This window comes from Acomys russatus, chromosome 32 (assembly GCF_903995435.1).
Source record: "Acomys russatus chromosome 32, mAcoRus1.1, whole genome shotgun sequence".
Lineage (NCBI taxonomy): Eukaryota > Metazoa > Chordata > Mammalia > Rodentia > Muridae > Acomys > Acomys russatus.
In genome coordinates this window covers 23,482,369-23,626,547 of record NC_067168.1, presented here as the reverse complement: position 1 = coordinate 23,626,547, position 144,179 = coordinate 23,482,369, and the positions used below count along the sequence as shown (strand labels likewise).

The 144,179-nt window shown below is 45.8% G+C and overlaps 1 protein-coding gene across 8 annotated transcripts; it reads left to right on the top strand.

The window, feature by feature from the left end:
* Positions 1-56,458: 56,458 nt before the first annotated feature.
* On the top strand, positions 56,459-127,864 carry Zbtb38 (zinc finger and BTB domain containing 38). 8 transcript variants are annotated; one of them, XM_051140649.1, is made up of 4 exons: positions 56,459-56,597; positions 76,453-76,517; positions 91,472-91,577; positions 123,860-127,864. In XM_051140649.1, the coding sequence occupies exon 4, from the start codon at positions 123,860-123,862 to the stop codon at positions 127,442-127,444; it is 3,585 nt and encodes a 1,194-aa protein (XP_050996606.1). In that variant the 5' UTR covers positions 56,459-56,597; positions 76,453-76,517; positions 91,472-91,577; the 3' UTR covers positions 127,445-127,864. The 8 variants fall into 8 exon arrangements, with proteins under 8 accessions (XP_050996606.1, XP_050996607.1, XP_050996604.1 ...); XM_051140650.1 differs by lacking the exon at positions 76,453-76,517 and having other exon boundaries at positions 91,474-91,577; XM_051140647.1 differs by lacking the exons at positions 56,459-56,597; positions 76,453-76,517 and adding an exon at positions 76,849-77,503 and having other exon boundaries at positions 91,474-91,577.
* Positions 127,865-144,179: the final 16,315 nt, after the last annotated feature.

Below are 144,179 nucleotides of genomic sequence, written 5' to 3'. Positions count from 1 at the left end.
CCTAGCTAAGAGACCACCGCTAAGAAGATGGCTTCCCCTTCACACAGTACCCTTCCTTCCCAGGATTCCTGTCTCCTTGTGCAGTTCTGCCATCCACAGCAAGGTTTGGCTGGGTCTGCCTGCCCATCTGAGTCCAGGACATAACGTTTCCTTTTCCTTCTCTCTCTCTTTTTCTTTGGAATGCTGGCCAGAGCCTTTTAAACTCCCTGGCACTTTGGATTTCCTTATTCTTTCTGTAAAGCTCCCCTCCCCACCATGTGACTGCCTGTCTGTGACTGCCCTCCAGGCTGGCTTATCTCAAAGGCATAACTTCTTTTTTCTTCTGTCTTCACTCTCTCCTTCTAGGTAGCTGCAAGAGTTATTTTTGCCAGCCTTGAAGTTTTTCTTTTTCTTGCTTTTTTTTTTTTTTTTTTTTTTTTGGACAGAGTTTTTCTATGTAGCTTTGACTATCCTGAACTCACTTTGTAGACCAGGCTGGCCTCAAACTCACAGGCACGGGGCGTCATGCCTAGCTGTTTGTCTTTAAACTCTAATAAATTTCCCATAAGCATCGCTTTGAGGCCATTCTTCTTTTAATAATGAGGCTAAGACCACTGAGAAGGAACACAAAATTCCTTGTTATCACATGGTAGCTTCACCAGGACATTACAGCAATAACCCTCCAATACCACCACCACCACCACCACCCTCTCTGCCTTATAATTATTTAATCTGCAAAGAAGATCAACCTGTTCCTTCACCGCTAGATGGCATCAAACACATGCACAGAAAAGCCTGTATTGTGCAAATGACCTCAAAAGCCCATACTTTATGATGTAAGAACCTCAGTTCTTTGTGCGACAGTAAACTCCTGAACTCTCCTCCGGTCAAATCTGCTTCCTCCCTTGGAAGTGTATCTTTAAAAAAAAAAAAAAAAAAAAAACCTTTGCTGCTGCAGTTGTGTGTCTCTGCTCAATTCCTTGTTCAAGAACATGAAAGCCATTTGGGGGTGCCTACTGAACCCCAATATCAATATTAGTAGAATACTTCTTCTAGATTTCAAATATTGAGTTTGGGTGAGGTGAGCATAGATTTCTGGGGACTAATGTGCTGGTTAGTTTTATGTCAGCTTGACACTGCTAGAGCCATCTGAAAAGAGGGAACCTCAATTGAGAAAATGCCTCCCCAGGATCAGACCATAGGCAAGCTTGTAGGTCATTTTCTTAATTAGTGATTGATGGGGGAGGGCCCCGCCCATTGTGGGTGGGGCCATCCCTGAGTTGGTGGTCCTGGATTCTATCAGAAAACAGGCTGAGCAAACCATGAAGAGCAAGCCAGTAAGCAGCACCCCTCCATGGCCTCTGCATCAGCTCCTGCCTCCTGCTTCTTGCCCTGCGTGAATTCCTGTTCTGACTTCCTTCAGTGATGAACAGAGATATGGGCTTCTAAGCCAAATAAGCCCTTTCCTCCCCAAGTTGCTTAACTAAGACAACTAAGGAGTTTATTAGAAAAGGTATTAATGGCATGGACAGACAGACAGAGGGCAGTAGTATGGTGGGGGCTCTGAGGAGAAGTCAGGCACCCTGGCACTAGAGACTGACAGCATGGTGAGGTCTCTGAAAAGAATCAGCCCACTTGGCAAATAAGGGAGTCTTTCCTTCCACCTTCTGAGGATGAGGGAGGTTTACAGCAAGAATCTGCAGTCAGTTGGGCTCTTAGATTCCCAGCCTGGCAGGAGGCAGAAAGAGAGTGGGGAGGGGTGGATGTGATTCCAACCCCTTAACTTCAGCACTCTGATGTTTACTCACTTCCCAGGTGAGAAATCTTGGCTGCAGTGTCCCAACAGGATGCCTGTCAGTATCTGTAGGGTGGGGAGAGCTTCTGCAGGAGAGTTACTGCAAAACAGGCTATAGGCTCTCACACTACGTTCTTATCTACATCAAGTCGGTATTGTGTAACCGTGCATCCCATTCCTTTGAAAAAAGATTTATCTTTGAGAGAGAGAGAGAGTCCGAGCGTATGTTTGTGCACCCACATGCATGCAGATTGTTGTGATTAAAAATGAGATGGCAGGGGGCTGGAGTGATGGCTCAGTGGTTAAGAGCACTGTCTGCTCTTCTAGAGGTCATGAGTTCAATTCCCAGCAACCACATGGTGGCTCACAGCCATCTATAATGTGATCTGATGTCCTCCTCTGCCTGCAGATGTACATGCAGGCAGAGCGCTGTATACATAATAATAAATAAACAAATATTTTAAAAAAATGAGATGGCAGTCAACAAGTATGAATATGGATTTATTGTGGAAGTGTGGGAGGGAAGGAAGCAGGGAAGAAGGGAGCGAGAGGGGAACAGAGACAGAGAGACAGGTAGAGAAAGACAGACAGACAGATACAGACAAAGACAGACACAGACACACACAGACACACACACACACACACACACACACACACACGGGTTGGGTGGTGGGTTTTGTCCTTTTATATCCTGGGCCCTAGCACACACCTGGTGGCAGGTGGCCTGTGATTGAGAGGTTGCTAAGCAACCTGGAGGCAGGCTTGTGATGCTGCTTATATGCTAGCACATACACCTTTGGAGGCCAGAAGAGTGAGTCAGAGCATCTGGAATGTCAGTCACAGGTGGCTGTGAGCCACTGTACTGTACGGGTGTTAGAAACTGAACATAGGTCCTCTGCAAGGGTAACAATGCTCTTAACTGGTGAGTCATCTCTCCAACCCCAGGATCTCTTCCCTTTTCTATAACCTCTCCGTTAGTAGCTGCTAGGGTCAGAACCTGGATCCTGGCAGCTTCAACAACTAGACTCAAGTTGACAATAGTGAAGTGTGGTCCCACATACCATTTACTCCTTTCTGTCTCAGTCCCTGTGTCTCCTACAAGGGCTTCTGAGAAGGAGTCAGGACTGGTGAGATCTCTTTCAGGATGCCCCTCCTCTAGCCAGCTCGGGGCTCCAGCTTTTCCCTTCTCCCAGCATCCCAGCTCCTTAACAGTAGCCCAGCAGCCAAGGGAGGAGTGTGTGCATCTTTCTTTAGAATATCTTGACTCCTACTGCAAGTTGACTTTAGTTACAGTGTTCCCCATTGTCTCAGGCATGTGGACATGTGGTCCCCAGTTGGTGAACTAGTTTGGGGGAGGCTTAGGGGGGTGCAATCGTACTGGAGGAAATATGTTGCCAAGAGATGGGCTTTGAGAGTTAAAATTCTCCCACCACTTCTAGTCCCCATTGCTGTCTGCTTCTGGCTTGTGGTTCCAGATGTGAGCCCTGAGTCTGCTGCCGCCGCCATGCCTGCTTCTTGCTGCAATGCCTCTTTCCACCACTAGGGACTCAGCTCCTCTGGAACCATAAGCCACAATAAACCCTATTTAAGTTGCCTGGGCCATGGTATTCTATAACAGCCGCAGCAAGGTGACTGATGCTTTGGGAAAGAGTGACACAAATAACTCCCCTCTTTATCTCTGAACCATGTTCTCTGAAGGCAATCTGATAAATCATCTTGGGGTTTGGCTTTGATTGTCCCTCATCACCAGGAAGCTGTTTTGTTTTTTTGTTTTTGTTTTTTTTTTCCCTAGATTTTTTTTTCTAGATTGGTCAAGTTCCACTAGAGAGGGAATGCAGGTAGGGAAGCCAGTGTCAAACGTCCTTTTTGCTATCCTAGTTTAAGCACCTGGGAGCTCTGGAGCCAAAGGTGATCAGGCTAAGTTTACCTAGGCACTATTCCCAGTTCTTTGTGCAGCTGGCAGAGTTCTTTGTTTCCAGGTCCATTATGGTGCCTTTGTAGCCTGGGAGCTTTATTTTATCTTTCTCTTTAAAGGTGAGCGTTAAGTTTAGCCTCTTGTGGTGTCTGTTAAGTGCACTAATCTTATAATTGAAAGTGGTGAGGGCTCTTCTTCCTTTTCTCTTTTTTTCTTCGAACGTCAAAAGATAATAGCTATAAAATTGCAAGGAAAATACAAAACATAACTCACAAAAGCAGATTTTAGAGTTAGAATTTTTTGGAAAGTTTGGCAATTGACAAGACAAAATGGTTTAGTTATTCCCACTGTCTACAGCGTTAACAGTAGACTTTCTTTGTGATGGGTGTTTGCTCCCTTTAGATAGTGAGGGGCTCTGCTTAGAATGCAAAGTGCTTAAGTCATGCTACTGTGCCCAGAAATGAAGCTCATAACGGGAGCACATGTGTGCCAAAAACAACTTTATGTGACACCATCCCGGTAAAGCATTTTGCATCGTCAGTGCAGAGCACAGCTCTCACTACAAAGGGAGTAAGACATAGTTTATCCTGGAGCCAAAAATGAATGATCCTGGCCGGGATAGAGAAACTCATAACTCCAGTTCCAGGTATCTGGTGCCCTTTTCTGGCTCCCTGATGCTCCTACACACACTGTGCACATAAACTCATGCAGGCACATACATATACATATGAATATAGGTAGGAAAAAATGTAAACAATATTTAAGCTATAACTAATTACATAGTAATCTTATAAGATTTACCTTTAAATCTCCCTGTAACCATATAAAATTTTAATAACTCACCTAGATTTAAAGAAACCATAGATTGTTATAAAATGTTATATCCAAAGAAAAAATTGTATATACCTTTAAATTATCCACATTTTTCTTTTTAAAATTTTGGCCTAAGATAAAGAAAGAACATAAAATTAAATGTTTGATTTTATGAATTCTGATATTATGTTTCAATAATAACAATCATAAAATTCTTTAGAGTATTAGTGTGTGTATCCTTAGTATATAGCTTCATTGTTATTTTCTAATTAATATTTATATAAATTCATATCTATAATAGAAATTATAGCTATCACTAATACACGTAGGTACTATATACCCACTAAAAATAATCAGCCAGTGAAAAGTCTTAGATTTTTTTCCACCAAAAAATTTTTTACCTAATGAGATTTGACAACACGAAGACAATTGTTATACAATGAATTACAAGTGTTTGCATTTTTAAAAATCTGACAAACAAGAAAACAGTTTATGAAATTTCTCCATCATGTCGTATAACAGACTTCTTGAAAGTCATCAAGACATTTTAAAATTATGTAGGTGAGACCGTGAGTTAGGCATAATACAGGGTACGGCAAAGCCGTGCACGGTGCATTTTATGTCCGTTAAAAGGCATGTGTAGTATTATATTAACGTGTATCAATCATAAGTACATTTTCTGCTATGACTCCATCAGATCTGATGCTGCCAGGAACTAGAAACCATGCCCTTTTCCAGGGTTCTGGAACAATAAAACCCTCAACCCGGAAAAACAAGCAAGTCTGCGTACAGGGACCTATAGGAACTACAACTCCCAGAAGGCTCTTGACAAGGACTGAATTTCCCAGAAAGCTTCACCCGCCTCCCCCTAGGGACTGCCTGTGGTTGAAAGCGGAATGGGGAGCCTTGCCTAGAGATATTCGTCTGGGGCCTCCAGGGCTCGCCCGGCCGGCCGTGAGTCACAGAGAGCCAGACTTAGGATGGCCTCACGTGGCTCCGCGTCTAGCTCAGGCTGGTGCCATGTTCCCCACTTGTCCTCTAGGAGACAGACTATGGTTCCAGCTCCTATTTAACCCCGGCCAGTGTCCCTCTTGAAAGATGTGACAATCTGAATGAACCTCCAGCCGTAATCTGTAGGCTGTCACGTGTTACAGTTCTGTCGCAGCTTCCGCTGTGGCTGCAGGCTGTAGGAACAAGTGTGAACAGCGACGACTGGGCGATTATCTGTGGCGCCTGACCATGTTTTCCTGTGGAAGATGAATTTTCCTGTGGCCCCGCCCATCCAGCTCATCCGGGTGAATGCCCTGACTTAGTCTTCTTGCTAAGACTAACCTATTGGCCTCCTCCAAAGCAAGTCAGCATTTATGAGTCCCCCTCCCCCCTCACCGTCCTCTGCCTTAAAAAAAAAAAAAAAGACAAAATAGCTGAAGGTTGAGACGGGGCATTCAGAAAATGGAAACGGAGTGGACTAAAAGGAAGCTACAGGCCATGAGAGGGCCTGGGAGTTAATGGGGGCAAATGGGAAGGTTAAAGTATGAGGGGAGGGAGTGAGAGAGATCGAAGCCAACCGTGCAAGTCACTCAAAAGGCTGCCAACACCGCATTCTTCTCCTCCCAATTAAAAATGTGTGCCGCCGCCGTGCCCCTCGTCTTTGATTTATATCTCGCTGAGTAAATAAACCTGGCCTCCTGGATATTCGGATTATAGGCATGGCCCATCACATCTTACCATTACTGGATTTTTTGTTTTTTGTTTTATTTTTTGTTTTGTTTTTGGCTTTTTCCTCTACATCCTGAATCCAGTTCCTTGCATATGCTGGATAACTGCAGTACCAACGAATGACAACCCCTGTTTAGAACTCTGTGTGTTTATGCAACCCATAGTAATTCCTCCCCGCCCCCCCCCCCCCTAGACTCCTAAATCAGCTGCACCGGTCCCTAACTCCTAGGGAGCCCCAACCACTGGTATTATTGTGTTCTGAGACAGTGTGCTGTTTGACATAGTCCTGAAGTCAGCCCTGAGAGGTGACTGCTCAGAGGTACTGACATTTTCCCCATGTTACTCCATTCCTTGAGCCTTGTGGAAGTCTCCAGACGCCTTTTAAGGCATCTACACGTCAGACATTTATATGAGCTGGATATAATCCCAGCATGTGGGCTTTGAGGACTGGAAGATAAAGCCTTTAAAGTTGTCCCTAACCTGCACATTAAGTTCAACATTAATCCTAGGATACATGAAACCCTATCTCAAATCCCAACTTGCAAAAAGGAGGAGGAAAACAAACAAACAAACAAGCAAACAAACAAACCTGATTTTACAGTAATAATGTTACTCACAGTTTTTTAAAAACAGCTTTTTGTTGTTCTTGTTGTATGACCTCTAAGCCAAGCAAATTCCATTGTGGGAAGTTTAGTTGGGCCCCCATACAAAATGATTACCCCAATTGGTCTTCTTGGGTGTTTGCATCCCTTCGTGGAGGCGTGGGGAGGGTCACGCGGTCCTCTCCTGATTATCCAGTTGCTCGCTCCCAGCTTGTTATATGTAATTCTGCTTTCATCGAGTGCGGCCTCTGGGTGTGGCTACAGTATGTCAGCCTGGCAAGACTTGGGAAGAGGGCTCATCTATGCAGCCTCAGGGATGCCCTCAAACTTGATGGGCAATGTCTGCAGGTGTGGCCTTTGGCGAGGTGGGGGGCCATACATCCTATAAGTAAGCCCTCACCCATGTTCTCAATAAGGAAGCCTATGAACTCATTGGTTCCCCATGAGTGAACTTGCACAGAATTGTATCTTGCCTTGCCAGTGGGACTTTAGGAGGAGGGGCAGGCCTTGTTTCCTAAGGCAAGGGATTTTAGTTACGTATATTATATTTACATCTTAAGTGGTGGATAAACTTGACCACTGGCACGTTGGCGTGAATGAATCTGACACCGGATTGTATCTGAAGCTGTACTTTTGAACTTGCAGAGGTAGGATATAGAAAGCTTGAGGCACTTAAAAATGTCCTTAATGAGCTGTAGTCATTTTCCTACGTTTTCAACCTTGAGGATATGTCCCTTTAATAGTCTGTCTGTCAAAGTAGGAAGTATTTATAAAGCAAAAATGGGAAGATGTGTTTTTAAGAAATACTGCATAATGAAATGAGGCACCATGTACAAGGTCTGCACCCCAGCGTCTTTTCCTGTGGACTAGTTACCCCAAACACAGCAAGACAACACATATTTATATCTGACAGTTTCTGTGTGTCAAGGCTTTGGAAACACCTTGGTGGTTCTAACTTCTGCTTTTAAGATGGTGAACTTACATGGCTGCCGACACGAGGCCTTAGGTATTGACCACAGGGGCCTCCCCTCAGGCTTTAAGTAAAAGCTGCTTTTACCCAGATTATGTGATACAAAAGAAAGGAAGCAAGACAGAACCCTTGTTGTAGTTATGAGCAGCCCTTATATTACCACATTCTCTTTGCAGAAGTTCCACATGTATGTCTCAGTATGCCCGCTTCTTAGAGCCAAGCAAGACATCAACATCTTTGATTTGTCCCCTCATTTGACAGATTCTCTCATCTAAACCCCCCAGTAAGAGTTGAGTCGTCAGTTCAGCAATTCTGTCATCAGTCACATTCTGATAGACTCATATTAGGAAATCATAAAAGCATCTAAATCCTAACTTCCAGAGCTGAGGACCCATTGAGCTAAAACCTCAACCCCTTAAATCCCAGCTTAAAGTATCGGCCATGACCCCATGTATACTGTAACCAAAGGGTCATGCAAAATCAAATGTGTAAGGAATGCCACATGCTTCTGGCAGGCTTGCCTGTGCAGTTTTGGGTGACCATTGCAAGCCTTGGTTCTGAACATATATTGGTGTGTGCACTTTGCCATACACATACGTTCACTACGCTGTACTGAGCCTTTATGCAGAGTGCATTGACATGATGAAACCAGAAGAATATCAACCAGCCCTGAAAAGCAGTGAATATGCCCCAATCCTGCAATACCACATGTGCAGCCAAGATTTAATGCTTTGTGTGAAAACAAATAGGCACATCTGTCTTGCTAGCATGCAAACTTGCTTTTGTCTTTAATAAATGGTAAAATTACATGAAAAGCAAATCATTGTTTTAAACAAATTTAGGGTGTCAGTAAGTGTTTGATCACATAACTGCTTCGTAAACCTGTATGCTTGGGGTTGGCTAAAAATCAGTCATAAGGGGAAAGATTAAGAAGGCCCCCAATTGAAATGACAAAAGAACTAAGAGTCTGGGAAGAGTCAAGATTACTTGCAGAGGACCCAGGTTCGATTCCCAGAACCCATGTGACAACTCAAAACGGTCTACAACTCTAGTCCCAGAGGATCTAACGCTGTCTTCTGGCCACTGTGAGCACTAGTCATGCATGTGGTGCACAGATGTGCACGCAGGAAAAAGCGTTCGTATGCATCAAATAGCAAAAAGAAAGAGACAAAGATAATACAAAGGGGATATTGATATGTAAAACTAGCCAGGCATGGTGGTGAACACCTTTAATCCCAGAACAGGGGAGGGACCATAGGTAGAGCTCAGTGAGTTTTTGGGCCAGCCTGGTCTATACAGTGAGTTCCAGGACAGCCATGGCTACATGAGATCCTATCTAAAACAAAAAAAAGAAAGAAACCATTGCTCTGAAGTAAGTGCAACTTAGTGAGACCTTCTCTCAAAGGGTAAAGTAAACACAGGGCTGGAGACATAGACAAGTAGAAGAGAGTCCCCTGGCATGTGTAAGCCCCTAGGTGCAATCCTTATACAATAAGGAAATAAATAAATAAATAAATAAATAAATAAATAAATAAATAAATAAATAAAAACACCAGCCCTGCCATCCTACTGTATTAAGATCCACCTTCATAGCATCATTTTAGTTTGGCCATCTCTTTGAAGGCTCTGTTTCAAATATAGGCACATTCAGAAAGACAAAGTGCTCCAACACACACATTTCGGGGAGACACTATCTTGTAACAACCTTCCCTGCAGACTCTGACTCTCTGAGTGTCCTCTTACTCCCAGGAAATGCATGAATCATTGAGAAAGCCAGTAACCACTGGGCCCTCTACTTCCTTTAAAAGAATGCCAACCTAAAGCCAAGCACAGTGGCTCATGCCTGTACTCCCAGTTGTGGGGAACTCATTGGTTAACAACAAGAGTTGTATTTCTCAACAAGGCTGAAATATCCATGGCAGGCTAGCCTGAGACTAGCCTTTTTTTTTCCCCCACTAAGAAGAGCCAAGTGTCCTTTCATCCACTCACTCCTAACTTGGAAAGACTCTCATTCTCCAGATCTCACTTTCATCAATAGTGTTGTCCCTTGGTTTCCTGGAAAACACTGGATTTTTACCCTGCTCTGACGTCCCCAGGGATTCCTTTATCAGAAACCTACCTAATGTTTTTATTTCTTGTTTATTAGCTTGTAATTGTGAGGTCCAAAAGGAAATGGGTTGTGTACCATTTATCAGTTTCTCTTCAATACTATCTACACAGTTTTGTGTGTGATCAAAACCAAACACAAATCAGGGAGCGAAGGAAATCATACCGCATGTCTAGCTCAGGGATAATTCTCCCAAACAAGCCAGAAGACCAATCATTGACCTCTCATTCTGCATAGCCCGTGGGATACTCTGGTTTGAATCTGGAGCCTGAGTCCCCACAACTATTGGAGTTTTTAGGAGGTAGCAGGGGTCTAGGTGGAAGCAGTTTGTCAGGGGCATGCCCTGATGCATGTGTTAGGACTCTGGCCACTTCTCTTTCTCCTCCTCCTTCCTGACTAACAAGGGGTAAGGAACTCTGCTATACCATGTAATCTCTTTCAGAAACGATGGAGACATGACTACAGACTGGAACCTCTGAGATCATGAGCCAATGCCACTCTTTTCTCATTTAAGTTGGTTTCCTTGGTTATTTTGTCATAGCAACAGCAAGCTAACTAATACATAATAATAAATCTTCCTGTTAGCTCTTCTGAGTAGTTATATATTCTATAACTACTTATCAGAATTAAATGATCTCTTCTCTGTTTTTATTTACAAAGAGCCCCTTACTCTCACCAGCAAACTATCTCTAAGCCATAATCCACCCTGAACTCTGTGAGATATGAGTCTGTTTGCTTGCTTGCTTGCTTGTTTTTCAAGTCAGGGTTTCTCTGTGTAGCTCTGGCTGTCCTGGAACTCACTCTATAGACCAGGCTGACCTCAAATTCAGGAATCCTCCTGCCTCTGCCTCCCCAGTGCTGGGATTAAAGGAGTGTGCTCCCACCACCTGGCTCACTCTGAGTCTTTTAGAAACAGCAGGTTTCCTGTTTATGCCCAGACTAAACTGTAACCTGACACAGGCTCTGGGTGTTTATCCCACCTCAAATTTGTATTTGCTCACCTCTGTTCATTGACTGCTCTCTAAGCACTGTAAATACCACAGCCTGGCAGTTCCCTAGGGTAGTTTCAGTGCAGTCTTATAAATTTATGGATATCAAGTAAGCAGAGAGCGTTGAGTTTGGAAATCTAGGATGCAAACTGAATTCATAGAGGTCAAAACAGTGAGGAAACCAGTAATTCCAGAAGCTCATCCATAGGCAAGTGCAGGCAGTCAAGGGTAGCAGGCTGCCATGAACCTAAAATGTGGAAGTTACAGAATAGGAAAAGGACGGGGGAGTAGATGACAGTGTATTCCACTTGGCTTTGGTATTCCGAAGGAGTCAGCCAAGGCCATCAGATCTGGGTTTCAGAGCTGCCTTCTTAGCAATAATCCCTACCTGTATTCCATTGGACTTTCCAACAAGCCTTCAGCATGCTAAAACATTTTAAGCTCCATAAAGGCGTGCAGTCCCAATTGCTTCCACATCCCCAGTAGTGTCTTCTGGGACAAGGGTATTCAGCAAGTATTCGATGAACGGATCTACAAATGTGTGTGTTCAGATGTACGTATGGGTAGACGGACAGACAAATAAATCCTTGTCTATTATGAAATGCACACTGCTGGTTCCCACAGAGATTTATCTTTGTCATAGGCCTCTTTGTCTAACCACCTGCCCCTTGATAACCCAAAAAAGCCCTTAGTCATTTGCATGTCATGCCCCAGCTTTGGTGAGTAGCTTCTTATTAACTAAACTGTTGGCAGCACTTGCTCCTGTAACCTTAAAATTAATTGGAGTTAATTCTTAACTGTTTCTCTTCTGTACGTGTGCCATGTAATGGTTCACCCTTATCTGATTTTCCCCAATTTCCTGTGCATTTGTGGTTTTTGCTGGGGCTCTGTAGCTGGGGACTCAGGCAGCTGATCAGATGAGAGCCGGCGCTTGAGTTTTCTAAGAAGCTTCTCCAGCTTCCATGGGTCTCATCCAACCGATGTCCATCCAAACACACCTATCTGACGTTATCGATGCTAAGGATGAAGAATAACTTCCTCAGATCCAGTTCTCAGAGAAGAGAAGAATGTTGCCATAGCCAGAGTCCCAGAAGAAGACCATCTACAGCAGCTAAAGGTTGGTGACATGCCTCCAGCTCAGTAAGAGCCACCCGTGTTGGCTTTCTTTTCCAGGAATTCCAATAGAGTGGTTTCTCTAAGTGAGTTTTAGAGCAGGCAAGAAGGAAAAGATTTGAAACCAACAGCCTAAGCCCCATGGAGTCCTAGAGTTTATCTGTCATCAATTCATCAGCGTCCAGAGTGGTGCTTGTCTGACACACTGGTGCTCAAAAAAGATTTGGGAGAGAAAGAAGAAAGGATTGGAGGATGGACATGAATACAAAGAATGCTAATGTCATCTAGAAAAATGTGTTGACGGCCATCTTGTTTTCAAAACCAATCAGGTGCATTATCGCTAACATTCAGAATAATTAAATCTAATACCACTTTGTGAAATGATAAGAGATTAAGTAAGAGCAGAATGACAACAAAAGTATACTCTCTAGTGCCTAGGTGTAAAGAGTAGTGACATAAGTGTATAAATAACAGTAGTGATCATATTTCAAGATACAGTCAAAACTTCCTAATGGTAACCGCCATTTGTTCCAAATCTACGTCAATTCTCTAAAGGAAATTGGCTAACCAAGATTTTGTTTCAGGTCAGCAAATAGGTGCTTTGAGGATAAATGGGAGCTGAGGGCAGAGGTGATAGAATTGACTGCGACTGTTCTATTTGGCATTTGGAAAAGGTCAGCTAATCAGAAATGATGTGGTGGGGAAATTCACGGAGCTTCCTGCTATTGAGAGAGATTAGCCACAGAGTAACTTGGCAAGTGCTCTGTGTATTTAATCATGGGTCAAGGAAAAATAACTCAGTGCAGGAGAGAAAAAAAAAAAAAAGATAAAGGGAATTTGCTGTGTTTTTTTTCCTTTTAGTATCAGTCTTTCATTTATTAGATATCATACAGGGATACAGTTCTGGTCCAGCAAGTCAACTTTGAATAGCACGGATGCTGGGTGGAGAAGAGAGGGATGAAAATATCAAAGTTACAGTAAAAAAATCTAAAGTGATGGAAATACCATATTAGAGTAAAAATCTTAAGGCTAAGACTGCCTCCTTAACAGGCCAGATAGCAATTTATAGTAAAGTGAAAATGCCTCATGGTTGGAAAAGTCACCATAATTTCAAACTACCTCTTTGGAGTCAGGGATGGGGAGAGGGGGGACAATTAAAATTACGTATGGCAAAGTCTAAAAACAGTTCTGTAGAAAATTAAAAAAAAAAACAAAAAACCAACTCCCCTTTGATACCAGTTTCCCATAGATTACATGAATGAAGCATGTGCTGGGGTGAATTGAAGGGTTCTCTAGGGAAATTTGGACTCGTGATAGTCACAACTGTATTAAAAATAAACAAGCAAGTGACTGTTGGTGATACAGATAGTCAGTGGCTCAGGACCAAGAGAAGGGATGCACGTGGCACCTTAGATGGCAGGGGTTATTCTACAAGTTGAAGGATGCCTAATGTTCAGTCTGTGTCACACATGATTTTTGTTTGTTTGTTTGCCTGTTTGTTTGTTTTTTGAGAGAGGTCTTGAGACAGATTTGGCCATCCTGGACTTGCTTTGTAGACCAGGCTGGCCTGCAACTCACAGAGACTTGCCTGCCTCTGCCTCCCCAATTGCTCAGATTACAGGCATGAGACACCGTGCCTGGCTAACACATGTGATGCTTTTTTTCTTTTCTTTTCTACCATTTGTACTGCTACTTAGTGTGCTTTCTCTTTAAGTCAACAATGTTTAGACTTAACTCTATTTAAAAGGAAATGGTGGGTGGCACAACCATAAATCATCTCTAGTAACTATTCTTTGCAAAACGCTTCAGTAACAAATAAGTGAAGGCTGTTTCAAAATAAGTTCGGTGAAGTTGAGACACACTGGGAGAGAAAATCAGACTCCTCAGAGCTCGTGGGAAATGTTGTAAGTTATAGTTTGCTCTTTGTGGTTTTATTTAAGAAGCGAGTTAATGTTTACATGGCAACGGACTTCAAAGTCCAGGCAATAAGGAGAAGAACGTGAGGGAGAAAAATAGCTTATTTGTGAGAAGAGAGAGAGGATTGTGGAGATGGAGGGGTGGGGGGTGGGAGGTGGGGGGTGGAGGGTGGGGCAGACACAGCTGCTGAGGGAAACTGAAATGGGGGGGGCAGCGTCTTATCTTATCAAGGTACAATGGTTATTTTATTAAATTATAAAATTTTATGATGCAACAATACAAGTGCCTTGTTTCGTGACTCCCACGACGGCTACTCTTGTTCTAGTTGTTAAAAAGAACAGTCCTCTTTCCCACTGTCGTGGTGTGGAACTCTGCCTGGCTTCTCTCTGTAGCCATGTGATGTTTGGTCTCGCTGCGTCTTCATCACAAGGGCGCTACTCGTTGGCAGGAATGGATGCTCTTTAGGGAACAAGGTGGAACTTGGCGCTAGATAATAAAAAGATCCCTCCGTCGTCACTTCTCAAACACTTCTTCTGACGCCTCTCGGAGGAGGTGAAGGCCACTTTCTCCTGACTGTGTGGTTAAACCAGCCACACACGTGGCACTAGCATGAGATAGACAAGCGTGAGTTTCTACCAGGTGGGATCCTGGAAAACATCCATCTAGGCTCGCTTCAGTGAAACCTCCAGATCGGGAGTGGAGTCATCTGACCGGCATGTTACCATTTCGCCATGTAGTGCTTTAGAGGCATGCACACTTAGATACATTTACATGTGCATGAGCGTTTTGCCTGCATGTCCATCTGTGCATCACGTGAATACTCGATGCTTACAGATCATTGTGAGTTGCCATGTGGGTGCTGGGAATCGAACCTGGGTCTTCTAGAAGAGTAGCCAGTGCTCTTAACCACTGAGCCATCATCTCTCCAGAGATGTTAAGTCCCACTAAAGTTCTCTTAGAATCAGACCCCAAGGTTGACTGGCCTATGTGCTTTTGAAAGACTATTCAAAAGACAACAAAGGGAGTGGGAAAAGATGCTTTCTTCCAACAGAAATGCAAGACAGACACTCATGTGATCATTATAAACATCCTCGGGGATGACTGGGGTTGGCGGTCCCTGCTTTGACATGTCACATGATATGTCATGATGCCACTTCACCTGTGTGGTCTCTTTCCCCAGACCAGAAAGAACCCTGTCTGCTCTGACTGTGAGAAAAATATCAAATCTGAATGAAAGGAAACTCTATCAATAGTTAGAATCTACAATCATTAGTCTTCAGGTCCGTCTAGGTCAGCGGTTCTCAACCTTTCTAATCTTGCCAGCTTTTAATACAGTTCCTCATGCTGTGGTGGCCCCCAACCATAAAATTATTTTGTTGCTATTTCCTAACTTTACTTTTACTGCTGTTATGAATCGTAATGTAAACAGTTCTGGAGATAGAGGTTTATCGAAGCAGCTTTGATCCACAGGTTCTAGGTCGTAAAAAATGGGGGTTGGGTGTGGTGGATAGAGAAACCATACAAGGCCAGAGGAACCTGAAGAAGTGTGACAGCTAAGTGCATGCCACCACTGCAGTGCTTTTGTAGAACAGAAAAAAGGAAGTTGACTTAAAGAAACAGAATGAGGCTCAGGCTTAAGCCTAGAAATAATTTTTTGGCATTAGTTTGTAAAACAAGTTTCCCACTAAATAAAAGGATTTTAAGGGGAATTTGAATGGTAGGGAAAACTGTCTACTGGTTATATGAGAATTCTACACACTATATAGTCTCATTCATTCATTCATTCATTCATTCACATATACATATATTCATACTTCCCTGCTCCCAGCCCAAACAGTGGCACCTTTTCTCTGTACATGTCCATCATCAAAGAACGTGGTTTTCTTTTTCCTGCACTTGCATATAATAAGTGCCTTGTTTACCTACAGAGACTGTTTGATCTATAAATATACCCACCTGATGAAAGACATCTCCACTGGGCTATCCCACATGGAAATCAAATCTGGCAGGGCGCTCGGCGCAGCCTCACTCCCACCCGTGCTTAGCTCACCATGTTTCCGCAGGGAGAACAGGGGATCCAGCCCAGGGCTGGATGTATACCAAGCACAGGCACTCTACTGCAGCCACCCAACCACTTTTTAAAAAGATCTATTCTATAAAAAAAAAAAAAAAAAAAGTCTCAATTCTAATGAATGATGTTATCACCCCTATCTGCTTAATCGGGGACTCACCTTGGACTCTTTACTCATCCCATAAAAATAATTCACCTACCAAAGAATGCAGTGTGTGCCTCAGTGTCTCCTGGGTCTGGGCCTTCCCTCCAGCCTCTGCGCCTCAGTTGTCGGGTGTCACATCCCTTTCACGGAGCTGGCCTTAGCGCCTTAGCTGAACTGAACTGCTGCCTCCAGCCCCATGAGCCCCCAGCCCTGCATGTACACATTCAGCCATGATACTCCTGTGGTGACAACCCTTCAGACTCCTGGTCACCCCTGGGATGACCTGCTTAGTCTACTAAGTATGTCTCTATTCCCACCTCATCCTCCTGTCCTGTTCCCTCCCCTTTCCCTGTTTCTTGCAGGGTCCTACTCCTGCTCAGTCTTCCATATTCAACCCAACCCTCTGCAGGAGCCTTGCAGTCTGACACAGGTGTCCTTGGTGTCCTCAGGGGTGCCCCTCCCCAACTCTGCCACCATGCCTGACTCTGGCATTGCATTCAACAGTTGACTAGTCAGAATATTAAGAATGCAACAGTGGAAAAGAGTGGGGACAGCATCTTCCTGGGCTGTTGCTCTTCACACACTGTCTGATTTTCCCAATCTCCTCTCTCAGAAGGCAAGAACAGTTTTTTATTAAGATTTCAACATATTTCTCAGTACAAAGGACTCACGTACAGCTAGACACACAAAGGTTTTGATTTTTTCCCCCTCATCTTCAAGCCACTCAATGACAGGGCTTAAGAAAATATCTTCAGCTGGGTGGTGATGGCGCACACCTTTGATCCCAGCACTTGGGAGGCAGAGGCAGGCAGATTGCTGTGAGTTCGAGGCCAGCCTGATCTACAAAGTGAGTCCAGGACAGTCAAGGCTACACAGAGAGACCCTGCCTCAAAAAAAAAGGAAAGAAAGAAAATATCTTCAATATGGTGAGGAAAAACAACCAATTAATTATTCCATTCCATCCTTAAATCTGTCTTCCAGTGTAGTTAGTTTTATTTATTTGTTTATTTGTGTGTGTGTGTGTGTGTGTGTGTGTGTGTGTGTGTGTGTGTGTGTTGGTCTAATTCAAGTTTAGTTTCCAGACCCACATCTGCCTATAACTCCGACTCTGAGAGTATCTAATACCCCTGGCCTCCATAGTCACCATATTCATGTGCATATCACATACCCACACCCGTACACATACATTTTAAACTGACGGTCTAAAGCACGTTAAGCACTTGCTCTGTCGCTGAGCTACATTCCCAGCCCTCGGAGCAGCACACATTTAGTAATGCTGACACATTGTGGTGCTCTGCACAGCTTCAGGGATTGAACAAACTGGGTTCAGTGAGGGAAGGAAGCAAGAACAGACAGACACACGGACACACCTGCAGAGATGCTGGATTGGGTATTTGATGCTTGCTCTAATGCAGGACGCCAACTGCAGACCAGACTCTCAGCACATTAGCTTTACACATCCGAGTCGAAGATGCAGGTTTGTCATATACATCTGGATTGAGGAGGCAGGTGTATGGTACATGGTGAAACAGCGGGGAGGCAGGCTTGACTAATCTCAGTTAGGAGGTCTTTGTAGGGGCGCAATCTCACATTATGGTCACTTGCTGTGATGATAATTCCTGCTCACTCTGCCAGTATTCATAGCCAGACCAGAAGGAGACTTTCCCAGCGCTCTGAACTTGACCCTTGACCCAGTGAAGGCTTTGCCAATTCCTGTGGGTCTGAGGCAACATCCAAGGTCTGGACATGGCTATGCTCCTGTCAACTCTACACATTCCCTGGGGACTTCATCTGTTCCTCCATGACACATGGCCGCATGTCCTTCACTAAGATCTCCACTTGTGGTGCCTGCGCCACCGCGGTACCAGGTCAAGGGCGAGGGACTGCGGATTTAACACACAATAAAACAGTGGGTCCTTCGTGCTGAGAGCAACGGCCTTTATTCAGCATCCACAGAGCCTTTTTATAGGCAGCAAAGCAGGAATGCCACTCGCAGGTGAAATCCCTCAAGAGGTGATTGCACACATGAGGGAAAGTCCCAAGGACTGGAGGGGTGCATTCTCAGAGCGGTAACCATAGCTAGCTAACCAACATAAGCACAGACATGAAAGCTGCTAAAAACAGGACATGCAATAGCAAGGCAGGCAGGCAGCCCAGCCGGGCCTAGTTCCCACATCCACTTGCCTCTTCGGAGAAGAATATGTCCACAGCCAGCACAAGTGTTGGTTGCTCTAATTTAAAGAACCCAACTATGTACAAAGCACAGGCGATGGAGAATTCCTAGAGCAGAACGCAGAAAGCTCTAGGTGTTGCTGCCATGTCGAGTGACAGAAAGGGGACCAGAGGCTGGAGCGGGTGTGGGGGAAGAAGTAGGTCTGTTGCCCTAGTTCCTTTCTATTGCTGTGATGAAACACCATGATCGAATGCCACTTGGGGAAGGATGGGTTTAGTCCAGTTTGCAGCTTTCAGTCTGTCATCAGAAGTGAAGGAAGGGCACCTGGAGGCAGGGACTGACGCAGAGACCATGGAGGGATGCTGCCGCCTGGCTCACTCTGACTCTCATGGCTCTCTCTGCTTGCTTTCTTATTCAACCCAGGACTACCGAGACACAGAGGTGGCTAGGCACCACCCCCCCCCTCCCCTCCCCTCCCCCCTCCCCCCCCACGTCAATTGTTAATCAAGAATATGCTCCCACAGGTGTGCCTACAGGCCAGCATGATGCAGGCATTTTCACAATTGGGTTTCTTCTTCGCAGATGGCTCTAGCTTGTATCAAGTTGATTAAAAACAAAACAAAACAAAAGTAAGCAGTACACATGGGAAGCAGCTAATTGCCCTCTCTGTTTGAGGAAAATGGGCATCATTGGGGACAATGGCACAATAGGCCAGACTCAGGAAGACAAATACCTCATGCCTTCTCTCATATGCAGAATATAGACTTTGTTAAGACATGGAAGTAGAAGAGAGGTTATTTAAGAAGATGGGGGAGACCAGTGGGAGGACAGACATGACAGAACAAGGGGACAGCAAATACAGTCAAAGTATGTTATATACACATAGGAAGAAGTCACTACGAAAACCGTTACTTTGTCAGAGGCAGTCCCCGCTCTCCCCACAACCGTGGAAAATGAGCTGTCCACTGGTTATATCTGAACAGACTTCACCACTTCCCATTGCTGGGGAAGCCTGGCAGGTACACAGTGGAAGGGGAAGCAGGCTATCTGGATTGAGACCTGATAGGCTGTGGTCACATATGGGGGAGGAGGTCCCCTTCTGTCAGAGGTCTAGGGGAGGGGAATCGGGCAGAAGAGGGAGGGAGGGTGGGAATGGGAAGATACAAGCAAGGGGATAACAATTGGGATGTGATCTGAATAAATTATAATGAGTTAAAAATTAAAAAGAGGGCCGCGCGTGGTAGTGCTCGCCTTTAATCCCAGCACTCGGGAGGCAGAGGCAGGTAGATCACTGTGAGTTCGAGGATAGCCTGGTCTACAAAGTGAGTCCAGGACAGCCAAGGCCAGACAGAGAAAAACAAAAAAAAAAAAAAAAAAAAAAAAAAAAAAAAAAAAAAAAAAAAAAAAAAAAAAGAAAGAAAGAAAGAAAAGAAAAAGAAAAAGAAAACCATTACTTTGTACAATTATCATGTGCTAATTAAAAGTAAAATGATACAGCATTTGCATAGATCTGGCTAATATCTCCCATATACCTTAAATCACCCCCTGGGACCTTTAGTTCACGGTGTGTAAATAGTCGCTAAATTTACTTAGCAATAGTATTGCTAAGGAAAAGTTCTGTTCTTGTTCAGAACAGAAGCCATGTTTTCGAATATCTTTGATACTTTGTTGACTGAACCCAAGAATGCAGACCTGTGGGTAAGGAAGGCAGACTGTACCTAAGCCCCTGTTGCTTTTCTTTTCACTGTGGGTTTTGTTGTTGTTGTTTTATTTTGCTTTAGTTGGGCAGATTAGCTGGACTCAAACATCAGAGAGACTGTGTGTGATGTGTTTAACACGGAAAAGAGGCTGCCCACCCTGGGCGTCTTGAAAGAGTTCCTTCCTTTGTCAGCCAGGGCTGAGTGTACCAGTGGCCCCGGGATGGGGTCTGGCCTTCCCATCAGGGCTGAGTCACCAGCTGCCACTGCAGCCCACAAGCATCCTGACTGCCAGGCACTCAGCGGGAACCTCCAGGTCAGACTTTGGGAATTGGGAAATGGGGCTGGGAAGTTAGTGTAGACCCTCTTCTTGGCCAGGATGCCTCACCTGGAAGTTCCCACCTTCTCTCTGTCCTTTTCTGACCTACCCTGTAGAGCTCTGGAAATCGCCCAGCCTTTGGACCTGAGGGAAAAAATCTCGTTCTACTCCTAGCGCTTTATCCATTCCCAGCCAGCCCACCAACTAACACGTGCCTAGATTATTGTGAAGGTCAAGGGAAGGAGAAAGTGGGGTGCCTTCAGCTACAAACAGCCTCTCTTGAGGGCAGCGTCTCTGAATTTCTGCTCATAATTATCCCCACCTCAACTTGGTTAATTGCCTACGACATCAAACCTAAGGTCCAGTTTGCTTTTATGTTGGTGTGTGTATCCAAGCTACAGTGACATGTGCCGGCGGTGGCTGAGTTCTGAGTAACGGACAAAGGCCATTGCGATTCCCATAGGAGAATTCGCTTCACTCCAGGCATTCACTGAACCAAGTCAGAGAGAACAGCAGGTTAGCCCAGATGTGTTACCATCATGGTGTCTGAAAAGGAAACGAAGTCTAATGCTATCTTCTGAGGCTGTCATCTGCTCCCATATGACCCACAGCCCTGCCCCCACAGACCCCAGCTCAGCACTGATGCACATACCTGCTACACGTGACTGTGCATGTGTGCATGCACATGCACGTGTTGATGGTTTGGGAGCAGCTCTTTGGACACAAAAGAGTCATAGGACACGGAACAGTAGCCATGGTTATGGCTCTTTCTCTTATGAATGTGGGTGGTCAGAGAGAGTTCCAAGGAGCCCCAGCCTGGTCAGGAGGCTGCTCATGTGCCTGGCAATCACGCGCCCTTGTCCGGAGAGGATTCTTTCGGGAAAGCCTATGAGTCAGAGCCCCTGGAGTCTTTCGATGACTGACTACAGATGAGTCACCATGCTTCTTGACACCTGACGAACAAATGGAGGCTAACGCAGCTTACAGTCAGCAGTCTGGAAGCTTGCGATCTTTTGGGAAGAAGGTGAGCATCAGACGAGTCACCCGTGCTCCCTTGCTGACCCCAGGCTTCCCTGGATAGGTTCATGCTAGACACAGCAAACAGCTCAGCAGCTTGGCATCTCATTGTTACTTCTTGTTTTTCTTTCTCATCCTAGTGGGGAATCCTTCCCCTTGGCTCTGTCTCTTACACACACACACACACACACACACACAGAGAGAGAGAGAGAGAGAGAGAGAGAGAGAGAGAGAGAGAGAGAGAGAGAGAGAGAGAGAGATTTCATCTTTAACTTTTGGGTAAAGCTAGTGAACCCCTGCTCTTGCCCCATCTCCCCTGGCACCTATTCCCGCTACTCCAACCTCTAGTCACTTCTCCATCTCTCAGCCCCATGGCTTTGATATGCCTACAACAGCTCCTTGCTGGGCCTGGGCTCTGGTTGATGTCGGTGTCTTATCTGGTGCCTTGCCCTATGCAGTTTGGATCCTGGAATCCTGGGTAGGGGCCTTGAAGGAACAAAAAAGGACAGACACACAGACACATGGATGTAAAGCCAAAATCAGGTGGGATTCTTAGCAGCAACCCAGAACCTCAACGGAGAGGAGGAAGCTGCAGTTGCTAGTCTTCGCACACATTGACCAATTGTCCATAAATGGCGTACCTGGGCTCCCAAGGAGAGCTTTACCACTCCTTTTGAGCCTGGCCCATAGAAGGAACTGCATTTGCCAAATGTCCCATGAATCCAAGACCTTGAAGTCCTGGGCATGGCTGTGCCCATATCAAAATATACTCAGGACTTCACTTGCTTAGGCGCCTCCTCTGCTCCCTCTAATCTGGCCCATCTACCATTCACATTTGGCTTATACTTTCCACTTTGCTGCATTTGCAGGACTTAGGAGGGGCTATAATACACATAAAATGCTCTGTGATGTCATCCATCTCTATAAGGATTAAGGACCTGCTGTCCTCAGCAGTAGCCTGAATACCCATTCCCAAGGCCCAGGCATTTGGAGGAGCCCCAGGTAGCATTGGGAGTGTGGAAAAGGAAGTCAGAGATGGCTTGCTTGTGCCTGGTGTGTATTGAGCTTCCAAAAACATTAATTTAATAATAAAAAGAGGTGCTTGCTGAAAACATAGAGACCATTGCTATTATTTCCATGGTGAATGCAATGAACAGTAGAGGAGCTCAGTGCTCCTGTAGCACAGAGAAAGCATCAGAGGAATGGCTTGGACCAGAATGGATGCTTTATACAGCACCAGGAGAAAACAACCAGCCTATGGTAGGCAAGTGCTAAATACCATCTGAGGACCCCAATGGACAGGGTACAGCCAGGTGTCCGGAAGAGTCTTATTTGGGCACAAAAGGCAAAATTGCATGTTACCTGCCTCCATAAAAGGAGTTGGGGTTAGGGTTGAGGGATAGGAGAGTGGGAATTATGACATTGAGTCAGGTGTGGCTGTGCCCAGAAACTCTTAGTGGGACATTGTCGTTCACAGGGATGGTTATTCAGAACTACTTGTCCTTTTTCTCTTTGCCTGCCTCTGCTTGGCATCCACCACCCCGAACTTAAAGTTAAAGTTACATAGATCTCTCTCTCTCTCTCTCTCTCTCTCTCTCTCTCACACACACACACACACACACCAACAACAACAACAAACAAAGAAACAAACAAAGGTCTCTTAGTTCCATCACAGCCATTTTCCTCAGCCTCAGAATAGACTTAATTTTTTTTCTTGAAAACCAGGAACATTTTTGGCTTGCATTCAAAGGTGCAGCTTCTTAAAATGTGGGCTATCACATACCAGAGTGTAGAAATGGGTTAGGAAGTGTAGTTCTAGGCTGTACTTCATGAAAGACCCTTAGACAGAAAGCTGTTTGGGGACCACAGTGCTGAAGAGGCTCCCCCCCAATAACTGGAGAAATGCAGGACCCAGGTTCAGTTCCCAGCATTCACAACAAGTGCCTTGCAACCACCTGGAACCCCAATTCTAAAGATGCTGACACCTTTTTCTGGACTTTGCAGGCACCAGGCACCCATGTGATGTACACATACATACTTGCAGGCACTCACACATATGCATACAATAAAAACAAACACACTTTTAAAACTAATAATTTTAATGAGTAAACAATATAGTGCCTTTGTAGAATATTTTCAAATTTTAAAATGTTTATGTATATGAGTGCTTTGTCAGTGTATATGTATGTGCATGTGTGTGCCTGGTGCACAAGAAGGCCAGAGGGCCTGGAACTGGAGCTACACGTGGTTGACAGCTACCATGTGTGTGTCCTGGGAACCGAACCTGGGCCCTTTGCAAGAGCAGCAACTATTCTTAACTGTCCATCTCTCCAGCCCCAGCACATCTCCTTTGTAATAAAATATCATAGGGAAGGCTGAAGCATCTGTAGCTACATATCTTCATGTTTAATCACTTTTACACTTTAAACCACTGTACACTCATATTGGTGTGGTAAGGTAATTCGTGCTCTTTAGGTGGCTCTGTGTTGGTTTGCACATTGGGTTTTTAAATCCAAGATGCACTTTGGTTATTTTTCCATATTTAAATGTGGAGAAATGTCTTGCTCTTTGTAAGTACTGCACGCCACTTTAACAGTGTGTCTCCTAGCTGAGAGCTATATAGGAAGCTATTACCCCAAATAAGGTGTTGCCTGTGGTCTGGTCATAGGACCAGGTTAGACAAAAGCTGAGGTCATCTCGAACCATCTCCTCTGCTGTGTGACTGTCCCTGAGTAGGATGTGAACAAGCATCTGTTCACATCAGATAGGAGACTGACAACAGACCAGAGCAGCACTCCATCCGCCAGCAGCCTGCTGAACCAGTGAGTCCATTGGGGGTTCCTTAAAGCAGTGTGGGGGACTCTTGGGCATCCTTCCAAACTTTGTCCATGTTTCCTGGCAAATCAGAGGGTAATGTAGAGAGCAGGATCTGCACGTGTCCCTCTTAGACTTCTACCCTTGTGTGGGCAAGGTCTGTCTGGGAACACAGCTGAGCCTCATTTTTCATATCCCATCACCCACAGCGAAGACCAAGCAACTGCAACCACAATCTGCTTCCAATCCCGTTCTATGCTTGCTACTTTCAAAGTCTTCAATGTATTTTCCCCATGCAGCAGCCCTTTGGGGGGCATTGTCATTCATCAAGGATATATGCTTCCCCATACTGTGTGGAGGATTGTCACACCTCGGTTCCCCATGAGGTATGCACCATCCTAAGGTGGCTCAGCCTGGTTGGGTATCTTAGCACTCATATCTGGGGGCATTTGCCATTAAGGAAGGAGGTGCGTAGTCTGTACCACATGGGGAAAGGTAGCCATCTTGGGGTTGTCACCAGGAACACTCCATTTATAGATGGACCAGTCTCAGTTGTACAACTGATCGCCTATAGCAGGGGCCACACAAACCACGTCTTGTACACTCATCATTGGTTCAGTCTCTCTGTTCAGGTATCAATTATATTATGTGACTTTCCCTGGCAAGCTGTAAACAAATGTCAGTTTAACCCATATAGACGCGGTTAACAAACAATTCCACCCCAGTTCTAGCTTGGTGAATCAATGAGTATGCAGGTTATTTAAAGGAGCATGGGTGACTCTCAGACTGCACACGGCTACAGCCAGTAAGTTTATGGTTCTAAGAAAGCAAGGGTGATGACTATTTTAGTCTGCTTCCTGCTTCTGTGACAAGATAACGGAGACAGAGTAGCTCAGGCATCTTTCTGTTACTGTAATAAAATACCTGAGATAATTTACAAAGAGGAAAGGTTTGTTTTGGCTCAGTGTTTTGGAGGTCTTGTTCTAATGAGTGGCTTTGTTGCTTTGGGGTCTGTGTCAAGGTAGCCATTGTGACAAAGAGTGCTTAGGGGAGCAAAACTGTTCACCTCTGGGCCAGAATGCCAAAGAGAAGAGCCAGGGACCTAGTAACAACCCATCAAATCTCACCTCTCGAAGGTTTAACCATATGGCAACATCGTGGCTAGAGGCTGCGAGGTCTGAGAGCCTGGTGCCAGCCTTTATCAGGAGCCTTGACACTGCATCAAAATGTGGCAGAAGGGGAAGTCTGTGGGCAGGGGACACAGAGAGCTGAGTTTACAATAAAACCACTACCGTGACAGCAACACTAATCCATCTCGTCTCCTTAAAGGTCCCAGCTCCAGTCCCGTCCCAGTGGTGATTAATCTCAGCATGATTTTAAAATGAACATTCAAACCTTAGCAATGAGTCCTCCTTTGTTCTTCAGTGAAAGGATAAAGGCAATGTGTATGTGTGTCTGTGTGTGTGTGTCTGTGTCTGTGTGTCTGTGTGTGTGTGTAACTCTAGATCTGCGTATTGAACACCTACTATCAAGCAGCTCCACCCCTTGTCTTCAATTCACCCAGAGCATTGCTAGCTGGATTTGTAGGTGAGAAGACAGACCCGGAGAGATTACATGGTTTGCCTGGGGCAAATCGGTTAGTAAGCGGTACAGACACAGTGTTTGCTTCCTGACGATAATTATGATGCTGTCTGTACTCAGCAGTATGGGATGGATTTCTGTGAAGTACTGGGACAGTCCTGAGCAGTAGGAAAACAGCAGTAAACAAAGGAGAGATTTCTTCCAGCATAGAGCAGCCATGTTAATGAGGGGTGGACGCCACGGCCGAAATAAACAAATCTATCTTATTTTGAGAACATTAGGTTCTATAAATCAACACAAAGCAAAATAAAGGGTTAATGGGTGGTAGATGGAGCTTTGAATATTTCTGGTATTTGGACATTGAAGCAGTGACCTGAATGAAGCGAAAGGGAGGGAGGGAGAGAGAGAGGAAGGGAGAGGGAGGGAGAGGGAGGGAGAGGGAGGGAGGGGGGAGGGAGGGAGTTCATATGAGCTAGTGTTGCAGGCTGTATTAGTCAGGGTTGTTCAGAGGAACGGAACTGAGAGAGTGAATATATATTATACATATATGAATAAACATATATATGGGAGTTATTAGAGTGGCTTACAGGCTGTCAGGCTGTGGTCCAGCTAGTCCAAAAAGAGCTGTCTACCAAAGAAAGGTCGAGAATCCAGTGGTTGTTCAGTCCAAGAGGCCGGATATTCCAGTTGGGCTTCAGTAGAAGCTGGAGTCCAGAAGGAGCAGACGCTAAAGCCAGTGAGGAAATGGATCTGCCAGTGAGAGTGAGAGCAAGCAGGCAAAGAACGAGAGCATCCTTCTCCCATGTTCCTTGTATAAACTGCCACCGGAGCCTGTGGCCCAGATTATAGATGAGTCTTCCCTAGGCGGGCCCTGGTGGCACACGCCTGTAGTCCCAGTACTTGGGAGGCAGAGACAGGCTGATCTCTGTGAGTTCAAGGCCAGCCTGGTCTACAGAGCAAGTTCTAGGACAGCCAGGGCTACACACACACACACACACACACACACACACACACACACACAAACACACATACACACACACACACACACACACAAACACAAACAAAACCCTGGCTCAAAAACCCAAACCAACAAAAAGGTAGATTGTCCCACCTCAGAAGATAATAGATTAAAAGTGGGGTTTCCCAACTTCAAATGATTTATTTAAGACAAGTCCCTCACAGGTATGCCCAAGAGCTTGGGTTTTAGTTAATTTCAGATGTAGTCAAGTTGACAGCCAAGAACAGTCACTCAGCACAGGCAGAGGGCAGCAGGTGGACAGAAATCCACGGAAGAGCCTGATGGACTGGCCAAGGATCCAGGAAGACCAGATCCTCCTGGGAGAGGAATCTAAGAGGGGATCAGTCACTTAAGGTCTCAGGATTGGGGTTAGGATTGGGAGTTGTGTTGGGTGCGACAGGGAGCCTTAGAATTTGAACCACAGAGATGTATGGTCTGCTTTGAGTTGTAACAGCACCATCCTGCCTCTGGTGTGGAGAGAAGACCGCAGGCAGGTGTTTTAGGTTTTTTTTGTTTGTCTTGTGATGGAAAAAAACCAAGTTACCCCGATAAGAGCAACTTAAGATGGAATAAGTTTATTTAGCTCTTGTTCCCTCATGACTGGGGCATCACAGAGGTAACAGACTGGGGAGCTGAACACGCCACATGTGTAATCGAGAAGCAGAGAGTAATGATTGCATATGCTCCCTTCCCTCTCCCCCTTTCATCCGTCTAAGCCCCCCCTCCCCCATTGTTACCCACGGTTAAGACAGGTCTTCCCACAGCAACTGACATAATTAAGATTTTCCCTAACACAGACGTGCCAGAGGCCCGCCTGCCAGGTAATTCTGGATGCTGTCCAATTCACGTGATCCTGTAGGCTCAGGGAGATCAAAGAGATGCCACCAGAGGAACTCAGGGAAGAGACTAGAGTGGCCCAGGAACAAGAGTGTTGAACTCTGGAGAGGTGGCAGGGGGAGTGCATGTATGTGGGCACCATGGATTTGCAGGTCATGTGCCCCCCTCCCATTAATGTGAAGGCAAGAGGAAGATGTTGGTACCTTACTGTCATTCTGCACCATATTCCTTTAAGACAGGGTCATCCATGGAAACAGAAAGGTCACCGTTTCAGCTAGGCTGACTGGCCACTGAGCTGAGATCCACTTGCCTGGTTCCACAGCTCTGGTTACAGGCATGTGTGCTCAATGCTGACTTTTTTCATGGGTGCTGGGACTTACACTCAGGTCCTCCTGCTTGCCCAGGAAGCTTACTCACTCCCCAGCCTTAGGACAAGGCTTTTTGAGGAGTTGAATAAGCTTCAAGGAAGAACAACAGTTAATGCCTGATTCCTAGGATTTTGCCAGAGCATCTTACTGGAGGTGAGGGCCACCTACTAAAATTAGAAAGCCTGGTATGGGACACAGAATGGAGGGAAAAATTTAGGAACCAAGGGTTCTGTTTTTTGGCACAGCTGTGACACCTGTTAGACCTACTGATGGAAGTGCTGAATCAGCTAGTGGATCCACTGGGGAAAGAATCTAGGGATATAAATTTGGATCATAGCATCTCGATGATTGTGATGGCTTGAGTAGGAATGGAGGCCATAGGATTGAATTCTTGGTCACCAGGGAGTGGCACTATTAGTTGTGGCTTTGTTGGAGGAAGTATGGCACTGAGGCGGGGGTGGGGGGTGGGGGGATGGGTTTTGAGATTTCAAATGCTCAAGCCAGGCCCTGTTGGTGTATTTTTTTTTTTTAATCTATTTTTATTTCGTTTCTTAAATCTCTTCCTCCCCTCTCCACCCCCCAATCCCTTCCAACACTCTAACGCTAGGTAAAAGAGAAAGAAGGTTTGTGAGGAGAGGGGGTCGAGGTCTCTTTGACTACTTCCTGCTGTTCAGGGTCGCTGTTCCTTGGGGAAAAGGCCAACCTTTGTTTCAGGACATCTCCCACTTCTTGTCACATTGCATCAACAGCAACCAGGAGCAGCAAGGTGAGGGCGGGGGAGGGGGGAGCACCAGCCACCCTCTTCTTTCTCTGAGAATACCCCTCACCCCCCCCACCCCAGTTCTGTCATCCTCTCTCTAAAGTCCTCAAAATTAAACTAACTGCAGCTGGCAAAGGCCATGCCCTTCTCAGAGCTTTGTGAGGCAAATAGTCTGCTACTGTGGACGATCCCACATCCCACACCTGGGGATTAAAACAACAACAACAACAACAACAACAACAACAACAACAACAAACCCATGTTTACATAACGTAATGGAGAAGCCAAAACTTCCATACCAAGGCCCAGTGTCTGTCTCCCTGCTGCCTGCTGATCTGTGTGTAGAGCTCTCAGCTTCCTCTCCAGCACCACGTCCGCCTGCGTGTTTGCGTGCTTCTGACCATAGTGATAATAGACTAGACCTATGGACCTGTAAGCTAGCCCCAGTTAAATGTTTTTCTTCACAAGCATTGCCATCAGGGGCTGGGGAGATTGCCTTAGTGGTCAGGAGCATTGGCTGCTACTCCAGAAGACCCGGGTTCAATTCCCAGCATCCACACAGCAGCTCAAAACGGTCTGTAGCTCTTGTTCCAGGGGATCTGACACCTTCACACAGACATACATGCTGGCAAAGCACCACCTACATACGTTAAGAAAAAAAGCATCACTCAGAGGAAGAATAACAGGCTACCAAGAAGAGACTTGATACCCTATGAGCATATACAGGGGGAGGAAGTCCCCCTCAGTCATAGTCATAGGGGAGGGGAGTAAGGGGAAAATGGGAGGGAGGGAGGGAGGAATGGGAGGATACAAGGGATGGGATAACAATTGATATGTAATATGAATAAATCAATAAAATTAAAAAAAAAACAAAAAAAAAGAAAGAAAAAAAAAAAAAAAAAAAAAAAAAAAAAAAGCATGTACCAGCACACAGACACAAGCTTTGCCATGATTGTGATATCTTTTCACAGCAATAGAAACCTTAACTAAGACAATGATTTTTATAGCTGTGGACCTTAATGGGTTTAATTGGGATTTAGTTTATTAATTATTACACGTGAGCCACAGTACTGGGAGGAACATGACAAAACATAATGCAGACAGTTATTCTAAGTGTTTTTCTCTGTGTCCTGCATGCTGCCAGGAATATCTGTAAGTTTTGTCATTCATTTTCTTGAATGTTAGAGCAGTAAGCTTAGAACTTGATCAAGCACAGATGCCAAAACCTTTCTCCAATTCATAAATGAAAAAAATGAGGCTAGGAAAAGTTTTGTAATTGTATTTAAATTTTTATGGTTTAAAAACTATTTGACAGAGGTGGGTGGAGACATGGCTCAGTGGCTTACAGCACTTGTTGCTCTTGCAAAGAACCCAGGTTTGATTCTCAGTACCTACAGAGTGGCTCACAACCATCCCAACTCCTGTCCCAGAAGGCCCAGTGCCCCTTTCTGATCACTGCAGGCACTAGGCATGCTTGTGGTACAGACAGACAGACACACACACACACACACACACACAGGCAGGCAAAACATCCATACAGACAAAATAAAACAATCTATTTTTTTAAAGTCACTGAGGGGCTGCAGAGATGGCTCAGTAGACAGAGTATTTGCTGCCCAAGTATGAGAGCAGAGTTTAGACCTCTGAGCGCCTGTGTTAGTGGGCACTCAGAAAGTAGAGATGTGGGATCCCTGGGGGCAAGCTAGGTAGCTGAGCCAGTTATACTGGCAAACTCTGCATTCAATTTAGAGCCTCAGCAAACAAGAGGGAGAGCAACTGAGGAAGCCTCAGGCCTTCATGCACACGTACAAGTATGCACACACACACTCACGTATGCACACACATGTAAATACACGTACACACATACACACAGATACATGGGGTGGGGGAGGCATTTGTACTTTAGAGTCTTAAGCTGCTGGAATTTGAATGTTAAATGTCCCACAAAGGCCCATGTGCTGACTACTGAGTGGAATTTAGGAGGTGCGGCCTACTTGGGGGGATGTCTGGGGGTCTTCTGGTCACTGTGGGTGTAGAGCTGAAGGGGAAAGAAAACCCCCACCTGTTCTTGCTCACTTGCCCACCATGAAGTGAGCAGTTTTTTTTTTTTTTTTTTCACCATACGCCTCTCACCATAACGTGTGGTTTCACCACAGGCCAGAAGTAGCAGGGCCAAGCTGGTGGTGCCTGGAACCCCCAGAGCCCAGTTTTCATAGGACAAGTCAAGTGACGCTTGGATTTGTTGTAAGGAACTTGGAGTTGATTGGGAAGTAAGAGATGGTTAAAGACTTTGCCACAGGAGCCTATGAGGATTTGATTGAATCCGGGAAACTATGGTTAAAAATATAATTAAGAAACAGCCTCCAGCCTCCAGTGATGTCACAGTAGCTAAAGCACTGGTCTTGCAAGCATGAGGACCCAGATCTCAAAATAACAGGAGTATGGGGATGCGCTGATGCCAGCGATGGGAGGATGATGGAGACAGGTGCATTCCTGGGGTTCATGGGAAGGCAGACTGAGACAGCTGCATTCCTGGGGTTCATGGGAAGACAGACTGAGACAGCTGCATTCCTGGGGTTCATGGGAAGACAGACTGAGGCAGGTGCATTCCTGGGGTTCATGGGAAGGCAGACTGGGACGGGTGCATTCCTGGGGTTCATGGGAAGGCAGACTGAGACAGCTGCATTCCTGGGGTTCATGGGAAGGCAGACTGAGACAGCTGCATTCCTGGGGTTCATGGGAAGGCAGACTGGGACAGGTGCATACCTGGGGTTCATGGTAAGATGACCTAGACAGCTGCATTCCTGGGGTTCACTGGCCAGCTATCCTCACTCACTTGGTAAACTCTAGGGCAGCGAGAAGCCTTCTCTCAAAATCCAAAACCAAACCAAAATAAAAAGTCAAGGTGGATGATGCTGGAGAAGCAATACACACACTAATGTTAACACATGCAGCTGTACAAACCTGAACACACACACACACACACACACACACACACACACACACACACACACACACACGAGAGAGAGAGAGAGAGAGAGAGAGAGAGAGAGAGAGAGAGAGAGGAGAGAGAGAGAGAGAGAGAGAGAGAGAGAGAGAGAGAGAGAGAGAGAGCTGCATCCTAGACTAGCCCACAGAATAGGAAAAACTATTTGCAAACTATTTCTTAAAAAGGACTCGTATATAGAATCTATGAAGACTCAGTTTTATAGCTCAGTAATAGAAAGGTTAATAACCCAAATAGATTTCTTTAAAGAAGACATACAAGTGGTGTGGGGTGGTGAGGTGGGTGGGTAAAGGCAAGTGATGACTCAGTTCCAATCCCAGGACTCCACCGTCATGGCAGGAGAGCACTGGCACCTCTGAGTTGTCCTGTGATTCACACCCCTCCCCCCACACATACAAATAAAACACAAATTTTAATGTGGTTATCAAACATGAGAAAAGATGCCCAAATTATTAATTGCCAGGAAATGCCAACCACAATGACATATCTAGGATGGCTGCAATAAAAAGGACAGTAACAAACATTGACGAGGATAGAGAAAATATGAAGGTTCGTACACTGTTGGTGGGACTGTAAAACAGTTCAGCTTGTTGGGGGAAAAGAGTGTGGCAATTCCTTAGAATGTGAAACCTTCCATATGACCTAGCAATTCCTCTCCTAGTTATACACACTGAGAGAGAATAAAAAATATGCCCACATAAAAGCTTGTGTGTAAGTACAAATGACGGCAGACACATGCTGTTTGTGGCAGCCCTTCAGAGTCACCACTGCCATCACCACTGCCAAGTCGAGTGTCCCCACCCCCCCCCCACCCCCCGCCACCCCAACCCCCCCCCCCACCACCACCGCTTGGTTCCACTGCTCTGAGGTTTCTTAGCTAGAAAAGCCATGCCTCTGCCAGGAACTGCTGTTGTCTTCCTCACTGCTACACTGTGCTCAGGACTCATCGGGGTTTCCCGATACTGCTGCGTGCTGAAAGCACAGGGCCTTTCAAAATACCTGACTGTCCAGGCCACCCTGGAGACTGCTTTAACTGAGCTGAGCTATGGTCATTTGTACAGTCCTGGAGATTTTTTCTCTATGCTTATCCTTGGAATGCGGTGGGGCCTAACCACATTGGAATAAGGGCTAATCATTTGCCTAGGGGGTATATCCTCGTTCTCCCCTTCTCCTCTCATTTATTACATAGTCTCCTTTTCTCCCTCCTACTTCAATTTCACCGTTATTTAGGATGAGTGTGTGGCTTCCTCTTGTTCTCGCGAGATGTAACCTCCTTGCTGCAAACGGCGAAAATGCACTGGTACAACCTAGAGCTTCGGGGTTCCGTTTTCTTATTAGTTAAAGTCTCCTTGATCAAAGGGAGACCCTTGGACTCAGGAAAGTCAGAAGTCAGTCAGTCCCCATGGGGGTGTGGGGTGCAGCCTGGCTTTCTGCCTGCAGGACTTTGTAGACGGCTCATGCTGACTGAGGATCTGCTGCCTTCGTTGTTTCCTTGGTAGCTTGGCATCTCTCCGCTAAGGAAGCCAGACTCCAACCTCTCCATAGGCCACATAGGTTTCAGAGTCTACGAAGGTGCTGTCTGCGTCTAATGAGTCTTCTGTTCGGCCTCCTGTCAGGTGGAGAAGCTGAGGGAAAACAGCCAGCGCAGCATTTCTCCATTAGCTTTCAGAGACAGAGAGAACCGAAGGGCGGTCCTTTTACGTGTGAAGCCTGGGTTTCAAAAAGTTATTCCGTTATCTTTTTGTGAAAATGACGCCCCCCCCCCCCAAAATGTCACTAGGCTTAGAGGGCCTTGGTTTAGAGGCTGAACCGACGAAGTTGTATGTGTGTGGGTTGTGTGGCATTTATGCGGATGGTAGCTGTGCATTTGGGATCAGATACTTCTAGTGTTATGACCGGAAATAAAATCAGAAGATGGAAATAATTTCTGTTCAAAGATGAATGGTCAGCAAACATCCTGGTTGGTAAACTTTTTAAATAGCATGTAATTGACAGCCATATGGTCAGTGGGTTATAGCTCATTTGACGACTGCAGAGAGCCGCAGAAGCGTACACATGCATCTGTATTATGCGTAGTGTCTTGCTGTATATTTAACCTAAGGGAATATCCATAATGTGTGCAATACAATGCACAGGCCATGGCCCATTTGCTTCCGGATCCATTCTTCACGCTTCTCCTGATGGCTCTGCATTTGCAGAAAGGTTTCCCAGGCTTCCTGCAGGCCAGGGAGGTTCTAGCTAGACTCAGTCCATGAGAACCACTGGGGGAAGGGAGGGAGGGAAAGGCCGGGTATCTTACGAAGCCTTGAGTGGCTCCAGCCAGCAAACCCTACCCTGACAACTGCTCTCAGTGACTCCAGTGGACCCCTCTGATCGGTCCTGTCATGCACACTGGGAGTGACTCACTGCTGCCATTAGTCTGAGCTTCTCTTGATTCTCTGTCATCTGTGTAACCAATTTTCCGCTTTAAATTCTGTCTTGACGACGTGCATAGTGATCACGGCTGCTCTGATGAAATGGTGACTGGCACATATGTGACTGGTACGACCCTCGGCCTGTGAAAGTGCAACAGTTTTTTTATTGCAGCATTAGGTGGAAAAGAGACAAACAATGCTGGGAAAGGCAGCAGGAGTGCTGATTTGGTGGGAGATTGGTTTCTTTCTTTCTTTAAAAAAACAAAAGGCTTATTTATTATTTATCCATATTCTGGCCCCAGGTGTGCCTGCCCGCCAGAAGAAGGCACTAGATCTCATTGTAGATGGTTGTGAGCCACCATGTGGTTGCTGGGAATTGAACTCAGGACCTTTGGAAGAACAGACAGTGTTCTTAACCTCTGCACCATCTCTCCAGCCAGAGACTGATTTCTAAAGCCACAGGGGATCCCTGCCCTCTCCCCAAATTCTCCAGAGAGCTAGAGTACTTGCAGTAGTCCAAAGCACTTCTAAATCCCCACCCTATCAGTCAGGATGCATGGCTTGACCTGATGGACATCCTGAGGCTGGATACTGCCTGATTTTCTGATCATAGGCTCCATCATGTAGCAGACTGCAGACAACTTTCTAACTCTTTTTTTTTTTTTTTTAATTAAAGATTTATTATTGTGTATACAATGCTCTGCCTGCAGGTACACCTGCAGGCCAGAAGAGGGTATCAGATCACATTATAGATGGTTATGAGCCACCATGTGGTTGCTGAGAATTGCACTCAGGACCTCTGGAAGAGCAGTTGGTGCTCTTAACCACTGAGCCATCTCTCCAGCCCCAACTTTCTAACTCTTCAGAGTTCTGAGAATACAGGTGCCAGGTGCCAGGTGCCAGGTGCCTGCTGGGGGAAGGGGTCCTAGTGCCTCTGCTGGCCTGTGGCTCTTTGATGAGCTCTAAGCACACCGAATACTGAAAATTACCCAGAATAATTTATTTCTTATAATGACTTTTTGTTTTGTTTTGTTTTGTTTTTAAGCATGGACAGCTGTTATCTTATCTCTTAATTAGGGATGTAGTTACCAATTTACTATTATTTCTGGCTAGCTGGTTGAAGGGTAGGTCTTCATTTGTTGAAGTTATAGTTAGTCAGCTGCCAGCACATCCTCCTCGTCCCCCAACAGGGTCTCTCTGTGTGGCCTTGGCTGTCCTGGACGGGCTCTGTAGACCAGGCTGGCCTCGAACTCATAGAGATCCACCTGCCTCCACCTCCCTGAGTGCTGGGATTACAGGCGTGTGCACCAGTTCACCCGGCTGCCAGGAAATGTTTTAAATGCCTAGATGCTCATGAATGCCGCTATCTTTTATCCAGTGTGTTCCTATTGCAAGCACAATGGTAAATTAGAAGCCAGTGAATGGCTCTTAATCAGAATGGAATTAGTACTCCATTTTCGAGGAAGATGGCACATCCATTCAGGAGCTAGTGTGCACACTGACCTCCTGCAGTGGCACCGAGGAATGATCCCATAACAGCTACAGTGAAAGGGATGCTCACTGAGGACGTCAGAGCTTGGCAGTGATGATACCCTCCTCCTAAACCATTTGTTTCCATCCCTCCTTGTAACATCCTGCTTGAACCTTTGCCTAAAAACCTTTCTGCTGCTAATTGCAAACTCAGAAAGACTGTATCTAGTGGGGGGTTGGGTTTTCATTCCTAGACAATCTCTAAAGGGCTCTCAACTAAAGCAAGTCACCTGGGCTGGGACCACCTTGCCTCATCTTATGGAAATGCCAAGGACCTACAGCTGCAAGAAAAACCCATGAAAGAGCTAAAACTTCAAACGTGGGACCCCGGAGCTGTACCTACCCAGAGAATAGATTAAGTATTTGGTGAAGGATGGCAGATTAAACGTGCTTGATTTCTCCTAACCAAGATGGTACTAAAATAATAAAGCAAAGGCCCTTGGGAAATGATACCCACGGAGCATTGAGAAGGAGAGGCACAGGCGAGGAATGGTTTCAAAGAACGTCTGGAGGTGGACGGTGGACAGAGAGAGGGATGCCAAGCCTGCATTGTGTGAGTAAGGCTCGGAGGCTAAAACCCAGAGCGGCTTTCACCGTAAAACCTGTGGGAGCCCAGGCGATCTGTAAACATCAGCCGGAGTGAACGACAGAGCCGGCTCCACCATGATTAGTAACGCTGCACAGACGAGCAGCTGACCTCTCGACAACCACTTGGCAGCCAGACAGGACTCTTTCTACTTCCATGCACCCAGCCAGATGGAGAGGGGGAGCCTCAAACACCTCGCTCTCCGCTCTCCTCTCGAAGATAAGACTCCTTATGCCGGCGTGTGAAATTCCCTCTTCAATGTCTGGGTCTTTATTTACTTATCAAAGTAAAAGCGGCAAGAGATTTTTTTTTTGTCACAATGTAACAAGTACATCATGCATTCGCTTGCTTACTAAAGTCTAGAGTGGCCAGTGGCTAGACCCTAGGAGTCCCAACATATTAGGTCCGTCCATTAGCCCCGAAAGCGGTGGGAAGGTACTAATGGGAAAGCAGGGGATGGAGGGAATTCTGGGAAGATTAGATGAAGCACTCAGCTCTTTCAGACCTGACCGGAACTGTAGGCTTCGGTAAAGGAGAAAAGTATGTGGCACATGCATAATTCAGCCAGTCTCCATCAATCTGTGGACTGCCTCCGGCTTCATTCTGCAAGGCTTCTCTGGAGGAGCCCTTTATCACTTGAGAGGGGGAGCCAGTTCCCATGAGAAGGTTGCTCCTCGGTCCCTGACATAGGGAAATTGCATCCACTTAATAAAGGTGATCTGGTGACTTCAGCTTTGGGACAGAGACTGGAGACTCTTGGGCACCTTTCAGGGACCTGGAATGGTGTTGTAAAGACTGGTGGTAAAATATCTTAGTTAGGTCGGGCGTGGTGGCGCATGCCTTTAATCCCAGCACTCAGGAGAAGGAGGCGGGCTGATCGCTGTGAGTTCGAGGCATGCCTGATCTACAAAGCGAGTCCAGGACAGCCAAGACTATACGAAGAGATTCTGTCTCGAAAAACCAAAAATCCAAAAACAAAAACAAAACAACAACAAAAACCTTAGTTAGTCTTATCTTTGTCTTTAGTCTGAAGAGGTTGGATAAATTATGGCCGAACATCCTTGTGTCACTTGTTTTTTGTTTGTTTGTGCTTTGAGACAGAGTCTCTCTGTGTAGCCCTGGCTATCCCTGAACTCACTTTGTAGATCAGGCTGGCCTCGAACTCACAGAGATACGCCTGCCTCTGCCCCCTGAGTGCTGGGATTAAAGGCGTGTACCACCACTGCCAGGTGTCATTTGTTTTTTAGACAATGGCATGCTTACATGCAGAATAGGACAGGAGTCTGGCCTTCGATCCAGAGTAAAGGAGATAAGAAATGAAAAAAGAAAGATGGGGCTTTTTTGTACCCCTTCTAGTTACCTTGTAGGCTCAAGAGAGGAGGTAGTGATTTTCAGCAAAAGCGGGACCTGTTATCCTTAGTCTGATTCATACAGAAAGTAAGAGGTGAAGAGAATCACCACATAGGAAAGCTGTCGATTAACAAGCCCCACCCAAGCGCAAAAGAAAGTGTAGCTGAATTAGAGCCACCTTACCTCATTCAGTGCCTACAATAAAAACAGCTGAAGGGGTGGGGAGTGGCTAGAGAGGTGGCTCAGAGAATAAGATCACTGACTGCTCTTCCAGAGGTCCTGAGTTCAATTCCCAGCAACCACATGGTGGCTCACAACCATCTATAATGTGATCTGACGCCCTCTCCTGGCAGACAGGTATACATGCAGGCAGAGCACTGTATACATAATAATAAATAAATAAATCTTAAAAAACAAAAACAACTGAAGGGTCTGGAACAGTGGTTCTCAATTTGTGGGTCATGACCCCTCTAGGGTGGTCACACAATCCTTTCACAGGGGTCACCTTGGAACATTGGAAAACGTGAGTCATAACAGTAATTACAGTGTGATTCATAACAGTAGCAAACTTGCAATTATGAAGTAGCAGTGAAACAATGTTATGGTTGGGGCTCACCACAATATGAGGAACTGTATTAAAGGATCTCAGCATTAGGAAGGCTGAGAACCATGGGGCTGGAGTGACAGCTCAGTGGTTAGGAGTATTGATTACTCTCCTCGGAGACCCAAGTTCAATTCTCAGCACCCATTTGGTGACTCAAAAATATCTGTAATTTCATGTCTATGGGGATTCTGAGGCCCTCTGCTGGCCTCTGCAGGCACTGTGCACATGTGGGGCACTTACACAAATACAGGCAAAACATTAAAACACATAAAATAAAAACAAATCTCTCTCTCTCTCTCTCTTTTGTCTTTTTGTTTTTGTTTTTTGGGTTTTTTTGTTTTGTTTTGTTTTGTTTTGTTTTTTTGAGGCAAGGTTTCTCTGTGTAGCCTTGGCTGTCCTGGACTCACTTTGTAGACCAGGCTGGCCTCGAACTCACAGTGATCCGCCTGTCTCTGCTCCCCACTGCTGGGATTAAAGGCGTGTATCACCACTGCCCAGCGCACAAAACTCTTTTTTTAAGTGACAGAAATGACCATGTATTTGAGGAAGGACCACAACATTAAAAAATGGGTAAAAAGAAACATATAACCACAAACACAAAGATGACTTAAATGAAAAGTAGAAACAGGAAACAGAAGAAACTTCCAGTTAACATCCTCCGAGAAACTTAAGAAGACACTGTATCATAAAAGAACAAGATGGAATGAAAAACAATAATTAGAAAACTGAAGACTCCTTACGGATAAATAGCACATTTGTGGAGTTGGGAGACAGTTCAGTGGGTAAAAGGACTTTCTGAACAAGTGTGAGGGACTGAGCTTGGAGCCCCAGCAGCCTTGTAAAGCAGAGCATACCTTATGTCTCCCACATGTGTAACCCCAGCACTGGTCCAGGAGTGGGGAGAGATGTTGACACAGGGTTGCAGGGGCTTGCTGGCAGCAGCCTGGACAAAACCAGGCTAGCCCTGGGTTCCATGAGAGGTACTGCCACAGGGAGATAAGGTGGGAAGTGCTCGAGCAAGGCATCTGTAGTCCTCCTCTCATCTCCACATGTGAAACACACACACGTGTGTGTGTGTGCTTGGACATAGAGGTTATTGTGACTATGAAAACCTGCTGTGTAGAGTGGTGGTAGAGTCATTCTGATTTAGCTTCCTCCTGAAGGCTCTTTAGACTTTTCCTTCCCTGAAGTCCGCATTTGCCATTGTGAGAACCTTTACCATGACTCTAGCCCTCGGGTTTATATAGCAGGCATTGTGCCAAGCCCTCTGTGCATCTGAGACCTCCCCTGCTCAATTTGGGCAAACTGCTCTTGAGGCCCAGGGTCTTCCCCAGATCTGACTGCTTCTGTGAGCCTACATTTTGTTCTTTTTAATTTTACTTCTATTATTTGCTGATATAGGACCTCAAAAAACTTTAGGGGGAGAAAGAGAGAGAGAGAGAGAGAGAGAGAGAGAGAGAGAGAGAGAGAGAGAGAGAGAGGTGTAGGTAAATTTTCCTTGACCTCAGAGTCAAGGATATTTAACCAATATCTTGGTTAAGGGTGTTGTGGTAGTTTGAATAATAATGACCCTGCAAAGGCTCATATATTTGAATTCTAGATTCCCATTGGTGGAACTGTTTGGGAAAGATTGAGAGGTGTGGCTTTGTGGAGAGATGTGTCACTGATCTTTGATGTTTCAAAAGCCCACACCATTCCCAGCTGGCTCATTCTCTCTCTGCCACACCATGCCTCTCTCTGTCTCTCTGTCTGTCTCTCTCTGTCTCTGTCTCTCTGTCTCTGTCTCTGTCTCTCTCTGTGTCTCTGTCTCTCTCTGTCACTCTGTCTCTGTCTGTCTGTCTGTCTGTCTGTCTGTCTGTCTCTCTCTCTCTCTCTCTCTCTCTCTCTTTCTCTCTCTCTCTCTCTCCATGCTGCCATGCTCCCCACTGTAATGGTCATGGATTCACCTTCTGAACTGTGAGCCTCAAATTAAATGCTTTCTCTTTTAAGTTTCCTTGGTCATGGTGTTTTGTCACAGCAAACACCCTGATTCTGGACTCCAGCACCCATGTAAAAGTTGTATGGGTGGTACATGTCTGCACCCCAGTGGTGGGGGTTGGGGGGAGATAGATGGATCCTGGGGGCTTACCAGTTAGCCAGTTTAGCAGAAATGACGATCTCCATTGGAGATCTTGTCTCAAAAATAAATAAATAAATAAATAAATAAAATGAAGAGCCATAGGGGAAGAAGCTCAACACACACACACTTATGCCTGGCAAGACTTTTAGGTTTAGAAATACAGAAAAAGCCCTTGCTCTTACTTTCTAATTCCAGGGATAATAATTACATTTGTTAGATAGCAAGTGATAAAGAAATAAAGCAGGGGAAATGAGGGGACCATGGAGAGTGTGATACTTTTTTGTTCTTTTAGATTTAAAAAAAAAAAATTTGTGTGTATGAGCGCTTTGCCTGCATATGTCTGCTCACCACAAGCCTGCCTGGTACCCAATGAAATAGTGAGCCTCCATGTGGGTACTGGGAATTGAAGTCAGGTCCTTTGTGAAAAAACAAATGCTCTTCACCACTGAGGCAATTGTCAACTTGACCACATCTGGAATTAACTAAAACCCAAGCAACTGGGTACACCTGTGAGGGACTTTGTTCTTAATTGAACCATTTGAAGTGGGAAGACCCATTTTTACTCCAGATCTTTTGAGGTGGGGAAATCCACCTTTAATCTAAGTCACAGCTTCTGGTGGCAACCTATAAAAGGGACGTGCAAGAAGGGAGCTCTGCTCTTTACCTGCTTGCTCTCAGCCTTGCTGGCGTGTTCATTCCTCCACTGGCTTTAGCGCCTGCTACTTCAGAATTCAAGGGTACACAAAAGACCAGCTGACACACCCAGCCTTGTGGACTTAACACCTACTGGATGCTTGGACTTGCTGCTGGTAGACAGCCATTGTCGGACTAGCTGGACCACAGACTACTAGCCATATTCATTCTATCAGTTCTGTTCCCCTAGGGGACCCTGATCAATACAATGGGGGGAGGGTACCATTTCATTCAGAGACTTGAATGGAGTATGGGAGGGATCACTTGGTTAGCTGGGAATACACACACACACACACACACACACACACACACACACACACACACGCTATGTGTAGATTATGGAAAGGCCAATCGATAACTGGAACCCTCAGACTCAGAACTCTGTATAAGAATCAGTGAGTGAGATTCAGCATATGTTTAGAGTGAACATACACAGATGAAAAGGTAGATGGGAGAATTTCAAGCCCAAGGGAAAATATATCAAAAAGTGAGAATGGCACAAACAGTCCCCTAAAAGGAAGGTTACCTAGACTGGCAGAGGAACAGCATGAAACTGGGGTGAGGAGGGTGAACATGGTGAGAAAAGACGGGAAGGAACCTAAAGCGAAATGGATTCCAGACATGAGATATGAAACAGATAAAAAGAACAGAGAACAAACAAAATGCACCATCTTCCCCACAATGTGAACAGAGTCTGCATCCTCCCGGGGGAAGCATGGCCACACTGAACAAGGCCATTCTGCATTTTCCCCGGGGGGAAGCATGGCAACACTGAACAAGGCCATTCGCTGCTGCGCTCATTGGAGTCATACCCCGGACAGTCCTAGTTTTCTTCCTGTGTCTGTGAGAAATATCGCAACCAAAAGCAACTTTGGGAAGGAACAGTTTACTTCAGCTTACAAGTGACACTCCATCACTGAGGGAAGCCAGGCCAGGAGCTCGAGGCAGGAGCCTGGAGGCAGGAACTGAAGCAGAGACCGTGGAGGACGCTGCTTACTGGCTGGCTTTCTGCCATGTCCAGCCACCCTCTTTCTTATGCAGTCCAGCCTTTGGCCTCCAGCCCAGTTCTCAAGCCTCTCTCTCTTCTCAGGGGATGCTAAACCCTTGGCTTGAGGCTGACCTCCACCCTCAGGCAAACCAGAGAGCCTTCTTCCAACCCACACATTCCAGAAGGCAGAGAGTCGTCTTACTAAAATGAGTTATCTCTCTTTTTACTAACCAAAATACAAAAGTTGGCACTGCAAACACATCACCTCCAAAAGCAACCCGTGTCTGTTTCACTGAAAGAAGAGGCGGTGGGGACCGGAACCAGGAAAAGAAAAGAAAAAGAACACAATTGAGCTACCGCTGTTTGTGCACATCTGTCTCACACCTGTCTTTACCATTAGACTTCTAGAACAGAAACTCACACATTGTTTAAGCCGGATCCTTTCATAAAGCCTTAGCAGACATAAACGCATTAATGAATATGTGAACACCTGACCTTGGCTTTGAGGGCTTTCGGAGGTGTCATGTGACAGTCCTGACTCACTCGTGTTTCCAGCAGCTCTGGTGCTTTCTTGGAAACTGTCCAGGGCTCCACTAGTCTTAAGGACACCGCTGTTGCTCTTCCTGCGAGTGTGACCAAACAGAACAACAGGCCCATCACCCAGCGTCTGCAGCAATCTGTAGCCTCCTTATGAAGTCAATACTGTCTGAGCTTATTCCAAATTCCTTCAACCCACACCAGGACTTCTCACCATGTGGCCAGGCTTGTTGGTTTCATACATCAATATTTCCTTTATTCCTTTTTGCTAATGATGTAAATTAAATTACATCAAAGTATAAACTATTTTAGAAGTTCCACGCACAATACACACAATGCTCACAGCTCAAAGTCAACTTCTAAGAACATATCATAAGCACTAGTGCAAAGAAAGCATTCCTAACCCACAGAGCTGCTAACAGTTAGTGTCTCCCACGGGGGCTCTCTACCAATCCTTCTAGCTCTCCTCTCAGTGTACAATCCTTATGCAGAAATCCTAGCTTCCTCATGAGAAAGCCTCTCTGCCCAACACTAAAATCCATTTTATGCCCCAGGTCCAACTCTATAGTTTTCCATTGCTTCTGTCTTTCACAGGCTGCCTTACAGTCAGGTAGTGGCCACTCTGGTCTCTACCCCTTTGTCTTTTCCTAGATCATCCCCTCTGGTGGAGACCTTTTGAAGTTAGATTAAATGTATTTTGCATTATAATATGGCTACAAGCCTACAGGGGCCACGGAGTAGAATGGGGCAGTTTGAATGAGGATATTTTCCATAGGCTCATATATTTGAATGCATGGTTCCCAGTTACTGGCACTGTTTAGGAAGGCTTGGGAGGTGTGGTTTTGCTGGGGGTGGTTATACTTTGAGAATTTCAAGACTTCTTCCCCCCAAGAGAAGATTTCTCTGTGTAGCCTTGGCTGTCCTGGACTTGCTTTGTAGACCAGGCTGGCCTCGAACTCACAGAGATCCAACTGTCTGTACCTCCCCAAGTGCTGGGATTACAGGCGTACACCCCTGCGCCCAGCTGAGAATGTAAAGACTTTTGCCATTTCAAATTAGTCATCTCTGTTACCTGCTTTCTGTTTAAGATGTGAGCCCTTAGCTGCTCCAGCCCCCACCATGATGGTAATGGACTCTTAGCCTTCTGGAACCATAAGTCCAAATAAACCCTTCCTTCTATAGAGTGTCTCAGTCATGGTATTTATCAAAGTAACTAGAATAAAAACAAAACAAGCAAATGATACCGAGACATGATAAATATGCCATATAAAGCACCTGTTTCCAAGTGTATAATTCAGTATAACTCAATGGCTTTTAAAATAGTCACAGAAAAAAAAATAGTCACAGACATCAATGATCATAACCACAGTGAATTTTAGAACATCTTTACCACCTCAAAAAGAAGCCTCAAACCTTTTAGCTGTCGTCTTCCCAAGTCCCCATCTCATCCTAGCCCTAAGAAGTTGCCACTCTATTTTCTTCTCTATAAATTTTCCTGTTCTGGACATCTCATGTATGGCATGGTATAGCACTATAGGCTCAAGCTAGAATTCTCCAAATCAGCTCAGCTGAGAGAAGGATGGGCTGGGAGGCCAATGAGACCCATGAGGAGAACAGTCAGTAACTGTTCTGAGGTCACATGAGTGCTCAGCGATGAATCTCTTGGCTGTGAATAAGAAAACTGGGCCACAATGGCTAAAACAACAGAGGCATGCTGTCTTGTCAGGAGATCTGGAGATAGGTTGCTCTGACATTGGACCATGACTCACCCATGTGACCAGGACTTCTGTAGGTCTCTCCACCAACTGGCGTTTGTGCCTAGGTTTCTCCTATCTTTGTTGCAAGATGCTGTTACTCTCCAAGGCATCATCTCAATATAATTGATTGCAGAAGCATGCAACTGAGGAGAAGGAATTGTTTTCTGCATAACCTAATAGAACTCTTATTACGTGCCCCCGTCCTGGACCACAATGTATTTCTATGCCTTGGCTGCGGGGCAGGATAAGAAAGGACACCTCTGCCATTGTCAGCACCTATGAAGCTGTGAGCACGCCAGCAAGAAAGAAAAAAAGGCTGGGCATAGGATGCTAGTTGTTGCAAGGGACAAAGAGGCCCCATAGTAACCAATCTGCAGCCCTGCGAAAGCAGTCTTTCCTGAAGATGGGCATTGCTAACAGAATCAAATGCCACAGTGAAGACAAGAAAATGAAGGCCCAAAGGACCTGTGACGCTATGTGCTTTATAAGGTCATCAGTAACCTCCAACTGCCATTCTAGTCACAGAGGAGAAGATATTGTCAGATCACAGAGCAAGAAGAGAGGAACAGAAGACGGGAACGCTTAGAGCCAAGTACGGGAGAGCAGTTTGGCACCGCATTCAGATGAGGCATGTTTTACAGGAAGAAAACTTGCTTACATACTCACTTCCGTAATAATCGTAAAGTGTAAAAAAGTGGAACAAAATAAGTACAAAAATACAAATTCATTTCCAAACTATAAATATATTTGTTTAACATAGAAGGTCAAAGAAATAAAACCTAGAGTCCATTAAGGGAAGTGACTACATACAAACTTAATACATGGCTCATTTAAATATATGTATTACATTTAAAGTCAAAAGACCAGAGAGCACAGAATGTATTTTCAATTATATATCTTTCATGTGCCCAAATAGTCTTAATATTAAAAAGAACCTACAAACTGATAAGGGACAATCAAAGATAAGGAGGAAAAGCTCACAAAAAAAAGACACACAAATGGTTTCTAAATGTATAAAAACCCTGTTCAAATCGATCTACATTTCATACGCTTAGAGCTTTCCATTCAAACACTTCTACAACGCTAGCACTTAGTGAGGACTTCCCAATCCAGGCACTTTCCTCACCTGCATATGAACTCACTCAGTTCCTACAGCAGCTCTTAGGGTGGGACTTTATTGCCTCCTCTTCACAGGTGTGAAGAGTGTCAAAATTCTCAGCCACGGCATCGTAGCCCACACATTAGTCCGCAGGCAACAGATTCTCTCCCTCGGCGAGCTTCACTTCAGAGCCTGTGGTCCAAAGTACTAGACATAAACCCAGTCATAAAACTGCCACATAAACCCATCAGGTTCGTGAAGCTAAAAATAAAAATACGACCGTATCCAGTGACACCTAAAATGGCAGGGAAGACTTTGACTTTGACAGGGAGTATGGCTTATTTCAATTTTGGAGGAAACTATCTATTTAAAATTTAAAGTATGTTTTTAAGAACAAATTTTTATTTTTTACAAAAAAAAGCCCTATCGTTTGATAGTGTATTCAGCAGAAATTAAAACATGAAAAGACATTTACTGAAGAATGTTTGGCAGAAATATATATATATATATGTAGATAGATAGATAGATAGATGAATTTATCTCCAAGAAATAAACCTATTTTTCAGTCGCAACTGTTGAATGACATGTGATCAGTCACACCAAGATGTATTACTCTCAATATCAGTCAGTCTTGTTCTATCAAAATATTCTTTATGGGTCAGAGAGAGAGAGAGAGACAGAGAGAGAGAGAGAGACAGAGAGAGAGAGGGAGAGAGAGGGAGAGAGAGGAGAGAGAGAGAGAGAGAGAGAGAGAGAGAGAGAGAGAGAGAGAGAGAGAGAGAGAGAGGAGAGAGGGAGAGGGGGGAGAGGGAGAGGGGGGGAGAGAGAGAGGGAGAGAGGGGAGGGAGAGAGAGAGAGAGAGGAGAGGAGAGAGAGAGAGGAGAGAGAGAGAGAGAGAGAGAGAGAGAGAGAGAGAGAGAGAGAGAGAGAGAGAGAGGTTAGCAGCACTGGCTGCTCTTCTACAGCATCCAAGTTCAATTCCTAGCACCCACATGGTGGCTCACAAATCTCTGTAACTCTAGTTACAGGGAGATCTGATGGCCTCTTCTGCTTCAGCCTGCAACTCATTGGTACATAGATCTACACGCAAACAAAATACCCATACCATAAAATAAGAAAAATACATATTAAATTTTTTATTTCAGGTTTATATAAATTTACTATAAATCCCACCTCCCCAATCAACAGAAAGACAATATTACATTGTTTCTTATAAGCAGGGTTTTTTTTCCTGTTTTTTTTTTAAAGAGAAGCTTTCACTCGGTATCCCAGGCTGCTCTACAACTCACTATGTAGATCAGGCTGGCCTTATAAGTGTGGTAATCCTCCTGCCTTCCAAGTGTGTGATCCACCAATCACCCACCTTTTGCCATAAAATAATAAATGTGACAAAATAATGTTTTTAAACTTCTAGTTAGCACTCCCTACAGAAAGTTATAATCCTGAGCCAAGCTCTCCACACAGCGAGATGCCAAAAATACACCATCCAATTCTGTGTCTTTAATGCCTGTCGGGGATCATCTTGACTCCATGGGGCTGAGCATCCTAGCAACCTGAAACTGTATGGAAAGAGCACATAGTTGATCTGAAGGGATATTCATTTAGTGAGATGTGAGAGTGTTGGAAAGTGTTATTGATTCCAACAGTCAAAGCCTCCCTTGCATGTGCTTCGACGCTTTTTTCAGTATGTACACAGAGAAAAGGTGGGCATCTTAGCCAAAGGATGTTGCCATTTTGGTCAAAATAGTCTCTAGCTGGCATTTTAATATAGTTCAAGGTCATGAAACCTCAAGGATGCTAACATGAATTATAGAAAGGGATGAGGAAAAAGGAATTCTTGTATTATATTGTTTTTATTCAGCAGTGTGTACTGCTGGGTTACTTTTGGATTTCTAACAACTCGAATACAAATTTGTAAGAGCTTTTTGTTGGCTGGCTGGCTGGTTGCTTGCTTTTGATTTCTTGATACAGGATTTCTCTGTGTAGCCTTGGATGTCCTGGAATTCACTTTGTAGACCAGGCTGGCCTCAAACTCAGAGATCTGCCTGCCTCTGCCTCTCAAGTGCAGAGACTAAAAGCATGTGGCACCACCACCCAGCTATCTGTAAGAGTTCCTAAAAAAGAAACTGGATGCTCAGCCTGAGCCTCCATAAGCTGCAAAGGAGCTACCAGTCTGAGGCAGGGCACATCACCTCCTCCACATCTGCATCACTGACACGCAGGGTCACAGGGATCTTTGTGGGCAGGACCACCCCTGGCTCCGATGTAGCAGCGCTGTGATGTCTTGCCCCCGGATGTTGTCATAACATTCTGCAGGAGATGAAACTCATCTCTGCTGGAGAACCTCCGTTTCTCATGAGGGAAGAGAAACCCAGAGCCTTCTTCAGCTTTCTGCCTTCCTCCACGCTGAAGCTGTAAGCTGTTTATAAAGGCTATTTCCATCAAAGCCACTAGAGGGGACACTCTGCTGTACAGAGGACAAAAAGGGCAGCAAGAGCAGGTGGGGACTTACTCCTCCCCCTGCTTCACACACTCTGCCTTTAACAGTCTTTCATGTTGAGTCTAATAACCCTTCACCTTGAGGCACGAGGCCTTGTCTGTCTAGTGTTTTCCTGATGTTTTCAGACACACTGGGGAGAATTTTATTGGTCTTGGCTTTTAAAGACAGTCTTCCTAAAGCAGCCAAATGAATCATCTTTCTAAAAACAAAAATAAATAAATAAAAAGAATCTCCATGAGCGGAGCCTATGGAGCATCCAGGCTGGGAGGTAAAGACCCCAGTTTCCTTCTTGACCCTGCCAATTCCATGCTGTGTGGGGTTGGGTAAGTTGCTCAGCCTCTCTGGTTGTACATATAACAGAGCCAAGGAAGCCGAGTCTAATACATTTAGTAACTGGTCTGAGGACACTCTGCGAGATATGGGGTCAGATAGAGATTTGAACTTATCATCCACTGCTTGAGGTAACTGAGAGAAGAAAATCAGATGGGGTGTGTGAGAGTCTCAGAAGATAGAAAATCGGGATGAAGCAGGGTACACGTTATGGGAATTAGGAGACCACTGAGAGGAGCCCCGGAAGGAGGGGAGTGGCCTCTAGTCTGTCACTCTTGATGGACCCCATCCTTGAAGCCCATAGTTTCACCCTTCACAACGAAAGCAGCAACTGTCCTCCGCGCTCTTAGGAGTTACTAAATGACTCAATAAAAGAACAGGATTTCTAGCCACCTTTGTCTTTCTCTCTTTCCTTTCTCTCCTTCCTTTCTCCCCCCCCGCCTCCCCCTTCTGCGTCTCCGTCTTGCTTCCTTTTTCTAGCATGGAAAAGATCAAGCCTAGGGCGTTGTGCGTGCAGGGTCATCTGCCGCAATCAGAACTGTGTGGTGCCGGCATGAGGACAGCTAGGTTGATGGGAGGAGAACCAAGAGATCAGAAAAAAAAAAATCACTGATATCATGGCCAATCTGATTTCTTACAAAGGAGTAAAGACAATTTCATAGGGGAGAGATTAGCTTGTGTTTTAAATAAGCCCCCATTTTAGGCCAGTTTTAGGTGTGTACTCATTGTAAGAATCATCTTTTCTTTCTTTCTTTCTTTTTGTTTTTTGTTTGTTTGTTTTTTGTTTTTTTTCTCGAGGCAGGGTCTCTCTGTGTAGCCTTGACCGTCTTTGACTCACTCTGTAGACCAGGCTGACCTCGAACTCACAGTGATCTGCCTGCCTCTGCCTCCCGAGTGCTGGGATTAAAGGCGTGCACCACCACACCCAGCGAGAACAGTCTTTTCAATAAGCAATGCCAGGAAGGCTGGACAGGTACATGGAAGCACTGGACTTGGAATTCCACCTCGGACCACCTAAACCCACTCCTAGAGCCAAGTGTAAGAAATGAATGGCGAGACTTTTAGAGGAGACTCCAGTCGGCACCTTCATGACCTTGGGGTAGACCAAGGTCATGATGAAAGACTGGTGTAAAACACCAGTGATGAAGAGAGAGCAAGACTTTGCACTTTTTCAAAATGTAAAGCGCGTATGCTTCAGATAACAAGAAGAATGTGAAGGAACATGGGGTTGGAGTGATGGTCTATCAGTTATAAGCATCGCTGCTCTTACAAGGACTAGTGGTCACTGCCCTGCACCATATTGGGCAGCTGACAACAGCCTGTAACTCCAGCTCTAGAGGGTGCTACGCCATCTTCTGGCATCCATGGACACTGCACACAAATGTGCACATATGTTTACACAGATTATACATATGTATACATAAATAATAAAAACAAAATTAACTCTCTCTTTAAAAAAAAAAAAAAAAAAAAAGGCATGTGATGGGCCAGAGGGATGGCTCAGGAGTTAAAAGCACTTTTTGCTCTATTTGGAAGACGTGAGTTTAATTGCTAGGACCCCTATCAGGTAGCTCACAACCTCCTGTAACTTCACCCTAATGCCCTCCTTGGCCTCTGAGAGCAACTGTACACACATAGCATTTACACACACACACACACACACACACACACACACACACACACACACACACACACATTAATAATAATAATAATAATAATAATATTTTAAAGCATGTGAAGAAACAGCCCACAGACAAGAGGAATAATATGAAATATAAAGGATTTACATCCAATATAAACTTAAACTGTAAAGCGCCTCGATACTCAAAGATAAGAAGGTACAAAGGGAGACATGAGGGTAGAGAAAGGATTTGAACAGACATTTCTCTAGAGAGGGTATACAAATGGCCAGCCAGCTCATGAAAAGGTACTCTACACTGCTAGTCACTAGGTGAAGGCTGTTCAAAGCCACAAGGCGACACCGTGGCTCTCCTACTAGGATGGCTGTACTAAGAAGGAGACAGTGAGACTAGTGACGAGGATATGAGGAAATCAGAAACTTCACACATGACTGGTGGGAGTGTAAAATGAGGTGGCACTTTGCAAAAACAGTTCAGCAGTTCCTCAGAAGTGTTAAACATAATGTTTCCACCCCGTCTATGTCATGGATTGAAAATGAAATGTCCCCACAGGCTTATATGGGCTTTAGGGCTCCAGTGGGTGGCATTATTTTGGGAGGTTCTGGGAACTTTCTGAGGTAGGTCTCAGCTGGAGGAAATAGGTCAATAGGGGTGAAAAACTGGGGCTATTTTGTTGTTGCACGTCTCATTTCCATTCTTTTAAAAAAAATTTTACTTATTATTTATTTATCTTAGGTTTTGTTTTTCCATGTGCCTCTACATGATCGTGTATGTGTGTGAGCACATGTCAGGCTTCGTGTGCACGTGTGCATGGGCACATGAAAGCTTGAAGTTGACACTGTCTTCCTCAATCACTTTCTACTTCACCTATTGGTTCTCTGAAGCTGCAGCTTTCCAGTTCCAATCAGTCTAAACAGCTACTTGCTGCAGAGACGTCCCATCTCTACCCCCGGAACACTGGATATACAGGTGGCTGCATGCTTGCCTGTCTTGGTTTTAAGGATCCCAGCTCTGGTTCTCATGTGTGCACAGTGAACACTTGACCAACTGAGACTCTCCCAGGCTCTGTCTCCCTTCTCTCTGCTTTCTGCCCACCACATCTTTCCAGCACCCAGTTATTACACAAGTACATGGCCCGAAGCAACCATGGGCTGAACCCTTTGAAACTGTAAGCCACAGTGGATCTTTTCTTTCTTTCTTTCTTTCTTTCTTTCTTTCTTTCTTTCTTTCTTTCTTTCTTTCTTTTTTTCCCCCCGACACAGGGTCTCTCTGTGTAGCCTTGGCTGTCCTGGACTTGCTTTGTAGACCAGGCTGGCCTTGAACTCACAGCGATCCGCCTGCCTCTGCCTCCCGAGTGCTGGGATTAAAGGCGTGCACCACCACACCTGGCTTAGCGGATCTTTTCTTTAAAAACGTTTTCTATTATAGATTCATAGCAACAATAAAAGTAACTAACACAGCTCAGCAATTATACTCCTTGGTATCTGTCTAAGAAAAACAAAAGCTTAAGCATGTGTCTGCTCACGCATGTGTACACACACACACCACCACCACCACCACCACCAACAACAACAACAACCAATGTCCATGGCAATATTGTTCAAGACAGTTTACAAGGGAGTTGTACCTGTGTTACAGACCCGCAGTCTCGGCTACTCAGGAGGCTGGTGTGGGAGGGATCTAAGTTCAAAGTCAGCCTGGGACACAGAGTGAATTCAAGACCAGCTTGAAATAAAAGAAAGAATTTTTTTTTTTTTTTTTTTTTTTTTTTTTTTTTTTTTTTAATGCTGGGGATATAGCTCAGTGTAGAACACTTGCCCAGCTTGTGTGAGACTCTAGGTTCAATCTTTAGTATTGCACAAAAAAAGCCAAACAGACAGATAGAACAATTCACGCTCCCATCAACTGATTCAAACATAATAAACAATTTGTCTTGTATTCATGCAGTAGAATATTATTCAGACTTAAAAGGAATAGGCAGGGAAATATTCTACAACATGGACACACCTTGAAGGCGTTACACTAAGTGAAAGAAGCCAATCACGACAGGCCATGTTCTGCATAACTCCATTTGTGTGAAATGCCAGAGGAAGGAAACCCTTAGAGCTGGAGGGTACACGGGTGGTCATCTATAGCTAAAATATGTAACTCTCTTTGGGAGGGAATATGTGACAAAATGTTGTATACATAGACTGTGAGTGTGCAAATATACTAAAATTCATCAAATTACACACCTTAAGTGGGTGAACTTTTTGCTATGCAAATTCTATCTTAATTGTGTTTTTGACTGAAGGAAGTGAGAGCGATTGGAGGCGGCAAGTATAGACAGGTCTGAGGAATTCCTTGAACCTTAAAGGGTTTCCAGAAAATTCGCAATATACAGTTATACTATCGTAGCCAAGAAGGAGGCTTCCCACACAGGGTGCGAACAAGGAGAGCTCTCTGGGCCACTCTTCTGTATCTCCAAGCGGATGGTCTACCTAGTTCCCTGCCTCTCTCCCCTCTCTCCTCTCTCTCTCTCTCTGCATCCCTCCTGCCCTCCTCCCCCCGTTAGCTTTAACCACAGCACCTGCAACACAAAAATCACCAGCTTACTTAAGTTTATGATTATTTCTGCTTTTTTTTTTTTTTTTTTTTTTTTTTTTTTTTTTTTGTCCCTCTTCTATTTGCATTGTCACTAGGAACAGTGGGAAATAACGAACCTCTAATCTTTAAAAAATAAAGAGCAGTGTCTGTGGAGTGAGCTAGCCCACCAAGCCCCCAGGGAAACAGAGCAGGAGGACATCCAGTGGTATTTCTGTAGACGGGGAAGAGACGGAAAGTAAACATTCCGCCATAAAAACCTGAAACTGAGACCGCTCAGATCAGGCTTTGTGTGGGCACTGCCAGGGAAGCTGACAGCGATGCTCCTTTGGTAAAAAGTGGCTTCTTGGAAATTCTCTGCTAATTCCACCTGCCTAGGGCTCCAAACTCCACCCGACAGGCGTGATCCCTGAGAGTCACAGAACCGCTGAGGTCTCAGGAAAAGGTAATCACACAGCGTCCCCTGACTCTGTGAGCCATGGAGAGAGGTCTCCATGACCAGAACCTGCCCTCCCTCCCGGAAATGCTATGAAACCACATTATTGAGACCAAAGTCTCCAGTCCCTATCCCTAAGGGGCTGGAAGTGCCTGCTTTTGTCTTCCTCTTAAAACAAGGCATTTGAGAGTCGTGGAAAAGTACAAGACAGGATCACAAGCCACCGAGGAGAAGGTGCCAAGGAGCTCACCCTGACAGGGGCCCAACTCCTGAGCAGGCTCTCTTCCTGCCTTCCCCTGCATCCACCCCCACCCCACCACCCACCACCCCCACCACCCCCACCCGCACCCCCGACCTTGGCACAGTAAAGCACCGCAGGGGCTCCCGCTGTGTCCTAGTCAGGCCTCCATCCCCAGTGTGACAGAGATAACAAGAAAGGAATGAGGCTCCTTCTCATCCTCCAAAACCACAGTTGTTTCAACTCCTCATCCGGGCCTTCCAGTGCTCAAGAACACCTGCTGTGTCCTTTCCTGCTTAGCTTTCCTACCAGGCCAGACTCATCCCTTCAATCTCAGGGGTCCTCTCATCCCTGCACAAGGAGTTGAGGAAGACAACGACAAGATGGCCACGACTTCCTCTGAGGTGCTCAGTCCACTGAGGCTCTTCCACCGCCTGTCAGAGCTTCGGCCACTGGGATTCTCTTCATTGTCCCAGCTTCGTGGCTCCAGCTTCTCAGGACAGACGGGTCGCTTGTCCAGCCTCAGCTGTGGTATTGGCCCATTAAGAGGACAGGAGGCCCACCTCACCTAGACTGATACCTGATCATTCTGCCATGTTCTTGGAGAGTCAGGTCTCAGGACCCTTCTTTATTCTTGTCTTTCCTCTCCTGGAAGGTACATCAGTCAGCGTTCTGTCATTCACCCCAGACCTTCAACGTGGAGGCTGAAAGAGAACGTGAGGTCTGACAGCCCAAGCTCTGCCTCAGATTAGCTGTGAGACTTAGAGCATCGTGCCTTCACTTCTCCTAGAACTCATTTCCTCATCTCTAGATGTAGGAAACACAGCTTTGTCACAATAATTTGTGAAATATTGTCGTTACACCCGTACCATGGTGTAGTGAGAATTCTGGAATTTTGGGGTTCTTTTAAAAACACAGAAATACAAGGATTTGTTTTTGTTTTAATCTCAGGTGTGAGGATATGGGGCCGCTTCGGACTGTCCGCAGCAGCTGATATGATTTGCCTGGTGCTCTAGCAGAGGCATGCTTTTGCCAGTCGCACATAGTTTCGGAGATTGTGTGATGTTTGGAATTCTGGGAACTTTTTAGAGGACGCGTGTGTGTGTGTGTGTATGTGTGTGTGTGTGTGTAGCCCCGATAGGTGTTGTGGGTGGTTGTTGGTCATTGGGGCTGGGGAGGGGGGGTGGAGGGCCACGGCGGTTGGTTGCAATTTGTTAGTAGTCATGCTCAAAGAAGAAGAAAAAAAAAGAAATTAGATTCAGCTCTCTCTCTCTCTCTCTCTCTCTCTCTCTCTCTCTCTCTCTCTCTCTCTCTTCCGTCCCACTATTGTTCTTTCTCTCCTATCTAATGATAGGGGGTGAAGTGGGAGCGGGGGGGGGGGGGGGGGGGGTAAAGGGTAGAAAGAGAAGAGCCCCACAAAGGAGCAAAGTCCAGCTTAAACATTCACAATAAGTTTTCAGTTTATTTTAAAGTTTTCATCCATCCATTCATGCCAGGTACTGGGTACTAAGTCTTCTAAGAGGAAAGCCACTTAGACCCAGGAGAAACAGACCAGAGAGCTGAGGCCTGCCTCCACAGCACATGCAGAAGCACTGGGGGGCTGCCAAGGGATGATGACAGTGTGTCCATCTTGCCACGTCTTTAAACACCATTAGGACTCTGTGCTAAGGTGAGCACCACAGGAAGAAAGGCACATGACAGAGGGGAAGTGAGAGGGTCCTGGGGGAAAACCCTGTTCTCTGCTTCTCGGTTACAGAGAGTGGTCATGCCTCGGCTGTACAGGAGGGCGATGCCCTTCTGGGAGGCCTTGTTGAATCTGTCTGAGTTGTTCCGGAAGGAGGAAGGGCGGGTGGGGCGGGGAGACAGCTGGAATGTTCTGGCCTGCTGTTCAGTGCAGCCAGCCTGCAAGAGAGGAGGGCCTCTGGACATCAAAGGTTCCTTTTGTCCCTTTCCGAGTGGCAGGGCAGCCAGGCCACTGGCTATGACTCAGGCCTGGCCCTGACGTCACCCACGCCCTGCCACTGGCCTCGGTTTGCAGCCAGGAACCTGGCCAGGGAGTGGTTCTCTTAGCGGCAGCAAATCTCAAAACGGGGAGGTCACTGCTGTGCTTTTTCCGTCTCCCCACAACCCACCTTAAATTTGTTCCTTCTTTTTTAAGCCTTAAGGGAGGGCTTTTCCCGTAGACCCACTTTCCAAATGTAAGTGGTCAGAATGAATGACATCATGAGAAAATTACGTGGAGCAGATCTCAACCAGGAGTTGAGGAATCCAGAGGAAGAATGCGGTGGTAGCTCGTGAGCCCAGGGAGTGGGCAGCGTGTGGGCTTCCGAGGAGCAAGCACCTCTGAGTAAGTGAAGGTTTGCCCTTAGCCCCTCAGTCATGGCCCAACACTGTGGGCGCCATCTTGCTCCTGAGAGCTAGGCCTTACAGGCCCCAACCCAGAGGAGGGAGTGGGGACAGCCTTTGGGACACCCTCCAAATACAGCCTCAGAGGGGCCTGCTCCCTCTCTTCCCCACAGGGCCAAACAAGACTGCAGAAGCCTGGATTCTGGCTTCTTGCTTTCTCGCCCATCCTGAGCCAAAGAAGGCCTGTTTCAAGAAGACCAAAATATTTGTTTGGGGTTTTAGACTGTTTGCTTCCTGGATCCTCTATGGGGTGATCAGACTTAAAAACAAGCCTCATTCTAGGCAAACATGTGCTCATAGTAGATCAAATAGCATTCTTTCACACTTTGAGGGGTTAGGGGGAGAATGGCAACCCTGGTAGGGGAGGGTCCACAGCCTGCCTTGAGCATGGTCCGCTCTCAGGATGATGTACGTTCGTTATCTCAGGGCTGTCCTGTTTACAGTTTTTCATTTTCACTTAAGTAGGCTGCCACAGGGATGTTAAGCACAGAGGTGAAACATAGTTTGTCTGTTTTAATTTCATCTAAAACCCCCTAGGCCTTTGCATAATCTGTCATTTATGAATTCTGGACATTTCTACTCAGGACATTTCAGTTTCTGTGAAAAGCATTTTTTCCCCCTCACACATGTGAGAGTTGCAGAGCAGACGGGCATAGAGCTATATCTCTGTTCTTCTGGCTTCTCAAGTCACCTCCTGAGTGAGAGTCTATTGTCTGTGCCTTCTCCTCAGCGCCTTAAATCTGTTCTTCATACGTCAATTTGGTTGCGAGTATTTTTTGGGAAAAAAAGAAAACAAAACAAAACGGGTCTTACTTTTAGGTAATACAGAAAGAAGTGTGTCACTTACTGGGAAACACAAAATCCATTGTGAACAAATTGCCTTTGAGATTAACTACCGCAATTTTAATATATGTTTTGTAGGTCCTGTCTTTTACCTTTTAAATATAATTTTACAGACTGGGCTGTCTTGGATCCAGGTTGTGCCAGCCTACTACTGTTCCTCTGGCAGAAAGATCTGAGTGCTGTGTGACAAATACTTCAGTGAGTGTCATCTGTTCCTGGTGAGTCCCTACATTGAAGTCCCTAATTCCACTTTTTTTTTTTTTTTTTAAAGAATAATAAAGAAAAGGGTATAGGGCACAGATACTTCTGCACACAATGACAACAGTTGTGTGAAAGGGGACATGTGTCACAATGGGCTAATGCTATCATAGACCCCCAAATATATATTGGCTTAAACACAATAGCGTTTACATCTTGGTTATGTGACAATGCAGGGTTGTTGTGAGTAACTCTGTCTCTCTCCTGCATTGATTCATATTCAAGGCTGGGCATGTAGTTCAGTGGGAGATTCCTTGCCGGATGTGTCTAAGTCCCATGGTTTGATCCCTAACAAAAACAAAAAATTCAACATTTAAAGGAGGCTCTGCTGACTGCAGCATGTGGTTTCCAGAAGTCACCAGGGTGTATGTTTGCTCCTCAGTCCGAGAGGCAAAGCACCTGAAGAATGTCTGTGGGAGGTTCTTATGGGCAGAAATGGGGTGCATCACCTTTCCTCACAGCCCATTGGCTAAAACCCAGACGCATGACTATAGCTAATGACCACTTCCCCAGAGGCAACTGTGGAGAATTTCTGGGGAAATGGTAATTTCCTTTGGCACTGAACGCAAAAACTTGGAAATGCTCAGATAGAAAGCGGTAGAGTGGTGTGTGTGTGGGGTGTGTGTGTGCTGTGTGTGTGTGTGTGTGTGTGTGTGTGTGTGTGTGTGTAGGGCAAGGGGCTGTTGAAGATGGGCTAGGGAGGTGGCTCACTTGCCCTCGTAGAGGACCCAAGCTCAGTTCCCAGCACATACACAAGCACTCACAACTATTTGTAACTCCAGTTCAAAAGGATCCATTTCCTTCTTCTGGCCTCCTTGGGCACCAGGCTTGCACATTGTGCACAAACATACATCCAGGCAAATAAATGCATATATATATATATAAATTAAAAATAAATACATCTTTTTTAGACTGCCAGGCATATACCTGTAAGCCCAGGTAGGAGACAGAGGCAAGAGGGCTGCTCATGAGTTCAAGGTCAATTGGTCTATCCTGTGAGCTCTAGACCAAACAATACATAACAATACCCTATCTCAAAACAACGGCAACAACTTACAGGATGTGTAGAACTCCCTAAAGGATACTTGCAGGTTTTATCTGGCCCTGTGAGCAAAATACAGTGAGAGGAATTCCCAAAATGCCTCTGTCTATTCTAATCTTTTTGTTGCTGTTGTTGTTAAATAATTTTGCATTTATTGTGCAGATATCTACTTTCTGATTTTCACGGATTAAGTCATTACTATAAGTAACGTCATCATCATACTGGTTTTTTTTTTTTTAAAGTGGGAGATGAACAAAAGCTACTTGGATAGACAGTCGCACTATTTGTACACATTTTCATGTAACCAATGGCGACAGTAATGGGAAATTATGTCTAAGCCTACATAGTATGTACCAGGCACTGTGGCTAGTAATGGGCTCATATTAAGCCATTTAATCCTCAGAGCAATCCTATAAGATGTGCACTATATCACCCCTACTATCTCAGAGAATCAAATGAAAGCAGAGAAAAAAAATGTCATAACATCCCTAAGTTCACACAGCCAGCAAATAGTAGGAGTGTTCCTCACCATTAGGCGGAACAACTGCAGCATCCGTAGCTCCTTCCCTGTGTTAACTTCTTTTTTTTTTTTAAAATAATTTATTCAGATTACATCCTGATTGTTATCCCCTCACTTGTATCTTCTCATACCCCCCTCCCTCCCCTCCCCTAGGCCTGTGACAGAAAGGGACCTCCTCTCCTCTCCCGCCCCGCCCCCAATCACAGCCTATCAGGTCTCGTCAGATAGCCCTGCTTCCCCTTCCTCTGAGTGCCACCAGGCCTCCCCACCAAGGGGAAGTGGGAAGTGGTCAAATAGGGGCCACTAGAGTTCACGTCAGAGTCAGTCCCCCGCACTCCACACCACTGTGGAGAGTGTGCTGCCTGTTGTCTAGCTCTGAATAGGGAGTAAACGTCTAATCTTAAGACGTGGCCCTGCTGCCAGTGGCTAGTAAAACAGGAAGAGCATCAACCCCTTATTTTTTTCTTCCTCCATCTCTTGTTCTAGGTCTTTTCTGGCCTTGTTCCTTATATATTCTCAAGTCAAGCAAACTAGAGAGAATTTCTCAATGGGATTCTGCGCCCACAACCATGACCTGCATTTACTCGTACAATGAGAGGAAAAGGTATGGTCTCTGTTTGGGGCAGCTTCTCTCAGTGTGTGTAGACTTTCAGTTGCTTCTGGTCTTTGTACAGCTCTCTTCTCGCTGGTAAATGTCAGGAAAAGACTCCAGTAAAGTCTCGGCTTGGGCTGCATGGTGCATAGTTATCTAGTTTTGTGGTCAGTATCTGTCTAAAGAGATTACATGCTGCTACTGGACTTGATATTCCTGGCTTCCACGTCCTGACACTGAAGAGTGAGCATTGTCCATTGTGTGGGAAGGTCTGTTTCTGGCCAGTTAGCTAGTCCCTTCACATCAGGAGTGGACTGAATAAATAACACATTGGTTTCTCTCTCTCTCTCTCTCTCTCTCTCTCTCTCTCTCTCTCTCTCTCTCTCTCTCTCTCTCTCAAAAAGACTTGTACCTCTAAAAGTACACTTTGCAGCGTTGCTGAGGAGTCAGTGTCTACTGAGTCACGGGCCTGGTTGGGATGATGAGAGAGTCAAGAGTAAAGTATGCTGAGTGTAGGCATGTACCTCCTGCTCCCAGCAGGCACCCGAATGAGTGAGTTAAGAATAAGCACAAAGTTTCGAAAGTCACAGCTTAACAGAGTTTTTCAGGAAATGCAGAGCCAAAGGCCACAGTCAGGAAGGACGGGGTCATGGTCCACTCACTCTAGAGACAGGCTGCATCAGTTACTTCCTCACACGGTGACAACGTACCTGGCAGAGTGACTAGAGGAGGGTACATTTATCTTGGCTCAAGGTCCCAGAGGACCCATACCACAGCTGTTGTGGTTTGAGCTCCTGAGCAGACTGTCACATCATGGCAGCAGCAATGTGTGGTGGAGGAGATTCTCATGGTAGATGGGAAACAGAAAGCGATCAGGGATGACTATAGGATGAAGGGATCAGGGTAGAGTATAGCTGTGAGGACACGCCATCACTCACACCTCCCGGTGTTATCACCGACTCAGGTCCTTGTGTACAACCCGGGAGCCCATGAGGGGGACGTTTCATATTCAAACCATGACAGCGCCCCCTCAGTACACATATCATACCACATTGATGCAGGAGTCATCTGTGACATTTCTAGCTGTGCATGTATGATGGGGGAGGGGTGTGACCATCAAATCAAATAAGCAGAATTTCACTACTCTAAGTGTGTAGTGTCTGAAAGAAAGCCACTGATCCCTTGTGACCATTGACACTGTTAGGAGGGCAGGCGGGGTGACCCCAGAGCTGTCACCAACAAGGCAAGATTGTGTACAAGCACAAACATAACACACTTCATACTTTAATATTTGATATTTTTAAAACGGAATCGCAGTAAATCTCACGGGGGTGGGGGGAGGGGAAAGACTTTCATAAGTTTGTTTCACTTTAATCTCATAGTTTATTATTTTTCCACTTCAATTATATGTGAGTTGTGTAATTCACATCGGAGGCACCACAGTCTGTGCAGAGTTAGGTCACCTGGAGATGTTTGCCTGACCTTGTTTATCCACCATGAACACTGACAAGCTGAACACAGCAGCCTCACATGGGCAACAGCTGGGCCACTTGGTGATTTTGACCTCAGGGGTTTTGTAGTTTTCGGAGCACAGGAGCTTCTTCCTGGCTTCCCTTCTTCCTGGCTCAGCATTGCGGATGCCCTGTTACCCCTTTTAGAGGGTTTTGCAACATGCCCGCGTCATATTTGCGAAAGCTAAGAATTCATCGTTAATTGGGCTTTGTCGTTTCTCACGCTGAAATCCCCTACTTCTCATCAAGAATCAATTTGGAAAACACCACACAAAAGAGTTTGGTGTTTTGTTTTTAACTCAAGAAGCCTTCTGGCTTTTACTAGAACTTCAAAGTTCCTTCCAACCTCCAAAATAGTATTTAAAAAAACAAAACAACAAAACAAAAACCCTGCAGTGTTGGGACTGTTAGAGTGAGCAAGGTTCTGTGTGCAGAATCCTGTGGGCAATGTGAAGGTTAAGACAACCTGCTGTGAGAGCAATTTCACCGTTATGGTCAGGGTTGCTGCTGTCTCTGCCTTGGAGACTGCTATGTTGTGTTGTTTTGAAAAAAACGAAAAATTCCCTCTGAATCGCCTTTCCTCTATGATCCTTAGCAACATGCCTAACCAAAGCATGAGGTATGACTATTTCTTTTTCTTTCTTTCTTTCTTTCTTTCTTTCTTTCTTTCTTTCTTTTTTTGCTTTGTTGAGACAGGGTTTCTCTGTGTAGTCTTGGCTGTCCTGGCCTCGCTTTGTAAACCAGGCTGGCCTCGAACTCACAGCAATCCACCTGCCTCTGCCTCTGCCTCTGCCTCCCAAGTGCTGAGATTAAAGGTGTGTGCCACCACCACCCGGCCTGAGGCGCGACTATTTCAAAGCCCTTTGGTAAAGTCTGACTGTGGGCCAGAGATCTCCAGCTTCACTGAACTCTTGGAGAGAAACTGGTTGAGTCCTCTCTGTGCCAAAAGATGACTCCTGGGATTCCAGGGTCCCCGCACGTTGGAGCAAGGCGTCTTGATATCCATTCCATGGAAGCAATCTTAGTTAACTTTTCTGTTGCTGTGGTAAAATACCCTGACAAATGCAACTTAAGGGAGAAAGGGCTTATTTTGCTTCACAGTCTGGGATAGTCCGGTGTGGTAGGAAAGCCAACCACAGCAAGAGCTTGAAGCAGCCGGACACGGCACACCCACAAGCAGGAAGTAGAGACCATTCATACTCAGCCTGCCTTCTTCATTTCCTGTACAGGGAATGGTCCTGCCCACAGTTAGGAAGGGCCCTCCCACAAGAATGAAGCTATTCAAGATAAATCCTATCACAGGCATCCTCAGAGGCTAACTTTTAAAGGGTATACCTGAAGGCCTGAGCCCTAAATGTTTCTATAACCTGTCAAGTTGACACTGAACACTAAGCATCTGAGATGCATTGACCTTGGGTTGTCTTCAGAAGCTACATGCAAGAGTGCAGTCAGTCTGTCTGGTGTGATGGGGTCACCCTTCTGTCCAGAATCTCACAGGCTATATCCTCCTGAATCACAGGAGGAAGAAAGTAGCCAGTGGAAAGGCCTTTCCCATTGACTTTACCAAGGCTGCCAAGCAAAAGGGTAGCTTAAGGTTTCCCCAGGGAACAGCTTACATCCTCTATCAACCACTGGGCCATGCATGGCTGGACTTCCAACCGCATTACAACACTTCCATTCCTTTCTCCATTCTATAGAAGACAAACTTTGGGCTTTGTTGGTGTTTTAGTTTTGGGTTTTGTTGTTGTTTGTTTGTTGTTGCTTTTGTCTCCCTCTTAACATTGTTTGCAATTCACTGAGTAGTCTTTGAAATTCAACATGTTTTTCTTTTTTAATTGTTTTTCTTTTTTTACATGTACATTTATGTTATTATACATATATATGATATCAATGTGATTTTTTAAATTAATATTTTCTTTGCACAGGTATATTTTTATTTAGTCTTTTAAAAAAAAAAAATGGATGTTTTGACTGTCTCTGGTACTCCACTGTTAGAAATGTATAAACACTCCTATAGGTGTTTATGGGCAAATTGTGGACAATTTAAGAAGAACCCCCAGAAATTAAATGTGACATTGAATGATGTTTTTTTTAAGTTACCGATTGATAAATCCTGTTCCATGAAGGCATTGGTGTCTATTTCAGACCCTGGTCCCCTTCGGTTTCTCACATGAAAATGCATGCTCAGGGTCTCAGGGACATCACAGCTGTGACCACAGTCCCACATGTTTTAGGTTTATCCATATCACTCTATGGACACTTGGCTAACCTTGCTTGAGTATCACCTGCTATCTTTCAAATATCAGGAATATACACTGTAATGCACCCTTCCTATTCTTCTTATACACATCAAAGCCTGAGAACTGATCATATTTTTGTATCTATTTTGATATATATTCAATTCCATAGGCATTTATTACATGGAGAAAATTAGGGAGCCCTGAGCTACTATATTGTCATATTCTGTATTGCTATAATAAAACACCTGGTAAATAAAAATATCACTAGAAAAGATATTCATCTATACTATAGTTCTAGAGGTTCAAGACCATGGTGCCAACATCTGCTCTTTTCTGATGAGGTCCTCTGGGCAAAGGACATCACAATGGTGGGAGCACCTGTTACACAGAGAAGAGGGGTTCAGGAGAGGCGCTAGGCTTATTTAAAGCAACCATTGTCATGGAAACTAATCCCATCTCACAAGACCTATGGTAATCCCTTCTGTGGACAATGCCCCATGGCCTAATTGCCTCATTTCTTAAAGGTCACAATGCCTCAACAATGCCACCATGAGGGCCAAGCCTCCAGCACATAAGCTCTGAAGAAAAAGCTGTACCCAACCTGTACCATACATCCCAAATGAGAAAATAACTTAAAGATTCTTTTTGGCTTCTGAATTTTTTTTTTTGCTTCAGCTGGTACATTATAGCACAAAGATGACGGTCAGATAAGGACCCAGGAAACGTTATTTCAAATATGAGAGCAGTACAGTAAGTGGATTTATTGGCAAGAGGGTGAACAAGACAGAGGACCCAAAGATGTCCAACCTTCTGATAGCAGACAGAAGGAACCAACAACAAGGCTAAGTCCTCAAGCATCCCCCTGCCTCAGCCAAGGAAAGTGTATCTGTTCTCTGATAGGTAGAGTCATTATCTCAGAACTCACATGTACTGTTTGGACCTCGGAGAGGCCCAGGTCATCCTTTTGGGTCACCTAGTGATGCCAGACCCCTGTGATCTCTGAGCCCTGAAGTAGACTTGGAAGACAGAGAGCAGCCATGCAGGGGGCATCTGTAAGATCCCCTCCTCCTTCAGAACTGAGCCATGGTGGCTCTAGGGACAGAAACCGGGACAGCATGACAGCATCAGGGCAGGTGCCAAGCGTAAGTGCTGGGCAGACCTCAGGTCTGGAGACATGGGCTGAAGAGAATATGAAGTCAGGGTTTAGTGTGTACCCATCCCGAGGAAGAACGTCTTGACGTTCCAACCAAGGAAGGTGTGCGTGGAGTCTAAAAGGTGCTGTGAGCAGGCCTTCTCACAATGGGCCAGACAGCAGGGACCCAAGCATGGAAACTTCGTAGTCATAGCAGAGAACCCGGTGAGCAAACACAACCAAAACTTTAAAACTCTATCATCTAAGAGGAAGCACAGTGGCCCATTGCATCTGTAAAACACTGCAGAAACCATCAACCCACATCTACCAGTCACGTGATGGTCTCCGACAGCCCTACACTTCCTCTCATTCCCCTAACTCAACTGCCAAAAGGATATATCCCAGATTTTGCCTTTGTTTGTTTGTTTGTTTTTGAGACAGAGTATAGCCCTGACTGTACTGGAACTTGCTCTGTAGACCAGGCTGGCCCCAAACTCAGAGAACTCAGAGAACCTGTGTCTGCCTCCCGAACGCTGGGATTACAAGCACACACCACCGCCGTCTGCCTTTCAGATTCTGACTCTGCAGACTTCTCTGCTGTCCACTGTTCATATTCAGATACCGCGAACCTCCATGTAGTTCCTCTGTGCCTATCCATGTCCACACTGTCAGCTGGTAAAGAACAGAGCCCAGTGGTAGCACTTTAGCCATGCCCGTTTCCATGCCGAAACAGCAGAGGAGCCGCTGCTATAACCAAGTGTCTCCACTTAGGCACACGTCCCCTCATGTCATGCCTGTCCCCAGCCCTGTTCCTAACTCTCTTTTCTTGCCTTTCTAGTCCAAGTTTATAGGTACAAGTTCGGATAAGCATAGCTTCTAGTGGTGTTTACAGTCTCCCTGGGGTTCAGTTGGCATTTTCAGGAATGGCTGGGGCGATTCACTATGTTTACTCCATGTGAGGCTCATCTTCCTGTTGTCCTGCAAAATTTTCTTTAAAAAAAAAAAAAAATTTTTTTTTTTACTACTAGGCATAGCGGCACACACTATAGCAGGATTTTTGGACCTGCCAGTGGTATAAATAATGACACAGAGGCTTTTTAATATTTTAAAGCTTAGGCCTTTAAGCTGGGCAGATTCCTAGCTACCTATCTAGCTTAACCTGACTAATCCGGGCACCATGTCCGGCTCTGTGGCTAGCTCCAGTTCTCTGCTTCTGGTCATGTCTGTCTGTTCTCCTCCATGTTCCACTGGTAAATCTCCCATCTTTGCCTTCTTCTCCCAGTGCCCCCCATGTCCCCCTTCCTCTCTGTCTCTGTCTCTCTCTCAGCCCACTCTTTCTCTCAGAAGTTCTACCCTCCACTTTCTGCCCAGCCATTGGTGATGGGCCATAGAAATAATACCAAGATCTGGCTAGTTCTTAGCTCTCTGTCAGTTTAGCAATCAACAACCAAAGACACAGAGACACACCTTCACACAATGTATCCCCAACAACACAACGTTAACCCCAGCATTCAGGGGGCAGAGGCAGGTGGATCTCTGAGTCTGAAGCCAGCAACACGGTCTACAATGAATTTCAGAACAGGCAGAGCTACATAATAAGGCCCTGTCCCCAAACAAACAAACAACCGTTTTTAGAATTATTTTATTTTATGTGTATGAGTGTTCCTGGCATATATGTACATGCACCATGTGCCTGCTGCCCTCGGAAGCCAGAAGAGTGGGTCAGATCCTCTGTAACTAGAGTTAGTGATGCTTGAGAGGCACCATGTGGGTGCTGGGAACCAAACCCAGGTCCTCTGTGAGAACAGTGCCCTTAACCACCTAGCCATCTCTCTTGCTTCCCCTTCAAAGCTTTCTTGACTGAGGCATCTTCTGATATTCACATGACATTCCGGCCACTCAAAGGACTGGGTCCGCATGCTAGGAGGCTGGTGAGAACGGTGCTTCCATACCTAACCAGTGGGAGAGAGAAACCAGAGTCCCATGATATCTAGAAAGGGCTTCTGTGCCTCTCTGGAGAGTCTTATGTGGTCACAGAGCAGAAAGTCCAAAGGCAAAACATGTCCAGTTGGTCTTCTGATCGACAGGTACTGTTGGCAGCCCGACTTTTACCTGTCTGTGTTGACTCCATGCCCCACCTCCCCTGTGAAAATGGGCATCTATACAGTCTATGACTATAGCTGCAGGAAGGTTCTAGCCCAAGAAAACTCTGGCCCTTTCCCATGAATTTGTATCACCGTCCTTGCCCTATAGAAGCAGGTGCCACTAGTTCAAGGGGGCATGGCTTAAAGAGGTTCAGCAGTCCCTGGTGGGGATATCCTATCACTGTAGCCAGCAGCAATAGGGCAAACTTGAAGACTCACCCCATGTGGGGAGACCATCCATTATCTAAATGCCAGGCAGCATCAACTGCCGTGTAGACAGTTCATCAGGAAGGCTGGAACACTGAGCACTTTTTAGGGACACATCCTACCCAGGATCAGTAGCCCCAACTTTATTTCAGTCCATCAAAAGGAGCCCCTATATATCTACTACCAGAATGACTCAAATAGAAAATACTGCTGTCACCAAGCGCAGGCCAAGGCATGAGAAAACGGGATGCCTTGTACCTTTCTGGTGGGAACGTAGGAGGGTACAGCCATACTTTGAAACAGTAGCTAGTGTTCTTACAAAGTAAAGCATTCTTTCTATACAAGCCAGCGAGGCCACTCCTGGATACTGACACAAGAGAGACGAAAGCTTGCATTCGCCCAATGGTCTGCAATGTAAACATCTGTGTCTTTGCATGCAACACCTAAAATCTAAAAGCCAGCCACACATCTTCAACAAGCCAATGGGACATCCAACTATGGAGTGTGAAACACTATCCGAGAAAAGGGCACGGAAGGGCTTTCCCCAGGGTGAAGGAAAGCCTGTCTCAGAGGGTTACATACTGTACAGAATACCATCAAAGGAACTAAGTCTCAGGAAGGGAGATATGTTTGGTGGCTGCCAGGGTCCTGCATTGGGCAGGGGATGTGACTCTAAAGGAAGCCATGAGGGTGGCTTCTGTGTCCTGGTTGTATTGACACTTTCTGTGAAAGTGTGTTACAGAGCTTTTGAAACACACGACGTTCGTGTGAAAACCAGAGAAATCAGATGAGCCTCCGTCCCCTCAACTCACAGACTCAGTGTCCTATAGTCTGTAAGACGCCTTGGAGGAAACCCCCCACCCCCATAGTAAGTGTGGTATCCATTTCCTCACTCCCAACAGGGTCTCACCCTGAGCCCAGGATCTCCCCAGTGTCCTGACTCTGCTGGGAGCACAGGTGTACTTCACCACACTTTATACACTGGTTTGTAACTTCCTGTGGCTCCTCCCCACTGCCCGCCCCCCACCCCAAAATAAAGAAAATATTATTTTTAAACTTTCTTCCTCCTTTTTTGCCCCCCAAAATAAGGGGCTGGAGATGTGGCTTAGCAGGTAAGAGCATTTTCTTCCTAGCACCCATTTCGGGCAGCTCGCAACCGCATATAACTACAGCTCCAGGGGACCCGATGCCTCTGGCCTCCAGGAGCACATACCATGTGCAGACACATGCAGAATTTAAAATGAAATAGGGTCTGGAGATATAGTTCAGCAGTTAGGGGGCCTGACTTGTTCTTGTATAGGACCCAAGATGAGTTCCAGCATATAATGCAGCTTACAACTTCCTGTAAGGCCAGCTCCAAGGCTTCCAACACGCTTCTGAGCTCCTGGGGCATGCACACACACACATAGTCATCATGATCACCATCGTCATCGTCATCATCATCACCATGGCAATAAGAATAAGTCTTTTTAAAAAGGTTTTTCCAAATGAAAAGAAAAGAAAAAGTGCCTGGACCCTGGGGGAAGTTACTCTCCTGTTGTTTACTTGGGCAGTGTCTAGTCTGTGGTTGGTTAGCTGTGGCCTCACCGGACAGCCAAGCTCTCTGGAATCACAGCTCAGATATTCCTACACTCAGTGTGAACATGGCCTCTTCCCCGCCATCCCCCGCCATCCCCCGCCCTCCCTGAGGCTGTAACTTCAAAGCGAGGTAAAGACCCCAAGATCTAAGAAATGGTCACACAGTGACAATCAGGACAATCATCCTTCTAGGCTTGCACCGTAATTCCATCTCCAGGACGCGCTTTGTCTGCTCAGCACTTCTTACAGATTATTCTCTTCACCTCCACCAATGGCCCCTCCCTAATGGAGAGAGATTAACCCTTCCTCGCCCCCTTTCAATCTCCTTTAGCTGAGAGCTTGCTTTTCACGGTGCTGCTCGCCGCCCCCACGCCCCACCCCTCCAGTGAGATGGCTGCCTTCCCTTTGAGGCATAGGCACTGACTGCTGTTGAACACCTTTTTGCCCGACTTGGCCCGGAAAAGACAGTTTTGAAACTGAACTTGTTGTGAGCTGCCTGGGTCTGCAGTACGGAGTTGCTTAAGAAACATGCGCATTTGGGTCAAGGGAGACTCTGAACTCAACACCTCACAGAGCCTGTCGCCATGGAACCCACGCTTATTTATTTCCTGGTGCTGCAAGAAGGGCCTCCGGCATCACTTGAGCTTCAGGCAGAGCTGGGCTAAAATGTGTATGACATCTTGTGCGGAAGTGATGATACATCCGCATACAAGCCCCGGCCCCCGCGCCCCCCGCCATTAAAAGGAACCAGGCTACAGAATCACAAAAGGCTGAGCACAGGAAAGTAAGGAGTGTTGTTTCTATCCTGTTGTCACGGTCCTAAGTATGACTGTGCTATCTTTGAATTTGAGATGGCGTAGATGACATTTTCCGAACCGTCTTCCCTGTCCTACGATTCTCTGAAACACACTCTGGCCCCCAAGGGCTTGGAGAGATTGGGAGGCTCTCTTTGGAGGTGGGGGCAGTCTTGTCAGGCCATCCTCAGGCCCTAGTTTCATGCTATGTCTTTGTGTGTGTGTGTGTGTGTGTGTGTGTGTGTGTGTGTGTGTGATTTCAAGATCATGAAAAGGGCAAAAGTGTGAGGTTTTTCAGGCCTGGTGGTGAGTTGGTCATCCACACAGGAAAGGAGGCGTTTGAGTTGCTGACTTTTTTGTTGCTGACTTTGTTGTTGTTGTTGTTGTTGTTTGTTTTTTTCCTCGAGACAGGGTTTCTCTTGAAGTCCCTGACTGTCCTGGACTTGCTTTGTAGACCAGACTGGCCTTGAACTCACAGAGATCCACCTGCCTCTGCCTCCCGAGTGCTGGGATTAAAGTCGTGCGCCACCACCGCCCGGCTGAAGTGGCTGACTTCTTGTACCATCAACGATCTCTTAGGTTTGCTCTGTTTAGTTTCGAAGCCATGCTGAACAACAGAAAATGAAACTTGCAGCTTATTTTTAGCCGTTCGTGCTAACTCATGAGATGTTTCTTTGCAAACCAAATAGAAGAAAGGTGACTTCACCCAGCTAAATTTAGAATGATTGACTTACAGCGATTAAGCCTGGTTCTCTGATACTACCCAAGTATCACAAGCACTTGGGCCTAGGGAATTTTGAGCCTATACTTATGATTTTGTTTAACGTTATTTTTAGCTGAGCTTTTGAAAGATGTAAATATATTTGCTTTAGAAGGGAATTGAGAAACACGCTATAAACCCTCTCCCTCTGCCATCTAATCGGTTTCATGTTGTCTGCAGCAGCTTAGTAAGTAAGTGACAGCCTGGAACTCTTCTTAAAGGAACCAGGCTACAGAATCACAAAGGGCCGAGCACGTGAGAGTAAGGAGTGCTGTTTCTATCCTGTTGCCAGCGTCCTAAGGCATGACTGTGCTATCTTTGAACTTGAGACAGTTAGATGACATTTTCTAAAGTGTCTTCCCCATCCTACAATTCTGTGACACACACTCTGGCCCCAAGGGCCTGGGCAGGTGGGAAGACTCTCTTTGGAGGCACAGGTGGTCTTGTCAGGCCACCCTTTTTCCATTTCCCCTTTCCCTGTCCCAAAAAGGGCAGGTTTCACAGCATCTCAGTCATCTTGGGGTTTTTCTTGAGGAGTGACTGATGAAACCTTTAAAAGATCTCCAAATGGGCCTTGAGAGCCATTCCTTTGTTCATGGGCGAAAGTTCCCCAACTTAGGAAGTGTCTTGCTAACCCCAAAACTGAAGATGCCGCTGGTGGTGAGGGAAAGAATCTGACCGACCTGAGTTAGGAGTCAACTTCTTATTCTAATGAGTCTTTCTACTGCTTGAGGCAAAGCCCCAGGTGCCCTGGGGGACATAAAGACTCCGCAGAACCTCAAGTAAAGATGGCTACTTCAATACGGCAAATGCTTATGTGCTTTTTGGTCAGTCTAAGGAAAATGGAATATGTTGGGTGAGCTGCCCTGGCTAAGGTGAGATTCTGAGCTGCAGATTCATTTATCTGACAGAAGAAAAGACCGGTGCACTCTTAGGTTCAGTCTGGGAGTATTTGTTGTCAAGTGGAGAGACACACAAGAAGGGATGATTCTATGCTACACATCCACAGGAAATCTTGTTTATAGCCCCACCTTCCTTTTTCTATCTGGTTATCATTCTCTTTTGAAAAAAAGAAAAGAAAAAAGAATCTTAGCCTTCCTGCCCAGTCAGTATCTTTCTAGTTCAGAGTCTAGACCAGCCTATCATCTTGTTTGTCTGCTTGGTCAGTGGCAGATGGGCATGGTGGTAAATGGGCATGGTGTGGGAATGCCACTGACCCGAGTGGACTCACGGTCATCTAAATATTGTCCTTCAAATGCACTAAGAAACTAAAGCCAAGATCACACAGTTGCCAAAGCTGACATAGCAATGTCCATCATGACAGTGGCACCTGTTGAGGGTGTTCCAATTGAGGGTGTCAGTTGGACGGGTTTGGGTTGAGGTGCACGACCCTCCCCCCTTCCATCGTACCAGTTTTCACTTTTTCTTTGTTGAAAAACCTCATGTTTCCAGTCTGGAGAGATGGCTCAGTAGTTAAGAGCACTGTCTGCTCTTCCAGAGATCTTGATAACCGACTTTTTTCTTCATCGCTAATTTACGCTAAAAGCCAGGTAGTCTATAACAAGCTTGTTCGTAAATGCTAAACACAGTAGGTATAAAAGGAAGTCAGAAGTCAGCGGTAAATTTTAGTATAATGAGTGGGTGAACTAAATTATTAAGGGTGTGATTGGGGCAAATCTGTATGTATGTGGTGCTAGGGGTCAAACTCAGAGCCTTATGTAAACTGAGCCACACTCCAGGCCTAAGGTGTGATACAGAAACCTGAACTTCCCTCAAGGAGATGTTAGCTGTGCAGAAATGGAAGCCTTTCCCATCTACTTTGTATCATGAAACATTTACAAGGTGTAACAAACCTCCCTAATTTCCCAACATGTACTGCTTTTTTTTTTTTTTTTCTTCCCATCTCTTTTCAATGGCTGGGCTTAGGCTGTTTTTGGTTGGTAATAGCTTAGGTACCCACAATTCCCTGGACCTGGTTCATATAAACAGGGGTAGCCACAGCTATAGGGGACCAGGGTGCTCTGTGAGAAATTTTTCCCCAGGATGTCATCCCAGTGAGGAGATTTCTGGAGACAGTTGGAGATGAGATGCACTTTCATCTCTTGGTGTTGGGCAAAGGTCCAGGCTTTCAGTCAACCTGTCTCAAACTTGAACTCCAGTCTCTGTTTAATAATGATCTTTGAAGCCGGGCATGGTGGCGCACGCCTTTAATCCCAGCAGAGGCAAGCAGATCACAGTGAGTTTGAGGCCAACCTGGTCTACAGAGTGAGTCCAGGACAGCCAAGGCTAATACAGGGAGACCCTGTCTTGAAAAACCAAAACAAAAAACAAAAACAAACAAACAAAAAACCCAAAAAACCAAGATCTTTGATGATTGCGGATGACAGCAATTCTATAAGATAGGTATAGTATTGTTAGCTCAGATTTATTAAGATAACAGAGCTAAAATATTAAGTATGATTTTCATCTTTGATCAGCATATAGAAGTTCCTGCCCAGATCTCTGGACAAGATATAGCCATTGGAAACATGAGGGGCTTCCTCAAAAATGCCAGCTAAAATATCATTCCATCATTTTTTTTTTAGATTCTTTTTTTAATGTGTATGTGTTTTATCTCCATATATGTCTGGGTATCACAAGTGTGCCTGGCGTTCATAGAGTTCAGGAGGGTATTGGGTCCCCTGGAACTGGAGTACAGATGTTTATGAGCCACCATATGGATACTGGGAATCAAACCTAGGTCCCCTGAAAGAGCAGCCAATGTTCTTAACTGCTGACCCATCTCTCCAGCGCCCCCAAAGCTATTATAATCACTTTATTGCAGGTTGAGGCAGCACACATATTTAATCCCAGCATTCAGGAGGCGGAGGCAGACAGGTATCTGTGAGTTTGATGCTACATTCATTTACATAGTGAGTTCCTGGCCAGCCAAGGCTACAAAGTGAAATTCTGTCTCAAAGAACATAGATATTAATTAATAATTAATTAAAGAAGGAAAGAAAAAGAATGGCCATATTGTTTCCAAGCCTGAATATAACCAACCTCATAAAATTTTTTCTGCCTTTTACATTTTAAGAATTTAAATAAAAATAGTATGCATGGTAAACATTTATTTTTAAAATTCAGTTGACTGGCTAATGAGTTCACCTAGTCATATGTAGATTAGGTACAAAATGAAGCCAGCTGTAATTTTTAAAGTCGTGAGTGGCATCAAGAAACATGCAAACCAATCCAAATGTTTATAAACCAAGGATTCCTCTGGGACTCAGTGCCCTGGCTTGATGGTTTTTTTTAAATGAGAAGAGTCGAGCTCTGTTCAGACTTGAATTATATACTTTGCATAAGCCAAGCAATTTAACTTTAACCCACAGGCCTGGAAATAAAATTAGCTCTGCTTGCAGAGTGCAGAGGCCATGAGCAAGCAAGAGCGCAATCCTTGCTCTATCCTCCAGCTTGCTCTTGCCACATTATTTTGGGAACCTTGTGTTTGACTTGTCAAAGCCTACAATTTTCATTGTGGAAGAGGGATGCTCATTTACGTTAACCTCTCTCTCTCTCTCTCTCTCTCTCTCTCTCTCTCTCTCTCTCTCTCTTTCTCTCTCTCTCTCTCTCTCTCTCTGCATATGCCCTGAGGATAAGGGGCATGCAATTCTTTTTTTTTTTTTTTTTTTTTTTTAACATACTAAGTGAATGCGTATCTTTGCCACTTGTAATCGTGACAAAGCTTAAATAATTCAGGCATGAGCATGGCTTTTTCCCCCCAGTGCCAAACAAGATTTATTAGTTGACAGCATCTACCCAGCCTCATTCCTCAAAGTATTTACAGCTACAATTCATGTTTGTTTAACCCAAGTAGGTTTGGTAAATACATCATGTTTGCTCGCTGGTCTGCTGGTTTGGGACATCACAAAAATAACATCCAATATATGTCTTTTTGCTCATTTCGGCAGCAAGAGTGAACAGGGCACCCCACAGAGAGCTGTAGGGACCCTTTGCCTTGACAACTGGTTATAAGAAGTGTGAGTATGGGGCCCAGCCACAGCCACCACCCTTCCATATAAAGCAGCAGTTCTCAACTTGTGAGTCTTGACCCCTTTGGGGGCCAAAGGAGCCTTCCACAGGGGTAGTGTACCAGATACTTACATTATGACTCATAACAGTGACAAAATTATAGTTGTGGAGTAGCAACGAAAATGATTTTATGGTCAGGGTCACCACAACATGAGCAACTGTATTCAAAGGTTGGCACGAAGGAAGCATCGGGAAGGTTGAGAACCACTGCTCTGACGGGATCTCCAAGGAGCCTGGGATGGGTGACGGTCATTGTCACTGTCATTTATTATCCCAGACAAGAGGAGGCACTGACTTGGATCAACGCAGTCACCACTGAATTCTCATCTTAATAATATTCCGTGATTGCATAACATGAATGTCTAGCCTTCAGATGTCATTCATGGGACTCTCTCGACAGACACTGAGTGTCACATGCCAAGGTGCGTACTGACATGTTTTTTGTTTGTTTGTTTGTTTGTTTGTTTTTGTTTTTTTGAGAACTCTGGAATTTTGGCTTCTTTACAAAATACAGAAATAGTAATATAGGAAGGTGCTTTCATTTTAATGCCAAGCGTGGGGATTTGGAGCGGCTTCGGCCTGTCCGCAGCGGCTGACCATGATCTGCCTCATGCATGCTCTAGCTAAAGCATTGTTTTGCCAGCTGCAGATAATTTCTGTGATTGTGTGGCATTTTGGAATTCTGGGAAACTTTTCAGAGGTTACATGAATGCAAGGGCCCCGGGTGTTGGTCAGTTAGGGAGGATGGTTGAGGTTGGTTAGTAGCCATGGTCAAAGAAGAAACAAAAGGAAAGAAAATAGATCCAGGAATCTTTTCCCCCTCTATCCTGGTTTCTAACCTATCTAGTCTTAGTGGGGTGAAACCAGGGAATAAAGGGTGGGAAAAAGAAGAACCCACAAAGTAGCAAAGACCAAGTGCAAAGGTGTTTCCTTTGATCTTCTTCAGCTCATCTGGAGGGTTCCCTGCTTAACCACGGCGGTTACCTTAGTGCCTGTAACTCGGCCTAACAGTCTAATTCCAGACCCCCATAGTAAAGAATTAGGACAAGGACACGCCATTCTGATTTTCTGTCGCTGTCAATGTTAGCCAGAGCTTAGAGAGCACTGAAGTGGGGGTGGGGAAGATGGCTCCTCCACGGGTGTCAGACCAAGAGCTACCGTTTTTCATTAAAGCCACATTCGCTTCTGGAGTGAGAGAGAAGTGAGCTTCCACAAGAAGATCAGGTAGGGACCTCCCCCACCCCGACTCCCACCCCATCCCAATAGCCTACCCCACTGATAGGATAAAGCCTATGGGCTAGAGATGGGCGGGTATGCACGCTTTCCAGACAGTCTGCTCTGAGGAAGAAGACGGAATTCAAACTGGAAACAATCCAGTGGTGAAGCCTAGTACCCAAGCTGAGATTTCCAGATGTGTTTTCTCCTTTAAGCAATTTCTAGGGCACACGAATATTTTTTTGCTAACCTCATTATCTTCAGGCAATTCTCATAGAAGGTGGGGTCGCTAGAAGACTGGCAGACCCAGAAAATATTAATTCATGGTTGCCTTGTTAAAATTAATTAACATTAGCAGGTTTGGTGATGCAATAGACAGTTAAAGACTGTGTGAGAGATGAGAAGAAAAACGTAAAGATTATATATTTAAAAATCAAGAATTTCGTAAAGATGCTGGCTTGTAATAATAGCTGTGAGGGTTGGGTGGGTATGGTTTCTTTGTAGGGAAGAATCTGTTTTGCTTTCTTAAAATAAAAGACTTCTTGTTATACAGCATGTTAAATTTTTTTTTTCTTTCTGTTTTTAATCTGTTGGTAGGATCTTAAAAAGAAAACCCACCAAGCTACTCGGTTTTCCTCTTTGGAAACATAATTACACTGGTTTTGAAGCAAAAGAGTATTTGCTTATGAGGTGTTTCTTTTAAATCCTGACTAAGCAGCCATTTAACAGTTTTTGTCCCACATGTTGTACGTTTCGTTGCAATTTGAGCTGTGTGTGTGTGTGTGTGTGTGTGTGTGTGTACATATGTGCATGCATGTGCGTATGTGTGAGAGAGAGAGAGGAAGGAATGAAAAGATCTGTGCATAAGAATTCTTGAAGGCTTTTTTTTAATTAAAAAATAATTCCTCATAATTATGAACTGGAGTTTATAGAAAGCAGTCCCAGTTTATTACGTTCAGCCACACTAGGTCCCATCAATCCTGAGCGGTGGGGGAGGAGGGGCTGAAGACAACATGAAATTTGGTGTCTGAGTAGATGAGATTTAATTTTCGGGAAACATTTCACTCATAAAATGGATAGCAGCGCGCATCAACCCTGCCCTCCTAATGTCAGTGCTGTGGTGCTAGTGTAGCTAAAATAAGCCTCAAAGTAAAACAAAGGGACACTGCCTCTCAGCACACTGTCTCTTCCCTCTAGTATGTACTGTCCATAGCCTTTCGGTATTCCTATAACTGGCGTGTTCGCTTTGGAGGGGGGAGGGGGATGACAAATCACTCTGCATTTTCTGTGTTTGGACCATGTATAGTATGCTGCTGTAAATCTTACTGCTATTTAGGTCAGTATCCTAAAGATAGCTTTAATTGTTTATGAAGGCCAGCCGTACAGCTTAAGGAACCTGACATCAATGTCTTTTTCTGTACTGATTTTATTTGGCTTCGCTTCCATCTTCATAGAATCCGTCTGCAGCGGTATCTGCTGTTCCGTACTGCAGATACATTTAGCCGGCTACATTTACGCTGCCTGTGGTTAAAGGTTATAGAACGGATACAGACAACTGATCATGCATTCTTCTACAAGCCTGACGGCACCTTAGGGTTTTGGGGGAAAAAAAAAAAATCTACAAATGCTATTCCCTTCATATCAGAATTCGTCTTCACTTGGCAGTAGCTTAACAGGTTTTTATTTTTTTTTATTTTTATTTTTTTTTTCTGCTGCTGTTAGCAGTTCTATGAAATTAACAGTCTATAAAATGCATCCCCGAGCAGATACATACTGTAGTGCAAGCTTTCTCCAAGAAGAGGACATGACAGTATTCATTCCAGCTGCTTTTCTTCCTTAGCGAAAAAGGACTGTTTGGTTTTCAGAAGCAGGAGCCGCTCTGCCTAAGTGCATGAAATGCCTTCTCCTGCCTGGTTGCAGAATTTGGAGTTTGCTAAACAGTGGTTAGTGATTGGCCTCATCTTGCATCACCAATTGATGACATTCCTTCTTTGTTCCCTCCTATCCAGTTGAACCAAGACTCTGAGGCTGAAATGCAATGTCACTTACAACATTAATCAGATACTGCATTTAAGGTGAGCCGGTCCTGTGCCTCCTCCCCCTTTTTCCCTCACGCTCGCTCGTGTGCTGCATGCAGTGCGTATCTTGCCTGTGTGAGCCTAAGATGGCAGGCAGGATTAGCCGTGCTGTGCTGTGTGTGCATGCTGTGTAGAATTCATTACACGTTGCCTAGTATTTCAGATGTGGGTATGTAAACGCTCTCCATGCCATGTCATCTGGTAGCGAAGACTTGTTTTTGCCTCATTACAACCTTCGTTATTTCGACATCATCTTTCTTTTCAGATTCATTTGCTTCTGCAGGTTTGGGTTTTTTTTTTTTTTTTTTATCACATTCAAAATAAGATTATGTCTTTTTTTTTTTTTTAACAAAGCCAAATAAATCCCACAAAACCCTAAAACCCAAACAAGAACAACAAAACTCTGTTAACAGATGGTGTCTCCCCTTTCTTCCTGCATTTGCTGTCTTTTAAATAATGTATGTTGTATTGTTAATTAATGTGAATATCAAATTAAACACTTGAAACTTACATGTTTATTATGCAGGTAGGAGGCAAGGTGGGCTCTGCTTTTAACTCACGGGCACTGCATCGGCGTGCAAGCAAGTCAGGTCCTCATATTTGTGTTTTCGGTGCTGGTATCAGTGGCTTGATTTTCAGCAAATGTGATAGTAGCCTTTGCAGTGGTCAGCTCTGAGCTTTGAACTCTCAGAGGAGCAAGGGAGAAAAAAACAAATCCAACACACCACCTCCTTGGTTGCAGCCTCCGAGAATCCTTGGATGAGAAACTTCTTTTTTTTCAAGTCCTGTTCTGCTGTTGATAAATTCAGTCCTCGTGATCACAGTGCATTCAAGCTGTTCTGCGTATGGTTTTTGGTGTGTGTGACAATCGCATCTAAAACTTGTGAGCAAGAAGACGGAGAAATCAGTTGGTCTCCATCGCCTTACATAAAAATGGCCGAGTGTCTTGTTATGCTAACCCTGCCCTGAGTGGTGCGCACAGGTAGGTTGGAATTTGCATGCTTTATAGTTTTTTTTTTTTTGTTTTTTTTTTTGAGCCATGCAGAAAAAACATTAGATGCATAAAAATGTGATTTTTGAAATAAAAACTAAGATACTTGTAATATTTGGGGGTGACATTAAACTGAACAGCCTCTGCCATCAAATACTACATAGACATAAGCATAAACTTATAAAAAGATGCTGCTGTAAAAATATCATGGTTTCTTTTTCAAAAAAAATATTCAGTTGTATGATAGGTGTGGCGCCACCAGACAAAAGAAATTTTTTTAAAAGTCTGGTGATTTGGCTCAATTTTAGTTTGAATTTAAAAGCCAAATGGGTTTCCAGAGACAATTGCAAAGAACGTAAATAAGCTGTAAAGGAATTATCAAAAATGTTTAATCCTTAAGAAGCGGACTTTTAACTGTATTACATGAGAGATGACAATTAAAAGTTACATTCTTTCAAAAAATCATATTTTTGCCATATACAATGGTAAATCCACTATTTGTCTGTGCATGGAGCAGGGGGCGGGGTATTATCATTTTTAAAGGGAAAAATGCTAAGTTTCCACGGCCCTCTTAGCAGACATGGAGCTCCATTAAATGAAGCCGAGCCCCTAGAATGGCTCGTTGCAGAAATACTGTTGTGCCTCTCTAAAGTACCATATCCTGGCATCTTTCAAAATCATTTCATGAATTCTTTCCTTTGAGCTTAATCCCTCAAAAAAATATTTTAGTTTCAAATTAACACTGGGCCAGAACCTGTTTCCTTGGTAACTGACTCATATTTTAAAATGTAGTAATAGATAATGCACAAGAGTATCTTAGTGCCAAGTGAAGAGTTTCACAGAACCTGAACTGGCTTTAGACATTTTTTTTTTTTTAATGCGGTCTTCAAACCCTTGCGTCAGCTGCACTTCTGGATCCACGAAGGCTTGCTCAGTGGCAGCACTTCTCTTGCCCTTTGTGCTCAGTTCGACCTGAATTAAGGTTTCTCTCCAGTCAGCTCTAGAATTGCCGGTCAAGGCTTGTGGAGAGAGCTGTACCTGCAGGCTCAGGAGTTCACTGGCGCCTCTGGAACAAAAACTGGTTCAGAAATCCTACCACCCAGCCTCTGCTTCTAGCATCCTCAGCCCTCCATGGTAACCAACCTCCCAGCTCAGGGTGGAGCTAGCCCTAAACCCAAGCCTGCCTTCCTTATGACAAGCGCAGGCTGAGCCCTCACGGGAGAGCCTCTGCAGCTGTTGCTAGTACCTAAAACCTCCGGGAGATGCTCCCAGGTGAAGAAGTCTGGGATTCAGAGCTGTGTGTGTGCAAATGGTTGCTGTTTCCAGCAGACTGTTTCATTTCCTACTGTACGATCTGCACAGGCAAATCTCTTATGAGTTCAAGTGTGGTTGTTGCTTACTGTTACTAGGTTGTTTTGAGGACAAATTATTGTTTTCGGACTCATTCTGGGGCTCAGTTATATTAGAGCATGACTCATCAGGTGATCCCGGTCTCTGAGATTGTCATGGAGTAGCTTTCTTCCTGCAATACCTTTTTTTTTTTTTTTTTTTTTTAATCTGCTTGGGAGCCATTTTGCTTCTTGCCTGTGTCTTGAAACGACTAAGTACATTTTGTATATAGTATCCATCAGGGTGCAGACCAAAGGGAGATGTCAGAAGCCTGATTCAGTAAAGGGCATTTATTTTTAAGACCAGCAGCATTAACAATTGCAGTAAAGCTCGGACTAATTGTCACTCGCTCTCGGACAAATAATAGTGAGCTCAGCATTTGTAGTTAGAACACTTGCTGTCCAGAAAGATCCTGTCGGAATGCCTTCCATCCTGATAGGCCAGTGCGAATTAATCACGTTAAATGAATTAAAAATCTTAATTACAAGATTAGATGGGTGAGATGCAGTTGTCGCTGTCCTAGCGGTGGATGCTTGGTGGAGTCCCACTTTCATAGCATGTCGATCCTTTTGTTCTCACCTTAAGCATGGCTGCGTCACTGTGGAGGTTTTCATATCTAATGATTTCTCTAAGTGACATTATTCATTTGTGTTGCTCTTAGTCATGCCTAAGAGAATTTTAAATATAATTCACAGAGCCAGAAAACCAAACAAGACTGTTGGGAAATACACTGCACCATTATCACTCTAATAAATAGACTAGTGGATGGAAGAATAATTATTATTTATTACTTCGCCTTAGTGCAATGTTTGCAAGGCACAAAGCTTTTCTAAACTTGCCCATTTACATTTATTATTGGATTTCCTCGACTAGCCGAAACTAGGGCAAGTGGCACTTACTTCTTCTCCATGTTTAACTGACTAGGTAGGCTCAACCCATTTACACTTTTTAGCTGAGGTGTCTGCGCTGGGCAGGCCAGAGCAGGTGTGACAGGAAGCATGTGCAAACAACTGCTTTGTTCTCAGCAAAACGAAATGGGCAAAAGTGTGGTTTTTCTGCCCAAATGATTTATAGTTTAAAATTCTCAACTCTTGTTTTTCTTTGGGGAATAGAGATATGTTTCACAAGCTTTAAATTCGGTGGCAATACAAGGCTTCATTTCCTCCTTCTACGTTAAGGTGACTCTTTCCTGAGAGTCCCCTGTAGCTAGGATGGTGGCCAGGCTATGGCTTAGACTTAGAGCGTCTTTATTGCTCTATGTGTGAGGGGGGTGGGGAGTGGGGGAGAAACATCTAGAAAATAACCTAGCACCTTCCTCTTGATTACTAAATCATGCTAAGTAAGTCTTTGAGTTTCTGGTCCCACATCGGTTGTTCTAACAGCTAAGTTTCCAAGGTTCACTAAACAGCATATTTGCTGAGCATCTACTGTCTACCAAGCATATTCCAGAAGCTAGAAATACAATAACCAACAGGACAGACCAGAGCTTGCTTTCACGGTCCTGCTTTAATATGGCCGGGTAGACCGTGGGGAAGCGGCAAAAACAAACATGCCTGCAAATAACTAGCAAGCACAAGAACAAGAAGGAAAAAGAGCTGCGTGCAGTGGCACATGCCTGTAGCTCCGGGACTGGGGAGGCAGTTGGTGAGTCCTGGGCTAGCCTGAGCAAGTGACGCTGTCTCAAAACCACTTAACGAAGAAAAACTGAAGCAGGGGGATGGGTGTAGAGAGAACCACTTTGGAATGCGGCTGTGGAGCTGGGATGAAAGACCCACTCGGACAAGGATCTGATGGAGCTGTAGCGGAGTGCCCAAGCACGCACTTTGTGGGCTCTTCAGCCTCTTGAAGCCAGGCTCCACAGTGTCACGGTTGCTCCCTCTCGATGTGAAAAGGCAGCCCAGTCTCCCCCCGCCCCCGCACCCCCGTGGCTGGTTTTTAACCTGACAAGACACCAGATGCAGGTGCCTTTGACCCCGGAAGTGGCCCGAATCTACCTGGGAAGGTGGAGTAGAGCTCTTGGCATTGCATCCCCAGGAGTGATGCAATCCTGGCAGAGACCCAACATCAACTCAGTAAAGGCCTCTTGGAGAAAGGAATGTTCTGGGAAGTATCTTGTTTTGCTTTTTCCTAAGGACTCCGGGATTTACGCTCATGGCAAAACATTGAGACTTCCATTTCACTACCCCACACACCAAAGGCAGAATGGTGGAGAGGTCTACATTTCAATTGGCTAATAAACAATCTTTGTCTTGAAATGCCTAAAACCCTGGGGCTCTGCCTTGGCTTTCCTGATGCATTTTCTCTGTTATACTAATGGGGCTAAGAAAGGTCTTAAGAAGCCAACCCTCTCCTCTTCCTGCCAGGATAGTCGGGTGATGAGGGTCAGAGATTGGGGTTGATCTGCTGTCCAAGCTAAATTCCGTAAGGTTCTTAAAAAGCCTTTCTAAAACTTATCCTTCACTTAGCAGCACACTTAGTACAACAGAGGCAGCCTGGCTGGGCCCTCATAGTTAAATCTCCTACTGCAGGACAAGTTTGCGCTCTGGTCCTTTGTTGTAGAGAATTGCCTGTAGTGGACGGAAGGAAGCGATGTTTCAGCAACGTGGTTCGCATCTTGGTGTGTTTGTTGAGCATTTACCAGGTAGCTGACAGCGATTTTAACCAGGCAGAATGGAACCGGACAGGGCCCCCACGGGACTCTGTTGCGGTTCCCACAGAAGGCCGGAGCAATTATGTATCGTTCCTGGTACAGAAAGGAATCTTTGTTACTGTTCCCTAAAATCCACCTTTCTGTTTATAGGCAGCTCAGCCAATATCAAGGACAGGTCTTTGCTTGGACTCTTCTGTCTTTTCTCCCTCACCACCTTGCTAAGATGAGGTTGGCTCCTAATAAGCCACCGTATGCCTGGCTACCCTTCTCCAAGCTGGTCAGCTTACCTTGCCAAGTGACCTCAATAACGGCTGCCACTTTAGAATTCACGAGCAGATGTTAGGTTAGCAGAAGCCCTTGAATGCAAAAATTTGAATTTGCGATGCAGGCAAGATGCTCTTTGCTTTCTCACCTTGCCTGTTTGACAGCAGGGGGCTGGGAAGGTCTGCCTCCTGACAGGTCTGCAGAAAAGCTTTCTGGGTAGGAGGTAAGTTGAACCTAGTTCCTAAATCACTCTTTGTTAGGTGATCCCAGCCCAGCAGTCACCGATGTGGCCTAAAACGTCTCAGTGACCATAAAATTGTTCTTTGGTCTTGCAGCTGATTCTGCATTTTTTTTTTTTTTTTTTTTTCATTTAATGGCATCTTTGCTGCTGCGGCGGCTTTTTCTGCTAAGGGTTGGAGACTGGTATTTGTCCGCTCTCACTATGTTAGGCGGCAGAGGGAGTTTGTTATTTAGAACTGCTTTGTTTTTAAAAATGCCAGTATAAATACTTTCCTGTGTTCACGAATGCATGGAGGTTTTTGTTGTGTGCTTTACAAAATAAAACATCTTTACCCTGCTCATTGCTACCAAATGGATATTCTGAAATTCTTTCTGCATCCTAAAATCCCTTACCAGGTCTGAGGCCTTGCTCTAATTAAGGCCTCACTGAGCTTGCTACCGGAGTGCCTGCCTGAGGGCCTTACAAACCAGTGAGAGGAGAAAACAAAAGCCACCAGCTGAGAATGTGGTTAAATCCCAGAAGGGCAGTGCCCTTGTAATCCCCACCCCATCCCACCTTCTTTTTTTCTTTATTTCTAGAACTGAGAAAGGGGGAAAGGAGGATTTTTCTAGTAGGGACAGGGAGAGGAATTACCCTATGGATTCTTAAAAGTGTGCAGGGTACTGGGAAACCCAGGTGGCGGGAACAGGCTGTCATCTGGGAAGTGAAAAGGGGTAGTGGAAGACTGAGAAGGCAGTACCTAGGCAGGTGGGGGTGCAGACTAGAAAGTGGGGACAAAGGGAGCAGCCATCAGGCAGTGGGGACAGGCAGGAGAGGATGCTTGCCTTTGAAGCCAGGGGTACAAGGTACAAGGGAGAGAGTGTGGAGAGGGCTAGAGAGAAAGGAGTCTTGGAGGGCCTTCGGGTGCAGGCCGCAGGCCAGCGGTGTGGAGACAGAGCGCTCTGCCGTTCTGTTTGGCTTTGGACATCTCATTGGCCTTGTTACTTAAATCGTTCCACGTTGCCTATTGGGCAGCACGCCCTGATTGATCCCCTTAAGTGTGATAAACCCTGGGGCCTTGCGAAGTCTCCAGTTCCATCCTAAGGCTCAGTTCTTGGCGCTAAGAATGCTGGAGAGGACCCCCTATCGTTCTATTTGAACCCCACCAAAGCTCACCCAAAATGAGAGGGCATCTAGTAGGTGCCGTGCCCAAGTGCTGTCAGACTGCTACAGGCCACAGACTGGAGCTCTCCCTGAAAGGTGTGGGAGAAGGAAAGACAGGCAAAGGGACCCGTGACTCAACGACAGCGCAGACTTTATTTGGGGACAGACCTGGATGGATGTGTGTAGTGTAAGGAGTCAGAGCCTGCTTTCCACTCACAGGCTGGGGGAGCCCTAGGGCAGAAATGGGGAAGGGGGTGGGAAATGGCCCTTATTTTTGGCCTGAGGTTGGCCAGTGCTAGGGTAGCTAGAAAAATAAGGCGAGCAATGGGTTAAAAATGTCTGCGAGCAATCAACTCTCCTGCGGTGGTCAGCTGGTCAGCGTTTACTGCGGGTTGGTAGGACAAGGAGGGTAAGAATCCAGAGAAACGCATCAGGTGTGGTGGGCAGAGGCAGGCGGATCGCTGTGAGTTCGAGGCCAGCCTGGTCTACAAAGTGAGTCCAGGACAGCCAAGGCTACACAGACAGACCCCCGTCTCAAAAAAAAAAAAAAAAAAAAAAAAAAGAATCCAGAGAAACAAGTTACTTTAGTTCTGAGAACTGTCATTATGTAAGCAAAATTAGGGCTTCACAAAATGGTGCGACCCTGGCGAACACCACCCCGCTGTAAGCTGCAGGCCCAAGGAATTGTCTTTCTCAAATTCATGCTTCTCTGCCTGTGGCTTCCCTCAAAGCCTGCCTCCTCCTCCTCCCTCCTTCCTTCTCTTCCTTTCCCCCTCCTTCTCTCTTTTCTTCCCCCTCCTCTCCCTCAGCGGCCCCGCCCCCCGCATCCCCCCCCCCCGCCCCCCTCTCCGCTTCCGCCCTTCCTTCTTCTTTCCCAGCCTGTGTGGTCCGTGCTCCCTGCCCATCCCCAGAGGATACTCTGACTGTCCGGCTCTCTCAGGCTGCAGAACAACCAGGACAGGCTGGCATGGCAGCACTTGGGACGCAGGCTCCCTTATGTTTCCTGCCTGCCTCTTACAGCAATTCAAACCAGACCTGACTTGCCCCCAGGCGCAGTTCTTTTTCTCTCACTGAGGGAACTGGCCACAGAAGTTGTGCCTTCTGGAGGTTGCCTGGGGAGTCCACTGCAGACTCGGGCTTGCCTCTGGGTTTAGTGTTCCTTCCACCAAACCAGTTGTTTTCGGTTAACAGGGAAGCTTAGCTCTTCCCCCCTCCCCCCACCTATAAAATGTCACATAGAAAGTAGCTGGGGCTTTTTTTTTTTTTTTTCTTTCAATGCCAACTAAATTTTTTTTTTAACTAGGAATATGAGGTAGAGTGTTTGCCTAGCACACACACATAAAGCCTTTGGTTGAGGCCCCAGCAATGCCAAAATAAAGAAATAAACAAAACTTCAACAAATTGAGCTTAAAGATGGAGTTGACTTTCACTAAAGATTGTGAACCAGGCAACACATGACCTATAAAAAGCACGGGATGCCATAGGTAGGCCTGGCAGAAGAGCCAAGTTTTCTGAGGAAGTGTGAGTAGAACCCAGAGGTTTACCTTGGACTCCTCCAGGTTTTGGCCCTTATGCTGGTTAAAGCAGGGCGTCTTCCTTATCGGACCACCGGAGCTGGCCTACTTCTGGGTGATCTACTGATTTCTCAGAAGGTCAAACGCCAACCTAATTCAAGTTTAGTAATTTGGGGCTTGAGTGTGAGCGACTCCACTTTGGTTCACTCTGCATCAGAGGCACCCCCAGACATTTGCCTTAAGCTGGACATGGTGCTATACACCTTAATCCTGGCACTCTCGAGACACACAGAGCTCTGAAAGCTCAAGGCTGGTCTAGTCTACATAGTGAGTTCCAGGCCAGCAGGGTTACAGTGAGACCCTGTCTCAAAACCAAAAACAAAAACAAAAAAACAAAAACGGTGAATTGAGGCAAAGCTGAGGCTATCATACAGGTAATTATGTAGCAAAGAAGAAAGCAAAATTCCACAGACTTTGTACTGATAAAACAAAATATAATAAAATGCAATATTAGCCACAATAACTATAATTGATATGACTGTGATTGTGTCTCTACTGTTAGGATTCTGCCTACCTGTGATGTCTGTCATTGCCTACCTGCCGTGGGGCGTGGCCCTGCCCAGGGCTATATAAAAGGACAAACCCTCCTCGTGGCTCTCCCTCTTACTCCTACCCTCTCTCTCACCTCTCTTCCTCTCTCTTCCTCTGTCTGTCTCTGTCTCTATCCCCCCTGACATTTGAATTTCATATGATTTCTTGTCATATAATAGTCTTCTTTTGACACTCCCTCCAATCACTTAAAAATGTAAAGCTTGGGCTAGAGAGATGGCTGAGTTGGTTAAGAGAAAATGATGCTTTTGCAGAGGACCCAAATTGGATTCTCAGAAACCCATCTTGCTCACAACTGTCTGTAACTATAGCTCCAGGGTATCCAATGCTTCTGGCCTCTTCAGGTACCTATACAATGCGCATATACCCCAACAGAGACATATATTAGGAATACAAATAAATTTAGAAATATTTTCAGCTTAAAAAACATAAAGCTATTCCTAGGCCATACAAAAATAGGTCATAGGTCATAGTTTAGATTCATGTTTGAAGACAGAGCCTTCTTTCCTTCCTTCCTCCTTTTATTGAAATAGGGTCTCCCTTTGTAGCCCAGGCTGTATTTAAACTCATGGACCTCCTGCCTTGGTGTCCAGAGTATTGATTGGTATTACAGGCATAGATGATGATTCTATTTTGTAAATTGTAATCTGTTCTAGGGATCAATTGGCCAGATTAAGTCAACATGTTTTGTTTAATTTCTAATACTATTTTTTAAGAACTCTGTGTGTGTGTGTGTGTGTGTGTGTGTGTGTGTGTGTATAGGGGGTGTAGATCAGAGGATAACTTGTGGGGATCTGGGGATCGAACTCAGATCATCAGACTTGGCAGTATGCACCTTTACCCACAGAGCCATCCTACTAGTCCCAATTTCTAGAAATTTCTTTCTATTTAATTTTATTATTTTTTTCTTAGAAAACTCAGATATACACACTATGAAATAGCTAGAATATTAATGTATCACACCTACCACTTTCATCTTTTATCTGCACACAGTAAACATTTTAATACACGTTGCATATTTTCCTATCTGATATCACAGCACAATCACTTGAAAATCTTCCACAAACATAACCTTTTAAAATTTTACTTTGAAAATCTTGAACATACGTAAAAACAAAAAGGCTTAACAAATATCCCCTTTCCTTCATGCCAATTCCTTCGTTGTTTCAAATGAAACCCCACACCTCGTATCTTTTTGTTGTTGTTTTTTTTTTTCTGGGCAGGGTCTCACCACTATGTAGCTCAGGCTGGCCTGGAGGTCACAGAGGTCTGCCTCAAACTTTCTTTTAAATCTCTGACTCTTGAGTATGGGTCTCGAAAAGAGACAATTCTAAGAGAAAAAAATTTGTCTTGGGAAAGAAATGCTGAATTATGTGGGGCTAGAAGGGGGTAATCTCTGCAACCTTCAAAGGTTAAGAAGAGAAGCAGAAAAAAAAAAAAAAAAGGCCTGTCATATCACTGTCCTTGTCATTCTTCTGTAAATTTGCAATAGTTCTTTGAAAACAAAGAAGGTTTTAAACTGTAGACTATTGAAAGTATATATATCGCTGTGGGGCCATACCATAGTGCCAAGTGCCATTACCTCTCATAGGCAACATATGAATTTGTCCAATTAGGTCATTAAACAGTCAAGCACACTTCCAAGTGTCACACAGTTCATCTCACACACACGCTGAATTTTATTACTCCACTTACTTCCCCCTTTCTCTTTGATCCTTGCTATGGCTATTTAAAAAAAAAAAAAAAGTGTTGGAAGAAATGCTCCCACCACAGAGTTTCCCCCAGTCAGAGACTGGCTGGCCCAGCGTCCTGTAAATTGGTAGTTTAAGGCTAGAGGCTAGGTCAGGGTCAGACTCTTTCCTTTTTTTTTTTTTTTTTAAGGGGAGACAACATCTCATAGGTCTTTTGTGAAAAGCCTGATTTGGGGTTTGGTTGAGCTATCCCAATTCCCACCAACAATTAGCCTGGGTCTGCACAGCACTCAGCTCTCAATTCCCCCTCTGGGTAGAACGGGAACATCCCCCTTCCCCCCAACATCCCCCACTCCCCCCCCCCCTACAGGCCAGGGTCACAGCACTTAGGATGTGCATTTTCACACATTTCTCTACCCAGTACCCAAAGGGATCTGAAAGTTGACACCAGAAGCCCTTCAGGAACGTGGTGTAGGTGACAGAAAACGACAGGGACCGGCAGGGACGATCTGAAGTGCTTGAAGGGAAAGAGAAAAGCAGAAGAGGAAAGACCCGAGACAGAACTGAGGAGGGGCGATGTTTGTCCGAGCAGTGGGAGGGCTGACTTGTGAAGGATGCCTTGCACATGCTTAAAGAGGCAACATTTTAGTCTTTTTTTTTTTTTTTTTTTTTTTTTACACATTTTAGTCTTTTTAGCGGCTATCTTGAAGCCCTATAAAGAAAAGGGACTGCTCCATGTCCTTAATCAGAAAGCACGTGCAGCATAACAGAAATCATGTGAGACAGAAAACAAAGATAGCTTCCTGGACAAGGCAGAGGAGCTGTCCTGTCCTGCAAAGCAGAGCAGTTGGAAGTTTTTATTATTATTATTATTATTATTATTATTATTATTATTATTATTATTATTATTATTATTATTTGTTGTTGTTGTTGTTGTTTGTTTTGTTTTTCGAGACAGGATTTCTCTGTGTAGCGTTGGCTGTCCTAGACTCCCTTTGTAGACCAGGCTGGCCTCGAACTCACAGAGATCCGCCTACCTCTGCCTCCCAAGTGCTGGGATTAAATGTGTGCGCCACCTCACCCAGCAGTTGGAAGATTAAGAACTTAAAGTTTAAAAACTTAAAGAAGTCTTAGATTGGATTTTTCCTTTTAAAATGTATTGAAGTGGAAATTGTTACCAAAAAAACCACCACATGTAGTTATTTTAGAAAGGAAAATTGTAAAGAAAACCTTTTCAGAAAAGAGCATACTTATGATAAAGTGGGATGTTTCTGGAAATTTCCAGATAGTTCCCCATACTCAGAAGGATGATGGGGAGAGAGCCTAGTTATGAGGAAGGATGGAAAGTTTTGAGGGACTAAGTGATTACATAAATTTCAGGCCATTCCTGTGATAGTTTAGTTATTAATAACAATTTGAGGAAATCTGTTTGCTTCTGGAGAAACATTTGGCTCCAATAAGAAAGAAATGCAACTCTTGGTGAATGCCCTGGCAGAGGTGAGGGGCCATTCACATGCTAAAACTCTCAAAAAAGCCAGAGCCACATTTCACTAGTAACAAACTGTTGACAGGGTGTTCCCTAGAGTCAGACCTGGGTCTAAGTCCCACGTGACCCTAGCAGATCACCCGTGGAAAATCACTACAAACAACAACACAAGTCCTAACTCTGAGTAGTTAACCTTCAATGCCAACACTTGCACCTGCCTGAAATTAGAGAACACTTAGAATGCCAGGTGCAATTGTAAATGGTTCACACATATATTTAATTCAATTTAAAAAAAAAAAAAAACACCTAGGATGCAGGCATTGCGTGTTAAGATACCAAAGCTGAAGGTCAGAGAAGTGGCCCTTACATAGCAACAAACATGTGGAGGTCAGCACAGGCAGGCTGAGCCCAAAAGGCCAAACACCCTTGCTGACACCTCCCACCTGCCAGTCACAGGGAATCAACAAACAAGCCCACTTTCCGCCTCTTCCCAACCTATGTCCGCGGTTCCCCTGAAGTTTTAAAATCATTTTCAGAGTTTCCAAAAGGCTCAATGGAAACATACAAACATGCAATTAGACCATGAGTTTCTTTGGTTTTGTTTTTAAGGTTGGAATATACCATTACCAAACAAGTTAGCTCAGGTTTTGTGGATGCTCTCATTGGCAGTTATGTAGACAAAAACATTTCAGGTTTTTTTTTTTTTTTTACGGGGAACATGAATCATCACTTAATAAATGCAGTTCAGTGGAGTTGATCTGTGAGCACTGGCCTATGGGGCGAGAGAGAGAATGAAAGGGTGCTTGGCATCCAGAAGGCTGGGACCTGCGCCTTACATGTGTATGCTAGTTGCTCAATCGTTAGCCTTCACAGCTCGGCGTTTTTAAACGACACAGTTCTTTCCCGCATCATTTAAGGTGCTTTGCTTTGCTTATACTATTAAAATCTACTCAGCTCCCCCCAAATGATTACATTCCTAACGTTTAATTAGGACTTGGGGCACATAACGGGAAGCACTGTATTCCAGGAAAGTACCCTTTTTCAAAACCTTAAGGTGTCGCCTGGGAATAAGTTGTTGGGTTTTTGTTTTTGTTTTTGTTTTTTTCCCAAAGAAAACTGTAAAGGAAGACTCAGTGCTGAATGATTCAAAACAAAACAAACACCTGCACCTATGTGTGCGTGAGGCAGCAAGCGCCACACTATGAGTTTGTGGACGAAGGATGCCAGCGGGCAGTCAGTGGGCATTATTTGAGGAAGCGGGTGGGCTCTCTTGCAGGAGACAGTACTTATACCATGGTGGGAAATAATCTGCCAGCCACGAGGAAGCACAAGTGACACCCAGTTCCCGAGCATTTGGTGCCCTTAAAGCCCTCACAGGACTCGGGTGCGCGAGGCCTGCGCCCGGTGTCCAGGGCCTGCTCAGTGGCCGCGCAGCAGCCCCCCTGTGCGAGCCCGGCTCTGCAGCGGTGGCGCCGGGCGTTGGAGCCTCACGGCCCCGCAGCGTCCCCGAGGCCTGCGCGTCCGCGCTCGAGGTCGAGCCGCCCTCGGGCCTGCACCGGGGGTGGAACGGGAGTCCGGGCCCAGCCACCGGCGTCCATTTTCTGGGCGGCGCTGCGGCCGGACTCGCGGGTCCGGAAGCGCCATGGACCCCGCGGGAAGCGCGCGGGTGGCGGAGCAGAGCCCCGTAAGTGTCCCCCCCGGGCCCGCGCGTCTCCGGGAGGGAGGCGGGAGCCGGTGGGCTGCAGCCGCGGACGCGGAGCGGACGGAGCAGCCAGCGTTCGCAGGTGCCCGTGTCCCACCCCACCAGGCTCTGTTGCACCGGGGTGGGGGAGTGGGGAGGGTGGGAGGGGTAGCGGGAGGTGGCGACTGACGCGCACCTGGGGCTCGGGACCCGCTCGGGGACTGTCGCACCTCCCCTCCCCTGAAGCGCGAACCCGAGCCGCGCGCGTCCTGGCCCTACCGGATCACGATGAGATCCTGGTGCGACACCAAGCCCCTGCAAGTGAACCGGACGTGCAAAGGCAGGGCCCTGCCCCCAGGGGGTTGCAGTCTTGTCCTCTTACTCCTCTCTTGCAGCCGTCGGTCTGTTGCGACAACTCGACAGTCCGCCTTTAGACACTTCTTTGCAGGTTAGCCTGAGATTTTATTTTTTATTTTTTAATCTATCTTCCACTTTATAACTCCTGCTTTGCGGTGGGTAAGTGCCTGATTCCATTCTGGGCTTAGGGCCTGATGGAAAACTCTTTTTAATGATCTATTCTAAATGATACAGGTTAACGTGCCGAATACATATTTGAAAGGTTAAAGACGATTCTCCTAATTGGGAGTGCTCGCTCAGGTTCTTGTAGCTGGAAAGAGTGGGAGTTTCGTTGTGGTTTCAGAGAAACTTATAGCGACTTAATATAGCTAAGATCAAAGAGCAGAGTTTGTGTTTTGTGACAGGATATCGCTAAGGAGGCTAGAACATTCAGCATGCATGCAGCCCAGGCTGGTTTTGAACTTGCCACGGTAGATTGACTGCTAGGCTTATAGGCCTCTACCAGTGGTTTTCCCAAGACCGAGCACGGATTTGTAGAATCCCTTGGGTGGGTCATTGCTGAAGTTAAAAAAAAAAAAAAAAAAAAAAAAAAAAGTGCTTTAAGACCACAATTTAATGTTTTGTGGAGCAGGATTTGCCCTTACATTAGTCTGGGTTTGTGCTCAAGGTAACCCGGGTTTGAGTTCCAGCGTTCACTTAGCTGTGTGAGTTTAGCAACAGGTTCAGGGCAGTATTGCAGCTGTAAAATGGGGGAATGTTCCCTACAGCTGAGGGGCGTTACAGAGAGATTACCTATCCACTGGAGCCCTTGGTGCAGTTGATCCTACGGTAGGCGGTAGGTGCTCTGCATAGACTAACTGCAGTGACCTTTGTGGCTGAGATGCTGAATCCTAGAATCTCGTCCTGAAACCCGGCACTTTTTTTTTTTTTCCTTAGATCCTGATGTGGAGGAGATGGGGGACCCAGAACCAAGGATCCCGAAGTGATTTCCGCCAAAGCACAGAAATTGACTCCGTGAAGGCTGGCGTGTTCTAACTGAGGTAACTAAAATGTGTGGCTTTCCTTTGTCTACATGAAATAAGAAATGGTGGTTTCTGAAAAGACTCCGGACAGGGTCTGAATCATGATCCCCACCCGCCAGGTTTGTGTACTGCAAAATTTCCATGACTTTCAATTCAGGACACATGCTGCGCCAGGTGTCCGTGGTGAGGGAGCACTAGGAAATGGGGCTTCATGACAACCGGAGTCTCGCGATCCTTCTGCCAGTGGTAGCTGTGACGGGAACTTCTGTACACATCTCGCTAGATCTGTGGCTTCCTCAAGTCATAAGGATCCCACACCATGACGGAAGCCCAGGGAGTTTAACTGAGTTTTTTTGTTGTTGTTGTTGTTGTTGCTGCCCACAGTGGGTTGAGGTCAAGGCGGGACTGTATTTCCCAGACTTGCATCCACCTTCTCCACTTGCTGTAGGATGAGCCCTCTGCTAGCTGCAAAGGGTACAAGCGTGAGGGGATATTTGCGGTTCTCACATAGATGTATGGAAAGCCCAGCGCACTAAGCTCTACCTTGGAGGGCGGGTATGAAGTCCTAGGCGGTGACTGAAAACAAAACAAAAACAAAACAAAACCTACCACTTGTCAAACAGTTGTGTGTGTTTATGTGCCAGGCAGGGTGTTAATAATTTACTCCTCAAGAGTCGAAGAAGAAGAGATTCACAGGACTGAAATGTGCAAATGGTGGCAGGTCATGGAAGGCTTTGCAGCTGGCTCATCCTTTACATAGTGCATTCTGTATTCACAGTGCTTTGCTGGGGCCTCGAAGCTCACAGTTAAATGACTGTCCTAGGGAAGCCTGAAGTCTAAATTCTACCTGAAGTAGGCGGAATTGGTGGGCAAGGCCCCTGGGTCATGGCTCTCTCTCTCTCTCTCTCTCATTGCTGCTGAGGCAGCCGCGCAATGCCATCTGTCACAGGGAGAGACCACAGTGATGGGCTTCAAAGGTCTCGCTTTCCGATTAGAATTTTCATTCTTGTCCACTTTTAACATCTATTAAGCTTGTGCTTTCAATTTATATGCAACCATAAGGCCTCTGGATTCATTCGTTTGTTTTTCTTGTACTTCTCGGAGATTCTCGGGTATTCAAAGCAATTATTGTGCTTTTATAATTATATTAGTTATGTCCAGTCTTTTAGCAAGGAATTGTTTGTCCAGCTGTTGGTGATTTTCTGTCGGCAATCAACTTTGAGAATGTCGGAGGTGGACCTGTCATTTTCATTTTCAAAATCTTGAAATCTAAATTTTTCATTTTTCCATTCTTGTCACTTGTAGTGGAGACCTTTTTATTTATTTGTTTATTTAGGTTGGGGAGAGGAAGCAGTTTGACAAGAGAAGTTTTTGATTCAAAGCAGTCTCTTAGATTTGTAGACTAGAGGACTTAGCGTGTTCTAAAATAAAGTGAGTGAAGAAACACAAACACTTTTGTTTGATTTATGGGCTAGAAAGCCAAAAGGCAACCCCAGGAACTGCATTAAACACTAGAAATCAGATCGCAGGACCTGACTGACCGCCACTTGTTACAACCTAAGTCTCATATAAAAACAAATAAGACCAGGTATGTGCACACAGTTCGTGAAGTATATGAAGCTCTATAAATGTTATGCAGCAAATATTTGTCAAGTAGCTGCCATGACTCTCTAGCTATGTGTGTGATCCTGCCAAAGGAGCTAGAAAATTCAACAGAAAAACAACTGACACATCCCTCTCAGACTGTCAATGGAAGTGGAAAAGACCAACAAGAAATAAACCTCTCTCTCTCTCTCTCTCTCTCTCTCTCTCTCTCTCTCTCTCTCTCTCTCTGTGTGTGTGTGTGTGTGTGTGTGTGTGTGTGTGTGTGTGTGTGTGCCTGCCTGTCTGTCTGTCTGTGTCTCCAGGCAGTAAAAAGAAATCATTCTGATAACTCAAGGAGGCATCTGAAATAGGGATAGAGGGTGACTGAGAAATCATGGGGCATATTTGGTGAAAAGCATCGCGTCCAGTTGAGTTAGAACTGGCCTATACGGAGGAGGGGGGGGGGCGGGGACACTAGAGCTGGAGAATATTTGTTGCTGAACAATAATAGTCTTGAATGCCAACTAGGAAATTGGAATGTGTTAATCAATGGTGTCATTAAGGCTCTTTGAACAGGGAAATGTCATGACCGTGCCTTAGGAGCCTGCTCTTGTGCACAGCTTAGAGGAGGCTGGGAGAGGAGGCTGCTGCTGTAGTCCACCAAGAAAAGAGGCGGGCCCAGAGTAGATGGCATCCACTCAGGGTAGCAAGTGGGCAAATGAGAAGAAGTGGCAGTCATCTGTCTCACTGGAGAAGGAGCAGTTGATGTTGGCACAGCTTTCCCAGAGCTATGGTGCCATGGGGACCCTGGGAAGGAGGCGATGAGCTGTATCCTAGGGGCATGGAATGTAAAGCACAGAAGTCGCCACCTTTCACACAAACAGGGCTCTGGGCCCCATAGGAAGGGGAAGGTCAGTTTAGGAGCTATTTATTGGGATACAGGAAAAGATAAAGGGGTTTCCCATAAGCACATAGGAGTAATGTGATTGAGTATTAAGCCTTTTAAGAAACAAAATGACCTGGGGAGACAAAGAAGCCTATCAAGAAAGCAAAGAACCTCAGAGGAGCACATTTCCAGAAGCCTCTCGAACAAGGCTTTCATTGGGCCCTGGAGTAGGAGGGATAGGGCCAAGATCATGAGACTGACAAGGGCATTGCGTGTTTGTGGGCTTTCTCCTTTGCAAGGTAGTTCCATATGCACGATGAATATTATGCGGTTTCATTTCCATACGTTTATAGCTTGCACAAATAAAGAATAGGTCTTGCATAAATCACTGGCCCTAGTATGTTCCCAAACATACTTCTCGTTACTAAAATTCAGGCTGCTAAATGTGGTTTTGGGAGTGGTAAAACTCTTTATCAATTACCAGCAGACAAATCAGAGAAATCTCTCCTAAAAGAATGAGTCTAAAAAGAATAGAGGTTTCTAAAAAGTACCTTAATTCGGTTTGCCTTTTGCTGTGTATCTGCTAAATACTGTGTCTACTTTTCTGAGCGTATGAGCTTAATACAATGGAATGAGAATGCTGGAGTCAGATAAACCCAGTCTCCCCAACCAGCTAGGCCATGTTCCAGGCTTGTGACGTTAGCAGAGTCCCTGTAAGCCTGAGTTTTTCCATCCTAAGCTCAGATTGGTCTATTTTGAAGCTTTGAGTGACAATTTGATCTCTAAATACATCGAGCCAGGCGTAGCTGTAAACAGCCATTCCCTTCCTCTCTCGACCTTGCGCACGTATGTAAATTTATGCTAAGGTGAATCTGCACAGGGAGCATATACCTTCTTCCTGCTTCATTTTGCTGTGTTCATTTCTCCCACTACACTGCCCTACGCTGTGTGTGTTGAAGTGACCAGGAGTTTAGCATGGATCGAGGCTTCACCATGGCCCCCGGGAAAGAGACGGCTCTAGTGGTTGAAATAAGCACTTGCTGTTCTTGCAGAGGAAGGACTTGAGTTTGGTCCCCCAGCACCTACATAGCAGTTCACAATGGACTGCGCCTCCATTTCCAAGGGACCCGGAGCCCTCTCTGGCCTCCATACGTACTGGCCTTGCGTGCATGACACATGCATCCATGCGGACAAAACACTCAAGCATAAAATAAAAAAACGAATCTTTAAGGGATATTGTTAAAAATAAATATCTGAATGAATAAATGACTCTGACCCAGATGCAGACTTCTGGGCCCCAAGAAGTCTGCTTGATTCAGTAGGTTTGGGGTGGAACCAGGGAATCTGTGTTTAAACGAGCATCGCTCCGGCTGCTGACGAGGGTTACCAGATGGCAATTCCTAGGAAGCAGAAGAAGGAATAAGCCTGACATTCGCCAAGCCCATTCAGATCCTGTTTCAGTTAGAGATGGCGTTTGTTCTCAGAAGCCTTTTACCTGTACCAGTCATGTTGATGGGTCATATTTGTAAGCACATAAAAATAGGCTCCAGGTAACCTTTAATAGCATCACCCCCCTCCATTTGTTGCTCTCTGTAGTGTGAACCACAGGAGCCTCCCCAAACTTAACATGTGTCTGTGTGACCCCCAGAAGCCTTTCAGCGGATCTCGATTAATTCCTGACTGTAAATGAGGGTTTCCTCTTTTACGAACATACTGCACATTCTGCTTAAAACATACGTCCTCTGGTCTTGTGGTCCCCGACGTGACTCAAATAGCCGTTTTCTCTACCGCCTCAGCACTGAGTCACACACCTTCTTGATGGAAGTGTCACCGTCACGTCACCCTCTCTGCGCTCTTGTTGAGTCACACCTTCCATGTGTGTTCCCCCTTCCCTTTGGCTTAACTGAGTTTCACCTTTGCCTTCCTGGCAAATGATGGAAAGGTCACTAGCATGAGTGACTGAAGACAGCCCTGAGTGGAGCTGTTCTTGGCCTGTCCTCATGGCCTGTGCTAACTGGGGTAAAGAAAACAACCCTGACCCTCAGGTTTTTCCCTATCAAGGTCTATTAATCATGGAGTGTCTTCCGGCCCCATTTGCTGTGAGTTGACTTTTTGCACAGATGTACTGTCAATCACCCGGAAGATGCATCCTTTTCTAAATAGAAATATATCTATGAGTGAATTCTTACTCTGCCTTGGTTTCTATTTAATTTCTCAGCATTTGTCTTTGTCTATTTGGTTTTGGTTTTGTTTTCACATTTTTCTAGGAAACCAATTAAAAGAAGTTTTTGTTTGGTTTGTTTTTTGCTTTTTTGTTTTTGACAGATTTGTGTGTTTTAAGACTTTTTTTTTTTTTTTTTTTTTTCTATTTAAGAGTTTCTGGCAAAATGCCTTGCATTTCTCTTCAAGAAATACTTGTCAACGTGTTTTTCTTCCTTTGTGAAGTTTAAATAGGAGTCTTCCTTTGCATCCTAGCACCCGTCTTGCATTGAAAATAACAAGTATTTCCCCACGAGGGCTCCCTTGCTGGGGAGATAGCAAAAGCTCGGGTGGTTAGTTGCCACGGTATTCAGCAAACAGATACTTTGGAAGCAAGATTTACATTACTTCTGGGAAGTAATGGCTAGAGTGAGAGTGTCCCCAGAAGGTGCCTTACTTATAGTGTGCAGGTCCCAACCCGGTAGCCATTTTCTGTGCTGAGTCTAGGGTGAAGCTCCGCCTATTGTATAGCTCGTGAGCCTGCTTTCTGAAACGAAAGCACAGGCAGAAACTGGAGTACTCAGTGGTGTGGCCTGTATCTAGGTTATTTTAAGATGAGTATTCTTAAAGCGCAGTGGCTGTAAATCGCATTCTTATGGGCTCTTGTCTGTAATGGGCTTGGGTTTGTGGGGGCAGTTTAACTTTTTAAAAGTAGATACATTCTCTCTCAAGCCTGTGAACAGGGGAGCTATTTAAGTACCCAAAAAGTGCCAGAAACACACGTTTTGAGTTTTGCTGTTGCTGAAAGACAGTCTTTCAGTGTAGCCCAAGCTGGCCTCTAACCCAAGATCTTCCTGCCTCGGTCTCCCCAGTGCTGGGATTAGAGGCTTTTGCCATCACACCCCCAATGCTTTATGTTTTGATAAAAGTAATTGCAGAGTAACATTGTCTATGACCACCCCCACTCCCACTCCTTGCCATTTTTCTCTATCGATTTCCTTGGTCTAGACTGTTACGCATCCACCTGTAGGCTGGCCAGAGTTTCTGTAGCCTTCCCCCAGTAGAAAAGCCATGTGTATCTCCTCTTCAAACCTCTTGGCGTGCTTGCTCAACAACTCTGCAGATCACCCAGGCTTCCCAAGCTCTAGGAGGAAGTGGCTTCTACAACCCCAGAAGGCCTCAGAGGTCTATGCCAGCATACCTGGCCTCCCTCCAGCGATCACAGAGAAGCTAACAGCGGCTTCGAACTAGGAAGGTGGAGGAAGAGTTATGAGAAACGTGGGGAATGGAAACGTGTGTTTAGGGAAAGGATGAACATCTGGGGTTCAGTACCAAACACGTAATTCCGTATGTGTGACTAGCACTCAATGGGGACCCATAGCAAATGCGAGGTTGTCAGGTGAAGGTGGAGAGATGAGAACAGAGCCAGGCAAAGTACCAGAGCTGCCTTCCAGGGATTCCCAAAGCACAGCCACCACCCACCCAGCCTGCTCTCCACACAAAGGGCTCAGCTCTGCTTCTCCATGGCATTTCTAGAGCAGAAACTGCCCTCCCAGCACTGGCTTCTTTTGTTCTATGGGGCAGTTTTGATTTTGTGTCTCAGTGGATGTGCTTTCTTGTGTTGTCCCGTTGTCTTGAAGCTCTGGCTGCCAGGCTCCGGTTCTCACTGTCTGTCATTTGTCCTTGTCATATTAGGAGGCCACAGTGACGCAGTGGGATGATGTCAACTCAGAGTCCTCTAGCGCAGTGCTGAGCTAAATAAAGGCCTGCGTGTTACTCAGCCATTACGGGTCCCCATTACAACACCCGCCGAAGGAGAATGTGGGCCTCTTTCTTTTAAAGGGAGGATGGGCACGTCTGACGGTTCGATCGGCTCACGATGCGGCACAGATCAAGGCAAAGGGTTTGCTACACTCTGCCTCCCAGGATTCATGTGTGAGAAAGCGTCCCATAGGAGCAAACAAACGGGGCGATGCTGAAAAACTAGAATACCACCCGGATGCGTCCCATGTGAATACCTCTTCATGGAGACCTTGGATACTGGCATGCCTTAATTTAAATATCAGCATAGCAAATCCCTGGGCAGATGATAATTAAACTTGCATTTCATAGATTACAGTCTAAAACTCAAGTACATGCAGGTTCAGGGAGGCAATATGAACGTTAGATGTGGGCTCATGTGTGAGCATAAGGAGCAGGTGGAATGCGGAATGTGGCAAGCCAGGGGGCGTTAGACCTTTTCATTGCTGTTTAAGATTTATTTTGCTTCTTGATTATATGAGTGTGTGGATATGTGCATGTGAATTCAGGCCCTCACTTATACCAGAGGAGTCAGATTCCTCCGAAGCTAAAGTTACAGGTGGTTGTGAGCCACCAGACCTGGGTGCTAGGAACCAAACCTGGGACCTCTGCAAGAACAATACCCATTCTTAGCTGTTGAGCCATTTCTCCAGCCCCAGGGCTTTTGAAGCATACTTGTGGGGACTTGGAGAGTGGCGTGCAGGCTGCTGTCAGTTGTGGATTATACTGTATACTGTGTGAGTCCACCCACCAGAATCGCCACAGTAGCAGCCTGTACAGCCTTTTCCTATCGACTATAGCACTGCACTTGAGGTTGCCCAAGACCAAACCCAAGGAAAGGTACTGACCACTGACCTTTTCTTCTCTACGTCACTGCATATAAATCACCCCACTCTGTATATAGTTTGCCCATTTCCTGTGAGCAAAATAACTTTTTGTAAGGTCTGCAAGCAGAAGCTAGGCGGTGGTAGTGCACACTTTTAATCCCAGGGAGGCAGAGGCAGGCGGATCGATGTGAGTTCGAGGCCAGCCTGCTCTACATAGTGAGTCCAGGACAGCCAAGGCTACACAGTGAAACCCTGTCTCAAAAAAAAAAAAAAAGACTGCAGCAGAAAGCAACACACATGGCTGTGCTATCGGGGAGGCATCAGGTATATGTGCAAACCTTTGTTAGGCTGCCTAGTACTGGGTGAAACAGGAGGAACCCATCAGAGGAAGTCCCTTCTTATCTGGGATGCCACTCCCAAGGCAGCAGGATGGAGCCAAGCCTAGCATCAGGTCATGGGTGCCAGCAAAGAAGGACAGCAGACATCTCCTGACAGCGGTGATTTAAGGCAACTTACTAAGCAAGGATGTTTACTAAACTAAACGGTCAAGCAGCGACTTTCTGAGTTGTCCTGGAATTATCAGAATTGTCCCCCGCCCCTTCTGTTAACACTTTATTGACTACGGCCCTAGAATATGAACCGCCTTCCCTTTCTTCTCAGCATCTTTTAGCGACTCCCGCTTTCCTCTTGGCAGTAAGGAGTTATGATGTGTGCACAGCACTCAGCGAGCGCCTGGCACATAGAGCGTGCTCAGCAAGCGTTAGCTTTCGAGATCACCGGCTTCGTCATCAGCTCTATCGTAGCTATGACCACTTCACCAGAGGCAAGGGAGCTTTCTTTCCTTAGACTCCACCCGCCCACTTGTGTAGGTAAATGCACATTTAAGACGGTGCTCCAGAGTCAGTTCTGTTTATTTCACCTGCTTTTATTATAGTTATCAGGCTGTTTTGGAACTCTTGAGCAATCAAGGCACATTTCTGCTATTGTACACATAAGGCTATAAGGTTTGTGTTAAGTGGGGTCACCAGTAGGGAGCCAGGATGTAGTTGTTCTAAGAATTTGCTCCAAGGTGTGTTGACGGATGAGACACCGTCAGAGAGTGCCACAGTGAAGAATTGCTATTGGTTCTTTGTGCAGTCCTCGGACTGGCACTGGGGACCTAACTTGAGATCCTTGACTCCCAACACTACCCTATTCCCACCATGGGGAGGAATGCACCTACGATTTCCCTGTCAAGTGTGAGTTTAACTTCAGGGGAACATTGCCACGCACATTGTAGCGCAGAGCAGGGGCAGACTTGTGTGGACGAGTTTGCCAGCTTGCTAACTAGAACATGTTTAGGGATGGTCTTCCAGGGTGTGGGCTGGACTCTGTTCAGAAATGCTTCCTGGAGAACAGATCTCAGTAAGACTCACTGAAGATTGCTGAAAGGGTTTCCAAGAAGGGAAACGTCTGTCTGAAGCGACAGAAAACCTTTTCGGTGTGTCTGTATTTTAGAGAGGAAATCTGACCTTCATACCAAATTAATCCAATTTGGAAAATGAGCTAAGTCTCTTCAGCCCTTCAAAGTTCCTCCCTACATTTTAAAGGTGACATCATTGTTTTGGCTCTATTCACTTATGGATGTTTTTTCCCTTAGCCTGTAACACTTTCGGGTGCCCTTTGCCCTGACACTCTAGCTGCATGGGGTCTCTCAGTCAGTACCAGGCAGTACTTGGGAGTTCCACTGTACATATGGACGGGCTCTGCAGTGGTCCTCCCTTCCTTCCTTCTCTGTCAACTGTTGGGAACGCACCTCGCCAACCCAGATCCATGACCTTTGCCATGATGGTTTTACTGGGCTGAGTGGTGAGGCCTCCCAAAAGATATGCCTACAACCCTGAGGTTCACTCAGAGATGAGTAGGGGACCTCATTTGGAACCAGGATCTCATAGATCATCATAATTAAGGAACTTGAAATGAGATCACCCTTGGTGGATCAGGAAGCCACACCAAAGAGAGACATACACATAAGGAAGAGAAGGCCACGAGAAGAGAAAGGCGAAAGTGAGGGTCTTGCAGTCATGTGCCAAGGAAAACACAGGAATCACCAAAGCTAAAAGCAGTGAGGATCAGAGAGAGCCTGGACCTGCAAACACCTTGACCGGACTTCCATCCTCTAGTTGACTTGTCACAGCGCCCTTAGGAACCTTGTTTAGTGCCCCAGACCAGCCTTGACCTAAAAGCATGTGGATACTTGTTAAACTCTCTCCAGGCTATTCCAGTTCTGGGTGGCAGCAAGAAACAAAATTTTAAATAAGGTTTCCAGGTGATTCTGGTAGCCTGTTGTTCCTCTCAAGCTCTTTTTGGGCCTGTTCTTTTTCTGCAGTTCTTTTCCTTGGACAAAGTCCACGATCACCATCACAGGCCCCACCCCATCCCAGCGCACTGGACTGCTTCCTCCAGCTGCCACTATGGGTGTCTAGATTCAAAGAGCCACCTGCCTTTCCCATGGGCCACTTAGAGGGGCCAGACCTCATTAGCCTCCTCCCACCCTAGGTCTTTTATCTGAGATTCCCTACCTGTTAGTGGCTAGTCAGCTGTTCTTTCCTCTCTCTCTCCTCTGATTTCTCAGTAGGAGATTCTCCCACCCAAGTGGCTTTCAGGCCGCTCTCTTCTTGCCACTGTGTAGTCAGGGTTAAGAACGTTGGGCCAAGAAGGAAACTCCAAGTTTTCATGACATTGGCTCTCATGTATTGGCCTTTCTATTGTCCCTCCTCATCTCCCATCAGGCCCTGGGGAGCAGCCACCCACCCCCTACCCCCACCCCAGTGTATCCTTCTCTGGATGTGTCATTCCATCTCCTGCCTGTGTCCCTTAGTCCTCTCCCTAGAGTTGAATGCTGTTTCCCCTCCTGGGTCCCTAGAATTCAGCTCCTCCCCCTTTCTCTAAGCTTAAGAATCCCTCTTCCTCAGGCCTGGACACCCCGTAGGAGATTCTGCAAGCTCACCTGTTCCATGAGACAGCATCCCCAGGAGGTGCTGAGTGAAGAAGTTGAGGAACCCAAAAGGCCAAGAGGAGGAAAAAGTTCCGTTTCTTTGAATCAGTATTGCCTCAGATACTTGTTAGTAAAACAAAAAATAGCATGCTTTTAGGGACTGTATTTAAAATACATTAATAGTAATATGTCATGCCATTGACTGGACATTTTCCTGCCAAGGTCTTTTTTTTTTTTTTTGCCAAGGTCTATTTTTAACATAATTACCATAATCATCTTGGACACTGCTGTCATTTTACAGAACAGATTAAACAAAATGCTATGATCAGGTGATGAAGGGAGGCACGGCAGAGTAAAGAAGTGACCACGTGCTCTGTAGCATGGCGATGACAATTAGGCTGGCCAGTAAAAAGTTACAAATGCAGCTAGTGACAATGCAGAACCTGGCATAAAGTCAATCCAGAAATCCCACATGCTAGTCAAAAGGAGATGGCAGTTTATGCTTACTTGCATTGAGATCTCTCTCTCTCTCTCTCTCTCTCTCTCTCTCTCTCTCTCTCTCTCTCTCTCTCTCTCTCTCTCACACACACACACACACACACACACACACACACACACACACACATACACACACACACACACTCACAACTCTGAACCCAGAGCGCCACACAACCAAGATTAGAATCCCATACTTCTGCAAGCTGGAAAGATGGCTCAGCAGTTAAGGGCACTCACTGTCTGCTCTTCCAGAGGTCCTGAGTTCAATTCCCAGCAACCACATGGTGGCTCACAGCTATCTACGCTGGAATTTGATGCCTTCTTCTGGCCTGCAGGAGTCAGGATTGGGAAGGAGGAGTTCTGCTTGGTAAGTGGATATGGAAGCTGAACCGATGGCTGTCTGAATTCCACAGCTAGGCAGGGCACAAGGATGCTGGGACCACGAGGATGCTGGGACCACAAGGATGCTGGGACCACAAGGATGCTGGAGCTGGCTTTGAGAGGATGAGGTGAAGGGAAATCAAAGACTGTAGCGCGTTATGGTTTTGCATTCAGTCCCCTATAACAAAGCTGCAGGTCACTAGTTCCATGGTTGTGAGATCTTGTTCTCTCCTTCTGAGGCTTTTCCTTGCAGCTCTGAAGCTTTCTGGATCTGAAGCCAGGAAATGACCTCATGTTCCTAGTGTGTTGATTCCAGTGCATGGTGTGCAGGGTGGCTTCTCTGTTGCGTGCTGGCAGTGGACCGTCAGCCCCCCTCTTTACAAAGGAGATCCAGGCTTTATATCATCCCTATTTTGAAAGATGGAGAAATGTGTCCTAAGGAGTCACAGATAAAGGATACTGACTTTCTAAGATGACTCGGAGCCGGGCGGTGGTGGCACACGCCTTTAATCCCAGCATTTAGGAGGCAGAGGCAGGTGGATCACTGTGAGTTCGAGGCCAGCCTGGTGTACAGAGTGAGTCCAGGATAGTCAAGGCTACACAGAGAGACCCTGCCTCGAAAAACCAAAAAGAAAAAAAGAAAAAAGAAAGATGACTTGGGTGCATGTAAGAACATTTCCCTTTAGCTACCTTCATGCTTTTTGGTCACCATCCTAAATGGAAGCAGGAATCAGGGTAGCACACCAATGCCTTTTAAGATAGAATTAGGTTTTTCAACATGTCAAGCAGATGAAAAGGGAATGAATCAAATGAATACAGTTAAGTAGATCAAGAATAAACATGAAAAATTTGAGTTTCTTGCAGAAGTCAGTCCTGGACATTTGGAAATTGGAGATGGCAAAAAACAAAGAACGAAGCCCACGTGCCTTCCTCTAAAAGTGCATAATTGAAGTAAAGCAGACAACTGCATTTGTATTTGCTGGCTGCTGCTTGCTCATCTCCCGGCTGATCCAGCAGGCCGGAAGCAGCACAAGCGCCTTTCACTGGCTGACGCTGGCTTAGTGAGGTCGGGCAGTTTCCAAGGTCAACGAGTACAGTCCCAGCACAGCCATTTGTGGAGCCTGGTGCAGGAAGGCTTGTGAAAGCAGGAGTCTGGAGACCTGTGTGGAGACCCTTGGCTTCTCTATAGCATTCTCTCTACAAGGGGATGGCCGAAAGAATTAGAGATTCAAATCAGGAAAGGAAAAACCTCAGGGGGCTGTGGGGGGACAGGGGCTGCATTTGAGGATCCCTTGGGGTGATGGCTCTCTCGGTGAAGGTGCACAGAATGGAGCAGCCTTGGAGCAGGTTCTGGAATCTGTTTGTGGCCAATGAAGAGTGAGTTTCCGTGTGGGCCCCTCCCATGCCTTTGAGTGTCTAAATAAAACCGCTCTGTTTTTTTGTTGAAGCGATTTCTTTTCGCTTCTACCCTTCTCGTTTTGAGAAACATTTTTGAGAGAACGGGTTTGCCAGCTGGTGAGGAATCAGGATTAGTTTTTGGGGGTGTGGTAGCATCATCTTGTAGGTGTTGCCCACGGTGAACTGGAAAAGGGCTTTGGTCATCAGTTGTGAAACAGCCCAAGACCCAGCCCTGACAAAGCTTCCACCAGGGAAAGGCTTCGCCTGAGGAATTGAAATTGTCATACAGCAAGGAAGTTAGCAGGACTAGAGTGGAGCCCAGGTACTACAGTAGGCAGGGCCCAACTCTGCCCGCAGAGGAGAAAGACAATCAATTAAGAAAAAGGCTGGTCCAACTGAGCAAGAAGAAATTACTATTTAATCCCAGCACTTGTGGAAGATTTTGATCAAGGGATATGATGGCAGTTAGCAGCACAATCTACAACAAAACACGGAACTGTGCTAAACCTCAAGCTGAACCCAATTAAAAATAATTTTACCGAACAAACTACCAGCTAATTATGTGTATGTATGTACGTATGTATGTATGTATGTATGTGCATATGTACACACACACACACACACACACACACAAAATCACAACCAAACAGCTAAGATCTTAGATTCCTAAATTAAATAAGCACTAGCTAGGAGGTCCCAAGAATTGCACTCTTAAAAATCCCTCCTGCATGAAGACAAAGAGCAGACACGGTCTTCAGAGAGTACGGAAGTAGATAGTTGAGGTAATGAGACAGTGTTGGGGAAAGGAAAAGACTGTTTCCACTTGAAACCGGTACAGAAACCCAAAACAGGTAATATTTGGTCTTGTGGGTATGTATTTCTAAATCCATAGCCAGATTTCAGTGAACCTGTGACTCAGGAAGGAAAATGCATGTCACAAGAATGCACTGACCATATAAGCGCTCGTCTCATTCGGCCTCCCTCCTAGCAGCTAATAAGTAGTTACCTTAAAAGGGTCTTGCTAGACTGCCAATGCCCTTTTGCACCAGCCTGGAAGAGACACCAGCAGTGTCTGTGCTCTGTTACTGCTGCTATTTGGCCCCCGAAGAAACTGTGGTACAAAGAGTTTAAGAAACTCACTTAAGTCATGACAGAGCCAGGACCACCTAACTCCCACAGTGCCAGCTGCCTCAGCCTAGATTCTCCCCTGGTAGAGCATGTGTTGTGAGTACAACACTTCCAGGCATTGAGGTGTGCTCTGCTCTCCTGGATTGGTGATTTTTATCCCCACCACTCCTCCTCTATCAGCCCATCGTGTGAGATAACCCATGTGCTAGAAGCAATAGGTGGTTGGAGCAATAGAGGGTTGGCCTTGAAACAAAAGTAGATTTAAAAAAAGGAACTAAAGTGATCTTCATCTGCCTTAATGTCACTTTTAGGTTTACATATTTTAAGAAAAGGAATTAAAATGTTATGGAAAATACTGATTTCCCTCAAATGTTCTTGCCAGGGCCACCTGTGAAACATATGGTACTTTTGAGCACATGAGAGAAATGGCCCCTTTCTGGTAGGGTACAGGCCCCATATGAGGGACATACCTAACCAAGCAGAACATGGGGCTCCCAGCCTACCACGGTATAAACTGTACCCCTCGGGGCACATGGAAGGCCTGTCTGAGCCGGCCTACAGTCTACCACACATGTAGTGAGGAGAAGGCTGATACCCTACAAGCCTCTGGGTCTTAAGTTCTCAGTACACACCACTCCATGCACCCTAGAAGACAAGGAAACACACGTTCTTTTTTGAGATTCATTTTATGTGTATGCGTGTTTTGCCTGCATGCCTTCATGTGTACTGCATGCATGCCTGGTGCCCTCGTTGGTCAGGAGAGCACGGCAGACCGCCCTGAACTTGAGTTATAGACCATTGTGAGCTGCTGTGTGCATGCCAAGAGTGAAGCCTGGGTCCTCTGCAGAAGGAGGAGGTGCTCCTAACTGCCGAGTCATCTCTCCAGCCCCCAAATCTGCTTCTTTGTTATAGCTCCACGTTCCTGAACTTGAAATGAAAACCGCAGGTTTTTTGAGTGAGTCTGTGATTTGAATCCCAGCTCTGCTGCTCACAAGCTAAACGATCTTATCCAAGCTCAGCTGCCTCTCCAAGTCTCAGTTTTATCATTGTGAGATAAGATTGCCATTGGGACCAGCAAGAGGGCACAGCAGGCAAAAGTGCTTACTGCACAAGTCTCATACCTGAGTTCAAGTCCCTGGACCTGCCCCCTCCCCACTCCCCCCACCATTAAAAGTCGAATGCAGTGGCACACATCTGTAATCCTAGTGAGGGGTGGGAACAGGAGAACCGCCCAGAAGCCGAAAAGGGCCAGCTGGCTGGCCTAAATAACAGCATCTAGAAATATAAGGGAGGCCCTTCTGCAACAAGGTGAGGAGGGAGACCTGCCTCCCAAAAGTTGTCCTCTGACCTCCACATACATGCCCACATGCGTGCACACACACACACACACACACACACACACACACACACACACATACACACACACAGTTTAAGGGACAAAAAGGCTGTAGTGAGGCTCATTAGGATCATGTGTGTACTGCATTACAATGGTGCTAGGCACAAAGGTTGTGCTTGTTAGGTATTGGGCCCAGCATTTGGAGGTCATATTTACCTGATCGTCTGCCCTGCCAGCAGAGGTGCTTTTCAGTGGGGCTTTCAATGCGTTTGTGAGGAGCGTGAATGCTGTTGCACAGCGGTACTCAGAAAGGCTGCCCTGAGGGGGCTCCAATATAAACATACAGCAGGCGTAGTCATTTATTTCATAAAGCAGTCTGAAGTCAACTCCTGACTTGAGGACACACCATCATTTCTTGAAGGATGTGGGTAGCAAAGCACACAGTAGCACACAAAAAGCACTCTGGCCTGGGTCCTATGTCCCGAAGCCCAGGCACAGCAACAGTGATTCTTTTTGAGGTCCTACTGTGCATCTAATTCTAAGTGCACTCCTGTACTGAGCACCACCGTGGTAAGCACATACTGCCATGTGTTTTCTATCTTACTCTTGGTTGCCTCGTGGGGGAAGATGGCACATGTGTGTCTTCGAAGTAAGTCACACACTGGGCACTGGTATGCACAGGCATCCACAGTTCCATAACCCAGAAGTAGGTCACAGGCACAGCAGCAGCTCCAAACGGGTTGCTCCTCAGTAGAAAAGGCAGGGACCATGGTCGGAAGGAATTTAAAAGTGGTTGCAGGGAGCAGGGAGCAGGGAGCTGTGTGAGTGCCAGAGGGAGGATGCCACGTGGAAATTTAGTCCTTTACGTACACCTAACATCAACTGCACATGCATGCTGCCGACTGCACATTTTTGGTGTTAAGGAAATTCTTTAAAATGTTCGAGATAGAGGCTTCCTTTGTGGCTCTGGCTAGCCTGGAGCTCACAGAGATCCACCTGCCTCTGTTCCCTGAGTGCTGGGGTTAAAAATTCTGCGTCACAACACCTAGCCTGGAAATTAATTTTTAAATCTATTGTCAGTTTCTCAATATCTAAAACAAAGGCCCAGTCCCTGAGCTTTAAACTAAAGGACTGATTTCTCCTTTCCTTGCTTGAGTGAAAGTAATGATGGTGTTAGCTTGGGATGAGAAGGGCCCCAAAGGCTGCCACATTAAAGCCACGCTTGTCAGCTGATGGGTTTCAGGGAGGTAATTGGATCCTGAGGGCCCTGACCTCCTCTGTGGCTTACTCCATTCTGACGGCTCTGCTAGGAGGGGTGGGAACAAGGAGGTTGGGCAAATTGGAAGAGGTAGGTCAACATGCTCTGTGTTGTTCCCAGCCCCTCTCTCTCAGTCTGCTTCCTGGCTGCCACGTGGTGATCAGCCTTTCTCCTCCACACTCTTCCTCCGTGACATCTGCCTGGCCAAACATGGACAGCCATGAAACCATGAGCCAAAATAAGTCTCTTCCTCTCTTCAAGTCATTTTCTTAGGGATTTTTGTCACAGAGACCAGAAACACGCATAGTGACATTTTCATCATCAAAACCACAAACTTGTGTGGACAGAGTATCTTCGTGGATGATGGATGATGGATGGATGCCTTGGCTTGTCCTGAGCAGCCCAGCTCTCATAATGTACCCTGACAGGCAGATCCCCAAAACTGCTCATTTGTGGGGGTGGTTTCGCTTTCTCTCTCAAGTCAGACAGCCTTCTTGACTTACTTGCACAGGTGGTTCTCCCCTGGTAGCACAGTAAGAGATAACAGAAATGTCCACACTGCCAGTGCTGTAACCCTAAAGACTGGGGACAGTCACCAGGCATAGTTGCTTAGTGCTGGTGCTGTAATAAAGGAAACAATGGTGGCAGTTGCAGAGCTGGACAGTCTGGGAAACGGGCAAACAGTTCCGGCCCTCTTAGAATCTTTGCTCTGCAGTAAGGCATACATTGCTAACCTTTAGCTAATCATAAGTACTGAAACGGTGTGTGGGGGTTGGGGGGAGGCTGCCTGCCAAGAGCTGGTGGGAAGAGAAAGAGGTTGTTGGATGGAGACCAGGGTGGCTTGCTGTCTGAGCTAAAAGGTATTCCAGGATCCAGAAGCAACATGTGAAAAGGCATGGCTTAGCGTGGCAGAAAGAGGTTGGATCATAGGGGACCTCATAGGCCTTTGTCAGAATACAAAGATACACGATTCTAGCTCCTCACTGGCTGGGAGACTCTTCCTCTCTCACGAAAGAGGTTCACACTAGCAGCCGGCCTCTGCCTGCAGGATCTCTGTCTCTTCCGCACAATTCAGGCATCCTACAGTTGATGTCATGCTGCGTCCTGACGGACTCTCATAGTCCCTCCTCATCACTGGCGGTAATGAGGGAGGCCCCCTTCACTCTTGTTGTCAGCTTAGGGGAAGCACTCGAGCTCACCTTCCTGATGCCTTCCTTCAGACCAGCAAATCCTGGCTATGCGAGTGTTTTCTGGGCTGTGGGGCAAACACTGACTGATTACATACCAGGCTAGTCTGGAAAATGCCTATGCACAGGTGCTGTAGACACCTGGACTGCCGAGAGGGTTCCTAGGCCCGAGACCCATCATCAAGGCCTGTTGTCTAGCAATGCCCAGATCGTCTGGAAGACTGCTGCTAGGCTGACTCTGGCTCTCATCCTCCACCTCCTCACTCGGGGCCTCTGCAGAAGATTCCTCAGTAGCTTTCAGTGATCTTCTGACCTGAGACTCTCTCGCTGGCTGTTATGACAGCCCTCCCGCTTAAAGCCTTATGGGGCCCATCTCTGCAAACCTCTTCAGCAACGATCTAGTGTGATAAATTTTCAATTTGTGTACAGGAAAAGTACCTTCTAGGAGATTGAGCACAATCCCCCCTCAGAAACCACATGCCCCGGCATACATGAGCAACGGCTAGGGGCCCAGTTTTCCCAGCTCTCCTATTGGCTAATAACCGTTGCTAGGCCTCAAGCATCTCAAGCATTGCCTCTGTTCACTCATCTGTCTTATCAGTGTGTAGCAATCTTTTCATTTTATCTGGCAGGATCCCAGGATCATTCATGGAGGCCATTAGATGAGTTAATAGGCAGAATGCTTCACAACCTGGAATAAATTGAGTAAAATAATGGTATTTGGCGAGAATTTGGGGACTGGAGAAATGGTTCAGTGGTTAAGAGCACTTATTGAGCCGGGCAGTGGTGACGCACACCTTTGATCCCAGCACTTGGGAGGCAGAGGCAGGCGGATCTCTGTGAGTTAGAGGCCAGCCTGGCCTACAAAGTGATTCCAGGACCACCAAAAAACAAAAACAAACAAACAAACAAAAAACACTTATTGCTCCTGCAGAGAAACCAGGTTTGGTTCCCAGCACACACATCAGGTGGTACTCAAATGCCTGTAACTCCAGGTTCAAGAGGTCAGTGCCCTCTGCTCCACTCCACCATGCATGTCATGCATATAAATTCATCTGGGCACACACAGACATATAAAGTCAGTAAATCATAGACAACAAAGTGGGTTTGCAGAATCTAGAAGATGAAAATTGTAATCAGCAACAATTGTCTTTCAGTGGTATTGATTTACAAACATGTATCTATTTCTGGTACAAATTATTTAGTTTTTTAGTAAAGATTTACCAAGGGCCTTCTACGATTCAGGCCCTATCCTAGGTGCATAAGACACATCAGTGAAGAAGTAAAAAGCTTGCTGTACTATAGGGCTTAACTCTGTTGAGCAGATGGATGATGAGTATAAGTGGTGTGTGGTGTTGGAATGCACCGTGTGCTGTGGAAGTGAGAGCACCAAGGAGATGGGGGTGAGAGTACAGGAGTAGATGGAGGTGAGAACACCATGGTAGATGAAGGTGAGAACACCAGGGTAGATGAAGGTGAGAGTGCAGGAGTAGATGGAGGTGAGAACACCAGGGTAGATGGAGGTGAGAGCGCAGGAGTAGATGGAGGTGAGAACACCAGGGTAGATGGAGGTGAGAGCGCAGGAGTAGATGGAGGTGAGAACACCAGGGTAGATGGAGGTGAGAGCGCAGGAGTAGATGGAGGTGAGAACACCAGGGAAATGGGGGTGAGAACACCAGGGTAGATGGAGGTGAGAACACCAGGGTAGATGGAGGTGAGAGTGCAGGAGTAGATGGAGGTGAGAACACCAGGGAGATGGGGGTGAGAACACCAGGGTAGATGGAGGTGAGAACACCAGGGTAGATGGAGGTGAGAGTGCAGGAGTAGATGGAGGTGAGAACACCAGGGAGATGGGGGTGAGAACACCAGGGTAAATGAAGGTGAGAGTGCAGGAGTAGATGGAGGTGAGAACACCAGGGAGATGGGGGTGAGAACACCAGGGTAGATGGAGGTGAGAACACCAGGGTAGATGGAGGTGAGAGTGCAGGAGTAGATGGAGGTGAGAACACCAGGGAGATGGGGGTGAGAACACCAGGGTAGATGGAGGTGAGAACACCAGGGTAGATGGAGGTGAGAGCGCTGGGGTAGATGGAGGTGAGAGCGCTGGGGTAGATGGAGGTGAGAGCGCTGGGGTAGATGGAGGTGAGAGCGCTGGGGTAGATGGAGGTGAGAGTGCAGGAGATAGCCAGTTTGCATTTGCATTATTGCTTGTTTTTGTTTTTAAAATGAAGTCTCCTGTGTAGCTCAGGCTGGCCTCAAACTCCTAATCTTTCTCCTTCAGCCTCTCTAGTGTTGAAATTACAGGCATACCACCACACCAGGCTTTACAGGTTGGGATTTTCATCAGGCTGAGCCACCTTTTTTCTGTATGATTTTCTCTTTATTCAGTCAGCAAACTCGAGCAGCAAGAGTAGACAGGCTTGCCCCTTCCACAGCTCACTCCCCTGGGAGGAAGAGTGAAGAGTCAACTGGAGCCTCCTGTATCTAGAATTTGACTTTCCACTGTTACAGCTATCCTAGATCATATGTAATGGAAAATTCCAGAAGCAACTTATAACTAGTACTAAGTACTAAGTAACTTTTATTATAGTCTATTTAATTGTTAAATTTTAATTATTGTTAATGCGTAATTGTGCCTAATCTGAAAACTTTATCATAGATGTATGTGCATGGGAAATTGTATTTGTATGTGGCAGGAGTGGCCCTCTCTGGGCCCTGCAGATAACTAGGGAGTAGTATATGTGTGATAGCTGCAGGTTGAAGTAAGCAGCATAGAGGCAGTAAGGTGATGGCAGGGTGTTACTTTAGACAAGATGTCTAAAAGAAGCAATGTAAGGGACGACGGATGCGCAAGGAGGGCATGGACGAGCTGGTGACAGCTTGGGGTGGCCAGGAGCATTGCACTGAATCAGTAAACAAAGCAGGGGCTTGCCACCAGCAGCCTGTGTCCTCCAGTGGGCCACTGCCTGCCAGCAGTCAAGGATCATAGGGGGAGACATCAGATGGGCCTATGGGAGATATTTCGTGTCCAGGTCACAGCAGAGGGCAGTCAAAATGGAAGCATGTAGAAGAGATGCCCCGTGACTTCAGAGCTGGGCAGGAGGGGAGGCCGTGCCTACGCAGTGCCTGAACTAGGCTACTTTAAAGGTTCCAGGGCCAGGAGAAACGTGGCAGATGGGAAAGGCAAAGGGAGCCTATGTGTGAGGCAGGACGGAACAAATGAGTCAGGAGAGAATGGGGTACCCATTCTAGATTTTATCCCAAGAAGAGCAAAGGCCTCAGAAGGCTTTTAGCGTGGATTTGTGCTCGATCAAAGGTTAAGTGAGCAGTTCTATCAATAGTCAACTAGGCATTTCACGGTCAGTTCAACTCTGCAGCTGTCTGTTAGCATTCATGGAACCCCTACTGTATGCTGAGTACGCCACTTGCTGGGTTGTGTTGAACCCCTACTCTGTGCTAAGTGATGTGCTTGCTGGGTTCTGTGTGACACAACCATGGAACCCCTACTGTGATGCACTTGGTGTGTGTCTGTGTGTGTCTGTGTTAGTGTGTGTATGTGTGTGATTTCATCCCTTCTGCCAGCTTCCTGCTTTCCAGGGAGAATCAGCATGAACTATGATTTCACTGTCGTGTGTTGAGTCCCAAGAGCCAAGTGCAAAAAAATATCTGGGAAGATTGGGGAACAGTGGCAGTAGATTCAGACCAAAGCAGCAGCTGGTGCTCTGTCCATTTCAGAATAGCCTGTCCTTGCCACTAGTTAAGTGAGCATTCTTGTTCAGAAGCCAGAATGCGCAACAGCTCTTCCTGTACCCACCCCAGGGGTAGCAGTGGGAAAGGAAGGGGCATCTCCACTCGTTCAGCCAGCCCTTCAAGTTCACGGAAAAACAGTATTTGCCCTTTAAAAAAAAACCAACTGTCTCAGTAGGCAGCTCATCCCTGCAGTGAGACATTTCAGAGAACAGGAACCTGTCCTAAGGAACAATATTCAGACTGAAAATGCTTTCAACATTTGGGACTCTTGAGTGTGGGTGGAATTTGCTGAAACCGGGACACAGCATTCTGAGGGCTTAGGAGACAGCCTCCCAGCCTGTTCGCCAGGTTTCTCAAGTCTGCAGGTGCCTGGGCGAGTCCGATCCCGATGAACCTGCGGCAGGCGGGCCATCCTAAACACTGCTCCGTTTTAACGGAAAAAAAAAAAAAAAAACCCAACCCACGGACCTGTTCCCCTTTCATCTTTGCAAACAGCGCAAAATGTGTAGCTGGGCCCGTTGCATCATTCACGAACCTTACAATACTCGCTCTCACAGCCCAATGCACGCGACTACAAGTCCGGAGGCCCAGTGTTTACCCACACACCATAATGGGTGAGGTTGCCCCAGCCAGCCACCCCTGTGTGGAGTGCATTCAGCAGCTCACGATGTCACTCTGAGTTTCAGGTAAGAAAATGAATCCCCATGCCACGCTGTGTCACCTTGAGTCTGATAGCTTTCAGTGCATTGCACCTGGTATACACAGCTCGCCCATGCCCCTGCTGGGCCCCATTTTGAAGGCAAAATCAAAAGGATGTTCCTCTTCCTAGACACAGCTCTGCTCTATAAAGGGCTTCTGTTTTGTAATCTGTTTTCGAGATCTGGTGCTTGTGTTTCTAACACCCTGTCACGTGTGGTCTGACGTAGACCTCACCATGACTGTGAGCAAATGTACTGCGAGGATGTGTGTGGGATGGCGCAGCCAGCTCCCTGCAGCAAAACGTCCTTTGTCAGAACATTTCCATAGGGCCTTGCAACCCCGCACAGTGGATTCTCCTTCCATAGGCCTGCGCTAGCTGGGTATGGAATGTGAGTTTGGCTTTTGCAGGATTCCAGGTCAGTATCCTCACGCAGAGCATTCTTTTTTTAGTTAGGGTTGATTTCTAAGTTTCTTTTTATAGAACACAACTTGCAGTAGAGAGGGGAGAAAGTTGTTTGTCGATTCAACTCTATTATTTTATTTATGTTAGGGACTGAGTCGCTTGGGAGCTGGCCAGGAGGGTTCAGCGTTCTCTGATGGGAGGGTTTAAGAAAACTGGGGTCCAGACTGTCTGGAGAGAGCAGCCTTCCCAGAAGGAGCCGGGTCACTCTCTTCCGTCATGTCTTAGAGATTCACCGATAAAACACAATAGACTGCAGGAGCTGGTGAGATGGCCAAGGATAAAAATGTTTATTCTGCAAGCTTGAGGACCTGAGTCTGGATCCCCGACACTCATGGAATGTGGCCTATAACTATAGTGCTGGGGGTCGGAGACGGGGCGGGGGGGTGGGGGGGCGCGGCAGACAGGAGACTATCCAGAGCTCACTGTCTAGCCAGTTGGTAACCTTCGTGTTCAGTGAGAGACCCTGTCTCAAAAAAAAACAAAAACAAAAACAAAGCAAAACCCACAAGGTGGAGAGCAATAGAGGAGGAGGCCTGACAGTCGCTGGTCTCTTCATAAGCACACGTGGTAAGTCATAGAGTTTATATGGGAATTATCATTCTGAGTATGTTTATCTCTGTATATTGGGTAGAATTGTCTTAACTGGCTAAAGGGAAAGAAGCTTTGATTAAGCTGGAAATACTGGCAAGTGGTGGCTGCATCATTGGCAAGGAGAGTTCCCTTGTAGCCTGAGAACAAAGGCGTAACAGCAGCATCCTGGATATGACGGCGAGGGCCTGGTCTTAGGTAAACGAGTGGGTAGTCATTTGAACTGGAAAGATTGTCGTGACCAAAATAGGTCCTGAGACTTAAAAAAAAAAAAAAGCAGGATGCAAGCAAATAGTAAATTGTACAGACAGGATAAGATGGCAGCCATGCCAGTCAAAGAGCAGCTTTCACTGGGCATAGTCAGGATGGGTCCACCAGGCTGCTTAACCATATTCAGATCCAAACAGGACACTCACCTCAGGGTGGGGGAGAACCTGCATCGGCTGTGGGCATGTCTCCATCCCTCCGTCTCCCCACCTGTCTGCTGGGGATTCTGCTTCCTATCTTACTTTCAGTCACTTTGTGTTTGGTGTTTTTTTGTTTTTAGGCATACATGTGATTTTCGTTTTGTTTTATTTTTTGAGACAAGGTTTCTCTGTGTAGCCTTGGCTGTCCTGGACTTGCTTTGTAGATCAGGCTGGCCTCCAACTCACAGAGATCCGCCTGCTTCTGCCTCCCCGAGTTTTGGGATTATAGATGTGTGCCACCACCACACCCGGCTACGCCCAGCTACACACCAGTTACATGTGATTATTTTTTTTAAGTAAAATGAAATAATTTCCTGGAGGCATAAATCATTTCAAAGTATTATGGATGTTACCTTAATGATTAGTACAGTAATCTTAAGTTTGTTTGTTTGTTTGTTTGTTTGTTTGTTTTGTCTTCGGATATACTTATCCCCCTTTTATTTATATGGACGAGTGTCTTGCCTGCATGTATGTCTGTGTACCACTTGTACACCTGGTGCCCAGAGGCCAGAAGAAGGTGTCAGCTCTCCTGAACCTGGAGTTATAGGTGGTTGTGAGCTGCCTTGAAACCAGCTCCCATGGAAGAGCAAGTGCTCATAACCATTGAGCCATCTCTCCGGCCCCTGAACTTCTTTTTTTTTTTTTAACACATTTTTATTGAAAAATGAATTAATTCATATTACATCTCATTTTCTATCCCATCCCATGCATCCTCCCATTCCTCCCTCCCTCCCACTTTCACCCGAATCCCCTTCCCTATGACTGTGACTGTGGGGGACCTCCTTCCCCTGAATATGGTGCTAGGGTATCAAGTCTCTTCTTGGTAGTCCGCTATCCTTCCTCCGAGTGCCATTGGGCCTCCCCCACAAAGGGACATGGCCAAATATGGGGCACCAGAGATCCTGTGAAAGTAAGTCCCCAGTCTCCACTTAACTGTGAAGAATGTTCTGTCCCTTGGTTAGATCTGGGTAGGGGTTTGATGATGACTGCACGTTTTGTCCTTGGTTGGTGCCTTAGATCAAGCAGAACCCCTGGGCTCAGATCCACCCATCATAATGTTCCTCTTGTAGGTTTCTAGGACCCTCTGGATCCACCTACTTCCCTATCCCCTATATTTTTCTCACCTAGACTCTCAATAGGATGTCCTCACCTCTATCCCACTTTCCTGGTAGGTGCAGACTTTCATGGGACCATGGTCTAAGGCTGAACTTCTTTATCATTGACGATTCAAATCGGTTTTGTTGGTCTGAGGTCTGCCACTATTTACCATATTCAGATATTCAAATGAGTATTTAAATACTCATGTAAAATAACTATGGTCAACCTAATTAAATGATAAAGTCACATTTTCTTTAAAATGACAACTGTGAGATTTTTTTAAAAACTGAGAAGAATGGTATTATATTTTGTCAGATATCTTCAACTTCAGCTTAGTAGATTTTCACATCTGTTCCTACAACCAGTTGTAATGCAGAATGTTACATTAGTTAAGATGTATAAAGAGAAATTCAGCTTTACATACTTAAATAGTTGGAAAAGTGGGGTTTGGGGGCAGTTGTTTGTTTCATTTTTTGTTTTCCAAGACAGGGTTTCTCTCTGTGGCTCTGGCTGTCCTGGGACTCGCTCTGTAGACAAGGCTGGCCTGGAACCCAGAGATCCGCCTGCCTCTGCCTCCTGAGTGCTGGGATTATAGGCATGCACAACCACTGCCCAACAGTTGAAAAAAAAATAGCCTTTCTAGTTAACTGTGGATATTCTTTGATATTGTACTGAAACTTGACATGATGATTCCTTCAAAGTTAGTTGCAGCAGGGACCCTGAACCTTGCATACTTTGTTATGTTTAAGCCTCCAAGTCTCTTTTGTACCTTTTTTAAAAAATGCATTGGTCATTAGAAAATACTGGTCCCCTGAGTTAGTCCAGACTTCCAGATGTGCTATACCATAGCCAAAACACGTGCTCATTCACATCAGCATCAGCCTCATGAGAAAAATCATGCTGTGTTGGGAAATGTGACTTCCGGAGTTTAAATTTCACGTGAAAACAAAATCCTATTAACTCATAACAAAGTAGTGACACCACAAAGCGACAGTGAATCTTAGTCTGTTTTCAAGAAAATGTTGACCAAAGAAACTAAGTAGGCCGCTGAAGCCTGTCAATCAGTGGCTCTTTCAAAGTGGTATCCAGGGCAGAAGGCTACGCTGCTTAAGCCCACAGCCTGAAGAGCTAACTGGTTCCTGTCCTCGGAAGCAGTTCTGTTTCAGTGTGCACCCTTAAGTGTTTAACATGTACGCAGCCACACAGACTGATTAAACACACATGCAGATGCGTGCACGCACGCGCGCGCATGCGCACACACACACACACACACACACACACACACATGCACGCATGCATGCACAAATCTCAAGGATAAAAGTTAATAAAATTATTACTTTTTAGTCCTTCCATTCGGTGCCCCGGCACAGTGTCTGCGGAGGTGCTAGCACCTACCTGTCATTGTCATTGCACAAAGCATGCTTTTCAACATACTGAAAACATGAATAATAACCCTATGTCATTACAAATGTAGTTCTGACCTCACAATTTTAGAAAATATCTTAGGAAGCCCAGAGGCCCTTGAAACATGCCTTAAAAACTGCCAGGCTAAAGGACACAGTGGTAAAGTGGGCAAAAACTAATTTTTATTTTTCTCTTAATTTTGCTCCCAGTACAGTAGAATTGGGTTCACTTTGATCTAGTTTTTAAGGCTTCTACCTTTGGAAGTTCTGTCTGCACAATATGTGTATTAAGACATCTGCTTCAGCTGTTCTCTGCTCATCATCAGCCTAGTTAGCATGCACTGTGCTGCAGCTTTAGAGAGTACAAAGACGGGCAAACCTGTTCCCGCCCGTGGGGACTCATCAAGAAAGACACACGTGAGCAAACATATTCTCAGGTGCTCCCAGGTGGACATGAACACACAGCCAGACATCCCAGGAGACAGAGGCCGCCCAGCTGAGGGATGACTTGAGATGGGTGTGTCTAAAGTCTGCCAAGCAGGAGAGCTCCAGGCTGGAGAAGCAGACTGTGAAGAGAAAAACATGATACACTCACAAAGGAGAGGTCTTCCATAGCTATGAGGAAGGTGGTCCATGAAAAGGAAGATGAGCTGATGGCATCTCTGGGTATGGGAGGAGGAAGCCAAGATGGAGAAGGGACTGCTGCTGCCCTGACCGTTTGAATCTTTACCATGAGCAGAGATTTGCATTGTTTTTTATGAAGTAGGTAGTTCTGGCGCTATGGCTATCGCTCAGTAAAGTTCGCCCCACAAACATGAAGACCCAAGTTTAATACCCATTACCCATATAAGAAAGTTGGGCATGCTTACAATCCCAGCACTGAGGATACAGAGTCAGATGTACCCCTGGGACGTGCCTAGCCTGAAACAATGAGCCCTGAGTCCCAGTGAGAGACCTTGTCCCAAAAACCAAAATGGATGGCTCCTTAGGAACAACAGCTGAGAGCGACCTTTGACCTCCACATAGACATGCACACACACACTATGAACCCTCCATATATGCATCTGCACACACACACACACACATGAAAACATAGACATAAGGTAGTTAATCTTGAAAGCAAGTATAGCAGAATCATATTATTATTCTATTTACTTATTTATTAGATCTATTTTTTAAAAGGGTCTCACATGTAGCCCAGGCTGGCCTTGAGCTTATGATCTTCTTGCCTTAGCCTCCTCAGTGCTAGGATTACAGGTGTGCACCAAGGAACTTGGCCTTGCAAAGTCATTTTAGTCATCAGAAGTATCTAACCTATGTGACCGTGCTTGTACTAAATGTATGTGTGTGCTCTACAGAGCTGGAGTGTGGCAGGAGACAAAAACTGCTGGAGTACAAATGAGCCGATTAACTAGAATTTCTCTATGACAACTGCATATATTTTATGTTAATACACACAAATTTTTTTGTTTTGAATTTTATAGAGCTGTATATTCTGTTTACATATTTATGTATATAAATATAGGGTGACCATTCATCTTTCTGGAATCTAGTCCCAGTGTGTGCTATTTCTCTGGCATAGCTACTAATTATGCTTTCTTTCTCTCTCTCTAGTGTACTGTTTTGGGTGCCAAATTATTCACTCTATTTCTATATCCACGCTTGCAAAATAGAAGTGTTCATATATGTGTGTGTGTGTGTGTGTGTATATACATACATACTTTCATGTAAATGTTCATACACACCTGTGTCTGTATACATATATAGTTAAAAGGTGCTTTTTGTTGTTCTTGAGACAAGATTTCTCTGCGTAGACTTGGCTGTCCTGTAGCTCATTCTGTAGACCAAACTGGCCTCAGATTCATAGAGATCACCCGCCTCTGCCTTCCGAGTGTTGGGATTAAAGGTGCATGCCACCAGTGCCTGACAAAAAGTGCTTTTAAAAACTATTCTGGGTAAAATACAAACTTGGAGGTTGATAAGATGGCTCCACAGACATGAAGGCACTTGCCAGGCCAGCCTGACAACCTGATCAATCTCCAGGATCCACAAAATAATGAAGAGAAAAAATGACGCCACGAAAGCATCCTGACCTCTGTGCACGTTCTGCTGCACGTGGGTGCTTCCTGTCACACACAAACAACACACAGCGATAATACAGTAGAAATACAGTAATACAGTAGTGCTCAAAATAATAATACTCACAATAAGTAAAGTTTAAACAATACAGACTTAGGGAAACAGTAGCACAGGTCAAGTATTGACAGTTGTCTAATTATGGATTGTTTTGGTGTTAGCTCACCAACATTTTTGTATCTGGAATATTTTTGTTAGCCTTTAAAATATTATTTTATTTTATGTGTATGAGTGCTTTACCTGCATGGATGTCTGTTCACCACATGTATGTCCAGTGCCCACAGAGGCCAGAAGAGGGCGTCAGATTCCCCAGAACTGGAGTCACAAACAATTGTGAGCTGGTGTGTGGCTGGGTTCTCTGAAAGAGCAGCCAATGCTCTTAACTGCTGAGCCAGCCCCCCCTCCCCCCCTTTTTTTTTTTTAGCCTTTTCAGGTTCCTTCATTCCATCTCAGTAACACTGCTAAGAATAGCAAACTTGTTAAATGAAACTTTTAAGAAATTATTTTAGAAATTACATGTAAATTAAGCCTCATCTTCTCTTTGACTTACATTTTTTGTGGTTTCTGCTCTAAGTTTCTTGCTGTGACGAAGTGTGGAAGGCTTGCTGTGAAGTGCTTACATCTCTGATGTCAGAGAATACAGATGCTGGCGAGAGCGGCTCCCCTCCCCTTCAGTGCTGCCCTATGTCGCGATTCTATTGCTGCTGTCATAAGGAAGCCATTTAAGGGGCTGGTGAAACAGCTCGTTGGACAAAGGCTTTGCCATGCAAGCTTCTGCAGCCTGTGCAATGGTAGGAGAGAACAGTTTCCAGAGAGTTGTCCTCTGACCTCCACATGCACACCACAGCACATGTACTACCCTCCACATGACACACACACACAATAATTTTTGTTTTGTTTCTTTGTTTTTTGAGACAGGGTTTCTCTGTGTAGCCTTGGCTGTCCTGGACTCACTTTGTAGACCAGGCTGGCCTCAAACTCACAGTGATCCGCCTGCCTCTGCCTCCTAGAGCACTTGGGAGTATAGGCATGCACTACTACACCTGGCTTTTGTTTGTTTGTTTGTTTGTTTGTTTGTTTGTTTGAGACAAGGTTTCTCTGTTTAGCCTCAGCTGTCCTGGACTTGCTGTGTAGACCAGGCTGGCCTCGAACTCACAGCGAGCTGCCTGCCTCTACCTCCCAAGTGCTGAGATTAAAGGCATGTGCTGCCACGCCCAGCTATTTATTTATATTTTAAAGGCAACTTAAGAGGAAAAGGATTCATTCCAGCTCACTGTTCAAGGAGTCTTCCATCATAGAGGAGATGGACGACACAGGAGCTCGATGCAGCTGTACCACTGCCTCCATGACCAGGAAGCAGAGAAGGGTGGATGCATGTAAGCCTTTCTCCACTTCTCCCAAACAAAGGATGGCACCGCCCACAGTGGGCAGCTGTCCCACCCTCAGTGCCTCTAAGATAACCTCCCACAGGCACTCCAGTCCTTCCCAAGCAACTGAAAACTTCAAGACTGCCCAGTCCTTCCTTCGTGTGTGTGTGTGTGTGTGTGTGTGTGTGTGTGTGTGTGTGTGTGTGTGTGTCTTTATAGGAAAGTTAAATAGGATAAGAATAAGAACCTGTGGAGGAAGTATATCCTATAGGAGCCTAGAGCAGACATCACAAGAAAGGCAGAAGACGCATTACCAAACTGCCGCTGGCCTGTAGCCCATGAACGTCAGACTGCTGAGTCTTTTCAGGGAGGCCTTTCTTCTTCCAGGGGCACTGAGAAATCCACAAGATTGCATTTGGTTGAATTCCATTTTTACTGATAGAAATGATCCCTCACAATTCCAGAAAAGACTCATGAAGATTAAGTTAGAGACAAAGAGCAAAGCAGAGTCAAAGAACTAATGTTAAAGAAAGAAACTGAAACAATGGTCACACCGGAAACCCCAGCTAGGAGTGATGCAGCAAGTGAGCAAAGGTCTTAGCTTCCTTGTCTCAAGAACTAAAGATGGTGAACGCGTATGCAGTTTCTTTGTCGGAGTTGAAAGCCTCATAGGAATGTGCCCTTTTCCTGTGACCAAAAGTGACACAAGAATTTTATCAACTGATGCTTGTGTAAAGGAAGCTAAATAGCACAGTGGGGCCCAGCTTGTAACAGACCCTTTACAAAAAGGTTAAGAAGAGTTTTTAGTGTGGCTGTTTGGTCTATCTAACTGAATAGGTGTCATGAGCTAAATGCTATCTACAGTTCAGCACTAGCAAGACGTTGCAGCTGATGGTTAGACAAATATTGCCGAACTGTATGGCACTCTGGAGACTGCATATACTGATGGCACAGATCGGCTAGGTACAGTGCGTGTGGTTAGTACATCTTGTAGACCAGAGCAGGGTTTTGTATCACATTTACCTACGAGGATGATGAATTGGCAGTGAAAACCCGTGAGTTACTGTCTGCATTTTTTTTAAGTGAAAAGTACTAGAACAGAACAGATGGTATCTCGTGAAGTCAGCTTATCCATCTCATTTGTGTCTTAGGTCACTGTGTGCTGTGCATTTGTCACCACGGATATGTGTAAAAGCTGCTGCTTTGGCCATTGCCGTGTCAGTAGGCTCTGGCCATCCCAGGGTCACAGCGTGGATGGTGGCTGAGTGATCTTGTCATTCTCTGTTTGTCAGTCTTAATTATCAGCTTGATTGGATTGAGAAGTACATAGAATTGTAAAGCAGGGCTCAGGGTGTGTCAGAAAGGATAAGAGGGGAAACCCACCTGAATGTGGGCAGCTCCAGGCTGGGAGCTTGAATAGAGCAAAGTAGGGGAAAGAACCATAGGTGAGCTGCTCTTTGCTTTGCCATACTCTTCCACGATCAACTAAAACCTTTAAACCATTGTTTCTTGGACATTTCCACCATAGAATAACTCAGGCATGCTACATGTGTCACATCCTTAGACTGTCCATGAGCCATCGCACCTTTCAGTTCTAACTTAAGAAGTTCGGATGAGACTCACTACCACATACTTTCCTGGTCTAGTGTTTTGTTGCCTCTTCGTTGGCTTCAGTGTTCTGCAGGTTCATTTTTAAAACTCCAGTCTAGTCTGGTTAGAATAAAGGGGAAATCAAACAGAGAGTTCTTACCAGGCCATGTGTGGCAAGGAGGGAGGGTGTCCCTGATGGTCAGACTCGGTCACACACACTGCCACACTGCCACACTGCCACTCAGAAGAGAAGCACAAGAGAAGAGCCAGTTAGATGGCTCCTTCTATTCTTGCTGCTTCTTTGAGCAGACACCCTCACGCAGAGGTACCACCCACTGAGGAGAAACGCTTACAAGTACATTAATACATTGTTTCTGCTTTATGAACTATGTTTGGATCAGGTTATCTTTGAAAATATAGAAGAGGCTGCAGTTATGTCTCAACAGTAGAGCCTTTAACCAGCATGTAAAGGTTAGGGATTCCGTCTTCAGCACACACACACACACACACACACACACACCATCAAATGAAGGCAGGTGTGTTGACACACACCTTTACTCAGTACTCAGGAAGCAGACGCAGGCTGATCTCTGTGAATGCGGTGCCGGCCTGGTCTACTTATCTAGTTCCAGGCCAGTAGAGCTTGGGGATGTGACTCACCTAGCGTGTGTGATAGCCTGGCTTTAATCCCCAGGTCCTGGGATGGACTGAGGGAACATCTGGAAGAAGACAGAGACAGGTAGATCTCAGAGTTCAGGGCCAGCTTTGTGTAGGTAACAAGTTGCAGGGTAGTTGGGGCTAAATAGTATGACCTTGTCTTCCCTGAGGAAAAGTCAGATGAAAAGAGGACGCTTCTAAGGGACCAAGATTTCACTCAGCTCTAGAGCCTCATGCAGCAGTGTCCAGTGGGGAGACCCTTTCTGTTTGGCCATACAGAAACTTGCCCTCCCCCATATTTGGACACATACACATAGCCAAAACTTTGCAGAAGGCAGGGGAAAGAGTCCCAGGATGATTTCCAACTACAGCTACTAGCAATGGCATGAGAAAACAGTCTGGGGCAAGAAGAAGGCTGGCCTTCTGCTGTTGACTTCCAAGTCTTTGGAATAACGACAAGATGAGATAAATGTCTGAGTTCTCACATGTAAAAAAACAAAAACAAAAAAACAAAACAAAACAAAACAAAAAACCACTGTTTTTTTCCCCCAGAATTAGAAAATAGTCTAGAAATAAATAGGCCACTGAAGGAAAAACCCCTGACCATTTGTCTCTTGTTTCAGATGACAGTCATGTCCCTCTCCAGGGACCTCAAGGACGACTTTCACAGCGACACGGTGCTCTCCATCCTAAATGAGCAGCGCATTCGTGGCATCTTATGCGATGTCACCATCATTGTGGAAGACACCAAGTTTAAAGCCCACAGCAATGTCCTGGCTGCCTCAAGCCTTTATTTCAAAAACATCTTTTGGAGCCATACGATCTGTATCTCCAGCCACGTCCTGGAGCTGGATGACCTGAAAGCTGAAGTGTTTACAGAAATACTTAATTACATCTACAGCTCTACTGTTGTGGTCAAGAGACAGGAAACTGTCACTGATCTTGCAGCTGCAGGGAAAAAGCTGGGGATATCATTCTTAGAAGACCTGAGTGACCGCAGCTTCTCAAATTCCCCAGGTCCCTATGTAGTCTGCATTACTGAAAAGGGCGTGGTTAAAGAAGAAAAACATGAAAAAAGGCACGAAGAACCAGCTGTTACTAATGGGCCAAGGATCACAAATGCATTTTCCATCATTGAAACGGAAAATAGTAATAACATGTTTTCCCCACTGGACTTGAGGGCAAGCTTCAAAAAAATGTCTGATTCCATGAGAACAGCTGGTCTTTGCCAGGAGAGGACCAATATCTGCCATGAAGTAGAGCCTGTCCGCACGCTTGCTGAACATTCATATGCCGTTTCTTCCATCACCGAGGCTTACAGGAGTCAGCCTGTACGGGAACAGGACAGCAGTTCGTCCGGGAAAACGGGAAAAGAAAATGGTGAAGCTCCTGCCACAAAAGCAAAGCTATGCCGAAAGCCAAAGACCCAAACCCAGGATTCTGACTCAACTACAGAAAATACACCACTCCCTCCGGTACCCAGCCCAGAGTTTAATCAAGAAAAGAGTCCACCACCAGCTCCAATTCTGCCACACCCAGAACCTCCCAACAAGGAAGGAGATGTCCATTTTCCCAGGGAAGATGAGAACCAACCTTCGGATATTCCTGGTCCACCAGCAACGGAGGTCCCGCCCCTCATTTACAATTGCAGCTGCTGTTCCAAATCCTTTGAGAGCAGCGCACTGCTCAGTGCCCACATGCAGCTCCACAAGCCAACCCAGGAGCCTTTAGTGTGCAAGTACTGCAACAAGCAGTTCACCACCCTCAACAGACTGGATCGGCACGAACAGATCTGTATGCGGTCTAGCCACATGCCTATCCCAGGAGGAAGCCAACCGTTTTTAGAAAACTACCCCACTATTGGACAAGATGGAAGTTCATTTACAAGCCCAGAATCATTAATACCGGAAAATAGGGTCGCTGAGCTTTCCAGCGCTGGGAGTGTCTTGCCGGACGCGGACCACATGGTGAAATTTGTGAACGGGCAGATGCTCTACAGCTGTGTTGTGTGCAAACGTAGCTACGTGACTTTGTCCAGCCTCCGAAGGCATGCAAACGTTCACTCGTGGAGAAGAACATACCCTTGCCATTACTGCAACAAGGTCTTTGCACTGGCCGAGTACAGGACGCGGCATGAAATCTGGCACACTGGAGAGAGGCGGTACCAGTGCATTTTCTGCCTTGAAACATTTATGACCTACTACATACTGAAAAACCACCAGAAGTCTTTTCATGCCATAGATCACAGACTCCCCATCAATAAGAAAACAGCAAATGGGGGCTTGAAGCCTACTGTCTATCCATATAAACTTTACAGGCTCTTGCCTATGAAATGCAAGAGGGCACCTTATAAGAGCTACCGGAATTCTTCCTATGAAGGGGCTCGAGACAACACTCTACGGAGTGAGTCTGCATCCAATCCCTTCATCGTTCCAAACTCGCAAAGCTCTGACATGCCCACACTGAACTTCCAAGATGGTGGAAACACCTTGACCACCACCATCTCTGCCACCCCGGTAGAAACACCTTCACAGCACGGCACACCCACTTTTGCCAAAGTAAAAAAGGCAGAAGCCGTCCCATGGAGAAAGGAGGCACTGAAAACTGATCTCGTCAATAACTTGGATTCAACTGAGGTGTCAGTTTCTCCCACTGGAATCCCCGTCAGCACTAACCTACAGGCAGAGCCCACAAGTGTTTCATCGGTGGGCAAAGGCGGTGAGCACTCAGGCTCCGTGATCAGCTACAGTGGCTCGGTGCCCTCCGTCATTGTGCACAGCAGCCAGTTCTCGTCGGTCATCAAGCACAGCAACACCATTGCGAGCCTGGCCAACAGCAGCCACAAAGCCGCTCCACAACCGGAGCTCAGTCAGTCCCTGAAAGAGGACAGCAAGCCTGAGGCAGATAAAGGCAGGAGACTTTCGAGTAGACCCAAGAGCATTAAGGAGAAAAAGAAAGCTATTCCGTGTACCAAGGGAGAAATAGCAGTGGAGGCAAAACACGTTGCTGACCAGGAAGGGTCTTCGGGCAAAACCACAAGTGCCACTGAGGAAACCAGTAAAATTGAAACTTATATAGCAAAACCTGCTCTGCCTGGCACCTCCACAAACAGCAGTGTCGCACCCCTTTGCCAAATAACAGTGAAAATTGGAAATGAAGCCATTGTGAAAAGGCATATCCTTGGGTCGAAGCTGTTTTACAAAAGAGGGAGGAAACCCAAGTATCAGATGCAGGAGGAGACGGTGCCTCAGGAGAGTGACCCAGAACCCCACAGGGACAGCCCCCTTGGGCCTTGCCAGGCTGAATGTGTAGAGATGAGTGAGGTGTTTGATGAGGCGAGTGATCAGGATTCCACCGACAAGCCGTGGCGCCCGTACTACAACTACAAGCCCAAGAAGAAATCCAAACAGTTGAGAAAAATGAGAAATGCGAAGTGGAGGAAGGGGCATGGGAGCAGAAGCCCCGGCGGCAGGTGCAGATACCCAGCTGAACTGGATCCCGCAGAGGTGAAGCTGCCTCCGAATAAGGCCTTTGAAGAAGAAGAAGAAAACAAAGAGATGCCCAAACTGCAGTGTGAGCTCTGTGATGGCGACAAAGCAGCAGGGGCGGGAGCTGAAGGCAAGCCCCACCAACATCTCACTTTGAAGCCTTACACCTGTGAGCTCTGTGCAAAGCCGTTCCAGAGCCCCTCCACGCTCAAGATGCACATGAGGTGCCACACTGGAGAGAAGCCTTACCAATGCAAGACTTGTGGGCGGTGCTTCTCAGTGCAAGGGAACTTACAGAAACATGAGCGCATCCACCTGGGCGTAAAGGAGTTCGTGTGTCAGTATTGTAACAAGGCGTTCACGCTGAACGAGACTCTCAAGATCCACGAAAGAATCCACACTGGTGAAAAGCGGTACCACTGTCAGTTCTGCTTTCAGGGTTTTTTATATCTTTCCACAAAAAGGAATCACGAGAGGAGGCATGTTCGCGAGCATGATGGGAAAGGCTTTGCCTGCTTCCAGTGCCCCAAAATATGCAAAACAGCTGCTGCCCTCAGAATGCACCAAAAGAAACACTTATTCAAGACTTTAACTAAGCAAGAAAAAACAGGTGACATGTGCCACGAAAACTCAGATCTCTTGGAGAGTCAAATTTGTACTGACTCAGAAGACAGCGACCAAAAGGATAACAGCCCTTTGCTGAAAATGTCCTTTGAGTGACGACAGTTAGGAAAGTCATCAGAAAAAGTGTTTTGTGAGTTAATTTTAATTTTTTTGAGTTAGTTTTGTTCACATAATAGTCACAAAGGAATTTGAGGGGTATTAATTTTCATTTGTGTAAACTCCAAAAAGGATCCTAACACCTACTTTGGGTTTTATCATTCACTTCACACAGAGTGCATAAAAACAAAATAGCTGAATCTTCTAACGACCCAAGTATTTTGTGAAGGCTAATGAAATCCTTAGCTGTGGTATTTTGAACAGTGAGAAAAGCAGCTGAATTTTAGCCTAATTTAAAACTTTCTTGCGAACACTAATGAGGACTGCTGAACTGTTTGTTAGTCACTGGAAAAAATAAGGGTCCGGATCACGGAGGTGGCGTCTTTGAGATGTGTTAAATGCTAAATGAGCTATGACAGTGTTTATGCACTATTAACCTCTGTTAAATTAATGGGTATTTACAAATTGCTTGTCAATATAACTGAAAATATGTAATGGGCAGCCGAAACAGGACAGTCATGCATTGTCTAGAACTACTTTTGTGCAACAAAAACCTTGTAATATATATATATATATGTATATATATATATACATATATATATATATGAGTCACTGTAACTTTTAACTGTCTATGTCCCTTGTAGAGGATTAGAACAAGCAATAGACCCGAAAACGATGAGGACTGGTGTAGAACTCAGTAGAGAATTTGGAATCTGACGTATGTGCATGCATGTGCTTCTCAATGGGATCCTGTGCTGTTCTCTTAAAGTATGGCTGAGCTGTTACTAGAACTGGTCTACTCAAGTCACACAAAACACAGGTCATGCCTTATCTATGGGGAAAGCCTTCCCAGAACTTACCTGAGATTACCTGTGCCGTATAATCCTTTGCACTGGCCTCACCACAGAGAATGAAGAATGGTCCGATTCTTCAGAACTCTCTGCAGTCTTCCAGTCATCCCGAGGCCATGGATGTTGGGGGGGGGGGGGGGCGGCTATTCCACCCAGACTTAAAGGGTCAAATAATCCCGTCATCTCCCATTCCACTGAAGGAGTATGCAGGAGGTTGAGTGCAAGGCATACCTCTGTGGTCATGAAGTCTCAGGCACCCGGGAACGGCAGAAAGCCTAATTCCTCAACATTGCCCCTTCTTGGAGATGCTGCAGCCCACAGGTATATACCAGTTAAAGGGCAGCAGAAGCCCCACCCCCCACTGATGACAGGAGGACAAGGGGAAGTGATGACCGTCCTTGCCTCAACAGCTGCGTTGTTTTTGAAGGGAGGGAAGTAGAGTGGGGGGAGGGGACAGGGTTCTGCTCCCTTACCTCCCGACTCGGAAGCACCCAAAAAGCCAGAGGCTCCGCCTTCATGCTTGCAGACACCTAGCTCCCTCCTTAAAGCCCCACTTACGTTTCTAAATTATGTTTTTATATTGACGCAGACTGTCGACATTGCCCTCAAAAGTCTACTTGCCCTAAGGATGTCCTTTCATGTGAACTAGGATCCCGGAAGGCTGGAACTCACGGTTTTTACTGTTAAAACGGCCAGACTAGGAAGGAGGGAGAGCACACTGCTCCCGTTCCATCACGCCAGTGTGAGTGAAACTGAGAACATGGAGAGAGTGGCCGGCAGCCATTGCAGTCTGCTGGATTCAGTAGATGGAAATCCAAGGCTGGAAGGTTATCAGAGGACTCCAGTTTCTTGCACCAAGTATTGTGATGTCTCCACGAAGAAGACTTAGTGTGGTTTGGGGTAGGCAAGAAAACATTCAACCACCTAGAAAAAAGGACATGACTCAAGGTGACCTTTTTATACTGTAGTACTTTGCTGTTAAACAACCCCAATGCTGTACCTACATTTATCATTTGCTCATCTACGTTCACCAACATACAGTATTATATACTAGAGGAAAGTAGGTAAATGCAAGCAAACTCAACTTTATTTTATCCATTGTATATATGTATACCCACACTGTTCACTAGAGTCTTGTTAAGGAGATAGTCACAAAGGGCTTATGAAAATCACTTTTGAATTAATTAGATGACAGGCCATCCGGTGTCCACTAATTTTTTTTTAATCTCAGTTATGATTATAAAGCAATTAGTTATGTTTTAATTGTTTTGATTTAACTACAAATACAAAATTATTGTATGTACTGATGTCTCCCGGCCCTTATATGTGGATATTTTTTAAGTGGACTTGTATGTTGATAATTCTAGACCAAAGTAAATATGGCAGAATATTTATACATAAAAATAATTTTGCAAAGATTTTCTATAATTGTATTATTCATTTAAAATGTTGATAGCTTGTGTTAGTTTCGGGGGGGGTGTATATTTTGATAAAATACTTGACTTTGTAATTCTGTATATTCTATACAATTTATAGCAGAGCCATTTAAAGACAACTGGTTACATTTTTTGTTGTTGTTGATTGTGAAAATGTTATGAGTGGTGTTTAAGTATGCATCGAGCACATAACGACCAAGTAGAATTAAAGTAAGTGTAAGCAATGAATATGCTGTATTCTGTACAAGATATATTGTAATCTGCTGTTTTAGCATCTGTATTTTGGTTAGAAGATATTATTAAATGCAGATGTTAAGGGTTGGAAAGGTCTAATTTTATTTTTAGAAATGAGGAATATAAATTCATTTTGCTTGATTAAAATAGCTTATTCCTATGTTAAGTCTCTTTCTTAAGTATGTTAGTGTTGATTCCTTTGTGCAGAGATTTCATCTTTTGTGAGTGATGGCTTTATTACACACAGCACTCATTCATTGGAGTTGTTTCCATGCTTATATTTCATGGAGCCTACATACTTAGGACTCATAAACTGTGATGTTAAACCAAATAGGGATCAGACACAGTGGCAGATCCCTTTACTCCCAGCACTCAGGAGGCAGAGGCAGACAGAGCTCTGGGTTTGAAGCCGACTAGTCTCCATAATGAGTTCCAGGCCAGCCAGAGCTACCAAAACAAACCAACAAAACTGAGTAAGAGACGTCGACAGCTTCTGGTAAATGAGTGCTCGGGATGAGCCTGATGTTATGATGGCACCTCATAGTGAAATACTCACTTGGAAGCATTCTGCTCTCCCAGAAACAGATCGTAACTGTTGAATCCCAGGTACTTAGCAATGTCTTTATGATCTGGGCATTGTTAGCCCCCAGGTCTGAAGAGAACCCCATTACCTGTTATGTGGTGACTTTGAGACAGTCTCACAGCTAGACAGGGTATGGTTTGCCTGACTTGAGAGTCCTTGTGTTTGAACTTTCCTAGCCCTTCCAAGACGCATGCTTATAATAAGCTGGAGAGTGAGGGGACAAGACAAAGCTGTGCAGTTCAGGGATGTTCTAGGGCAGCGGTTCTCAAACTTTCTAACGCTGCAACCCTTTAATGTATTTCCTCATATTGTGGTGACCCTCAACCATAAAATTATTTTCATTGTTACTTCATAACTATAATTTTGCTACTGTCATGAATCATAAATCTCTGTGTTTTCCAATGGTCTTAGGCGAGCCCTATAAAAGGGTTATTTGACCACTAAGGGGTCATAATTCACGGGTTGAGAACCACTGTTGTACAGGCTTCTGTGGCATGGGTTTGGAGGAGTCTGATGAAGCTACAGAGAATTAGGAAATTGAGCCTGAGTTCCCAAGGGTTCAAAACCAGAGAAGAAAGAAGATGGGGGTGCCAAGGCACACCTTAAGGATCAGGTCCACATTGGTGTGTGTTGGGAATGAAGGAGCCATGGGTGAATGTAAAAGTCCGTGTTTGGGTGAGCCTGGGCAGGCAGTCAAAGAACACATAGCGGATCTCTGTGGATCTTAACACAGCACTGAACTTCTCTTCTGTCCCACAGGGCTGTGGTGGAGCTGGGGAAGGACTGAGTGGTAGGGGATATGGTCAGCGAGGTACCAAAAATCCCAAAGTGAGACTCCTTTAGAGGCCTTGCGTGGAAAGGGAAAGAGTCTAGTGCATTTAAGAAAATCACTCTTTCTGCAGTGTAGCGAGCAGACCAGCAGACAGGGCAAGGCTGGAGACAGGAGAGCACATGAGAGATTGTGACTGGATGGGTGGGAGGTGGCGGTGACTTGGACAAAGGTGAAAATGAAAAACGTAAGAACAGGGTAGAAATGGTAAGAGCATGTCACATTCTGGACATCTATTTTTAGGTCTTTGGATGTGGAAATTTTCAAATAAATGTGCAGCTCCCATGTACTCATAATCCTATGCCAATAATTCACCACCTCTCATGGGTTAAGCGTACCCGTTCCTGCTCTCCCTCCCTGTTGTGTTATTGTGAAGCAGAGCATAGACAGTATACCATGTCATATGTACTAATGCCACTAGGCTTATTCTAAAAAGTAAGCCTGGGGTTAAGAGCACTGACTGCTCTTTCAGAAGACCTGGGTTTGGTTCCCAGTACCCACATGATAGCTTACAACCATCTGTAACTACAGTTCCAGGGAATCTGATGTCCTCTTCTGGCCTTCTCGGGCACCAGGAATGTGTGTGGTGGTGCCCATACGTACCATATACATAACATTCATATACATAACACTCATATCCATAAATAAATCTAAAAATAAAAATTTTTTAAATCAATAGTTACCAGCTTGGGACATAGCAGTCAATAAAATGCCTGCCACTCAAGCCTGACAACTTGAGTTTGGATTCCCAGGTAAAAAGCTGCACGCTTGCCTCCTGTTCCAGTTCTGGGAAGGCAGAGACAGATCGGCCACCAGGACTCACTGGCTGGCCAGCCCAGCCAAATCAGTGAGCTACAGACTCAGTGAGAGACCCTGGCTCAAAATTTTTGTATTATCTTGGGCCAGTGAGATTACTATGACCTTCATGACCTTGGACTTGACCTTCCCGGGAGTAACAGGGACCGAAGACGTGATGAACACACAGAAAAGCTGGGCTCAAGCAGGCGACGCACCAGCGGCAGCCCACAAACTCAAATGAGTTTATTAAACACAATGCAAACAAGGAGGTGGGTTGGCTAATCTCAGTGGGCCGCTCTGTAGTGGGGCAGATGGACCTGACGTCATCTGGGAGAAGGAAGCTATGGCTGACACTTTGTACACACAGGATCAGTGTCTGTACGTGAACCAGGGCAAAGCCTTGGCTACTCCCATGGGTCTGAGGCCCTGGGGTCCTTGACATGGCTGTGTTCATGTCAACTGTACACATTTCCTCAGGACTCCATCTGCTCCCCAGAGTGATGGCTTAGTGCTTAACCTCACATACTTCTGAGGAGGACCCAACTTTGATTCCCAGCACCCATGTCAGGCGGCTCACAACCACATGTAACTCCAGCTACAGGAGATCTAAAGCCGTGACCTCTGCAGGACCCCACATTCATGTGAACACACCCTCTCTTCCTGCCACCTCACGTACATATATGACTAGCAATAATAAAAGTAAATCTTTAAAAATTCCATTATCATAATTGTCATGACTATTTTTTATACTTTGAATCAGAATCCAATGAGGTCTGCGGTGTAGTGTCCTGATCAGTAGTTACCCCTCTCTAGTTCTCCATTTTTAAATTTAGTCTTTAAAAAAATTAAGCTGCCCACAATGTAGATATTAGCAAGAAAACTTCCTCAATGGGGACATCTTCTCCCATTAGGAAGCACACAATGTTGAAGACATTGAATTTATTTTGAAGATAGATTTAATAGTTGTTGACTGAAACGGCAGGATGAGCTAATTGCAAGACAAAGTTATATATAAATGCAGATTTATTGGAAGCAGCTCTTGGCTGTCGAGAGAGGCAATGGGGCGGGGAAGGGGGACCAAACTGTCTTGATTATATAGTGAAAGGAAGGCCCTGCCCCTGGGCTGGGAAGTTCAGGCTAGAGGACAGGGCATGCCAGCCACACCCTGCAGCAGGTAGGGACCAATGGATGCTTGAAACCAAACCTCCCAACCTTTTGTCAATAATAAACGGACAAAGGAGCTGAGCATAGTAGCATACACCCAGTGCTCAGGAAGGCAGAGGCAGGCAGATCACTGTGAATTCGAGGCCAGCCTGGTCTACAAAGGGAGTGCAGGGTAGCCAAGGCAACACAGAGAAACCCTATCTTGAAAAACTAAATTAAAAAAAAAAAAAAAAGAATAAGAAGTGAAGTTATTGTCTTTGGCTACTTTCTGCTGACACTGGTGGCATCGATATTGGGAATGGGAGAGCAAAAAACTGGAATGTTGGCCACGTCTTGGAAGAGCATGCTGTCCTACTTGCTGTCCAGGATCTGTGAGACCACCTGTGCCTAGGAAACTGCTGGTCCAGCTGGGCCAGTCTATGAGGTTTAGGCCGGAGCACCTGTGTTCTGGAGGCAGCACCTGAGGAAACACCTGGGCCTGACAGGACGCTGGGACAGACATATGTTAGGGGCAGAAGATGAAGTTAAGGAGTTTAGGGAGAGAAAAACATTTTTTTCTTTAGGTGTGCATTTCAAACTCCTAGGCCTATGGTCTTGGCAGATGGGGTGGGGAAGAGTCCCAGAACCAGGGAAGAGACTAGATCCCACACCCAGGGATGGGCAGGTAGGGAAACAGGCTGCTAACTGACAGGACTTATCTGGAGTCCATTTGGCCTGTGGATTCAAGTGGACTCCCTGAAGCTCACAAGAATTTAAGTTTACAAAAAGAGATCAATTTTGGATATGTTAGCATCACTTGCAACCCTCATAACTCGCAATTACCAACCTTAAAACACATCTTGGACCCTCAAACACTTTCTTAGCTCCTCAGACCTTACGTAAACTTTACACTCTTCTGAGAAGCCTTGTTTTTTGCTGTTAAACTGCTCTTCAAACCCATCAGAGAGCCTGAGAAGAATAAGCTACCACAGGAAGTATATTCCAAGTGGCCTATGTATCAATTAATATGACAGAGGCTTACCCACTACCTAGACAGACTTCCTGTAGGCTCTCGTGGGGTCGATGGTTTCGTTGTGGGCACAGGTCCTCAGGCAGCATCAGTCTTTGGCTGCCAGGCCCAGCAAATCCGGGAGGCCTTTCTGTGGAGGAAGAACTTGGGAGACTGACTGACCTTATTTCGTATAGGCAAAACGGGGCAGTGAACTCTCCAGGTGTCCTGCTTGTCCACAGTTCAGGCCAGGCCTTAGCAGTGGGCATGGCGCTGAGACAGTCTTGCCCAGTGGTTAGTGTACCATAATCCAGGGGGAGTCATCTTTTGTTTGTTGTCCCCATATCTTCTTGGAGGCCTTGTGGTTACCACTAGAAGTTGGGGGTCTCTGTCATAATAAGCTTTTTCATTAAACATTTAAATGCCATATGAAGCAGGTCTCTGACAGGCTTGAGGGCCATCACCTATGAAGCAATCTGAGCTAAACAATCCTCGTGTTTTAGTTATCTGCTCTAAATTGTAAACATCAAATAGGAGTTCTTAGCATGACTTTAAATATATGAACACACTAAAGATTTGATCATACTATTATCAAAGCAAAACCTTCAATCACAGATGCAGTTCATAGACTGGCAACCCTGCTGATCCTACCACATTGCACCACTATAAACCATTGTAGTTTTCTGCATGTCCCAGTGTATCCACACAGCCAAAGTTTAAAAGACAGAAGCTATATTTGGCAGTCAGCAAGGCACTGAATGCACCTGGTAATCCTTAATAAAGATGGCGCTGAAGTCACAGCCCTCCCACAACAAACATGGCTGCCAGTCATGTGACTGGCCTCAGTCAAGATGGAGGTGAAGCCATGGCTCCACCCTCTTCATCCCAAAATCAAAATGGGAACCAGCCACGGGTTATTAGAGGCCATGGCCACCGGCCGTTTAAAAACACAGCCATTGGTGTCAATGTTGCTGCTGTTCCTGCCGCCATTGCCACAGCCTCCACTGTCATGGAGTCCACATATGGACATGAGGGAGGCTGGGCAGAGGCAGCACGTGAAACTGGGTGTGACGAGCCAGCGCAGCTGAATCTGTCCTGTAGTCAAGGAGGGGAAGGAGCGAGAGCACCGCTCCCAAAAACCTGGACAGAACCAGTTTGGAAACATTTAGAGCTTAGATCCAGTGGCAGCCATCTTAGCAGCCTTTGCCGCAATCCTAAGACTATGGAAGTGGAGTCCCAATTCAGCACTCTGGGGTCTGATGGTTTGAGCAGAGGGAACCTACCCTCAGACATCTGAAGACTCCCCAGAACAAAGTTGTTCCCAAGACTGGCTCTGGCATGGCCACGGCTTAGCTAGAACAAGTCTAAGGGCTCCAGACCCTGTGAGAGGCACCTGGTACCTCTTGGCATCTGCTGGGGGATGGGTCACTCACCGAGTTCAAAGTTGCGTCAGACAGAGAAAGAGAGAGATAGGAGACGAATCGTCCCCATGTGGCCCTAGGCCACCAGGGCTGGGGCCTTAGCTCCTCTCGGGTTTCCAGGCAGAGAAAGAAGATATCAGGTGGAGAAAGATGAGGTAAAGGGAGTGGCCTCTTCAGGCCTGAGGGCTGGGTGGGGCTCAACTTCCCCCAGTCAGTCATGGACACCAGATGATTGAAATGGCAGGATGAGCTAATTGCAAGATGAAGTTATATCTATAAATGCAGGTTTACTGGAAGCAGCTCTCAGCTGCCAAGAGAGGGGTGGGGGTGAGGTGGGGGGGACACAAGAAGAGAGACAAGAGAGGGGGAGCCAAAATGCCTGGATTATATAGAGAAGGGAAGCCCCTGCCCCTGGGCTGGAAAGTTCAGGGTGAAGAGTCGGGTATGCCAGCCACACTCTGCAGCAGGAAGGGACTGAGGGAAGTCTGAAACCAAACAGTTGGTGGTAGTGTTTAGGTACCAGGAGGTAAGAAAAACCAATCAACAGTAACTCTTTATGTTTTCAACCCAAGCAATCGGAAGGATGGAGTTGCTTATGGTCACGTGGTCACGCGGTCAGAGATTCAGATGAGACTGGCATCCGGTGGGCGTTCAAGAGCTGTGTGTGCTTCAGTCACTTGAGGCGTGGCTGAGTTAGGTACTGATAATAAGGAGAAGCACAAAACAGTCTTCACGATCCTGCAGTAAATGCACAAAAAAGTGACACTGTTATAACACTGTTAAGTGTCATATGGAAGAGGAGGTGCTTGGTGCCAGGAGGCCATCTAATGGGCAGGATGCCGTAGGCCAGTGGTTCTCAACCTACAGGTCGTAACCCCTTTGAGGGGTATCGAACCACCCTTTCACAGGGATTGCATATCAGATCTCCTGCGTATCAGATATTTACATTATGATCCATAATGGTCACAAACTTACAGCTATGAAGTAGCAATGAAAAATCATTTTATAATGGGGGGGTCACTACAGGAGCTGTATTAAAGGGTTGTAGCATTAGGAAGGTTGAGAAGCACTGCCCCAGTTTAAACCTCAAGGAAAACTGACCTTGAAAAAGTAACATTTAAGCTGAGATCTGAAAGATGAGCAACAGCTAACCAGGAGACAGATTCTGGGCCTGGGGAGCAGTGTGTGCTGAGGTCTGCGCTGGAGACCAGCTGTGACCAGGAAGCAGGCGAACCGTGCTTGAAACTGAACTGGATGACGAAGGGCTGTAGTTTGCAGGGCCTTCCGGGTTGTGCTGAAGATCTGGGTCTTGTACGGAGAGCGACACAGAGGCACTTAGGTTGGAGATATGGCTCGGTGCTTGCCTAGCATGTGTGTGGAGCCCCCTGGGTTCAGTCCAAAGGAAGGAAAGAAGAAAAAGAAGAAGGTAGAGGAGGAAAGAGCAGGCCAGTGAGTTTGAGCCTAGCCTGGTCTACATAGCGAGGTTCAGGCCAGCCAGGACTATATAATAAAACCACGTGTGTGTGTGTGTGTGTGTGTGTGTGTGTGTGTGTGTGTGTGTGTGTAGTCACTGTGGCCGAATGTAGGAAATGCCTTCTTGGAGGACTGTGGTTGCTAGAAACAGCCGCTAGAAAGTGACTGTGCTACTGGGCATGGTGGCGCACACCTTTGATCCCAGCACTCGGGAGGCAGAGGCAGGCGGATCAATGTGAGTTCAAGGCCAGCCTGGTCTACACTGAGAGTCCAGGACAGCCAAGGCTACACAGAGAAACCCTGTCTCAGGGGGGAAAAAAAAAGGTGACTGTGCTAAAGGGTGATAGTGACTTACATTGTCTGCAGTGACAATGGAGAGACAGAAGAAGAGCTGATAGATACTTAGGAGGCAGAAGGAGCATTGAGGTGGCGTTAGGTTGGCTCTGAGACATGACGGTTAAAGAGGGATTGGGAGTCATCTTTTGGTTTTAGAGTGACTGAAACTGGAAATGAAAGCCGCCTCCCATGAAGCTTACATGAGAAAGAAGCCAGAGTTCCAGAGAACAACGGTATTTCAAAGATGACTCAAATAAATGCTCCACTCAAATGGGTGACATGTGGAGAAGGCCGAAGCCCAGAACAGTCAGAATCTGCAGGACAAACCAGTCTCTGCTGAGATCCAGTTCCTTTGGTGCACGCTGCTGTAGAATATCATAGCCCGAAAGGCTGGGCAATCAATTACACTCATGCACATCCTGGTCCCTCTAATGGAAAGGCTAGAAAAAGGTTACCCACTTCCCATAGGCAGCAAGGCGTGGCCAGAGTGAGACTCACTCATCTCTGGAGTAGCTGCTCTCTCTCCCACACACAACCAACCTGAGACCACGTGCAAGGGCAGAACGGAACATGTTTAGCTAAGACCTTTTAGCCTGATGTATAACATTTAAATATCCAGACACACGATATACAGGACTCCATCTCTACTCTTGTCCCTGTGAATTTGGGCTTAGGGAGGGGTTGGCTGTTACCACTCCCACAAATGCCAGCCCTTTCTTCACTCTGTCTGGCTGGGTACAAGCTCCTGGCCATATGGTCTCTTCTGTCCACAAGTCATTTCTCAATGCTTAATTTCAAAGTTTCTGCGTTGCAGTGCTGTTGAGAGACAGACCCCCCAGACCTCTACTTCCCTTTCCCTGGGACCTCACTGCTACTTTCTGGGGGTGGATAAAGTCCTGGATGAACATGTGCTGTTGACGTGACCGTTCCTATGTCAAGGACCCCAATACCTCAGACCCATGGGAATGACAAAGCCTTTCCTTTGTCCTTGTGCAGGTCTTGATAATATAAGCAGAAAAGTAGGGGCTACAGTTTGCTCTGCCCCATTGTCCACAGCCTGAGACAGCTCCCCTATAGAGACCTCCTACCGGGATAAGCTAAACCTGCCTCCTCACTCAGCCATATACAAAATAAAATAAAATCCATCTCAATTCAGCTGTATACAATACACCTGACCTCAGATTTTTCTGTATGCATGACCGTGTGTCTGTCCTTTTGTCATTCCCTCATTGCTCCAGTCATGTTGGCCCCACAGCCATTTAGGTCTTGACATGCTGTCTGGGGAAATCCATCCTCAATTTAGCTTCCGCTGTCACGAAGGAGCCTTCAGTAGAGTGGAGCCCAGAGTCAGTTTCCTAAGCACTGTCCTCCATGTAACTGTATCAAGGTGAGCCACCTATTGAACATTTGATCTGCCACCCGGGGTGACCAACACCCTAGTTTGCCCCAGACTGAGGCTGCTCCCCCCCCCCCCCCGCCGCTTCCCCCTACCCCCGCATGCCGATCTTTCAGCACTAAAACAAACAGGGATGGATGGTTGGTCATCATAACATGAAGTCTCTCTAGAAAAGAGGGGCAGGAACTAGCAATCCTAACAGGAGGCGTAATTGGAGAAGTTAAGTGAATGAGAAGCAACAAGGCCACAGAGAAATGGGTCTTGGCTGTCCATGTCTGGGCTGGGGGAATAGAGGGGGTACCCTCAGGCACCACTTGCAGGCCCTCCTGGAGTCCGTCAGTCAGCGCACACAGATCTAGAGGCTCCCAGTTCTCTGAAGAGCTGAGCAGTTTCTGGCTACCCACACAGGCATTTCCCCCAGAATTTTTAAGAGTCCATTAAAAAAAAAAGTGCTGGCCTTTCCAAGTCACTGGAGCGAGGTGGATACCTGTGGGTTTTCCTGCTGAGCCTTTCCTATTTATATGAGGAAAGCACCTAAATTTCCTTCAAAGGCCACCCTTACCCTCTTCTTCTGCCGCCCCGCTTTCCAAGCAGACCTGAAATGAGGATCGAGTACCTGGGGCCTGAGAAGGACCTTACCAAGAACTTCTCAGATGCCAGAGACGGCAGCCGCTGTTCACCGTAAGGAAAGGGTTATATGCACGGCCTTGAGTTATATGACTAATGACATACTGAATATAGACTGAAGGCCCCCGGAGGGTATAATGGAATGGAAAAGTTCTCAGCACTTAGCGACACAGCAGCCACCATAACGTCAAATCTCAGGGTTTATGAGTGTTACTCAGGGGGTTATGGTCTCTCTGGTACGAGGATGCCTACAGCACTGCCACCAATATAAAAACAGAGCACCACGATTCTGTGAGATGCACAATACTTGGGAACGACCATAAACTACTAGATTGGTTACTTTTCTCATCACATGGCGAAATACTTGACAGAAACAAGGAAGGGGCATTTCTTTTGGCCTACAAATTCAAGAGCTAGGACCCATTACTGAAGAGAAGACATGGGAGTTTATGCATAGTTTGTCCATATCTTCCTGGATTGGGATGCAGAAAGGTCACGACTGGAAGCAGGCCTCAAAGCCTCGCTCCCAGTAGCCCACCTCCAGGCCCTACAATCTGCTGAAATGGCACCACCAGCTAGGGACCGCAGCCTCCGGTGGACACTTGGGATTCAAAGTGTAACAACTGTGTCACTGGTTTGTGTGTGTTAAAGTTTGTTGTGAGAAATATACCAGCAAGGCCAGCAACAGCCTCATACGCCTCACGTTCACCATTTTCTTCCATTGGCATCGAGGCCACATCCAGCAGTCAGCCTATACTAGTTCTGTGCAAGTTCATACAATAATAAGTTTGCTTGTGACATGTCTCAGAGCTTATCCCACCGTTAAGTGACACAAACCATCGCAGGCTTTCAGCAAAGCTGGATCCAGAAACTCATGTGATAGTAGATAGTATGCTCACTCTCGCCATCTCTTCCTCTCCCTCCCCCTCCCTCCTCCCCCTCCCCCTTTCTTCCTGCTTACTCCCCTCCAGGTTGGCTTCAGTCTAATACCGCTTCTCTTGATTTGTGGCAAAGATGCTTACACTTAGCACAGTGAAGCTCTCCAGACCAGAGAAAACAACCTTCAAAAGAAAAAGCAGGGGATGGAAAATAGCCACAGTGGATAATTAAACTTGGAAGCCTAAATGGCACCCCCAGAACCCACAGTGGAAGGAGAGGGCTGACTCCTATGGCTGTCCTCTGCCCTCCACATTTGTGCTATGGCATGCACGTGCCCTGTGCTGGTGAGGTTTTTTTTTCATTATCAGACTAAAGTCACATGGGGAGAGGGACCATAGAAAGAAGACTTGCCTACATCGGATGGGGTTGTAGGCATGTCTTTAGGGGCTTGTCTTGATTGATGGATGTGGGAGGGCCTGGGGCATGGCCAGAGCCACCATCCCTAGTTAGAGGACTCTGGGCTGCAGAAGAAAGCTAGAGGAGCCTGAGGCAGAAAGCCAGCCAGGAGGCGGTCCTCCACAGTTCCTGCATCCAGTTTCCTCTTTTGAGTTCCTGTCCTGACTTCCCTTGAGGAAGGACTGTACCCTGGAAATGGAAATAAACTCTTTCCTTCCCAAATGCTTTGGGCGATGTATTTTATCACAGCAACAGAATGGCCACGCCCCATCACCACTACCACCACATCATTTATACACACACACACACACACACACACAAACACACCCACACACACACTCATAATAATAATAATAATAATAATAATAATAATAATAATAATAATAATAACAATATATATATATGTGTGTGTGTGTGTGTGTGTGTGTGTGTGGTGGCAGATACCTTTAATGCAAGCACTTGGGAGACAGAAACATGGTTCTCTTTGAATACAGGGCAGCCTGATGTACGAAGTGAGTTCTAGTTCAGCCAGAGACGCATAACTGAGACCCTGTCCCTAAAACAAAATCATTAAATAAATTAATGGAGAAAAAATTTTTTGAAAATATTTTAAACTCAAGCATAATGTAGTAGCATACACATCCTGGCACTCAGTTGACTAGGGTAAGAAGATCAAGAACACTGTTTGCTCCTCCAAAGGTCCTGAGCTCAGTTCCCAGCAACCACAAGGTGGCTCACAGCCATCTGTAATGAGATCTGGTGCCCTCTCTGGCAGTAGGCACACATGCAGGCAAAACACTGTATACATAATAAATAAATAAATCTTAAAAAAAAAAAAGTGTCAGAGGCCAGAGGATCAGGGAGTTTGCGGTGAGACTGTCTCCCAATACTGTCAGAAGCTACACTCATAAAGTCTCACCAACATGACTGCCTAAGTCTGAACTGAACAAGGACAACAGCATAGACATGCCAAAGTTGAAGGGGGCAAGACCACAAAGCCTCAAGCCTTCACAGAGAACTACAGACAACTAAGGGATGCTGAGAATGGGAGGAACAGTCTTCCCCAGGGAAGCGCACACCCATCGGCAGTCAACCTGTATCTCGTGGTCAGCCCTGAAAACTTACAGACAAGCAACAGTGCCCAGACTGAGCAGGTTCTATTTAGGAATACATATAGCAACAGTCAATGAAAAAAGAGGCCATGAATTTAAAAGAGAGCTAGGAGGGGGTGCACATGTTCCTGTCAACAACAATAACCGTTTTCAGAGAGATTTCTCTAACAATCTCCTCTGAAACTGAACTCAAACACAACACACCCAGCCACATAACAGATACACAATCTCTTCTAACGTGCACGGTTTATCACCGCCTTTCAAGACATGCTGAAGGACAGCTGATGGAAAAAGACACCAAACACTCGACATCAGCCAAGACTCCTGCAGCCTCTGCGCCAGATCCTTCCATCTTTATTTCAAAGAATCCAGGGGAAAGGTTGTTATTTTCCCTAATGACTAGATGCAGAGCCGACAGGCCCGAGGCAACGACTCCCCTGGTCGAGGTGGTGAGAATGTACATTTAGGATTAAGAGGAGAAGCCTTGTTCACTTACTGGACAATCCTTCAACTTCAGATATCAGCTTACAGGGCCCACAAACTACACCCTTCCGCATTTCGCTCTTTCATTGGACCCGCAGCAGAAAGCTGCCCAAGCCTTGTGTACGGTTATAAAGATCCACCCAAGTTCCAGGCACTCTCAAGGTTAAGAGAAGTGTCTTCTAAAAGTATATTAAATAGAAACTCAATGAAGGTGAAAATCAGGCTAGTACAGCTGTGTGCACATATGTCTCCACTGTGTATTTGGTACATGTACATGAGGACATTTTTTTTTCCACATGGTATACATTCCATAAATGCCAGAGGGGCCTCCCAGTCTCTCTTTGTGTGTGTGGGAAAGAGCGTGTATATTATCCTTTTTCGCAACATAGAGTACACTACACACACCACCCAAAACCAGATTTCTTTAAAATAGAGTGTGGGAACATCGCTTCCATCTTGTTCTCTTAGTGTCTGCCTAACGTGCAACTGCATAATGGATGCGTAGCGAGCATTTGTTTTCAATCTTTTACTTGTGTTACGCATTTTAGATAGTTTTTTTTTTTTTAAACTAACAAATATAGAAACACATTTAAACACAAAGTCCTACTGCTAGGCAAAACCCCATCCCATTATCAGGTTTCTTGGTGGTTTTCAGGCGTTCAAATTCTTTGATTTCTCAAAAGCTTTTCAGAATTCTGCTCCTTTGTTTTGAATGCCAGTTCAACAAAAGCCAGTGTCTTTGGAAACTTTCCTTGTTTAAACAAAAGCCATGGTGGAAAGGAAGAACTCTCTACGATAGAATCCAAGGAGGCTGGGCAAAAGTTGAACCAGTAGCAGAATCCCGCTCCCTGCGACCTCTCTGTTCTCTCTGCTGATGAGCCGCCACTCCTCTCTCTCCAAGGCTGTGGGAGGAAGATGCAGTCCGGCACATCCCAAGCAAAGGAATGTTTCTCGACGCCCCCACCCCACCCCCACCCCCATGCGAAGAAGATTGGCTCCTGACCGGTCAGGAGTTTGCCTCTGGTCCAATGAGCTCTGACTATAGAGGCCCCACCCACAGGCAAACCTCACGCTGGAAAAGGCTTTCCAGTGCCACCGTGTGGCCCTACGAAGAGAAGAGGTTTATGAAAAAGCTGTTAAAAAACAACAAAACCCTGCAGAGTCCTGGAGGATCTGTCACAATGGCTTCAACTTGACTTCCTAGCTTCCTGGGCTGGAGTCCCCCAGAACAGATGTGCCTGGACAGTTAATCAAAGGTCTGCTTGACTTAGATGGGGGCTAATGCATGAGCGACAGCAGCATTTTGCGATGATTTGTGACTTAGATGGACTGGGGCAAGAAGAGGCGTGAAGTTGTGTATCTATAAAGGGTACCTCAACAGCTGCCCACCGTGAACTGGAAGAGCAACCTTATTCTGACAGTATTTATTTATTTCATTTTGCTGTGTTGTAAACATGGTGTTTTTTCATGTCCCGTGGATGGGGAGGCCTGGGGGTACTCAGAGGAAGGATAGCAGGCTACGAAGAAGAGACTTTATACCCCATGATCATATACAGGGAGAGGAGGTCCCCCTCAGTCACAGTCATAGGGGAGGGGAGTAAGGGGAAAATGGGAGGGAGGGAGGAATGGGAGGATACAAGGGATGGGATAACAATTGAGATGTAATATG

Excerpts from the sequence above, each read along its gene's own strand:
- Zbtb38 (XM_051140650.1), top strand. The coding sequence starts at position 123,860 with ATGACAGTCATGTCCCTCTCCAGGGACCTCAAGGACGACTTTCACAGC.